This window comes from Lissotriton vulgaris, chromosome 1_1 (assembly GCF_964263255.1).
Source record: "Lissotriton vulgaris chromosome 1_1, aLisVul1.2, whole genome shotgun sequence".
NCBI lineage: Eukaryota > Metazoa > Chordata > Amphibia > Caudata > Salamandridae > Lissotriton > Lissotriton vulgaris.
In genome coordinates, this window is record NC_141685.1 from 1,346,364,191 (window position 1) to 1,346,503,995 (window position 139,805).

Sequence of the window (139,805 nt, forward strand, 5' to 3'; positions counted from 1 at the left end):
GGGAATAGGAGGGATTTTGTAGGATGTACCACAGGATGTTAGATTGGAGATCTCATTGAGCTGCAAGAAATGTGGCAGCTCTTTGAAAGACAGCACAGACTTAGTTTTACAGTGGGTGGGAATGTAATAATCAATAGGACTATATATCAGAATATTATATATAGAATATCATTTGACATCACCATCATGTCCTAAATGTGGCAAAAACTTTTATGTACAATGTTTGTTAAAAAAATGTATTTCAGACAATATACTTACGAAGATATTCTGGTACCACACCTTCAATAGAATGTGGCATAGGATGATAGATTAAAAATTATAAGGGGTGATAGCGGGTAAATCCGTAGCACTCAGACAGGCAGGTACACCATATGAAAATCCAGTTTGTATGGCCATATTTTGATCTTGTGCATGGGCATGTGCATTGAAGGCAGAGCAGAATAACTATGCATTGACACCAGATGCTTCTGCATCATCAGATTATGTCAGGTGGACCTATACGATATATTAGATGCTAGTCCAGTAGTACTTGCAGTAAAAAGGTATATTTGGTTTCACATAGTGTAAAATGCAGTCATAGTATTTCTATTTCAATTAAAATGCAAACACTTAACGTATCACTGTGTGCACACACATTATTTTTAACAATGACCTTTTCAACTGAGTAAGTTTAAGTATGTAAGTTTTATTTGTAAAGTGCATGGTTATTCAAAGCCATTACATGGATAATAAAATCAGAAAAGTAATTAACTATAAAATATGGCATTTTCCAAACAGTTTTGTCATTTACACACCGGTTTCTCATTTATTTCCATTAAGAAGCCTTTAAGGAGGAGTAAAATACAAAGTGCTGCCTTTTTTGTTGCCATTGCTGATACTATTGTGGGTGCAATATTCTATTATTCCCATTTAAGAGTTTTAGTAGAGAATCTCTCTACAGAAGGCACTCACAAGACAACAGTTAATCATTTTGTTACCTAGTATTTGCATGTTATTTTCTGTGATCCTTCTAGGTCCTTTATTCTGTTGTAGTGGTAATTTAGAGTTGATAGGGATGAATTATTATATTGATAATGAGGCGTGTCCTGTGGAAGGAAGTAATAGTGTGCCTCAAATGGTCTGCCTCTATAGAATGAGTGCAGTGAACATCAGGTTGCAATACAAACTAGTGTAAACATGCCACTCTGATACATGGTAGGGACATCTGACATCACCACCTAAACTCTAACCTGCACCTACACTGCACTTACACACCACACCTTCACTACCTACATCATACATGAAACCTACATCCTAATGTTTGCTGTTCTACACTCTTGCAACATAAACTACATCAGGTACGACTAGCTAACATGTACATCCTTCAGCACCACATGCAGCCTACACTGCCGTCAGCACTCTTTAAAACAGGTCTCTTCAACCTTTCCTGAGCTACTATCTAATATAGGGAGTTTATACATGTACATAGATACCAAGGGGCGGATGTATCAAGATTCCAATTTGCGAATTCTAATAGCGATTTTTTGGGAATCGCTATTTAGAATTCGCAAAATGGAATGTATGTACAAAATCACTATTTTTTTAGCGATTCCTTATTCTTTATTTGCAAATTCGCATTTCGCGAATTCGCAAATAAGGAATAATTTCCAATGCATTCCTATGGGCCAGGAGGCCCATAGGAATGATTTTGAACTAATTCTCAAATTGCGAATTCGCAATTTTCTAATCGCAATTTGAGAATTAATTCAAGGGTGCTGGGGTGTCTGAAAGACACCCTGCTGCACCACTGAAATGTACATATGTGTGCATATGGCGCACATACATGCCCCATGGGCATGTGTGCGCGTCACATGCCACCTTAAAATTTTTTAAATTGTGCATTTGTTGAGGACTTCGCAAATTACCATCAACTACAAGTTGGTGGTAATTTGCGATTCCTTAACCAAAATTCGCAACAGAAAAATGCTTCATACATAGCATTTAAGGAATCACAAAATTTGCGATTCCTTAAATGCTGTGGCAAATTAAGGAATCGCAAATCTTTGCGATTTCTTAATTTGCAAATTTTTGATACATTCTAAATCATGCAAAATGACTATTTGCTAAGTCGCAAAGGCCAAAATTCTGCGAATTTCGGCCTTTGCGAGTCGCAAAACGGTTGATACATCTGCCCCCAAATAACTTAAATACTTCCCCTAGAGTACCTCATTCCAGATACAGGGAACATAAAGTATTAATAGAACAGGAGATGCATTGCAAAGGTTTACTTTTGGGATCCTTGGGGATTAGCTGTGTCCCTTTGCCCTTGAAAGAACAAAAGAGAGTGAATTAGAGAGAGTGAGAGAAAGAGAGACAGACAATGATCTGAGAGAAAAAAGAGAGGAAGTGAGAAGAGAAATAAAATAAAAGGAAAGAATGAAAGAATTAGGGGGAAACGGCAAGAAACAAAGAAAACAAATTAAATAGGAAAGAGGAAGCGATATTCAGAAAGACCGCAAAATAAAGGTGAATATCTACATTACTAGAGAAAAGAGCACAAAACAGGAAATGAAGGAAGAAAGAAATTAAGAAGAAACGAAAAACGAAGAATCAAACTGTGAAGGTATGAATGAAAAGAGGGTAAGAATAAAGAAGGCATGACAAAGGAAGAGGTAGAAGGAGAAAGAATGAAGAGCACAACAGAGAAAGAGTAGCGAAAGAAGGTAAAAGAAAGAAAAAGACAACGAGAAAACAATAGAAAGGAAAGAAAGGAAAAAATAAGAGAACGAAAGTAGAAGAAAAAAGAAAGAAGGAGATCAGGTCACTAGGGGATGAAGAAAGGAGAAAAAGAAAGAAAAAAGAACAACAGGTAAATACAACAAAAGGAGGCAGACAGAAAAAGAATAACAGAGGAGGAAAAGTTAAGGCAGAGAAAACAGATTGAACAAAAGGAGGGATAGAAGGAAACAACAAGAGAAAAATACAGAGAAAGAAAGACATTGAGAAAGACAGAGATAGGACAAAAGAAAAGAAGGAGAGGAGAGAAATCAAGTAAAGGTGAAAGAAAGAAAAATAAAAATGGAAAAAAGAAACACAGAAATGGGAGAAAAAGAAAGAATGAAAGAACAAAGGAAAGAATCACTGAGAGAAACAGGGAGAGAAAGAAAGGTGGAGAAGGAATTAGTTGGAAAAATGAAATATGCCAAGAAAAAGAGAAAAAATAAAGAGATTTAAAGAGGAAAAAAAAAGTAAGAAAGAGACAAAGAATGGGAAAATGGAGGAAAAGGACCAAATAGAGATGGAAATGAGAAAAAAAGGGAAAAGAGCAAGAATAAAAATTAAGCTTAGAAGATAAAAGAGGTAGAACTGAAAAAGGTTGCACAAAAAGTGTTAAAGAAAGAAATAGTGCAAACAAATAGGAAGAAAGTGAGAAAGATAGAGAACGAGAGAGAACAAGAGAAAGCAAGAAAGAGGGAATAAAATACAGTGAGAATGGAAATGGAAAGAGAGACAGGAAAGCAAGAAAAAAGAAAGACAAGGAAAGAAGGTGGAAATAAAGTAGAAAAAAAAGAAATTATTTTTCAGAAAAGGATAGTCTGCATCATCTAGTACTGTCAGCTTTTGCCTAAATCATAGAAACAGGCACAGTGTTTTTAATAGCTGTGTTATCAGGTGGGCACCTGCCTATTCACAAGCCTGTTGACAAGCAAGTATCATATGCGAGCCCAGATTCCACACGTAGGCAAGAGCTGAGAACACAAAATAGATTCAATCTGTATGTAACAGACTTATAGATTCAAAAGCAAAGCTCTCTTGTAGATTTTGAATTGTGTTTTGTAGAATTACTTGCCTATTTTAGTGCCTGACGTGCACACAGAAATGTGTGTTCATGTCCGTATGTGTTTGTTTGTGTAGTTGTGTATGTGTGTGAGAAACAGAGAAAGGAGAGAGAAAGAAAGGGAGAGAGAGATGAAACCGCATTTCTTTTCACAAGACACACAATTATTACTGGACGGAATGCAGAAAAAAATCAAAACATTCACCCCAGTCAAGGGATTTGGGTTAAATCCATCAAGCTTTTGCTCACCATGCCACCCCAGTTTAGACCTGACCAGTCATTTTCACCTCATGGACTAGGGGCCAGATCGGAATCGGCCGAAAATACCGATTTTCGGCCGTTTCCGATCGGTAAAGGGCTAGGGAGATGTAGGTGCACATATTCTGTAATTTTACTGAGTCGTTATTATTACCGAATCGGTAATAAGTACCGATTCGGTAATAATTACCGAATCGGTAATATTTACCGATTCGGTAATATTTACCGATTCGGTAAAATTACCGAAAATGCTATGTGGGTAGCCAATTTTCTATTGGCACATGGCTTACAGAATCGGTATTTTACCATGGAATACAAATCCATGGTAAAATACCGATTCCTGTGTACATGCACATCTGTGCATGTACACATGTGCCATGTGACAGACAGACGTGCCCTTAGGGCATGTCTGTGTGCCACATTGCACACATGCCCGTTTTGGGGGTGCTAGAGGGTGTCAAAGTGACACCCCCTGCACCCTTTAAGGATTCGGTAACGAATCCAGATGTTGGGACCTACATCCCATTTACAGATTTTGAAATACCGAATCGGTAAAATTCGGTATTTCAAAATCGGTAAATGGCATTTACCTACATCGGGCCCTAGATCAGCAAAGTGCACAGGAAATAGGTGGTGCTAGCTCCTTTTTTTGCACCCCATTGAGCCTTCTGTTTTGCAGCAGATGCTGCCAAGGCATGTGCGGGTCCTTTTTTAACAAGGTTTGTACTTACACCCATTTCACCCCCTCAGTGTGTCAAGATGCATTAAACCACTTGTTAGGTTTAGCCCCATACAAATGAGGGACCACTTTTGTCCAGGTTTTTCTGTCAAATTACTAAGCACTGACAAAGGCAAACTGGATCCCAGAAGATGTCTTTGGGAAGCGGTGCAAAGCTAGCACACCTACCCAGGCACACTTTGGGAGGAGCCATGAGGAGTCTCAGGGACCCAGTTATTCCCATAAAGAAAGATGAAGTTAAGCAATGTATCCACTTCAACATGCAGTCCGATATGCTGGCAGTACAAAACAGAACAGCATGGAAGTGCCACACATCCTCAACTGTTGCACTCTCTTTGGCCTCTGAGAGTTCAGAACTTCACTGGAGAGGTCAACTTTTTAACAAAATATACAAAGAGACAAAGCAATTGTAGACCTATTTTGTAATACATCGCATGGTCATTAAGATGCAGTTTATGTATGTTATTATTATAGTACTTTTGATTTATTGGCATGATGCTTTATCATGTATTTCCCGTTATTGCTACCTAAAACAGTCCATCATTTTTAGAGTGTTAGTCCTAAAATAAGATAAATGTTTGTTAAAATAATTATTCAGTGTTTTTAAAGCCTGTTTACTATTTGTTCTGATAAAAAAAGATATTGCAGTCTCTATGTCATGTATTGTGTTTGAAAAGAAGTTAAATATTTCACAAAATCACACATTAAAGTACAGCTATTTTATAGGTAGAAAACACTAACAGTCACATGCATCAAAGGATTTTGCAATCGCAAACGGTGCGATTCGCAAAAATCGGCCGTTTGCGATCGCAAAATCTGCTTTTGGAATGCATGAAGGGTGAAGGCCCTTGCAATTAAAGAATTCGCAAATATTTGCAAATTCTCAAATTGCGATTGCATTTAACGAATCGCATTTTGCGATTCCTTAAATGCAATGCATGAAACTTAAAAAAATTGCAAATTCGCAATTAGGGGGAGCAAATTACCATGAGGTTGAACCTCATGGTAATTTGCCAAAACTTTGAAAAATGCACTTTTGTGCATTTTTCAAAGTTTCATGTTGTACGGACACATGCCCTAAGGGCATGTGTGTACACAACATATGTGCATAGATTGATTTCAGGGGTGCAACAGGGTGTCCTTTGGACACCCCTGCACCCTTGAAATCGCATTCTCAATTTGCGATTCGCTAATTGCTAATCGCAAATTGAGAATATCTTCCCATTCATTCCTGTGGGCCACTAGGCCCATAGGAATGAATGGGAAGGTATTCCTTAATTGCGATTCGCAATTTGCGAGTTGCAATTAAGGAATTTTAAGAAATCGCTAATTTTTCAGCGATTTCTTCATGCATAGGCTTTTGCGATTTCTTAATTGCGATTCCCTAAAAATCGCAATTAAGAAATCGCAAAAGCCAACAATGATGCATGTACCTGTAAGTTAATACAAGTCTAGAGAATAGCCAAATGCAATTAATTACTTTTGATTGTAATGCCCATTTCAAGTACATAAAGTGGCTATGAAAATAGTTCACACCTCCCAGCCAGTCCCTAGAAATACATTTGGTGCACACTCTAAATGGTATAAATCGCTTTTGGTATTCTCTGCAGTGCAAAAAGACATACATTTATAAAAAATAAAACTATCTTGGATGTGAAATAGAGGCAAGAATTTCTGATATTGTTAACGGGTGCACCACTATATTTATTCTATATATGACCCATTCTTAGGCTACATCCTTATTTTCAATCTGTTTTGGCAACTCATGGTTCTACTTGGTGTATTTCAAGGAGTGAATATATTTCTCTTATCTGCTCCGGTTCTGTCTTATTGTTGATTGAGTCGTAGGGCCTGATTCCGAGTTTGCCGGGAAGGGTTAGTGTGCCGCAAACTTGAGGGATAGCCTGTCTGCAATATTACAACTTCATTATATCCATGGATCTAATTAGGTGGACGGGATATCCATCATGTTTGTGACTAAGTATCCCAGCCACCAAACTCATAATCAGGCCCTTAATGGTGGGTTTAAGCCTCTCCTGTGTCACAATAACTGCTCAATGCCTGATACGTTTAACTTAATTCTTGTTTTGGGTTTGTTTGTCTCTTCTTGTTTGTCATAAATCATACAAATTACCAATATTTCCTTTTTCTGCATATTTAGGAGAATGCAGCTGAACTTGAAAGGATGGCATTAATGTGTCAAATTGCGCTTACCAAGGGGATACCACGTTCAATATCTTCTAGGATTGTAAATCTATTTACGGTGCCTTCAATTCCAGAGGAGATTGTGTTTTGGGCCATCCATCAAATGGCAATTCTATACGGTAATTTGAAATAATGCTATTTAGTTGTGGAACACTGTGATCTGTGGCAATCTACTGGAATTACTTAACAAAAGAAGAAAAGTGAGGAGGGAACATAGGCGCTCGTTCGTCTCCACTAACCTTGAATTAGACTAAGAAAGAGAACAAACTCAAAGCTAAGCTTCAATTATACCAGTCATCAGGGTCACCAGAAAAACTCTCCAGTGCAGGGAACCCATTTAGTTTATGGAAGAACCCTCACCCACCAACCTAGTTGGTGTCATGTTCCATCATAGGGTTCCCACCCAGGGGGCCGAGTATCTCCTAGGTGTGCTTCGATGCCTAATTACAGCGGATATTTTTTTTTGTTGAGTTTCTTTTTGGTGAGGAGTGAATACCGTGAGAGAGAAAAATTAAGGTTAAAACTACCTCCGGGGTACCAAATTATTTATTATGTGGTCTAAGGGGTAGTGTTAAACGCAAGTTCTTTGGACATGAGTGAGAGATTGTGATCTCACACGTCTCTTAAAGGGTGTTCAATAGTGTACATGTTTCAGCCAATTAATTTTGCAATTGATTGGCTTTCTTCACGATCTATGCTTCAGAGTAAATATAGCCCTGAACCTGCATGAACTATGCATACACGCTAAGGTGTGCATAGGTGTTTAGGGTGCATAACTTACCCTGAACCGCTTTGGTTCTATGGCCCAAAGGATGACAAAAGTGCTTTTAGATGGCTTGTGATTTTCCACTGTCCTTGAGAGGTAAAGGTTAATTCACCAGAGGGGCTCACCCCAACTGATCAGAAAGCCTCATCCCCTTGTCAATGTGCACCGCTCATTACTGTAGGAAGGATGATGTAGTCTTTTAAACCTCCCGGGAACACTGCTTCACCGAGATCCCAGAAGAGACGAATGAGTAGGTAAGTATGCAGGCGGCTGACCTTGATGCAGTGAGTAACTAAAGCACAATACCACTCACTTGAGATGTCACATGACAGGTACAGCCTGTGTTAAAACCATTTTTTCCCTGTTTTTTTACCCTTACTACCATGTACAGAGTGTGACAATAGGCACCGCCTCCCACCGGGAACTATGTTGTGAAAAAGTTTAGTGCATTAAGTAGTTTGTACTTAAAAAACATTTGCTGACACTTGCATTTTATTCTGACAGTCTGCTATAATATCCTTATGCACCTTCCTTGACTCAAATTCAAATTCAAAAGTACTTTATTCAGTTTTCATTTTCAGAAACCATAAAAGTTAAATAATCCAAGATACAGTACAAACACATAATACATTTTCGTCACCCTACGGCAAGACATTAACAGGAAATTGATTACTTTGTTGTACAGATGTTGGTGACATAAAAACATTTTCATATTAAAAAGAACCTTAAAAATACAATATCCAATTAAAAATCTAGACTTTTTCTACATTTCATTGCACTTTTAAAAAAAAGGGCCACAAAAGGGACACATTTGGGATTCAGCAACTGCAGGTAAAAAAGAGCTGGACGTATATGCCGGAAATTTAACTTTTTTGAAATGGGTTTTAAAAAAAGGGATATGGGCATTTCATAGTATTTACAGAGGAACGTAAAGTGGAGCAGATCCTGTGGAGACTTGTTGTCGCAGGCACAGGATGCTAACACTTTCCCTTTGTGACTTTCCCTTGGTACTGCTAATAACAGGTGGAAAAGATTTAGTCTAAACCTAGTAAGTAGAAAACGATCATATGCAGATATTGGCAAGGACAGATATGGTTCCATATCTGGGGAGGTTTCAAGCGTCAGGTTTTGTTGAGAATAAAGGAGTGTTTTACGAACGTTATATCCTTTCTAGTTATACCTTCAGGTTTTGTGAATAAGTCCAGACGTCCCAGATCGTTAAAACTAGGGGCATATTACCAACAACTAGCGATAATTATCGGTATGTTGGTTTAGCAGCGATATTTTTATCGCCGAGCTGCGGCGATTTGTATCGCTTAGGAACCTTGCTATTATCAAGGTTTATCTTCAAAGCGATAAAAATCGGCCGAAATGCATGAATTTCGCTGAAAAGTCAGCGATATTCATGCATTACCGAGCTAATGCTCTTAGCCATGTTATCCACCTACCATTGGATAACATGGCTAAGAACTGCTCAGGGGCAGGTGTTAGCTTTTTGAGATATTCGCGCTTAGCGCGAATATCTCCAAAAGTTGGTAATAGGAGATAGCGATGTTAGCGACTGTTTCCAGTCGCTAGCATCTTGGCACGCCCACTTTGCATGTCATTAGTGATAAATATCACTGACATGCAAAGCGGGGCCCAAGATGGTCGCTATCTCCTACTAGCTGTCGCTAACTGGTGTTAGCGACAGCTAGGTAATAGGGAGATAATTTAACTCCTCTTTCTTGGCTTTTAAAGCCAAAAAAGCGGAGATAAACCCCCTTGATAATATGCCCCAAGATTTTGAATACTTGATCCAGGGCATTTTGGTCCTGTGATCTAAGTTTAAAATGTCCCTCATAAGGTTATGTGTAAGACCTAGGCGCTTGTTGAGCCAACATTGAGGCCAAAAGGTCAACGGGCGTAAGGCCAGCGTGTCACTTACATAGGGTAAACCAGTTTCTTCGCGGACTGACAGATTCGCTGTCCCTTTTGGGACGCTCAGTAGTTGTTTAAAAAAGTTATTTTCAGTCACCTGTAGGCCTACAAGGCCAGTGTAACCCAAAGTGTCACTCCCGTAGCTGGCTATCGATAGACTTTTGGCTCAATATATTTTTAACAAAGCTGCCACTGGTCGACTGCCCATTTTGTTGGCAAATCCGAATAAAGCGGCATTTTCCCTTGTAAATTCGCGCCTTTTTTATTTAGGAGTGCTACCCAGTTAAGCCGGTGATCTAAAAGAACACCCAAATAGGAGAAGGTTGAACAGGTGGGCACTCTGGTTCCATTCACAGCAAAAATGTACTTACTTTTGGAACTAGACCCCACCTGCATCATGTAGGATTTGGTGTTGTTCATGGCCAGATCTCGCTTGGTCATGAATCCATTAAAGGCGTCAAGTAGGGTTTGTAAACCCTTAGGGGTGCGTGTGCGGAGGACTGCATCGCCCGCATAGAGCATGACAGGCAGTCCTCTCTGTCCTACATAAGGCTAATCATCCCCCGTGTCCAGCAAAACTCCTTCTAGGTTGTTAATATATAGATTAAAAAGAAAGGGCGCTAAAATGCAACCTTGTCGTACCCCCCGTTCGGTGTTAAAATTCCTGTATACCTTCAGGTCTATTGAGTATCGGATGTTGGCCTTGGTATCTCTGTGAAGGTCCCTTAGGAAATTCACCAGAGATCGCTCCACCCCCATGGCCTCCATGGACTGCCACAACCTTCCTCGGTTGACACAGTCAAAGGCCGAGGAAAGATCCATGAAGGCCATGTAGATCGTCCCAGGGCGGGCGATGGTGTATTTACCCAGGATCAGATAAAGGTTGAGGCACTGGGCCATTGTCGTGTGACCTGGGAGGAACCCGTACTGGATATCCAAGATTGTTTTATTCTCCTCAGCCCAGGTACTCAGTCTATTTGACTCACCCTGCCTTATTAATTGACGTGCTGGGGCATTTTGATGTTTTAATTTTAAATGGTAATAAATGGTAATAACAGGCTAATTTATAATCCGATGGCACACGAGGTGTGATTCGGATTTTCTCAAAAATCTGAATTACCATCTGATAGCCCCTATTTACTAGGCCATAGGCCTAGTAGAGCCCTCCTGCATTCAGTGCTGCATGCCAGACGATGCAACCACTACTCTCATAGGCACACCTATCAGTAGAGGATAATTAACTACCCGGGACACATGCATGGATGACAGGTCCCTACCATGGGGGACCTTTTAATTGTTTGTAATTATGTTGTGTCTCCTTTTCTCATGCATAAATGATCAAATCTGACGGTGAACCGTAACCGTAAGTTATGTACCTTACACACCTATGCACACATTAGCATGTATGCTTAGTTCATGTAGGTTCAGGGCTATTTTTACTCTGAACCACAGGCCCTGAAGAAAGACAATTAATTGGAAACGCATTGGCTGAAACATGTAGACCATTTCACACCCTTTAAGAGACGTGCAAGATCACACTCTCTCACTCACATCCAAATAACTTGCTTTGAACCCTACCCCAGGGACCACATAATAAAGAATTTGGTACCCCGGAGATAGTTTTAACCTTAATTTTTCACTCTCACGGTATTTACTCCTCACCAAAAAGAAACACAACAATAAAAACAGCTCAGCTGTAATGAGGCGTCAAAGCACACCTAGGAGGCACTTGCCCCCTGGGTGGGAACCGTATGATGAAGCATGCCACCAACTAGTTTGGTGGGTGAGGTTTCTTCGATAAACCAAATGGGTTCCCTGCAAGGCAGACTTTTTCTGATGACCATGATGACTGGGTTGATTGAAACTTAGCTTTGATCTTGTTCTCTTTGTTTGTTGAATCTACTGGAATCTACATTACTTTTAGGTCTGGCTGCAAATAGTGTTATCTTACTATGGCTCATGCCATCACCACACTCAAATACACAGAGAGTGGGCTTTGAAACATGTTCCAACAGATGTTGGCTTGTTCATTTAGGTCCCTTAATACATTGCTTGTGAAAGGTTTTTCACATATTGAATAAACCAATGACAGTATTGTCGATTTATACATTTTATAGTGGTGATTGAAAATGGGTCAATCACTAGCATTGCATATACAATACAAATTGAAAGCAGAAAAAAGCCATACACAGTAATTTTAAGTTCTCTCCTACAAATATTTCAAACAATGGCGGCATTGAGAATAGAGGCCCGTGCATTTTTGTCATTTTAACCTGCATATTTAAAACACTTCATTTTTGAGGAATGTGACAACTGAAATGAAGGAAATAAAACATCACTACTATGCTTTTCTACCAAGTGTCATAATGGGTATAAACATAAACTCTAAAATGATTCCTTTTTAGACAGTGCTCATGAAAGAAACAAGCATGCCATCAGGAAGCTTCAAAATATGCAACTCCAGCAAGAGGCCTTAGAAGTGTATGGTTGTAACTTTAGCTAAATACAGGTCCACTGACAGCCACTTTTGAAGGACAAATGTATTGCTGCTATTTTGGGTATTATGTTAAAATGATGAATATTGTTTTAGATTTGTTGACGTTTGTGGTCATTTCAAATTGCAGATACACATTTCAGCACCACATACCAGCAGAAGATGTTCCTTACAAGTGTTATTTCATTATGTCGCTTGCTAACAAACAGTTAAAAAGTAAAACAGCTCTACATCAACTAGCTACTTAACTATTATTATTAAGCCTTTATTTGTACAAGGAAATGCAGCAACTCTGCTATAATTCTGAACTCCTTAATCACCGTCATAAAAAGGTGCAAGTGAATCCAGGAAAAAACAATGTGAAACTTTCTTTTCTGCCTACTGATAAAGGTCGATTGCGTAACGTGCGTTGTGAAAAGATGCATTGTGGGAACATTGTTTTGGCTTGGCTTAGGCAACAGAGGCTCCCTTGGCTAGACTCCCTACTTGCTTTCTCCAGAACTGTTAGTATAAACGTTGCTGTACATGCAGGAAAGTGTCGACTACACCAAGATGCAAAAATTGTAGTAAAGTCTTACTTGTGTGAGTCATGTTAAGGAAGAGTTGCAGTGATTTTGTCAGAAAAGAAAGGTCCTCATTTCTCTGTATCAAAGTTGGTGAAACCTGGTTCCCATATACCTTGAGGGTTTGAAGTTTTATGGTCTGCTGAGTAGAACATTTAGAAAGCAATACATCAAGTTATTTTACAAAATGTATTATAAAAAAACATAAGCTTTACAGCACACTCTTCATTTCAAGTTTTTATTCATCTTTTTTTTTATTATTGATGTTTTTTCTATTTTCTCTTTTAGAACCAGAAATGGAACAATGCCTCAGTCTTATTCTCAGAACGTTCTGTCCTGTAATGAAGACTGCTTCTACAGTCAACCAGAAATTTTGGTTTAGCCTTGGTGTGTACTTGCAATGGTGTAACGGTGGGGCTCTGTTTGATGCTTGGGGAGTGTGGGGAGAGTACACCTTTATTAAGTTCTCTTTTGTAACATTACCTGAGAATACCCTTCATGCAAAGAGATGCAATTTCTGTTTGATGCAGCGAATACCAGTCCATATTCATCTTTTTTTTAATCTACATTGAACTCTCATTTGTTGCCCAAATCAGAATTCAACTGCAACATTGGTCTGCATAAAGTGTAACTCCCCTACTTTTTAGTACATCTGCATATTGAACTGGCATGCTGAGCTGCTGTGTCAAGTTTGCTATGTCATGACTGGAACACATCTCTTGTCTGAAGAGTACACCTCTGAGAGACACCCTATTAATTTCTGTACCAAAAATCTAAGGGTCTGATTTAAAGTTTTGGGGGACATGTTGCTCCATCACAAACGTGACGTATGTTCCATCAACTGATTTATTATAAGTTCTTTATAACATATTGTATTTGTAATAAGACGGAAGGGGCTATCCCGTCATGCTTTTGATGGGATACCCATCTGTAGAGGATGTATCCTTATGGCTAGATCATATGATCTCGAAGCTGGGGAACAGGGTTCAAGTCTCGGCAACGACTCTGAACATCCTGTGATTCTGGGCAAATCACTTAATCTCCCTGTGCCTAACAAAATGAATATGTCCTTGTGTAATGAAACTGGTGCTCATGTACAGCACTCTGATACCTGATATCTTCGGGTCTAGTATGCGCTATATAACACTAAAAAAATACAGGCCTTATGTTGTGAAATCACATCCATGGAAAGAGGAGAATTAAAGCCTGTAGAAATTGTACATAAATTTCAAGAGGTCATTGTTCATTTCCATGGCACAGACATCTAGTTGCAACCTACAGCTCGCACAATTGCAAACTCGGCACCATATTAAGTAAAGGTTTAGACTGGTGCAAATCAGGGAGTACACATATTTTAACCATTTTTCCCACAGGAAAAATAAAGAATGCAGGAAGCAAGATCTGCACCCAAAAAACATGTGCAATAATAGGACATAAAAAGGAGAAATGTAATTTCACACTTTTTGCTATGTTTAAAATAGGAAATTGAGTGAATTAGTGTTTTTTCAGATATGTGATATTAAATCAGTCCAGTTTCTTCCTGCCTGAGCAGTAAAATAGTGTATAACCGCTATACCACATTTTTACTCTGAATCAGCACTTCTTTGTTAACCACATAAAATGATTCACAAAATTACTAATAAGGAATGTTTTACTTAAGCCTTTGAGCTTTAACTGTGATTTTCTGTTTTTCTGCAAGTCATTGAGATGTTATCAGGCCAGTTTGCTGCCAGTGTAGACACTCCTGTAGTCACACTTTTCTTTGAAGCCTACTCAACCTGTAAGGCATTTCTTCTAGAAACCATCCCCAATCTCCAGGAGGTAAGTTGGGAAAGTGGGAAAAGAACAGAGCGCAGTGGATGAAGGTTGAGAGCTGTTACGTTTTGTGAGATGACTGATGCATACACATTGACTGCCCCTTCCTCTACCTTTGCATATGTACTTCATTTGATGAAATACAAAAAAAGGAAATTCATTCTCTTGACCCACATTTGTGATCTCCATTATTGTAGATAACTAAAATGTGTAAAAACCTTTATTGTACCACACCAAGTATCAAAAGAATATCAGGTCCGCTATATCAGACAAAATCAAAGCTAAACCATGTTAGAATACTAAAGTATTAAGCAACACTTTTAAGTCTAATAAGCATTTTTGAAAAACGAAAGTGCCATAGAGAGATTCTATGGCAATTTAATAAAATAAGTGTTACAGTAGTCTCTTTTTTATGTCTACCACAGCCTGTACATGAAGAGGAGTCAGAGAGGACATTGGGATAAAATGATGGCACAGCTGAAAAGTGGTTGTGAGGGTTAATGGCAGGAGTTGTAATGAGGAGCTTCTGGGAAGAGATGACTTAAGTAGGGGAGTAGAAATTGTTAAAAACAGCTGAGAGACGTGGTGGAGTGGCAGGGGAAATACATACATTTAAAGAATGGATGAGGGGGAGAAAACAAAGAGGGTGGGTGGGGACCCTCATCCAAGTAAAACAAGAGAGGGTTGTGAGGGGTGCAGCATAGGAAGGTATGGTGGCGAACAAAAGGATCAATGCAATTTTAGCAAAGGAATATGAGGCAATTACTCTGATATTACATTCAATAATTATTATAAATATAACAACTTGGTACTATAATTTATTTGAAATATTTGTGGAAACAAATTCTTGGATAACATTTCAAATTTGTCTTGTAGATTATGCTGCCAGTAAAAACAAACCACTGTCTTTGCATGGCAGAATCACCTCCTAGGTAACAGATGTCTAGTGCAGCTGCCTCTCCAGGGAACCCCCACCTTCCACATGTGGCTCATGTTTTCTTAGTAGTTAATGTCTAGTGTGTGGAACTGAAAACCTGCTGTGATTTATCTTAACAGGTCTGGGGACAGGTCATCACCACTCTGGGACATTTGGCCTCCGTCCTGCCAGAGGAGCAACTAGATAAAGAGCTTCCATGGTTGGTCAATGAGGTTAAAAGGCTCCAGCCCCAACTGCCTGCTGATATGGCATTTCGTTTGCTCACGGTGAGTGTGACCTCTATTTGCTGTCCATGCATGTCACTTCAACCAATCCCAAGTGATCCACTCATAATGAACACCGTCTCCTATAGTGAGTGATTAGCTGCAATGAAACAATACATTATTGAGAAATGAGGGCTGAATACAGAACTAAAGGGTTCTATTGGTGAGTCAGTTACACCACATTTAGAGTCCGAGATGGTTCAGGCCTCCATCATGTGACTATTAGGTCATCACATTGGTATTCCACACCTGACAGTACAAATGTTGCGGGTATCAATAATTTTGAGATGTAGGAAAAATGCATGATTCCAAGCTTGCTCCTTAGGCAGACTGTAGTACCCCACTATTTGACACATTCAAGCATGGTAGTTTCTTAAGCATTGATCTGGTGTATTGTTTGGGGAGATTAAGGGATTAGGGAGAATATCGTTTTCCAGCATTCAGTCTATATACTGAACTAAATACATTTTGATTTGTACACAATACGTGAAGGCAGCCTGAGAAGCAAAACTAACATTTTTATTTGTTACATATGAAATTGGGATGAATAAAAAATAAATATGAACCAAACAGTGGTGTTGAAATTTAAATAAACATTAGCATTGCAGTATTTTTCTCCACCTGTTGTTGTGATACTGAGTAAGTAAAATGTGGTTATGGAAGTGAAATCAAGCATACTGACGCTCCATATTGGTGCGTTGATCATAACGAAACAGCAAATCTTCAGACACTAGAGCCCTGTGATAGATCCTGAGCAGTTGGGAGGCTTACTGAAGCCTCAGTGTGCTCTTGAAAGTATGCTGTTTTAATTGTGCATACAGCAAGATCATTACAGCAGCATTTAACCCTTGTTGTTGTTGTTGATTTTATGAATAGCTTGGACCTACGACCAATTTTATTAAATCACATGTTATGAACCTGACACTAAAGTACATAAAAAGTGCCACTTTTTGCCCCAGGGCCATATTTAAGTAAGGTGGACAACTTTCCGTATTTAAGCATCGTATTAGCTGGCAACCATTAGTTAAAAAGAACATATGTTCCTTTATGAGAGCATGTGCAGGTGTTAATGAATTCTCCTCCTGTTTGTGCCACAAACCTCTGAAAATTATTCTGGATATATACAAAGGCAAATGCATACCAATTGCAACCTTTGGCAGTGAAATATGGGGTAATCGGATATAAAACAACTAATGATAGCAGAGAATAACAATCTCAGAGGACTTTTGGCATTGGGACAATATATCTCCACTGAAATTATACATGAGGAATTAAGTATCAGTTGCATTATGGATTATATTAGGTCACAGCTCTAACAGCTCTGGTGTAGCGTTTGGTTAAAAGAAGTTCTACGCCTGAACAGATTAATCATACTTGATTGCATGAAATTAGGCAATATATGCAATATGCCATGGCTAGCTTACATCAGAGATAATTTTATAAACTTAGAAAGACCAGGGTTATTTTCTAATCCATCCAATATTACCAAACAAGACAGGACCTGGTTAAAGGAAGCTTTTAATGTAAGAATGGCTACTGAGCGAGAAGCATGTAATCTCTTTATTGTTTAGTTAATTAAAACCATACCAATATTTTCTACATGTATCAACTTTGATTAAAAACATACATTGAAATTATTTCATCAACCCAATATGTCACAATATAATATCACACAGTCATAAAACAAAGATCCTCAATTATCAGTGTTGGCAGAAACTATCAAAATTGGTATCTAAATGATGTAAGACTATTTATTTGTTTGGCACTGACATGGAAAACCATCAAATAATGGGTGACAAAAGTATTAGTTTCATTTATGATAGGAGTAATTTATAAATTAAATGTTGTAGGTCTATTATATTAGTCATTAGGACCGGTTGCTGTAGGCATTATTTCTTCAGTGGATGAACCCTCACATGGTGGCTTAGACTTCAGAGCCTGATCATGTATATGAAGAAACTTAACCAGTTTTCAGTTCATCTGAGGGTCAGATGGATCAAGCCCTGTAATAACAGCAGCCCTGCGGGATCATATTCCTCTAATCCAGAAGGCTTCCTTTAGTAAAGTGACACATTTTGGATGAAGTTTCTGACAGGTACATATCAGGTGTGTAAGATCTTCCTGATGACTACCACACAAGCAACACATTTTTAAGCCAATGTTTTTCCACCTGGGAGCGCCTGATAGTGAGGGATAATTTCCAAACCGTAGTGCCATCAGCCTTTTTTTGTGGACTGAAAAAGTGAGGTCTAAATAGGCCGCTGGTTTGAGGACGTTATAGTTGTTGAGTACTGTCCAGGAATGAGATCTTTGACTAAAAGTACTTTTGTTCAATCATAAAGAATGGAGTTTTGCGGCTTTGTTTGGTGCTAACTTAATTGTTAAAAAGGAAAGATTTTTATTCCAAAGGCCCAAAGTGCAAGAGGATTTATTTATTTTTTTTAAATATTTTTATTATTTTCACCTGGTATTGAGTTACAAAATACAATCAAATATTATTTCAGATTAAACAAGTTTGTCACATACAGACATGATCATCTCCCAGCTTATCATCAATGTACATAAATCGAGACTTAATGTCAATTCAGTTCAATTCTAGTATTCCCCATATTTTCTCGTATTTCTGCAATGATTTGACACCTCTAAGTTCTGCCAATGTACATTCCATGGTATTAATTTCGTTAACTAAGTACCACCATTCCAAGGCATTAGGTGGCTTAGGACTGACCCAAGCTCTAGCTAAAATTAGTTTAGCGCAGGATAGTAAGATGGATAATAGTACGGGATATGGTTGATTTGTAGTGTATAAACCTAATATTACCATGGGGGCTGTAATTGATATGCTGGTAACGTTTTTTATAGCTAGAATTTTCCCCACTTCTTCCCAAGTTTTGGACATGTGAACAGCATATGTGTTAGATCTGCTGCATATTCGTCACATTTTGGGCACTTGGTTTTTTCACCCAGAATATTATTTGAAGCCCATTTAGATATCTTTTCTGGTGTGTAGTATAGCATATATATGGTTCTGTATTGTTGTAGGCGCAGACTAGAAGATCTTACATGGTGATGGATGTCCGTGTACGCGTCGGTTATCTGTTTTCCTGTTATATTAGTACCTAGTTTTGCATTCCATTTAATTGCTATTGTTTTCGTTATCGTTCATTCTTATATCTGTCAGTATCTTATATGCCAAACTTATTATTGATTTTTCCTTTTTTGAGTTTAGGATATCCCAGATACCCCCGCTTGATAAGACTTTGATTTTATTCTTCCGCACGAGAAAATCATAAATTTGCCTATATTTAAACTCGTGTGTGTCTGGTAATCCATATATTTGTTTTAAAGTGCGGAAATCCATCATGCCTTGAGTAGTAAATAAGTCCCCCAGTACCTTGATTCCATTCGATTGCCATCTTCGGGATTCCCCGTCGCTGAATATGCTAGGTAGTCCAGGATTATCCCATAAGGTTAGTTGAGTGTGATATATATTGCTTTTGCAATGTATTTGTATATCTTTCCATATCTTTACTAAGTCCCGTGCTGTCTTAAATTTTACCCTTTTGTAGAAATTCGGGTCAGTGATACGAAGTAGAAACTGTTTAGAGTCTTCTTTTAAAAGTAAATGGTGGTAAAAAAGCAGATTCTCTGAATCTAATAGGGATCTAATACGCCTTATAAATGAGGCCCAAAAATAAAGTTTTAAATCAGGAAAATTAAGACCGCCTGATCCGATTTTGTTTTTTAACATCTTTAGCGATCTCCTAGCTCTCTTATAACCCCAAATAAAGTTGCAAAAAACGCTATCTAATTGTTTGAAGAAAGACCTATTTTGCGCCAAAGGAATTGATCTGAATAGGTATAAGTATTTGGGTATTATTTTCATTTTTATTAAATTTATTCTGCCAATTAGGTTTAGTGGAAGTCGGTGCCATTTTTTTAAGTTCGAAGTGGTGGTTTTCATTAATTTATTATAATTGATCTTATTTATCTCTTTGATATTTGAGGAGATTTGTACTCCTAAATATGTCGCAGTCTTACAGATTTCAGGCATTGTTTGTGGGGGAGCAAAATTTGCTATTATTTGAGTTTTGTGAGTGTTTAATTTATAGCCAGATACATTACCAAATTTGGATGCTTCTATATTAATTACTTTCAGAGAGTCGATAACCTCAGTAGAGTAAATGGCTATGTCGTCCGCATATGCGGTTATTTTTAGGCTCTGCCTGCCTGTTCTGAATGGTGTTATTTCTGGTTCTTTATCCAGTGCCTTTAAAAAAGGTTCTAATGATAAGGCAAATAATAAGGGAGATAAGGGGCACCCTTGACGTGTGCCTCTCCGGATTGTAAAATTGTTTGACGTGAGGCCGCCATAGCTAATATAAGCAGACGGATTATCATAAAGTGCCTGAATCCCATTTAAAAAGTTTCCGCTGAACCCCATATGTCCCATTATATTCCATAGATATTCTGTCCAGGAATGAGATCTTTGACTAAAAGTACTTTTGTTCAATCATAAAGAATGGAGTTTTGCAGCTTTGTTTGGTGCTAACTTAATTGTTAAAAAGGAAAGATTTTTATTCCAAAGGCCCAAAGTGCAAGAGGATTTAAGTGCGTTGTGCAAAAAAACAGTGTATGGTGATTTATTCCCTTTCTCGAGTTCTTGCCACAATGCCTCATTAAGGCTAGCGTTCTCCACATATTGTTTTATCCAATACCAAACTTTTATTGATGAGTAAAGTCGGCCCCGTGTTTCATTAATTAGGCCAAATTGTAAGGGCATTTGAGCTGGCGAAGCGGTTTAAGGGAGTTGGAAGACCTTTTTAAAAATAATAGTTATTAAGTTATTCAGAAAAGTTGAGTCTTTTCGTAATGGGCAGCACTGGCATACATTAAAGTTGGGAGTGTTTTGGCTGCCATTACTGAAATCAGTGGTCTGAATGATTGGCCCTCCAGTTTTTTTGCAAGTGAATTATAAACAAAAGTTAGTGCACTTTCCTGTTGAGCCATATAATTCTGCTGTTCGCAATGAGTCAGTTTATTGCCCATGTAATATCCTAGATATTTGTAGCTAGACATATTTTCTAAGGATTTTTCTTTCAGACAGATGTTATACAGGCGGGCTACCCGATGACTAATAAGCATGGTTTTTGTTTTTGTTGTGTTGGGTTCTAACTTGTTTGCTGTTAGAAATTGTGGAAGTTCGGGAGGCGGAGCTTGCGGCGAAGAAAATGGCCGCATAAGCCCCGAGCTCCACTCGGTGATATCAATAATCCTGCACTAATCCTACATTAGCTGTAAATATAGCGTGCAAATTCTGACCTCCTGCCCGGAGGAGAGCTGTGCTGTGCCAAGTGGGAATCCCGACTCTGCGCCGACCCTGGATCCCTGCGAACAAGAAGTAGGCGGGACGAGCTGCGGTGGGCCGAGAATCAGCAGCCTCGAGTGCTGAGGCGATCCGCACGCTGTAGCAGTGCGTGCGGCCGAGGAGTGACGTCCACCCGGGAGTGTTGCGGACCCTAACCAACTGCCCGAAACGGGTGCTGAGGGACAACGGCTGAGACTGCCTTGTGACGGCGCCTCGCTGCCGCGAAGCCGGAGGACTTAATTTGAGCTTTTTCGCCCCCCCCTCCCACCGCGAGATAGACCGCGTTTGGCGGCTGTGGCGATTCAAGAACAAAGGAGGCCTGGCAAAAGGGGGAGCGTAGCACGGCGCTTGCTGCTGTCTGGTTTGGGCGCCACATTGAGGGGTTTGACTGCGGGGCCCCGAGTCAACTAAGGCGGTCGGCGCTGGCAGTGTGCACCCTCGAAAGTGCCCAGGGGTAGTAACCCATAACTTGGAGATTGCTGGGCACCTGCTAAGACAGGACGGCGGACGCCAGCGGGTGAGCCCAAATTGACAGCCTTACTGTGCTTTGGGACTGAACTTCTGGAGCTTATACATAATAAATTGGGCATAATTTGGCTGGAGGTGAAAGTCGGACACTAAGGACGGATCTAGCGGGTGCGTGCTCTGGAATGCGCATGGGGTGCCTGACCCGAGCCTTCCACTCCTCGATAGCCGAAACAACGGAGGTGTGGGGCCCTGCTGGATAGTTGCCAAGCACTAGGGCAGTAGTTGCGACCTAATCCCGCTGATAGCCCGATACTAGGCTGTAACGAACCCGGATCGTTATCCGGAAGACGGAGCCGCCCGACAGAGTTGGGGCCAACATCAAGGCGAGGGCACGACAGCACCAGATAAACACCGCCCTAGCCCAGAGTGCTGCACGGCTATTGTGCGTTCATCAAAGGTACACATTTTGCATCGCAGGGAGGGCTACCCCTGCAGGTGCCATACATGATGGGTCGAGGAGACAAGTCTCAGACTAAACTTTCCTTTGATCAACGGCGGTCTAAATCACAGGACGCAGTTCACACGAAAAATGGCGCTTCACAGGAGGGCAAAGGCGCCGACGGAGATGTTGACATAAAATCTATGCTGCTAGCGATGGACAAGGGCCTTCAAAATAGCATAGCGGCATTGGGGTCTAAAATTGACGCCCTTACATACCGAATGGACCGGATGGCTGAAAGAATAGACAAGCATGCAGAAAGACTGGATATGTTGGAGCGGAGGCTAACTGAAGTGGAGGAAGCGCACATGGAGCTGAACACCGGGCATCAAAAAATTGAATCATTGATGAAGGCCCTGCAGGACAAGACCAAGGACTTGGAGGCGTGGTATCGACGCTGTAACCTACGGATCACGGGTCTTCCGGAAACAACACAGACGGGAAACATGGAGAGATTGGTGGACTAGCTACTCATCACTCTGCTTGGAGAGGAAACTTTTTCTCCGCTGTTTGTGATCGAGCGCGCCCATCGATCCTTGGGACCGCGACCGAAGCCGGGTGCCCCCCCACGCCCAATTATTGCTAAAGTGCTGAATTACAGGGACAGGGACGCGGCTCTACGACAAGCCAGAGACAAGAAAACGCTCCAATATGAGGGATCGGAGATCTCGTTGTACCGGGATTACACCGCCAGAGTACAGGAAGCTCCCAAACATTTTGCTCCGTATAAGAAACAGTTGCGAGACTTAGGCTTGGACTACGCAATGTTGTACCCGGCGAAGCTAAGGGTCAATAGTAATAGCACTCTCACCTGTTTACGGACCCACGCGCCCTGCCGCAGGCTCTAAAAGGTTGGTCGAGGGAAAATCGCAAGGCCACTGACGTACCTAGCAGCAAGGCTGGAGGGAGCAGTCAACTGGACGAGCAGGAGTGATTCGCCGCCTACAACTGTTCCTGTTTTACGGTGAGGTACAGGGGTAGTGCCTCATGGAGGAGCAATTCCAGACTGCCGGGGATTGAGGGGAGGGGGGATTTCGCATGAAGGACTGCGCAGATTTCAAAGCTGCTGTGGAGAGACTAACGTTACAAGTGAATTTACAGCAGCAGTCACAAGAGATTAAGGGTCCGGGAAGTGCTCTATGCGCACAGGTTACGCACTGTTGATATGGGGTCTGAAATGCAATATTATGCTGTAGTTTTGCTATGATTACTCAGAAGGATGGGGGTTGTTGCACTATGCTTGCAGATTTTTATTTGCACTCACCTACTCTGAGTGTGAGTGACCAGTTCCCCCCTAGAACTGCTGATGTGTGATTAACACCATTGCGGGCGGTGGGTTTCAATTCTCCGGCGTAGTGCGACTTAGCACTGTTTGCTGACAACATGGCAACCTCGGCCCCAGCGCTTAATGCTCTTATTTGACTCTCAGGAGTTGGAACCAGTTGGGGAGGGAAAGAGAGGGAGGGGGGATGGGATAGGGTTCGGCAAGATCAGGTTTTGGGAGGTTTGCTGTGGGAGGGGGGAGGTTACTGCTGGTTATTGTTATTTTGAGGGGGAATTTATTGTTTGCGCACACTGCCTGCCCTGGGCTTAAGCAACTCTCTGCCACCTATGTTACACGTGCTCCTGACAGATAGCAAATTCATTGTTGGGGTCTCACGACACTGTCTGCCACTCAACTCACACTTCAAATGACCTGATGTTGGGTGCACTTAACTCGAACACACACGACTCACCTACTAGGCTTCGGGCTCTTACGTGGAACGTACGTGGCCTCAATGACTATCGGAAGCTTAGGAAGGTAGTCAGCTACTTGCAGCAACAGAGGATAGACTTAGCACTCTTGCAAGAGACACACCTACCACTCACAAGCAAGATGTTACAGAGCAAAGGTCTGGTGGGTTGTATAGCGGCGGCAGGATTCACGTCGCACTCCAGGGGAGTGTTAACCTGGGTCAACCCTAGATCGAAGCTGACACTGAAGCCACTACAAGCAGACAGGGAGGGCCGGTATGGGATCACACGGTGTACAGGGATGGGACTGGATTTACTAGTCATTAATGTGTATGGCCCTAACTACGGAGTTCTACCGTAACTTGGCCGGTGTGGCTCGCACCTTACCCACGTCGCAGTCGCTGTGGGGGGGATATTTAAACTTAATACTAGACCCGGCTCTGGATAGATCAGCTGGCCCACCACGTAGACCTTCTGCTGCAGCGCAGGCGCTGCAAGCTGAAATGATTAGCCATGACGTGGAAGATGTATGGAGGTATAAAGACAAAGCACAGGGTGGATTTACTCACTACTCTGCCTACCATGACATTCACACGTGAATAGACTACTGGCTGGCAAGTTCCTGTTTGCTGCGGCGCGTCAGTGCTTGCACTGTGATGGCGCGCACTCTCTGAGAACACTCTCCGCTTCTACTGGAGTTGGAGTCCCCTAAAAAGGCGATTCCCCCATTCACATGGCGCTTCCCCCCGTTTTCGCTTCTAGACCCACAGTTCCGAGGTGAGCTTGCAGAAGAAATCAATGTCTTTTTTTAAGCTAACATAGGGTCTGTAGACAATTTCCAATCAATCTGGGAGGCCTTTAAAGCATACATTAGGGGCATAGCTATGTCCAAGCACTCGAGCGTCCTTAAATCCATCGGGCAAAGACTGTCATTGTTAGAAAAGAAACTATCTATATTGGAGGAACGACAAAGGAACACCACAGACTTAGCGATAGTTGAGGAAATTAAAGCACTTATAATCGAATACTACAAGGAGGTGGACAGAGAGGTACAACACATGGGCAAATATGCCACTGCACGAACGTATGGAGAGGGAGACCGACCTAGCTCACTCCTACCCAGAATACAGAAGGGCAACAGGGGGAGGTCTCAGATTTCGGAGTTGAAGACGATAGATGGTAAAGTAATTACAGACGAGAGGGAGATAGCTACTGAGTTTAGGAACTATTATACTGACCTGTACTCCTCCAGAGGCTGAGACCTATTGGATGAAATCTCAGACTATCTTGAACACATATCGTTGCCCATGCTTACTAACGCGCACCTGGAGTTCCTCATGCAGCCCATAGACAAAGATGAAATAGTTGAGGCCCTGTCGGGTATGCGCTCTGGCAGTGCTCCGGGAGCGGATGGACTCAAAGTGGGATTTTATAAAGCATTCCAGTAGAAACTAATCCTGCACTTGTCCACACTGTTTGACGACATCTGCGTGGAGGGGAGCATGCCACGATCAATGAGAGAAGCTCTAATAGTCACAATTCTTTAACCCGGAAAAGCTCCCAATGAGGGCAGCTCCTATAGGCCACTTTCGTTATTAAATGTTGAAGCTAAGCTATATGCGAAGGTATTGGATACTCGCCTCGCACTTCTGGCCCCCGAGCTGGTCGCACCGGAGCAGGCGGGTTTCATACCGGAGAGAAATTTGACCTATAATATTCGAACAGTGCTAGATACTATGCAACACATCAGGCAGGACACTGAGGCCATCTCGGTCTTTCTCGACATGGAGAAGGCCTTCGACTCCGTCGAGTGGCCATTCTTAAGTAGAGTACTGTGACGAATGGGACTGGGCGAGCCATTTCTCCAAATGCTAGGCGCTCTATATCACAAACCAACGGCCAGGCTCCGACTGGGGGATCTGGCGACAGACTCGCTCCCTATTAGCAGGGGTACTAGGCAGGGCTGCCCATTGTCTCCCCTGTTATACGCGCTGGTGGCAGAGCCTCTTGCCTGTGCGCTCTGGGAATACCATGGGAATGAAGGAGTCAGCTTTCCAACATATAAGATAGTTGTGTCGACATACGCAGATGACACACAGCTGTATGTTCGTGACCCAGAAAATAATTTGTCATCAATGTTGAGAGACGTGGCACGTTTTGGAGCTCTATCGGGTCTTAGAGTCAATTGGACGAAATCAGTAGCATTTCCCCTCACCCCAGTGACCTATAGGGTTGACATGGAATATCCATTGCAGTGGTCCACAGACCCGGTTCGATACTTAGGAGTCAAGCTGCACATAGATTCGGAAATATTACTACGAGAAAACTATGGGGTGGCATATGGTAGGCTGGAGGACGATGTAGAAGCGTGGTGCAAGCTCCCGCTCTCCCTCCCAGGACGTATAGCCATCATGAAAATGGTGGTCCTCCCCAGATTCCTCTTCTTGTTTAGCGCCATTCCAATGGTACTCTCTAAAACCTTCTTCCAGACCATGACACAACTCATGATTAAGCTAGCGTGGGGAGACAAACAACCCAGAGCGAAGTGGATTCTGCTTACGCTGCCGTGCGACATGGCGGACTGTGTGCCCCTGATCTAGAACTATATTACAGAGTGGCACAGGCATCCCACCTTCACACGTGGATCCACGGAGATGCAAGGATCCCCCACCTCTGCATGGAAAGGCTCTTGGCGGACCCTCTGCCACTCACAGCCACGGTCTTCAGACCAGTAGATCAAAGAGCGGGTGTCTTGGACTCCATTGCAGCTACCAATCATGCATGGTACTCTCTTTTGCAGGCTCGGAGGGGCGCGCTTTTATATTCTCCTAGCATGCCCATTGAGTGTGCCTTGTGGATAGCGCCGGGGAGAGAAAAAGGCGTGGTGCAAGCGTTAAGCAAACTGCACATCAAGATGGCGGGAGACTTATTTGTGGATGGGACAGTGAAAATAAGCGAGCAAATAGCAATGGAGGGAGGTGAAGTACCCCTGCTATACCGCTTCCAATACCATAGGGTGCATAGTGCATTAACGGACCTGTTAGGCCCTGACATGGCGGAACCGCCGGAGGTCCCAGAACTCACATGTGTGATCAGAGCGGAGACCCCCAGGAATTTGATCACTAAGCTCTATAAACTTGCTCTGGAGCACAAAGGGTCTCAATTCACGAAAGCCAAAACGGCATGGCAAACTGACCTGCAAGTCGAAATCAATGATGACATGTGGAGGTACTGCTGTGCGAACACTAAGAAGGTGTCGCTGAATGGTAGGCATAGGTTGGTGCATTTCAAGTTTCTCCAGAGGGTTTATTACACCCCCGAGCATCTGGCCTGAGACAATCTGCTGAATGTGAAAGATGTCATGAGCCGGTTGCAAATTTTATGCACCTAGCGTGGTATTGCCCAGGGGTACTGCAATATTGGGTCAATATCTTCACAGCCATAAACACGATCCTGGACCTTCAGCTGACCCCAGACCCGGCGCTTGCGCTGCTAGGATATTCCAGAGGCTTGCCGGTAGCAGTCAGGCGACTCACAGATATGGCTATGTTAATAGCCAGGAGAGTTGTGGCGAGGTGCTGGATGAGGGGGCCACTACCAACAACCAAAAGATGGGCTAATGACATGCTGTATTGCTGTACACAATCTGAGCTTTATAGCAACCTTCTCCCCCCCACGTCCCGACCCAAGAACTTCTGGGGCCTGTATCTGATGCACTTTAAGGCTGGGGATACAAACGATGATGCGGGTATAGCCCAGAACGGGGAAGGACAGAGTCCTGATGTACTTACACACACAGGGGATGCACAACACACCAACGCTACGGGGTAACGTACTTGAGGCAACACATGGGAGCAATTCGCAGATAGGGGGTGGCGGTTTTCAGCAACTCGGAGAGGCAGACAGAGACCAACAGGTCATGATCACATTTAAGAGAAATGAGTTGGCTCGTGCTACACTGTGCGGCACTGTCCGGCTGCAGACATAAGTGAGAATGCTACTTGATTACACAGCCAACACAGGGATATCTGGGGGCACTTGGACTCCAATCCTAGATGGAAAGTCCACAGGGAGGGAGTAGGTTAGCGCAGGGCAGTTGGGGGGAGGGGATAGTTAATACATGCTACATGGTTTTCTCTAGACGGGAACATAACATGAATGCAATAGCACCTAGTGGGCTAGATTTATACGCACTGGGGGATAAGTTCAGTGTGACACAAGATTAACCCCTTCCCTGCTCATGACGAGCTCAGCTCATCATGAGGCACAGTGGAGCTGTGCTTATGACGAGCTGAGCTCGTCATGAACAATGGTAAATCTGGAGTAACAGCACATTAGGGGAAAATCCATAGCAGCCAAGGTGTTAACAGAGGGGTAGGGATGCCCCATTACTTTTGCAATGGCAGCAGAGACTTGATTTCTGAATGAACAGTTTGCCGCCGAACCCCAGGGTTGTCGGCTAAATGGCTGTGTCATGCTACTGTAAAATTTCTTGTTTCGGATTCGAGATCCTCTGCCGCCGGCCCCCCTGGGTTGTAGGCTACAGGCTGTGTACATCCATTGAAAGAAAACAATAAAGGTTGTTTGAAAATTAAAAAAAAAAATAGAAATTGTGCAAGTTCAGTTAATATTCTGGTTAGGCCAATCTTGGTTATGCTGACTAACACAATATCATCAGCGTGAGCAAGGTGTGATAGGGCTAAGGTGCCAAGATATGGGGAATGAGAGTTAAATGCATTAAGGTTTATTGACAGATCAGATATGAAAAGATTAAATAGATGTGGGGCCAGCACATATCCCTGCATCAGGTCTTTGTTCATATATATTTTTCTTGAGGCTCTTGACCTCTCCCCGAGTTATACTCTTACCCATGTATCAGTATAAAATAACATTTAGTCCGTTTAGAATTCTTTCTAGAATGTTCCATGCTCGCAGTTTAGTCCACAGAAGATTCCGGTCAATGCTATCAAATGCAGCTTTTAGATCAATAAAAACGAGATGCAGATTCTGTTTGTTTTGTCTTGCATTTCTCTGCAATTAGGGAGATGGATAAAATGTTAGATATAGTTCCTATCCCTTCTCTAAAGCCCGGTTGATTTGCAGGAATCAGATTGAGTTTGTTAGACCAATTAACCAGATCTCCCAGGATCAGGGAGGCAAGGTAATTTAATTCGACTTCCACAGTACTATTAGCCTATAGTTGGATGGGTTTGTTTGTTCTCCTTCTTTGTATATTGGTGTAAAAATAGATCCTTGCCAGCTCTCTGGAATTTGATTTAGGAGCTCAGCCTAAAAAAAAGGTTCTCTAGTGTTGAGCTCCAGAAAGCTGGGTCATGTTTAACAAAGGCTTGCGGGACACCATTGTGCCCCGTTGCTTCATCTCTTTTGCTTTGTTTTTTTATACTTTTTATTGCATCTGCTGTGTAAGGGGACTTGTTTGTATTAGATTCCGTTATTTTGCCAAAGATCTTGTTTGTGGCATATGCAAAGGTGGTTGGTTGTCAGCACCAGGTTGCTGTGGATGACTTATGTGAACCTGCACTGTCTGTGTCCGTTGGGAAATATGGTGCTGTATTCCAAATTTCTGATTTATATAGTTTGTCCATTCCTGTTCCTGCATATTTAATGTTAGAGTGTTCCTTGGCCGATTCAATTCGGTTATTGTTTGCCAACATTTGTTTGAGTTATGATTTCTTGTGTTGTGTAATAGTTTTACCCAGAAGTTATCCGCTTTTGATCTTTTGTTCCTCCATAGCTTTTTTAATAATGTTTTCTCTGCTCTCATAATGCTTCCCATGCAGGGCATTACTGTTTTTTGTTTGTAGCTTCCTTAGTGTTTTATTTAAATCTCTTCTTAATTGTTGTACCTCACTTGTTAATCCTTTATGTGGGTTGAAGCATGGTATCTAGTGACAAGGTTTAATCCTTACAGTTGCTTGAGTAGACTAACCGAGTTGCACTTTCGTTGTTGTAAATTGCAGCTGATTGCTTCCACTTGACGAGGTGAGGCATTTTAGTTTTATTGTGTTCAGGTTGCCTTACTGAGATGTAGAGGCTTGAAATCGTGTGAAGTTCAAGTTAAAAACAATGTGCTGAATTAAATGGTCGCTCAGTGTGGTGTATTCAATATAATAATGAGTAAGAAGTGGCGTTAATGGTAGCGTTATGATCGTGTAATCAAGTGTCGGCTGTGACATTGGGCCGTTGTATGTGTATTTGGGTGGGATATCTTCTTCCGATCTTCCATTAATCACACACATTCCCTGGTATTCTAGAGCTTTTACCAGCTGTCGGCTGATTTTGTGCTGTTGAGTCGGTCTATTTGAGAGCTGTTGCAGTACGTTCCAGAAAATATTGTCAGATCCCAGAATTTCATCTTCTTCAGGTGTGTGGAACAAGTTTAGTTGAAATCCCCAGTTAGAACTATATCCCATGCTGGTTCAGCCCAATGTTATTCTGAGATGGTTTTAAGTAAAAGTGCGTTGTTGTTCTTTTTGGGGGGGGGCATTCGGCTGCGTGTAGTAGTTGATCAATATTACTGATGTCTTTTTCCCAAGCAATGGTATGTAAGTTTAATATGTTGAATACTCTAATCTGGAGAATTTAACTATTCAGAGGTAAAGTTTAGAGCTAATGCAAACTGTCAGGACCCCATTGTCCAGCCAGGACCCCATTGTCCAGCCATGTTTTTTTTTTTTTTTAATTTTTGGAAGACCTTTATTGACAAAAATCGCACATACAATCCAGCAATGAGCCCGAGGGCTCGCAAATACAGTACATTGCAACAGAGAAGGCTCAAAGGATATGTTACAGAGATACTGAGGTCTAATTTTTAAAGATTTTTTCTGAAGGATAGACAGGAGCAGGATATCGAAGAACAACGAGTTGGTTCCGGCTTCGTAGGAACAGGATAGACAAATACAAAACGTAATAAAATGCCAGAATCGCTGCTTACCACACATGTAGAACGTCTAAACCCAGAAAAGAAAGTAAAAGAAAAAGAATAGAAGGCCCATAGAACCAAAAGGAAAAAAACAAAAAATCCCCCCGTCCACCCCCCACCCTGCACCCCTGCAGCTGGCTACGGCCTAACCCCCCCCCTAGCAGTGTGCCTGTCGCCCAGTAAAAGGAGTCCCGAAATATAGAGAGTAAGAAAAGAGTCCTAATCTATAACTCTCAGCAAATAAAGAAAGGCGGGGAGGAGCCTACCACCCGTCCCCCGGCCACACCATCCCGCAAGTTCAGCAACAACGCAAAGTAAAAAGCCCGGTGATATTAAGCAGTACAATCAGGATAAATTAGAGGTACAGAATCGACACACAGCGCAGTCAAAGGCAGCGACACACCACCCACATGCCCAGGTCAGCAACAGGAAACCAACAAACCATAAGCAATTCAATTATTCAATTCAAGATAGCTTTATTCGGTATTTTGACAAAAAACCATAAAAGCATGACATACAAATACGAGACAAAAAACAGACTAAACAACTTTTCTCATATACAAAAATTTCTTACAATATAAAATATCATCAGAATAAAAAAGATAAAATAGAACAAATTCATTTAAAATGTGCATATATAAAGATTCTAAAATTCATTTACAAGACTCTTGGGGTTCATACAGTCTACTGCTGTGTACGTATTATTCGTTGTTTTTGAGGAACATTATAATACGAATTTTCAGTTTTATGTTTATCCAAGAAGTCCTATGCGTTTCCCATAGACCCCCTGCATTTTACAATAAACGCCAGGAATTTTATCGCTGTCACTATAGTAACTTCATCTTGCAGCATATATAATCCAAACAGTGCAGTTTTACAGGTTCTTACACCCCATGACTTTAGCAATGGTAACAGGTATCTTTTTCTCCCCCACTCATAGTACTTACAAAAGAATATACAATGTAAGTTTGACTGTCTGGATAAGTCATCACACGGGCAATTTTCCATATTTACAGACCAAATGTTTGTAATGGGGAAAGATACAAGCCTATAGAACGACTCCGTCCTCATTCGGGTCAGGAGCATTCTATGGTAACACGAGTAGATTGGTGCTAAATAAGCATGGATACCCGGGCCATGTAAGATATTACGATGAGCTACTATGGTGGATTTGTGCCCGTCTAAATACCATCTTCGTTCCGCCAGTAAATCTAAACATGCCGTTTTTAAAGATTTTTTTGATATTTGTGAGCATGTTGTGGGGTTTGAATAAAGATCTGGTTTACCAATAGAAAGAAAAAACTTTTTCACATAAGCTAGCCATGGTTGTTTGGTAGACGCAGAGTAGTTTAAACAGTCATTAATTACTTCCCTGTTGAACCCTGTATCCTCGCATGTCCAAATCTTAAACCACAGCATTACAGGTGCTATTTTTATCAGGTCTGTGATATGTACTCTGTCCAGTTCGTTGTGGCACACAGTAATAGACGTGGAGCGAGGGACTGAGAGTAAATACCTAAGGAAAGCATTTTCCACTGTTTGGATCTGTGTGCTATCTGCTATGCCCCATATACCCGCCCCATATACGGCGGTAGACACGCATTTAGCAGCATATATCTTCAATAATATGTTCACAGGTTTCTTGCCCAGTCTCTTAGCAAAATGTTTAAGAGCGCCTATTGTACGGGCAAAGGCTAAATTCCTAGAGGTTATTGCTGGTGACCATGTTCCCTTGTTATTGAATGTAATTCCTAAATAGGAAAAGGTTTTGGTCATCGCTATCTTACTGGTGTTTACAAAGGTTTTGCAGTCTGGTGTATTTTTTCGCAAAGAGCATGACATTGTAAATGTTTTCCCCTCATTTATTTTTAAGCCTCTCGAGGACATAAAAGATGAGAAACCTGTTATGGCTTTCTGGAGGCCTAGCTGTGTGCGGGCCATAATCACAGCATCGTCGGCATACAATAATAAAGATACTGGGGTGCCGTTTATTTTAGGATAGTCAACTCTAAGATCATTTAAAACGTCTGCTATCTCGTTGATGTATAGATTAAAAAGAAATGGCGCAAGGATGCAGCCCTGACGGACACCCTTCGCTATAGGGAATTTTTTTGTTCGCTCGCCATTTTTGCCATATCTAACCGCTGCACCCGCATCTCTATATAATTCCTGTATGAAATGTAGAATATTTTTATCTATTCCCAGCTTTGCTAGAGTTTTCCACAGCACCGCATGATTGAGGCAGTCAAATGCCGAGGATAAGTCAACAAAAGTAAAGAAGAGGTTCCCTTGCTTCTTGCTAATGTACTTGTTTATTATTAAATTCAAGTTTAGACCCTGCTCTACAGTACCAACTCCAGTTTTGAAGCCGTACTGTAATTTAGAAAGGATCCCTTTGTCTTTGGACCAAGATTGTAGTTTAGTTGGCACTATTCTGCCTGCCACTTTCATTAATGTATCCAGCAGGGAGATGGGGCGGTAGCATTTTGGGTCCTGTCTGTTCCCCTTTTTGAATATTGGAATGATTATGGCTTCATGCCATGAGTCAGGAAATCCCATTGTATTATACGCATTTAGTACATTTGCTAATAGTGGAGCCCACAGTTCTACATTGACTTTAAATAAGTCAATGGGGACTCCGTCTGGGCCGGGAGCTTTTAAATTTGCGCTCTGTGAGATTGCTAATTCAACCTCCGCAGGGGTAAAAACTATATTTAAAGGGAAGCTATCTTGAATCGCCGGATTCCTGTTACAGATGTTATGTTCTGGGGTCATATTTATTGCCTCTTTTTTATATAAAGAGGTAAAATAGTCAACCCAGGCGTCTTCCATTATGGCTATCTCCAATGAATCTGCCTTGTTGTCCGAGGAAAAGAAAGGAGCGTTAATTTCCTTCCAGAAAGAGACATTGTCTCTTGTGGAGCTTGCCTTTACTAGAGCTTCCCAAGCCTGGTTTTTAAGTTCATCCTGTCGTTCACATAGCGTCTGCTTATAGACACGTCTTGCTTGCTTAATCGCACTATTATCCTTGGGGAGTGTCTTTAGAGCCTGTAATAGGTCTTTGTGGGCTTTAGAGCAGGCGGGATTAAACCAGCCATGTTCTCTCATTGCTATACCTCTCTTTAATTTTTTTGTTAGTTTATCATTTATAGTGGCAATTATGCTTCCATATGCCACTATAATTTGCTGGGGAGTGGTATTAGATTCTAGGCAGACCATGAATTGGTTCATTTCTTTCTGCACTAGGTCTTTTAGAAAGGTTGTAGCATCGATTTTTCCCCACTTTATAGCATACCCGTTCTTTCTTGCCAGTGTCACCGAGTGGCCATGAAGGATACTCGGTATGCTTAGCTCGGGGCGCTCGTCTTTCTCAATAGAAATTGTAGTGCTGATCGGGAAGTGGTCGCTTAATACTATATCTTCCGTATTGAAAGCCCCCAGGCAACCCTGATTCTTGTTGGTCACTAGGATGTAGTCAATTGTGGTACCTGACCCCCGCCCAAAGAATGTTGTCTGGAAAGCTACATAAGGCTCGCAAAGTTCGTTAGCGAACCCCATGTCCCAGTCATGCATTAGTTGGTTGAGCATATTCCCAATAACGGAATGTTCAAAATGTGTGGTGGGGTCCCCTCTTAAATTATAGATGCCGCAATTTTTTGTGGCACTGTAGGGGCACAGATGGCAGTTATAATCTCCTACTACCAGGATGCAATCTGCATTTTTGTCACCCATCAAGAGCATTGCGTTAAGCTCTGCTATTAAGGCTTTGGGCTCTACTTTGGGCGCGTTTATGTATATATTCACCAAGAAGAGGGACCACCCCTTTGCTTTGACTATGAGTCCTTGCAAGGATCTAGCCACCTCTACATTGGATCCACTCGGCACATATGTGGATAGTTTTGTATTACTCAGATTGGAAGTAAAAATGCATAGGCCCCCCGACCCTCTGCCTCGGTTACCCTGTATCGCCGGGATGTAGTGGGTACTGAAGCCCTCGATATGGGTTTCCTCCTGATCCCAGCATTCCTGCAGGCATACTATATCCTGTTTTGCCATGAATGATAGGAACGGGTAGGCCCTTGCTTTATTACTCAGCCCTGCAATGTTCCAGGAGGTAATTTTCAAATTTAATTTATGTCGGCTGGGTTCTGTTGCCACTACCTGAGGGGTTGGGCTCTCTATGCCCTCTAAATTTAATCCTTGCTCCCTGTGTGTTTGGATGGAGATCTGTGGGGTTGTGGGGGTGCGAGGTGTGTTCCATAGAGGAGGATCAGGCGTGTACCCTACTGGTGGTCTATTAACAGTGACAAGCTGCTCTTCACTGTTAGAGGTTTCTACAGGAGTGCCTAGATTTGTAATTTTGGGGTTTGTTATCATTGTTGGTCAATCGACCATGTCCAGGCAATCATACCTATTCCTCATGGGGACCCCCCTCCAGTAATCAGGGTGTGCGTTCTCTCTTCTCATTGGCCAGGGATGATTGTCCCACCCTCCATTCCAATGGTTTTTACTATTCCTGTTCCTATTTCTATTTCCATTATAGTGCCCCACCTGTGTCCAAGTCCAATCCTGTACTTCCTCCCAACTGTTTGGGTCGTCATAATTAGGGATGTTTAGAGGGGGGTAAAAAAAGGATAGACGTTGTACATCAACGCCCCCCCTTTTTTCTAGAGCTGGCCATGAGGAGATATAATCGGCTGTATCGGGGTCCTCACAGTTAAGTACGATACAATCGCCCTTTAGAGTTTTTTTGGTTTCGCCAATCCAGAACACTCTCCTCATGGATACAATTCTGCCATGATTGTATGGGTGAAGAGGTCTGTTTTGGCTTAGCCACTGTAGTACCTTGTTTCGCAGGGACCAGGGGGGTTCGTCCATACCATCAGCCAGCTCTGTAACCCCTGTAAGTATGACAGTATACGGGGTCGCCTCAGGCGGGAGATGTATCGGACGTCTATACCTTGGGGCCTTCCTCTCATTAGCTTGTGATTGAGGTGGTTGGGTTTTTTGGGATGTTGGTAGGGTATCCTTTTGTTTTACTATTTGACTGGTGGACTCCGCAGGAGCTGGAGTTTTTTGCAAGTTCTCAATTGGGCCTTTCCGTTTTCCCGTCCCTTCTGTTGTCACGGGATTTGAGGTAGTTTGTGTGTTTTGCCTGTCAGTTTTTTGAATTTCTGGGTTGACAGCTTTTTTAGGCGGATGAGGCTTGGGCTGAGTGCCTGATGGAGTTGGACGTTGGACCTGGGTGTTTGTGTTATTTACAATCCCAGGGCCCTTTGCAAGTGTACCCAATGTGTTTTGCTTAAATGCTGGGGCATTTAATTTGGCTAGTTGTTTCTCTATAATCATAATGCTCTTCTCTAGGGGTTGCAAGTGATGTTTTAGCAATCGCCCCATACTATTTGTGATAAAGTCGTGTAGTGTTATGCATGCAGAGCATGGTTTCTGGATGTCAACACCCGATGTTTGTGTCCCTAACAGCTCTCTTGGGCAGGGGTCATGGGGTGTCGCTGTGTGCTCAGCGCCGTTATTGATAGAAGTTAGTTGCCCTGGCAGAATGATGTCAGTGGTAGATTTAAGAGAGGACTTGGTGTTTTGCACAACTGCTGCTGTCTCGTGAGGGGCCTTGTCCGTATTTGTGTTTGACCTCTTTGCTATGGCACCCTCCCGATTGCCCGTGGGGTCGAGATCTACAATGTCTACGCTATCCTGTTCGTTTTGGGAAAAATGTAGGTCTGGTGTAGTTTCCAAGTCCTCACAGGAATTGGACCCCAGGGAGAGTTGGGTAGCGGATAAATCAACGCTATTTGGGACAGTATGAATTACTACGTTCGTATTATCTACCTGCTTGAGCAGGGGGGCAGTTGGACCCTTTAGAGGAGTTTGTGCAGATGCCAGAGGCCCCATGGACGACCTTCTTGCAACCTCCAATTCATGGGATACCCTACGTTGTAATATCTGTATACTATTGTCAATGACCTCATGCGTCTTAGTGATGAATAGTTCTAGTGGACCGGTGATGTCAGTTAGACTAGAGGTCTTTTTACTTCTAGTCCGTTTATTCATTATTAAATGGGTTCGAGTGCTACAAAGCTTTTAGATGTATATATAGCTAATACAGTGAGAATATTCAGCGATGTAACACTAGAGAAAATGATGTGTAACTGTAAATGGAAATGAAAATGAAAATACCGTGGCCCAGTCCAGTCCTGCACAGTCTGTAACGGGCTGAAACGGGCCCGCCCTTGGCCCGGGCTTCGCCCGGCGTCCCGCGAGGCGGGGGTGACGCTGGTTTTATGCGCCTCCTGGCGCGCAAAGGTCTCGGTGTGCGCCGCTAGCGCTGCTGGGATCTGTAGTCCTTGTGCCACGCCCACACTCCACACAGCGGCCGGACCTCCAAGGTGGCTGAAGGGGTCGGGCGGCTGGGGGCGGGCGGGCTACAGAGATGCAGGAATCGATGGAGCAGGTCAGAGTGCTGGCAGCGCCTGTGCTGCGTTGCGGGTCGTGGCAGAAATTCACTGGGTTAGATTCACCCCCTCGGTCGGGGTGACGCTGGTTTTATGCGCCTCCTGGCGCGCAAAGGTCTCGGTGTGCGCCGCTAGCGCTGCTGGGATCTGTAGTCCTTGTGCCACGCCCACACTCCACACAGCGGCCGGACCTCCAAGGTGGCTGAAGGGGTCGGGCGGCTGGGGGCGGGCGGGCTACAGAGATGCAGGAATCGATGGAGCAGGTCAGAGTGCTGGCAGCGCCTGTGCTGCGTTGCGGGTCGTGGCAGAAATTCACTGGGTTAGATTCACCACAAACCATAAGCATAAATGTTCACCCCTGGCCCGTTCTCTCTCCTCCACCACTGCTAACCATGGAAACCCAGATAGTCAAGGGAGATGTGCACGATAGTCCAAACGGGGAACATTGACTTGAGCACTCAACCATGTCGCGTATATACAGGGCCACTGATAACAAGCTGGGCCAAAAGTACACCACACCTGTGGCACAGAGCGAAACCGATCCAAGGAAGAAAGTCTCAATGTCCGGCCCCTTCTGGAGCGATCTCCGGGTAGAGGGAGACACGGTGCAGGGAGAGAACTCCCGTCGTGATTGCAGTCCATGCTTTCCACTTCGGCCAGGGCAATAATCAGCAGTAGCAAGAGGCACCCCGGGGCCTGGGGTCTCTGGGCCAGCACCGCTACGCAACGCCGCCATCTTGTCGCAGTCAGACGTGGAACAAAGAACACCACTACAGTTCGGCGAGGCGGCCATTTTGGAGCATCCACGAGCACTTATTATAATGTCCACCTTGTAGATCAGGGTTCTTGCAGAGTGTAGCACTTCGTAATGAAGGGAGTCAATAGCCGCCAATAGGTCTCCATAGCCCCGAGCAGTTCCACGCTCCCTTCCGGTCAAGTCCTCTTGCACCACACGTCCACGATCACTCTATGACACAGGCTCTCCAAAGCTGCCCTCCATTGTGCGCTTCGCGATCACCAATGGAAACACCTCGAGTGATGCAGGGCTACTGGCAATGGGCCACAGGTTTACAGCTCAAGGACAGGCGTTAAGCAGGTCCGGAGAGTGGCCGTAAGCATTGTCCCTGAAACAAGCCGCCCGCTCGATATTGAGGGAGTAGAAAGTTCGGGAGCCTCCCGCCGCTAGCGGGGCTGTGTTCAAGCACTCTTCCACAGTCGCAGTGTGGGTTTCTGCACTCGTGCAATCTCTCCGGATAACTCGCCAGGCACATCCAACACAGTACCTGCAGTCCAATGGGGCGCACGTTCCAAATTCGGCCGCGTCTAATGGAAATGGTCCGACCGGGTCAAAGCAGCTGCTGACGCCCAGTGTTGTTCATCCGGCAGCCGGCCCCAGCGTCCACTCGAGGCCCCGGTCTCGGGTCCGCTGTGGGCCGCAAACTTCAGTCGGACATTACACCCGCTTGCAAGGAATCGCAAGCCTCAGGATTTCACTGCGGGCCACCTGAGCACATCAGCTTCCTCAATGTGCCTTCTAAAAACAGGATCCCCGGCAGGATAGACACAAAGAAGGAGGTGATCTCCGGAGCCGAGGGACTACACGTCCGATCAGGTCGCCATCTTGGCTCCTCCCCCCATTGTCCAGCCATGTTGTTTGCATTTCTTTCTGCCGCCACTGTGTAATGAGCAAATCCAACTATAGGAAGGTCTTCCAATGCCCATGTCCCCTGTAAGGTTAATTATGTCACAGAAGACCCACTCTTGTAGTGGAAGACCTTCTTCAAGAAATGTATTTGCTCCAGCTATATTCCAGGATAGAATGTGAATCTCGTCCTCGTAAGGATTTCTAGTTTTGTTTGTTCTTTGTCATTCTCTTTTACTGGGGGTCTAGTGTACCCGGAAGCCAGTGTCATTCATTTAAGCTTCAGTTGTTTACTGGATGACGATCTATGGCTATTCTGTCCAATTTCGCATGTGAACTGCTGCTTCCCTTAGCGCTCTGCAGTATGGAATAAACTTGTTTAGTAACCAGAAGATTGTTGAGATCTTGTTTAGGTTGATGTAAGTGATTATTAATCAGTGGAGAGGGGTAGCAAGGGCTTGTTGGTATAGTTTTATACCGCAGTCCGCATATTGTTGGGAGCTGTTTATTATTAGCTGAGAAATTTCTGCTGATTGCCATGTAGTTAATGTTTGTTCCCTAGAGTCTTTTCGGTCTGCTGTAAGGAACTGGACTGCCAGAATTTTGGTTGTATGTATCAGTTTTAGGTTCCGGGATTACAGCCATGAGTCTTAGTATCTTACTTCTGTTCAAGATATCATGGCTGCCTTCTAAATTATATTATCTGCTGAGTTGTGCTGTTGAGCTTAGTTATGTCCATTAAGCTTTCCTTAAGTGTACTCTCCTCTGACACAGGGTTTATCTGGCTTGTAATATGATATCGTAGTGGTACTTGTGATAGCTGGGTTCCCTTTATCGTTTCTTGGCTTACGGCAATGATTCCGGAAATCTCTGGTGGGTCTGTATTATTATTTATTTCCTGCTGCTGGGAGCCCAGTGTATCGTCGTTGATCAGTTGACAGGTTTAGGACCTACTGTTATTCTGGGGAAAAGATTCCGAACTGGAGGCAGTGAGTGTGCGGTTGATCAGAGATGTGAGTTTAAAGGAGCTTGGTTTCCCCTTTTTTTGGACCCTTCTCTGTCTGTTCGCCTCTTGAGTTCTGATGCACACAAACCAGCTCTGTCAACTGACTTGTGTATTTCCATTTCCTCCTGGGGTTATAGCATAAACCGAGACAGTGGTATCAGTAGTTTTGTTTTTAAGAGACCCAGAGCCTTCTGTATTCATTCCTCCGGTCTCTTGTATTGAAATGGTTTGGATTAGCGGGGGATTTGCAAGTGTTGATGACGATATACTCTCATCTAAGTTTTTATTTTGACATGATGTAGTAAAGATTGGGTATAGTTTGGTGAAGCTTTCAGTAGGATGTTCCTTTATTCTATTTCTTGCTTTCCTTACTCTCTTTTTTTTGCCTTCTGGATTGCAACAGTGTGTTTGGTTGACCTGGATATAGCAATGGTTTTGTTAATTGCTCCGCATTTGCATATTCACCCGTCTCTGCGGTAGAAGATTGGGTTGTGCTATTAATTCCAAGTGCGGAGACTGGCAATACTTATGAGGCTGCTTGTTTGAAGTTTAATCGGTATGATCTGTAATGATACTCTCCGGATGGGGGTTAAAGTGAACCATGTGTTTGTTAAGACAAAGAATCTGTTCCATTAAAGCTGGTAGAAAGCTTACCTTATCTAGTATTGGGCCGCATGCACATGAAGTGGGCTGGGTGGAGTCAATGGATGGTTTTGACTTTATACCTGTAAAGTAAGATGCAATAAAGTTTATTAGGTCTATTTGAATGTCAAGCCTGTTTGACTGCATAATCAGAGTTTCTGTTGATGCTTGCAGCAACAGGGGTATGAGTTCCATCAGAATCTGTGTCGTGGTCCTTGCCCCGCTGTCTGTTAGGGGAATTTGTCTGGCATTTTCCATAGGTCCGAGTGGAAAATTTGTACCTAAACTGGCAATTACAGTGAGCTCTGGGGGTGGGCAAGACTTAATAGCGCATTTTTGAGGCAACATTATTTGTTGAACTGGCACATTGTTATTGCTATGTAGGAGTTCTTCCATGTCCTCTCTTCGCCACACCTCAGGCAAACCATCTTGCGAGTTTTGTTTGAACTTATTAGTGTGCGAGTAAACCTTGTCAATTTCTGGGATATGTAGGTTTAGCCATAAAAGATCTAGGTCCTCGTTACTCAATTGAGAGGTTTGGGAGATAAATATGTGACCTTGGTCTTGAGTCCTAGAGAGTGCCCCAGGTGGGATGTCTGGTGCTTGTTTCTCTTGTTTAGTGACTAGACTTACTGGGATATTGTCTCCTTCAGTTTTTATTAGCCTAAGTGGCTGCACATGGGTTCCCCTTATATTGTTTTCTTTGCAGTCTGTGTGTACAAGAGCTGTTGTTGTTGAGATGTTATCTCTTGTTATAATTGGACTGAGTGGCAGCAAATGGGGAGTCACCAACCCTGGAGTATCTCCTGTTGCTGCAAAGATTACTAAACCCGGGTCCTTGAGCAATTGAAATATGAGGTGTTTCGTATTGCCTGAGTGCTCTTAGTTGATCTTCCAAACATAGTGGCTATTGGTGAGATCAATGGACTCCTTCATGTAGTACTAGCGCCGGTTGTTTTGGATGCTTCCCTAGTGTTTTGTTTTCCTTTAGCTCCTTTTTTGTGGGCTCCTGGTTTGTCACCTGGTCCTTCCTGACCTTGCCAGATCACATATTTATTTAAGGTTGTTACCTTCCTTGAGTTCCTGTTGAGTTTTCGTATTTGCCTTAATCAGGTTATGTTTACTCGTTTCTGTAGGAGAGTAGGATCTGCTTACTATGGCACTTTTTTCTGGTGTTTCACTGTTTTTCAACTTAAGTCTAGCTGGGACCCTGCTATTCAGGACCCCAGCCCAGCTGCTTCCTCTCTAACTTGATTTCATGTAATTTAGGTACACTCCAGATTGGTTACTTGTTTACCCTTGTGAGTCCCTAGTATGTGGTACCTAGGCACCAAGGGCATATGTACCCAAGAGGCCTACCAGGGGCTGAAGCATGTACTATGCCACTCCTGGGAAGCCTTCCAAAATGGCACCACAAGTCTACTACTGCAGCCTGGGTAAGGTGGTGCTTGCACCCCTTACTAGGATATAGGTTACCTATATCTACCTTCAATCACTGACACATATAAAGCTATAAGTCACTCCTATGGCAGGCCTTATCAAATCTGAAGGCAGAGTGCTTGGTTTTGTGTGAAAGGGTGCCCAGTCATGAGCTGAGCCACTCTGCAGCTTTCTGAATCTATTCTCTGAGGCTGTTCTGTGATGCAGCATGACCATATATTCTTAAGCTCATTATATCCTTGCGGTAAATGCTAACTTTGAAATGGCTGCATGGAAACATGTGTCAAACACTTTGGAATCCTACCCCCCCCCCCCCTCACCCCCACCGGTCCTGGTGGCGGGGGTAGAATTCCACCCTTCTAGAGGGAGAAGACATGTACACACTTACCTAACCGGTAATAGTTTAAAAGAGCCTCAGTATCACAAAACGGATGCTGCAGCCACAGACACGGGTCTAACCTCCTGCTGCTGGATGAAACCCCGGCAGGGGAGGCCTAGACAATAGGTTTCCTGTCACAGGGAGGTGTAACCACCATCCAGACAGGCTGTAGAGTATTGGGGCTGGATGGGTGCATTCATAGAATGCTTTTCAGACAGTGCTGGGGGCATACTTGGTGTCCCTGTGCATACCCCAGTTCAAACCAGTTGCAGGGGCACTCAGCCCCTGCTCTGGTGCGCAACTGGACAAAGGGAAAGGGGTGTTACCACCCCCTCCCTGGGTCCTCCCATAGGTGGGCCCCTAGAGTAAGTCCAACCCCTAAACATAGTATGAGATTAGGAAACCAGTCCTTAAGACTTTAGATTATATCTGGACGAAATTCTGCAACATATATCCTGGAAATTCGACATTCTATTTCGACTAGAAGACAGACAGATCTCCCTTGGGGGTCAAGGAGTGACTCCCCTGTTCAATCAGGCACCAAAGAAGCATCTTGCCAGTCTGCATTTCCTAGGCTTCCGCTGGATCCCGATGGATTTGCGACACAAGACATAGAGTTGCAGACTTCTCCAAAGACAACACGAGATCACAGCAAAGCTGAGACCCGCAGCCCTCACATGTGACGTGGAACCGGAACTCCTGGACACCATGCGCATTTGCTAATGCATCGACTTCTCGAGCTTTCCCGAAGTTGCGCATTGGGCTAAATATAGTACAATACCGAGACCATCTGCACCAAAGATTGTGTGCCTACACTCCACAATTGTTCAGAGAGCCCGCTTCTAGCATTTCTGCTCGGGCCCCTTCGCGATCCCTGGTCCATCGACTGGTGGGTCCCCACAAAGGTAGCTCTTTTGTTTCTTTAGCTTCGCTGTTTGCTCTAGACGTGCCCTGACTCCCCTCCAAAGGGTGAGTCCCTTAGACCTTGCTGATCTGCACCAAAGCCAATCTTTGCTTTCTGCGTGGGATGCTGTTGCCAAGGCTTGTTGGGTCCAATCCGGATACCGACGCCGCAGTACTTGACATCCTTCGTGGGACAGCTCCGATCCAGCTCCTGGTTGTTGTTGACTTCTCCTGGTCCTCGTGGCTGAAGAGTCAAGCTTCACCTTCTGTACCTGAAATCACCTGACATGGGTGGGCATCTGCTCATCGCCTTTCTGGTCAATGGCTAGTAAACCAGACTCTGTCTCCTCTGCTTTTAGGTTCTTCAGATCTCCAATCCACCCTTGGATCCATTCGGACACTCTCTACTTGGTTGCCTGCAGCACTTTTCTGTAGCTCGCCATCGAAAACGACGACAAAACCCGACACGAAAAGACACCTATGCACCCGGTTTCCTTGGTTGAGATAACTTGAGTACTCTGGTGCTCCCATGGGTATTGACTCTAGAAATGTCTAGTTCTAAAGGGGTTTGCTCCAAGTCCACTTCTAAGTGTCCATAATCTTTAAAATTCTAATTGCAACTTTCTCCATAGAAATCAATGGTGATTCTCTCCTGTGTCACTACCTTGGGTAGTTCCGGGTTGCCCCAGCGGTTCTACAGGCCTGAGGCCTTGTCCCTATGTCTATCTTGGTTCTTATACCACTTTCTTAGTATATGGTCTGTTACGCCCCCTAGGGCTAGTCAAATATTGTGCTAATTTACTCTGTGCTAAATAAATTTACCGAATGTACTTTTGCCTCTAGCCTCATAAGGAGAGGGATGTGTTTAGAATAAATGCATATATTTTATATACATATGCCTAGTGTGGTTCTCCTTTCATTTTGTCATTCATGAGAATATAGACTGGTAAAACAAGCTGCTTTACATTCCTTCACGACTTAGCCTGAAGGCTGCTCCCCACAGCTACCACTAAGATAGCTTTCTATATAGGTTGTCTTTAAATCTACCATCAATAAGGGTCGTTTGGACTAGTGCAAGGTGCCCAATAGAATAGTGGACAGCATATGACAGGCCAACTTCTCACATTGATGTGCAGTGTGTGGATTCCAGCTTGCCATTGTTTTACCAGAAAATCATAATCATTTGAAAACCACTAAAGGTACCAGAGGTACATATAATGCAAGCTTAAATACAGTAAGTTTTACTGAACTTAGGGTTGTCTCTCAAGGTCTTAAGTACACCCTTTCTACAACTCAAGAGAGGTTTAGTAGGTAAACAACTAGAGTAGGTAGTGCATACACCACACCTCACTAGTCATGACTTCAAGGACAGGGCCCAATGGGTCTCTGCCAGATGTCAGTCAAGTCTAGACATCCAAATATGACACATTCCCTATTCAAGAGTTAAGGGCTCTGTGTGCTATGAGGAAATTGAAGCTAGGACAAAATCCCAATACCCAAAGCCTCATTGAGGCATTGCTGCTTGAAGACTTTAGACAGGCCTCAGAGCCTGAAAGGGTAGGCAGTGGGATGGGGACAGCAGAGGAAGAAGGGCCCAGTGGGGCAAACCGACAGGACCTAGACTCTGATGCTGACCAGGCAGGTAAACAGGACCTAGACCTGGACAATCCAGCTCTAACTGGAGATGAAGAAGGCCATAGTGGCCCTCTCTGTGTCCCCCCAGGAAGAGTTGAGGGTGTGCCTAGAAGACCCAGGTCACTTTCAGTGGAATCTGACCATTCTGACGACTATGTAGGGACTTCTGTCTCTTCTCATAGGAGGGACACCTCCCAGGAGAAGAGAGAGACAGCTGAGGCTTAAAGAAGCTCATCTGAGAATAAGGAGACAAAAGTTAGCCTTAGAAAGGGAGTCCCTAGAGCTTGAAAAAGCTAGAAAAAAGATGGGACTAGAGTCCCAGGGTGACAGCAACTTCCCTAGTAGTAGGGAAAGGTCCTATGAAAATAGACACTTAAATAGATTCTCCCTCTCTACCAGAGTGGGGATGACATCCACAAATGGATAACTGCACTGGAAAAGGACTGCAAAGTAGAAAAGGTCCCCGAGGAGCAGTGGGCAGCAATTTTGTTGCTCTCCTTTGCAGACAAAGGTAGAGACACGCTCCTCGCTAAGGAGAAGAGGATGCTGATGATTACAAAGTCATGAAGAGTGCTCCAATAGATGGGTTTGGCTTAACCACTGAGCAGTATAGAATACAGTTCAGAGACACCCACACAGACACAGGACTGGGTTGACGTCGTTGATTGTGCTACTAAGGCTCTGGAGGACTGGTTACTGGGCAGTAACGTGTGTGATTATACAGGATTGTATAACTTGATCATGAGGGAGCAGATCCTTAATAACTGTCAATATCAGCTGTTGCATCAGCACCTGGTAAACTCTGATCTGACCTCTCCCGAAGAATTGGGAAAGGTGGCAGACAAATGGGTCAGAATCATGGCTACTGATGAGGGACAGGAGGAAGAGAGTGACCCTCTCCGAGATTTGCTCTCCCAGAACCCTGATGATGGGTCAGTTGATGGTGTAACCTTGGCATGCAGCCTCACTGACCAGCAGCAAACTGATTGCAGACAAGTTCTCAATCAGTTCAGACATATGTTTTCTCTGACTCCAAGTCAGACCACCTGGTGCACTCATGAAGTGGACACTGAGGACAGTCTGCCTGTTAAAAATAAGATTTACAGGCAACCTGATCATGTCAGGGACTGTATCAGGACTGAAGTCCAGAAAATGTTGGATTTGGGAGTTATTGAACCCACAGATAGCCCTTGGGTTAGTCAGTAAACTTGGTACCTAAACCTCACACCCAAGGTGGTAAGAGAGAGATGAGGTTGTGTGTTGACTACAGAGGTCTCAATGCAGTCACTAGGACTGATGCCCATCCAATCCCAAAAGCAGATGAGTTTATAGATATGTTGGCCTCAGCCAAATTTCTGAGCACATTTGATCTTACAGCAGGCTACTGGCAGATCAGATCAGCTGATGATGTGAAGCCAAAGACAGCATTCTCAACCCCTGTGGGCACTATCAATTTGTGGTAATGCCCTTTGGTCTGAGGAATGCACCTGCCACTTTTCAAATGTTGGTGAATAAAGTCCTAACAGACCTGGAAGACTATAGTGCAGGATATCTAGATGATATTGCTGTCTTTAGCTCCACCTGAGAAGATCACCTGGTCTACCTGTGAAATGTTTTCGAGGCCCTGCAAAAGGCAGGCCTAACTATCAAGGCTACTTAGTGCCAGATAGGGTAGAGTCAGGTTGTGTACTTGGGCCACCTTGTAGGTGGAGGCCAGGTTCAACCATTGCAGAGCAAAATCCAAACCATCATGGAATGGGTTGCTCCAACTACCCAGACTCAGGTCAGAGCTTTCCTGGGCCTGACTGGGTACTACAGAAGATTTGTCAAGGGGTATAGTTCCATTGTGACACCCCTGAATGACTTTTGTTTAAATCTTTTTATTAGGGTTTTACTTTACAGATTCCCATGTGGGACGTCAGACAGGTCACAGGTCAATCATCACATAAGTTATTGATTACACATCAGCTACAGTTATAGCACATCATTATCATTCGGGTTCCATTCCTACAAATATGGTAACACATCATCTCTCAGGTATCTGTTAATAAATCGTCTTGTTACATGATGCTGTGCAGTATTGCGTCCGGTCCCTTGTGTTGTATAATAGCGAGGGCTGGTGTAACTTCCTCCCCTCTACCTGTGTATGATCATCCTTTAGTGCGTGTTCAATCGGTAGTGCTCTGTGAATAGGTCGGCTTCTGAATCGCCGCCTGGAACTTAACTGGAAACTGTGGGAAGAAACGTCTCACAAAAGAGAGGGGAGGGGGAGTACAAGGGGCGAGTGAGGACAGGTGGCCGTGGCAGGCGGTATGTGAGCCTGGTACTGGCCTAGGGGGTGGGGTCGCGTGCCACCCGTGATGGGGAATGAGTGATCTGTCATGGGAGCAGACGATAGTCTCAGTAGTATTGACTGCCTGTCCTATTCTATCCTCTCAGCGGGGGCTTCACTCGGCTGGCATTGAGACCTGTGACCTGGGGTGTTGGGAAGAATTGCGGGGTGGGGGTTGTGTCGGCTCCGGTGCCTTCTCTACTGTTGTCTCTTGTTTAATTGTATTAATAGTTGCGCCCACTCCATAGAGATTGGGTGTTTAAGTGTGCCTTTCACCTCTTCCTCTCTCAGGGTCTCTTCCTCCGCTGCCCCCCATTTGCTCACCGCTCCCACCCAAGCTGCTTTTGGGGGTCCTGTAGGGGCTCTCCAGTGCATGGCTATGTTTCTTTTTGCTAGGAGGATAGCTAGGGATGCGAATCGCCGCTGCAGCTTATCAGACTTTTTTTCGGTAAATTCCAAAGGCACACTCCTCCTATGTGGTAATGTGTGGCAGGTTGACTATTGTTTGTAGTGTACGATGTATTTTGTCCCAATAGCCTTGTATGGATGGGCAGTCCCAGAACATGTGTCTGAAGTTCGCCTCTAGTGTCAGGATATTAAACTGTATGTTTTTGAAACGTCCATTCCTGTAAACCTTTTTAGGGTATTCTGAGGCCAGGGACCATTCTTTGTCATGGAGGGCTCGACCCACTTCGTCCTCCCACGAATGTCTCAATCCGTCCAGGGAGACATTGGTCAATTCCCCGATCGCTTTGTAGTGCCATGTTACCAGGTGTCTGCCTGCCCCCATTCGTAATATCGTGTGCAGTACCGGGTGTGTTGGGGGTTCCCCATCTCGTAGGTCCCAGCATTGGCGACCGCTATCCAAGAGTTGCCTATCTGTTAAGAATTGCCCGTGCGGGAGGTCGTACCATTCAACCATGTCCTCATATGTTTTTAGTTGCCCTTCGTGGAACAGAGCTTCTGCTTCCGTCACGTTGTGATCGGTCCATACCTGCAGGGCTCTCGCGGTGTAGTAGTCTTCCTTTCGGGGGAGGCCCACCAAGGGAAGCAGTGGGGAGTATAGCAGCCGCCCTTTCAACATTCTGTGCACTCGCATCATGGGAGGAACGAGGTGGGATCACTGGAAGATTTGTGAAGTAATATAGCATTCTGGGAACCATAATCATTTTAGCTATAGCTACCCACCCAATAGGTGTCAGGGGTAGTGTCTTCCAGAAGCCCACCGCTGATCGTAGGCCTGCTAACACTTTGCAATGGTTACCTTCGTAGAGGTCCTCCGGGGAGTGATATAGGCGTACTCCCAGATATCTGGGGTCGCTTCGCTCCACTTCAATGTCTGTGTGCCTATCTCTATGTTCTGTGGCGCCAATTGGGGACCGAGTGGGTAAACTGTTGATTTTCCCCAGTTGACTTTGAGACCGGAGGTCTCTCCAAATTCCTGTAAAGCTGCCCATATTGAGGTGAAGCTGCCTGTTACGTCCCGAACGTATATCAGCAGATCATCTGCATATAGCGATACGCAGTGTAGTGTTTCCGCTATCGGGATACCCCATGCTTCCCCCTCTCGTCGTAATCGTATGGCCAGGGGTTCCACTGCCAGTGCAAAAAGGAGGGGGGAGAGGGGGAACCCCTGTCTAGTCCCCCTCTCCACCGGGAATGGGGCTGAGATAAGTTTGCTGACTCTCACCCTAGAGGTGACGCCTCTGTATAGGAGCTTTGTGTATGCCATCAGTGTTGGGCCAATATTTATTTTCCAAGGGACTTCAAACAGAGGGGGCCATGTCAGTGTGTTAAATGCCTTTTCTAAATCAAGGATCAGGCACGCCGCAAGTGGGAATCTGTCTTTTACCCTGTCCTGTATATGAAACAGTCTACGTAAATTATGCGAAGTATTAAATCGTGGCACGAAGCCGCATTGGTCAGGATGTACCAAGGCTGGGAGAATTTGACTGTAGCGATTGGCCAATAGATTTCCCAGGATCTTGCAGTCTGCGTTCAGAAGTGTTATCGGCCTGTAAGAGGCCGGGAGTGTTGGGTCTCTATGGGGTTTCGGAAATGTCACCAACACCGATTCGCAGAACGACTCCGGTAAAATGCCTCTGGTTAGGGTGTCGTCGTATGTGGATGCTAAGTGGGGCACTATCTGGGCAGCGAACGTGCTGTAGTACTCTAGTGGGAATCCGTCCATACCCGGCGCTTTTTTCTTTGCTAACGGCCCGATTGCATGCTTTATGTCGGACGGTGTAATTTTGCTGTCTAAATCATTCCTATCTGCCAGGGAGATTGTGGGCATAGGCGATGGGTCCATAAATTGTGCCAGCTCACTTGGTTTCTCCGGTGTCGGGGCACGGTATACTTCTGTGTAATAGTCCTGAAATATGTGCAAGATGTCGATTTGGGAGTGTTTTAGGTGCCCATTCCTGACTGTGAGCTCTGTGATGGGATGTGACGCTGTTTCCTGTTTGACTACCCATGCCAGTAACGCTCCCGTTCTATTGCCCTCCCTGTGTGCCCTGGTTGCATATGCGCCGAAGTTGTATTTGCGTAGGTCTCGTAGCGCCTCTGCGTGTAAGAGTTTTGCCACTGAGAGCTGCACTAGTGTGGCCATCCCCTGGTCCGTGTCTCAGGACATGTCTGCCAATCTTTTCTCTGCTCCGTTTAGTGTCTGTTATAGTGTTCTCCGTACCCCCACCACCTGTTGGATACATTGTCCTCTGGCGCTGACCTTATATGTATCCCACTCTATTGCCCTGGAGGAGGCCGAGCCAGCGTTCCGTAGAAAATGTTCCTGAATATATTCCCCATGGATGTGGCGAAAGGCCTGATCAGTGAGACAGTCTTGGGGCAGTTTCCATGTTGGGACTGGGGGTTGGGGCGGTCTCCATCTAAGGGTCCCTATGTGTGCATCATGATCCGACACTATCCTTCCCATAGAGTAAGCGTATTGCATCTTGGGTAAGAGGTCTGTGGAGCACAGGAATCTATTATGTATAACTCGCAAGTTGTGAGGGATGGAGTGAAAGGAGTACATCCTGGCGTCTGGGTTCCGCGCCTCCAGGCATCCACTAGTGCCCAGTGCTCTACCCATCTACGGAAGCGGTCAGTTTGTTTATGCGCAGGCGAGTATAGTGGTGGGGAATGTGATCTATCTAGGTGTAAATCTAGTACGCAGTTGTAGTCTCCCCCTAGGAGCCATGGGATGGCTGTGTAGTGAGCTAGCACGTTTGTAAGTTTTTCCCAATACTGGTCTTGTTCCACATTGGGGGCGTATATACATCCTATGAGTATAGGTTGACCCTCTAATAGCCCTGTCATGCTTACATATCGCCCTTCCCTATCTATGTGTCGAGTTTGTTCCTTAAAGGGCACCCCTGGTCTTATCCATATAAGTGTACCTCTGATGAAGGCGGAGTACACAGTGGCACAAGAGTATGCCCGCCATTTTTTATGCAGGCGGCCTACTACCTGTTCTGTCAGATGTGTCTCCTGTAGGAGGGCCACTTGGGTCTGTTGCCTCTTAACATAGGCGTAGACAGAGTAATGTTTCGTAGCTGTATGCATACCCCTGACGTTCAGTGTGACGAATTTTATGTTTGTGGTTGGTGTTTTATGTGTCGTGTCTTACGAACAATCCGCGTTCTTCTCTAGCTGTATTGTCCCCTTCCCCCTACCCACCCCACCCTGCCCCCCACCGCTCACCGTCTCTGAGAACTCTGTATTGTCCAGTCTCTTCACATCTCACCCGCTTAAGGATATCTGGGAAATTTAGGAAAATAAGGGGGACAAACTGCAACTCTGGGGAACAGTCCCAACTTGGGGGACCTACTGCTGGAGGCAATACGTTCAAACTGGTCATCATAGGTAGACTTTAGTTCATTGTTGTGGGGTAGTGGCGGTTCCTCTCCCTGACTTCTGCCGGTGCGGCCGCACATTCATAAAAGACTGCGGGAATGTGCCCCCTTGCATCACAGTGAGTGTTGATTGTTTTCACTGGATTAGAGTGACTTTGTGTTATAATCATCATATTAAGTCCTGACGGTCGCCGCTCTACATCCCGGTGACTGGATGCCATTGCGCATGCACGCGGTTCAGTTTCGGGTCATGCAACTCTCACTGTGTGTCCTGGGCGCCCACTAGACTGTTATATCAATGCGTCAGCTGTTTGAGGAGTCACTATTGGAGGCGTCATTGAGCCTTCTCAAGACGCAGGTGCGTCACTGCCCTCATCGTCAGAGCTGAACAGGCGAGGGCCTCCCTCCACGTCCAACCCTGACCCGGAGGCACTTAAAAGATCAGGGCGCCTCCCGCAGCGCGAGAAACTTTTACTTGCATTCTCTGGAAAATCCTACCTTTTGGGGTACATCAGCAGTATCGCCGCTGGTCCGGCTCACCTGCCGGAGTGAACCGCCGCCCACGCAGCACCGTGACTCACAGACTTCACCTCCCAGGGTGCTTTGGGGGCCGCGCACCTGATTGACATCACCTCTAAGCGCCCGGAGGCGCTTAAAAGATCAGGGCGCCTCCCGTGGTGCGGGAAACTTTTACTTGCATTCTCTGGATAACCCTACCTGTTTGGGGACATCAGCAGTATCGCCGCTGGTCCGGCTCGCCTGCTAGAGTGAACTGCCGCCCACTCACCACCGGGACCCGCAGACTACACCTCCCAGGGTGCTTTGGGGGCCGCGCACCTGATTGACATCACCTCTAAGCTCCCGGAGGCGTTTAAAAGATCAGGGCGCCTCCTGCGACGCGGGACACTTTTACTTGCATTCTCTGGATAATCCTACTTGTTTGGGGACATCAGCAGTATCGCTGCTGGTCCGGCTCGCCTGCCGGAGTGAACTGCCGCCCACGCAGCACCGGAACCAGCAGACTAAACATCCCAGGGTGCTTTGGGGGCCGCGCACCTGATTGACATCACCTCTAAGCACCCGGAGGCGCTTAAAAGATCAGGGCGCCTACCGCGGTCCGTGTTTAAATTGTATTAATAGTTGCGCCCACTCCATAGAGATTGGGTGTTTAAGTGTGCCTTTCACCTCTTCCTCTCTCAGGGTCTCTTCCTCCGCTGCCCCCCATTTGCTCACCGCTCCCACCCAAGCTGCTTTTGGGGGTCCTGTAGGGGCTCTCCAGTGCATGGCTATGTTTCTTTTTGCTAGGAGGATAGCTAGGGATGCGAATCGCCACTGCAGCTTATCAGTCTTTTTTTCGGTAAATTCCAAAGGCACACTCCTCCTATGTGGTAATGTGTGGCAGGTTGACTATTGCTTGTAGTGTGCGATGTATTTTGTCCCAATAGCCTTGTATGGATGGGCAGTCCCAGAACATGTGTCTGAAGTTCGCCTCTAGTGTCAGGATATTAAACTGTATGTTTTTGAAACGTCCATTCCTGTAAACCTTTTTAGGGTATTCTGAGGCTAGGGACCATTCTTTGTCGTGGAGGGCTCGACCCACTTCGTCCTCCCACGAATGTCTCAATCCGTCCAGGGAGACATTGGTCAATTCCCCGATCGCTTTGTAATGCCATGTTACCAGGTGTCTGCCTGCCCCCATTCGTAATATCGTGTGCAGTACCGGGTGTGTTGGGGCTTCCCCATCTCGAAGGTCCCAGCATTGGCGACCGCTATCAAAGAGTTGCCTATCTGCCAAGAATTGCCCCTGCGGGAGGTCGTGCCATTCAACTATGTCCTCATATGTTTTTAGTTGCCCTTCGTGGAACAGAGCTTCTACTTCCGTCACGTTGTGATCGGTCCATACCTCCAGGGCTCTCGCGGTGTAGTAGTCTTCCTTTCGGGGGAGGCCCACCAAGGGAAGCAGTGGGGAGTATAGCAGCCGCCCTTTCAACATTCTGTGCACTCGCATCATGGGAGGAACGAGGTGGGATCACTGGAAGATTTGTGAAGTAATATAGCATTCTGGGAACCATAATCATTTTAGCTATAGCTACCCACCCAATAGGTGCCAGGGGTAGTGTCTTCCAGAAGCCCACCGCTGATCGTAGGCCTGCTAACACTTTGCAATGGTTACCTTCGTAGAGGTCCTCCGGGGAGTGATATAGGCGTACTCCCAGATATCTGGGGTCGCTTCGCTCCACTTCAATGTCTGTGTGCCTATCTCTATGTTCTGTGGCGCCAATTGGGGACCGAGTGGGTAAACTGTTGATTTTCCCCAGTTGACTTTGAGACCGGAGGTCTCTCCAAATTCCTGTAAAGCTGCCCATATTGAGGTGAAGCTGCCTGTTACGTCCCGAACGTATATCAGCAGATCATCTGCATATAGCGATACGCAGAGTAGTGTTTCCGCTATCGGGATACCCCATGCTTCCCCCTCTCGTCGTAATCGTATGGCCAGGGTTTCCACTGCCAGTGCAAAAAGGAGGGGGGAGGGGGGGCACCCCTGTCTAGTCCCCCTCTCCACCGGGAATGGGGCTGAGATAAGTTTGCTGACTCTCACCCTAGAGGTGACGCCTCTGTATAGGAGCTTTGTGTATGCCATCAGTGTTGGGCCAATATTCATTTTCCAAGGGACTTCAAACAGAGGGGGCCATGTCAGTGTGTTAAATGCCTTTTCTAAATCAAGGATCAGGCACGCCGCAAGTGGGAATCTGTCTTTTACCCTGTCCTGTATATGAAACAGTCTACGTAAATTATGCGAAGTATTAAATCGTGGCACGAAGCCGCATTGGTCAGGATGTACCAAGGCTGGGAGAATTTGACTGTAGCAATTGGCCAACAGCTTTCCCAGGATCTTGCAGTCTGCGTTCAGAAGTGTTATCGGCCTGTAAGAGGCCGGGAGTGTTGGGTCTCTATGGGGTTTCGGAAATGTCACCAACACCGATTCGCAGAACGACTCCGGTAAAATGCCTCTGGTTAGGGTGTCGTCGTATGTGGATGCTAGGTGGGGCACTATCTGGGCAGCGAACGTGCTGTAGTACTCTAGTGGGAATCCGTCCATACCCGGCGCTTTTTTCTTTGCTAACGGCCCGATTGCATGCTTTATGTCGGAGGGTGTAATTTTGCTGTCTAAATCATTCCTATCTGCCAGGGAGATTGTGGGCATAGGCGATGGGTCCATAAATTGTGCCAGCTCACTTGGTGTCTCCGGTGTCGGGGCACGGTATACTTCTGTATAATAGTCCTGAAATATGTGTAAGATGTCGATTTGGGAGTGTTTTAGGTGCCCATTCCTGACTGTGAGCTCTGTGATGGGATGTGACGCCGTTTCCTGTTTGACTACCCATGCCAGTAACGCTCCCGTTCTATTGCCCTCCCTGTGTGCCCTGGTTGCATATGCGCCGAAGTTGTATTTGCGTAGGTCTCGTGGCGCCTCTGCGTGTAAGAGTTTTGCCACTGAGAGCTGCGCTAGTGTGGCCATCCCCTGGTCCGTGTCTCGGGACATGTCTGCCAATCTTTTCTCTGCTCCGTTTAGTGTCTGTTCTAGTGTTCTCCGTACCCCCACCACCTGTTGGATACATTGTCCTCTGGCGCTGACCTTATATGCATCCCACTCTATTGCCCTGGAGGAGGCCGAGCCAGCGTTCCGTAGAAAATGTTCCTGGATATATTCCCCATGGATGTGGCGAAAGGCCTGATCAGTGAGACAGTCTTGGGGCAGTTTCCATGTTGGGACTGGGGGTTGGGGCGGTCTCCATCTAAGGGTCCCTATGTGTGCATCATGGTCCGACACTATCCTTCCCATATAGTAAGCGTATTGCATCTTGGGTAAGAGGTCTGTGGAGCACAGGAACCTATTATGTCTAACTCGCAAGTTGTGAGGGATGGAGTGAAAGGAGTACATCCTGGCGTCTGGGTTCCGCGCCCTCCAGGCATCCACTAGTGCCCAGTGCTCTACCCATCTACGGAAGCGGTCAGTTTGTTTATGCGCAGGCGAGTATAGTGGTGGGGAATGTGATCTATCTAGGTGTAAATCTAGTACGCAGTTGTAGTCTCCCCCTAGGAGCCATGGCATGGCTGTGTAGTGAGCTAGCACGTTTGTAAGTTTTTCCCAATACTGGTCTTGTTCCACATTGGGGGCGTATATACATCATATGAGTATAGGTTGACCCTCTAATAGCCCTGTCATGATTACATATCGCCCTTCCCTATCTATGTGTCGAGTTTGTTCCTTAAAGGGCACCCCTGGTCTTATCCATATAAGTGTACCTCTGGTGAAGGCGGAGTACACAGTGGCACAAGAGTATGCCCGCCATTTTTTGTGCAGGCGGCCTACTTCCTGTTCTGGCAGATGTGTCTCCTGTAGGAGGGCCACTTGGGTCTGTTGCCTCTTAACATAGGCGTAGACAGAGTAACGTTTCGTAGCTGTATGCATACCCCTGACGTTCAGTGTGACAAATTTTATGTCTGTGTTTGGTGTTTTATGTGTCGTGTCACACGAACAATCCGCGTTCTTCTCTAGCTGTATGGTCCCCTTCCCCCTACCCACCCCACCCTCCCCCCACCGCTCACCGTCTCTGAGAACTCTGTATTGTCCAGTCTCTTCACATCTCACCCGCTTAAGGATATCTGGGAAATTTAGGAAAGAAAGGGGGACAAACTGCAACTCTGGGGAACAGTCCCAACTTGGGGGACCTACTGATGGAGGCAATACGTTCAAACTGGTCATCATAGGTAGACTTTAGTTCATTGTTGTGGGGTAGTGGCGGTTCCTCTCCCTGACTTCTGCCGGTGCGGCTGCACATTCATAAAAGACTGCGGGAATGTGCCCCCTTGCATCACAGTGAGTGTTGATTGTTTTCACTGGATTAGAGTGACTTTGTGTTATAATCATCATAATAAGTCCTGACGGTCGCCGCTCTACATCCCGGTGACTGGATGCCATTGTGCATGCACGCGGTTCAGTTCCGGGTCATGCAACTCTCACTGTGTGTCCTGGGCGCCCACTAGACTGTTATATCAATGTGTTAGCTGTTTGAGGAGTCACTATTGGAGGCGTCATTGAGCCTTCTCAAGACGCAGGTGCGTCACTGCCCTCATCGTCAGAGCTGAACAGGCGAGGGCCTCCCTCCACGTCCGATCCTGACCCGGAGGCACTTAAAAGATCAGGGCGCCTCCCGCAGCGCGAGAAACTTTTACTTGCATTCTCTGGATAATCCTGCCTTTTTTGGGTACATCAGCAGTATCGCCGCTGGTCCGGCTCACCTGCCGGAGTGAACCGCCGCCCACGCAGCACCGTGACTCACAGACTACACCTCCCAGGGTGCTTTGGGGGCCGCGCAACTGATTGACATCACCTCTAAGCGCCCGGAGGCGCTTAAAAGATCAGGGCGCCTCCCGTGGTGCGGGAAACTTTTACTTGCATTCTCTGGATAATCCTACCTGTTTGGGGACATCAGCAGTATCGCCGCTGGTCCGGCTCGCCTGCTGAAGTGAACTGCCGCCCACGCAGCACCGGAACCAGCAGACTACACCTCCCAGGGTGCTTTGGGGGCCGCGCACCTGATTGACATCACCTCTAAGCACCCGGAGGCGCTTAAAAGATCAGCACGCCTTTCGCGGTGCGGGACGCGCACGGGCGTGCCCGGGCAAAGCCCGGGCCAAGGGCGGGCCCGTCCGCGCCCGTCAAAGGCCGGAGGAGGCTGGGCTGGGCTGGACCAGGTCTTTTGGTTTCATCACTAGCTTTGGAGCGGATTGAAATACTTAACCACGGGTAAATGACACTATAGACTTTATTGTATGTAATCCTTGCTGTCTGCAATAACCCATAATCGACTCGGGGTCTGCCACCCCATATTCTTATTGGGTCTGCTAATCAACCTAGAGGGCCAACAGGGGGACCAGGAAAGAAAGCTGGTGATAATTATCAACCGCACTGTAAGTTAAATACCCGGATATTTACTTGTGCACTCTGTCTATTGTGTCTAGTTTGTACATGTAAGTGGCGAGGGCGTGCAGGGCTGTTTACTCATAAGTACGTACCAACTTTGTGAAACAACAGCAAGGGTATAGTTCCATCAACCGATCAGGGTATAGCAGTTACTAACTGGCCTTTTGTTAAATGAGGAAAAGAAAGCTACACACTAGCCCACCGGGCAAGAAAACGTCTATTGTTAAAGAGTCGAGTACGACCCTAATGAAATATTTGACGGGTGCAGTAGGAGCCATAGAGAAGCGAATTTCTAACGTAGAGGAAAAACTCAATATAGGGCTGTCCACAACAAGCATCATTGAACCTGTTAGAAACGAGTTGAGTGATGTACCTGCAATTTTTATAGCAAATGTATCTCCCCTGGATCACCACAATGTGTGTTTACAGCAGGGTAGCGACGAGATTTCTGTAATTGACCTAGAGGGCTCTGATCTCCCCTGCCAAAAAAGAGTATGCATGTCCAAGAATCCTCCCCACACTATTTTAGTACCTCAGATCCATGAATTTCCAGCAACCCCAAATGTCCTAAAGAGTAAAAGTAAATCACATATAGGGAAAGAGGTAAGAAAAAGCAGAAAGGAACAAAAGAAAAATGTGTCCAAAATCCACTAACGATGAACGCTTAAGCAAGGGCCAAAACTACACTGATTATGGAGACATCATGAAGTCAATAGTTGATCTCACCATATTCGTGTTTGACAATACTCACAGTGCAAGGGAAAGAGGTACACAGTAAACAGGTTGCTCCTAGTAGTACTAGCAACACTCAGCCTAGCCGGCCTTGCAGTCCGCACAAAGTTAGGCCGCCCACTTCTGCCAGTCAAAATAATAGTGGGCATCGTTCTTCCATGCCCACGGTAGATGGACCTGGAAAAACAGGGAGTAGTACACTTCCTTACCAAGATGACGGCTATTTTTTGCCAAATCTGAACCTCCCACCCGCGGCAGCTCCCTATTCGTTGGTTTTGGCCAACGTTCCCATAGTGGAGGACGGGGTGAGGGAAAACTGGGAAACACTGAGAAACAAAGCTATTCATTTCCTGGGTCAGAAAACGGGATTAACACGAGATATGTTACATTCATTTAAAATGGCAAGCGAGTAAGGTGGCTTGCCCAAATAATAAGTCCTTTGTTGGGGATTGCTTAGTTTTATCATTTGCCTCCCCACCCTTAGTCAAAGAAATCTTGGATCGGGACGGGGATAATAGAAGGCGGACGGCGGGCATAAATGTGCTCCCACTTGGTTTTTCTACTATCCCAAAATGCCAAATAAGTTTAATATTCACCCCTTTGGTCACCCTCTTAACAATCCACCGAGGTATGATTTGGAAGTTACAAATAGGTTTGCCCCTCTACACTCGCTAGATGAAGTAGATTTACCTATACTGGCAAGGGTCTCCCGGGAATGTAGTATTTCAACCAGCTACCCAACGCCCCCAATTATAGAAGATCCAGGGCATGAGGGAGTATTCATTTACGAGGTTAGGAATGCTAATGACAAACTTTAAAATTGGTTGCTCCCCATTTTCTACCCCCCGTGGATGCTGACACGGGAATGACCACCTCAGAACAGGCACAAAAAGTACTGCTGAACAAACTGCCGCAATTAGGCCCTGGAACTTCTGGCAGTGATGGAGGTGTCAACCCGGTTTCCATAGTAACAATTGGGGAGGAACACAGGGCAGGGAGTGTGGTTACCCATGGCACCCAAGAGTCGTTTGTAAAGGGACGGGCGAGGGTAGTATTTTGGAATATTTCCGGTCTTCGTTCCAAGACTATTAACCCAATTTGGGTAGATTTCATTAAAAATGTTGACATCCTTTGCCTGCAGGAGACATGGTCTTTAGAGGAAATTCATCTTAGCGGTTTTAAAACGTTTCATGTTCCTGCGGGTTACTCAAGTCATGGAAGGAATAAAGGTGGGATCTGTGTGTATGTCACAAATCTTTTGGGGGCAGTTGGGATAAAAATGGTGAAAGCATCCAGTTATTACCAAATTATTGTCATCAAAATGTCCTCACTGGTTGAGTTAACAATCATTAACATGTATAATAATCTGGATAAGGGCCAGGTTTGTGATAGGCTCCGTGACTCAATGAGGACGTTAAGAGTGTGAGCGATAACTCAGGGAAGGATTGCATCCTCATATAGGGCTGCGATTTTCATCACAACCTCTGCCAACAGTTCTTGAGTGGATGTGGCGATTGTGAGGTTGATGATGATGACCACCAGCCCCACTTTATTCACATTAATGGGGGCGGCAGCTTTAACGAAGTCATGGCAACACATAACCTAGGTTTCTCTAACTGTTGATTTTAGTCCAACATTTGTAGGGAGAGGACTCAGTACCCTGATCGATTCATTGTTTGTTCAAACAGCTACGCAACCTGGGTAGCGGATTTCGCTACCCATACAGTTGGGATCAGTGACCATCTCCCGCTCAGTATTAACATTTTACTCCCTCATAAAAAGGCAAGCTCGCTGGTAGAGAGCTTAGCCTGGACTCAAGGGTGGGTATTCTATAGACAAAATGGGTATTCCCTTCGATGGGCTAAGAGCGACCCTGCGGTCACTAATAAGAAAATAATCATGGAGGCTATAACTCCAATTTTAAAGTGTCTGCAGGAAGAGGCATCACACTTAGACATACTGGGTTCTTTTGCCGATATTACAAGGATAATCCAAAAAATCTTACAGCGCCCCAACAGAGATTTTAAATCCAACAAGAATGGATGGTTCGACTCTGACTGTACAAAGGCCTACTCCCAACTGAAAAAGGCCTCACATAGTACGAGGAGGGATTCTGAAAAAGTTAGGAGTTGCAGGAAGGAATACTATTTAGCAAGAAAGAGATGCAAGCTGGCTTGGACCAATCTATATGATGCTTCGTTAAAGAAGGATAGCTCACTCTTTTGGGGAGCAGTTAAGGCACCGTTTTTTAGCACGGGGGATGGGGCGAGAATTGAGGTGGCTATATCAGAAGATCTGTGGGTAGACTTCTTCGCAGAAGTATATAATCCTGGGGGGACTGATAAAATTGCATACACGGGGATCGCAACCCAGGAGGGTCCAGAAAAATTTGCACAAATTAAAATTAATATCAGTAACAAGGAAGTATTAGAAGCCATAAAACAAAGTAAGGGAGGTAAAGCGCCGGGCCCCGACGGCACCCCGATCGACTTATTAAAGTACTTGGTTGAACTTTGGTCCCCACTATTAACCCGAGTTCTTGAATCAAGTTGCAAGTTGGGCTTCATTAAAACCTGGTCCGAATCAGTAATTATCCCTATATTTAAAAAGGGGGACCAGGATAATCCTTCCTGTTAACGTCCTATATCCCTGCTTGACTCCTTTATGAAAGTTACTGGCAGGGTTATTTTGAGCAGCCTCCAACAATGGGCAGAAGATACTAACGTATTAAGTCCAGTACAATACGGGTTTAGGGAGGGGCGGGGCACTGTAGAGCAGGTGCTAAATTTTTCCATTTTACATGGAAAACATACTCAGGCTAAGGGAGGCAAATTATACTCAGCGTTTGTCGACTTAAGCGCTGCTTTTGACTGCGTAATCCATAGTCGTTTATGGCAGATTTTATCAGGCATGAAGGTGGATGAGGTACTTATATTATTTTTAAGACAACTCTATGCAGGTGCTACAGCCAAGGTGAGATTTGGTTTAAAAGGTAAATGTACCAAGCCTTTTCATGTGAGGAGAGGCGTCAGACAAGGCTGCGTACTCGCCCCTTTTCCTTTTTACCTTATATACCAACGATTTGGAAAAAGAACTGGTGGCCAAAGTACGAGACTCACCCCAGGTTAACCATAAACAGATTGTTTCACTCCTGTATGCCGACGAGGCCGTCTTAATGGCGAGAACACAAATTGGCCTTCAGACGGCACTAGACACCTATATAAACTTTATGGATAATAGGGGTTTGAAACTTAATGTTAAAAAAAGTTTGTTATGACCTGTGGGAGGGGCAAGGATAGATCCTGCGCCCTGTTCGCCGGGAATGAAAAAAATTTGCACCCACTAAAACATTCTCCTATTTAGGCATCATTTTAGAAGAATCGGGATCCTGGGGACCAGCTATTAGAAGCAGGACATTGTCGTTTAAAAGAGCAATGGCAGCACTCATGATATTTGCAAGAAAAATGGGGAAAAGGCCACCAGAAATCCTGCTAAAAATCTATCAGGCTAAGTGCATAAGCACAGCTATTTATGGAGCAGGCGTTTGGGGAGCCTGTGATAGCTCAGCCATTCAAAAAGTAGAAAATGCTTTTTTAAGATTTATTTTAGCTATTACTCAATGTACTCCTGTTTTTAATTGTCATTCTGGACTGGGCATCGGCCATGTCAGCGACTTGATAAGCATGCAACCAATACTGTTATAGCACAGAGCCTGGACCTCACCTGTCCTAGTTTTAAATAGAGATATAATTAAAGATTCCTTGGGTTTGGATCAGGCCGCCAACATTCCATGGTTGTGTTATATTCGCAAGTTTACAAATGACTTGGGGAGACCAGAGTTTTACCATAAGCCAGACTCCCTAAACAACATAACGAGGAAAGATTTAAAGTCACTTTGCTGGAACCATCTAGAAACATTAAGGCTAGGAGTGGAATGAAATAAAAAAACGGTATTACAACACCAACTCACCCTGGTCTTGGCCTCAATTCAACCCTATTTGGTTTAGTGTCAGGAGTACTATGATAGGTATATCCTGACAAGATTTAGATTCTACTATTTCTTTCGCTTAACTACATTTTCTAAAGTAAACGATTGGTCCAGAATGCTCTGCAAATGCCCGTGCGATAATATATCAGACCAATCTACTCTGCATGTAATATGTTTTGGTAAATTTTATTCAACAGAAAGGACAAGATGGATCAAACCATTTTTTTAAAAACAAGGTTCATGGCATCAATGTCGCCCGGCTCTATTGTTTCTACAATCCTTAAATGATACATACTGTGTTGGAATAATGACAGGTTTTTTAAAAAGTATCTTGAGGAAAAGGAAAAGTTTAATTAGCTCTTAAAACTTTTATGAACCTATTTACTGTTCTCATCTGTAATTCATTGGAATGTTTGACTTAACAAATGAATTGTCGCTTTTATGATTTTATATTTTGTGAAATCGAATAAAGCTTTTCTACTACTACTACTACACTGCCACCTATAAACCTATAAGTCACTCCTTGGCAGGCCTTATCAATCCTGAAGGCAGAGTGCTTGGTTTTGTGTGAGAGGGTGCCCAAGTATGAGCTGAGCCACTCTGCAGCTTTCGGAATCTATTCTCTGATGCTGTTCTGTGATGCAGCCAGACCATATACTCTTAAGTGCATTATAACCTCGCGGTAAATGCTAACTTTGGAATGGCTGTATGGAAACATGTGTTTGGTGTCAAACACTTTGGAATCCTACACCCCACCAGTCCTGGCGGCGGGGGTAGAATTCCACCCTTCTAGAGGGAGAAGACATGTACACACTTACCTAACCGGTAATAGTTTAAAAGAACCCCAGCATCACAAAATGGATGCTGCAGCCACAGACACGGGCCTGACCTCCTGCTGCTGGACCAAACTCCAGTAGGGAAGGCCTGGGCAATAGGTTTTCTGTCACAGGGAGGTGTAACCACCTCCCAGGTAGGCTTTAGTGTATTGGGGGTGGGTGGGTGCATTTATAGAATGCTTTTCAGACAGTGCTGCGGACACACTTGGTGTCCCTGTGCATAGCCAAGTTCAAACCGGTTGCAGGGGCACTCAGCCCCTGCTCTGGCGCGAAACTGGACAAGGGGAAAGGGGTGTAACCACCCCCTCCCTGGGTCCTCCAGTAGTTGGGACCCTAGAGTAAGTCCAACCACTAAACTTAGAATAAGTATAGGAACCCAGTCCTTAATACTTTGGATTATACCTGGACGAAACTCTACAACATATATCCTGGAACTTTGACATTCTATTTCGACTAGAAGACAGAAGGATCTCCCTTGTGGTCAAGGAGTGACTTCCCTGTTCAAACCGGCTCCAAAGAAGCATCTTGCAGGTCTGCATTTCCAAGGCTCCCGCCGGATCCCAACAGATTTGCAACACAGGACACAGACTTCCAGACTTCCCCGAGGCCGACATGAGATCCCAGCAAAGCTGAGACCCGCAGCCCTCACAAGTGACTTGAAATCGGAACTCCTGGACACTATGCACATTTGCTAGTGCATCAACTTACCAAGCTTTCCCGAAGTTGTGCATTGGGCTAATTATAGTCCCTGGGCCGTCGACTGGTGGGTCCCCATGAAGGTAACTCTTTTGTTTCTTGGGCTTCCCTGATTGCTCCAGATGTGCCCTGACTCCCCTCCAAAATGTGAGTCCCTCAGACCTTTCTGGTCTGCACCAACGCCAATTTATTTGCTTTCTACATGGGTTGCTGTTGCCAAGGCTTGTTGGGTCCAATCCAGATACCGACACCACAGCACTCGACATCCCTCATGGCACTGCTCAAATCCAGCTCCTTATTGTTGTTGAGGCATCCTGGTCCTCATTGCTGAAGAGTCAAGCTTCACCTTCTGCACCTGTAATCACCGGACATCGGTGGGCATCTGCTCATCGCCTTCCTGGTCACTGGCTAGTAACCCAGACTCTGTCCTCTCTGCTTTCAGGTTCTTCATCTCTCTGATCCACCCTTGGATCCATCCGGACACTTTCTAATTGGTCGCTGCAGCTCTTTTCCGCAGCTCACCATAGAAAACGACGACGAAACCTGACACAAAAAGACACCTATGCACCCGGCTTCCACGGGTGATGTAACTCGAGTACTCCGGTGCTCCCGTGGGTATTGACTCTAGAGCTGCCTAGTTCTAAATGGGTTTGCTCCAAGTCCACTTCTGAGTGTCCCTAATCTTTAAAATTCTAACCTCAACTTTCTCCATAGAAGTCAATGGTGATTCTCGGCTGTGTTTAGACACTGCACGTGTGCCCCATGGGTCATCTCTGTCACTTCCTTGGGTGGTTCCTGGTTGCCCCAGCGGTTTTACAGGCCCTAGGCCTTGTCTCTATGTCTATTGTAGTTCTTATACTACTTTCTTAGTATATGGTTTATTACGCCCCTAGGGCTAATCATATATTGTGCTAATTTACTGTGTGCTAAATAAGTTTACCAAATGTACTTTCGCCTCTAGCCTCATAAAGAGACTAGAGGGATGTGTTTAGAATAAATACATATATGTTATATATATACCTAGCGTGGTTCTCCTTTCAATTGGTCATTCATGAGATTATAGACTGGCAAAACAAGCTGCTTTACATACCTTCAAGACTTAGCCTGAAGGTTGCTCTCCACAGCTACCACTAGGATAGCTTTCTATATAGATTATCTTTAAACCTACCATCAATAAGGGTCGTTTGGACTTGTGCAAGGTGCCCACTAGAATAGTGGACAGCATATGCCAGGCCAACTTCTCATAGTTTCACTTCCAGTGGATCTGCTTGTTGGCTCTAGTTGCATCTTAGGGTACCAGACAGTTTCACCAGCAAGGAGGAATAGACGCTGAGAGCAGAGGACAGCTGGTCAGCCACCACTAAGTGCACTGAGAAACACCTACTGGAACCCCTCTTGGACTAGGTGCAGTAAGAAGCCAGGGGACCGAGTCTCTCAACCCCCAGCGACAGGACAAGAAAGAACTCTTAACCCCACAGGGCTGCTACCATCTCTGGTTGTCTTTGTACACCGCTTTGCCCTTGTTTTATTCTCTGCTGCTAATCTGCTCTCCTTTCTGTTTCTGCGATGCTGCTCCTGAATGCAAGAGGAGAAGTGGGAGGCAATCGGGGCCAACAAGTGGGGACAATGCAGTTCGCTTGCAAGCTGCACCCGGTCCTGTTCTGGCCGCTTCTGCTGGCTACCGGGTCTCTCACTTAGCAGCCACCTACTAATGGTGGCTGCGCTTGTGCTTGGCTTCCCAACCTGCTGGTCCCGCGACCCGTCTAATTAGCCTGACGGCTGCTCTACTGTGGCTGATGCTGCATCTCTGGATTTCAGGGGGCTTAGTCCTCCTGACTACCGTTTACTCCTCTGCACGGGTCCCCAGGCAGGAATTCGTTAAGAGTTGAGGCAGCAGGACGAGAAAGAGCAATAGGGCCTTATGGCCATCAGGGTTTGAAGAGGGGCTGGGCAGAGCCAAGAGGGTCAAGTGGGAGTCAAGAGGGGGCCGCAACTAAGCGAAAGTAAGTACTTGACCACGGCTCTCCCCTCAGCTTAGCTCTCCCCTCTCTCTTCTCCTCACCTCCAGATGACATTGATGCTCCGTGTTCTTTGCCGGCACAAGGGCTCTTGGCTCATATCACTTCAGCTGCAACTGCAATTGCTGCCGCAAGAGGCTGCAAAAGGCCGTGAGCAACCGTGGCACACACCGTCTGGTTCTTGAAGGAGCAGCACCAGCAGTGGGAGCGCCCAATACAGCCCTCAGAGGAGTGGCAGAGGAGTTACGGTTACGGCTACGGCTACAATGAGGCAAATCCAGCAATGTCACTTCCAAACGGCCGTTCCACTCTCCAACACCGCAGCCTCACTCGCTTGCTGACAAGAATGCACATGACCGCAGGGAGGAGTCCAACAGACAGTTAGTTCCAGGCTGCTGAGAGAGAAGCTCTATCACTGGCCAAACCATTATTTAAAAAAATGATCATCTTTAAGACAGTTCCAGTCATACTTACTCTATGGGATGCCTGTTCACCAGTACTGTCTTTTAACTTTTTTAGGCTGGGTCTGTTTCATCAGTTGTTAAATCCAGAGGAAAAATGGTTTAAGTATACCGATTCTCCATTTTGTTCCTGTAATTTGTCTTTTAAAAGTGATATTTTGCACATCGTGATGATATGTACTATGTTTGAACATCTCCATCACAAATTTTCAAATCCACTTCTTTTAATTGGTTCCTTTGATTGTGACAGGGCAACTTTTTTGTTTTACAACTTCTAAATTCGCAATTAATATATTATAAAGTATCAATGTTTCATATGAGGGGTTCATAAAGTGATACAATAGGGGACAATACCACTTGTATTGTATGGCATATGAATCTATTCATATACTTTTTTTTACTGTGATGGATTCTCTTATGTACTTGTATGATTGTATCGCAAAATCGAATATAAGTCTCCTATCATTATATTAGGACGAGCAGCTAGGTGAAATGTATCAGTATAATGACATCCATTTATGTTTTATTGCTTGAAAATTATATTATTTCAATCATTGCAGGGCTCATTAGTACCCCACCTATTTTAGTGAATATTTTTGACCTCCCCATACTAGACAATAATATAGATAACACAGGTAACATAGGCGACCCCTAATGAGCCCACTTCCTAGAACTTTTTTCTGAGGTTTTTATCCCTTCGGCTTTCGTCTTAGTATTGTTTTAGCATTTTCACAATCAATGTATTATTAATGTAATTGTTTTATATATTACACTGCTATGACCTGTAATTCGTATCTATTGTGCTTTTATGTATTTATATTGCTTTTGTCCTGTGCACTTTTATGGTTTCTTGAAACAAAATAAAGTTGGTTGAAGAAGAAGACCTCTTAGAACAAACTGTGTGCCATTGTATCTTCTCTAGTCTGAGGGGCTGCATACACCATTTGAAATAAAAGTTAGACAGTCCAAGTAAATGTATAAATGACCTTCACTAAAGATCACAATGACTTTGCATTACACTCCTGGTGACCAAACAGGTAAAACAAAGCAGTCTTAAGAGGAGCCCTTGAAATGTACCATGTTGGAAATCAATAATGTGTTTGCATTATTGAATACTATTTGTGGTTGCGATGTGAACTTAAAAAATATTTTTGCAAAATAAATAGTCTACAGTTACTGGGGTGTGAATTATATTTGCTGGAAAAGCAAGAGAGACAGACCTTGGTGGACTCGCTATTGGAATCATTACTTCTTCAATCTGCCAATTTTCATTTGCACAGAAATATACTTTTATGAGCCTTGAGACTAGAAGATTAATGTTGAGGTCCAAAGTGATTCAGTTTCTGCCTGGTCTGAGCTCTTACAGTTCAAAGGACAGGGTGTTACGATTCCCTTATGGGCCTTCTTTTGAAAGCCTCCACTTAGAATAAAAATTTTAAAGCCAGCTACAAACCAAAAACAAATGACAACATTTTGGTGTAAACCCTACTGGCCATGCACCTTTGAGGCTGTTCCCCTGATGAGTCTTCTGAGCCTTCACTGAAGGTGATCATTCTCCTCATTAACATCTGGGAACCTAAATGTGTTCCTAAATCTACTTTCAGTCACCCATCTTATGTGCTGCAGCTACTGCCTCTAAGTCACCTCTGTGTCTCTTCTAAGCAACCCCTCCCCCTATTAGGCACATCTGCACTCCCTTGGTTCACAATGTGCAGGGCTGCAAGAGGGACATTGAAAAATCCCTTATCCACTAATGCTAATACTGAAACAGGTGTAGTGGCACCTAGGTCCAGGGTTTAGGGGAACATCCAAATTATGACTGTATTTCACTATCTAAATGTAAACAGGGGGCTAATTTCCTTTCAATGGTGTCCATCTAAACATTCTCAATCTCAGTGTGTCCTCTGACTGGAGGCTGTATCTGGTTGACTTTGGATGAGGATATATTGGTGAAGCACTTGCAGAATCAGGCAGATACCCAGAGGACCTGTGGGATGAAGAGGGAGAACTAAGGGGTGAAGAGGTTACACAGACGAGGAGGACAAGGGTACAAGAATCTCACAAAGGACCAGAAAAAGGGCCAGTACAACTGAATGGAGGAGGAGGCGAATGACCAGGTCCACCAGTAGGGTTAGGAACTGGATGTCCAAAAGAAGGAAGAGAAAGCAATATCAGTAGGGCCATGAAAAAGACCTGGAGGATCAGGCACCAAAGACCAAGTCTGCTAGAATGACTGATGCCACAAGGACATGAGGACCAGCATGCCCAAGACAAAGGGAAGGATCAGTAAAACCAGGAGGAGAATTAGAATGAGGAATACCAGAACCAGGAGGCCAAAGAGGAGGAGAATGATTGGCAAGTGGAAAACGAGGGGCATCAGGAGGACTAGGACACAAGAACAAGAAGGAAGAAGACGGCCAGATCCACAAGGAGGACTTAGACCACTACAAAGACCACACACAGGATGAGGAGAAGGAAGATGGCCATGAGGATGACTAGAGGAGTTGAAGGGGGTCCAGGACCACTAAGAAGTTTATGAACTCCAGGACCACCAGAAGGATTTGGGTCACTTGACCAACAGGGGGCCAATACCTTGTCCAAGTACTAGGGAAAACAAGAGGATCAAGACCAGGAGGACTGGGAAAAGGACTTCCAAGAGGACTAGGAGAATAAGGAGGAAAACCAGGAGGAGCAGGAACAGAAAAAGGAGGAGAATTACGAAGAGAAGGAGAAAGAGGAGGCCAGGAGGAACAGAACAGCAGTCACCGCCATGATCACCATGAGGGTCAACATCAGGACCGCTAGGAGGAATGGCACTAGAGGATCCAGAGGACTAGGAAGAGGATGACCAAGACTAGCTGGACCATAAACACAAGGACAAGCAAGATCATGAGGACCAGCAGGACTGGGAACAGAAGGATGAAAAGTTCCAAGAACACCAGGGCAAGATCGCCAGAAGAACAACAAGGAGGGACACAGCAAGAAGCACCATGGTAAAGATAATATTTACCAACAGGACAAGGGTCTCAGGAGGATGAGGGCCACTTATGACCAATTATCAATACCCAGAAGATCAGGACCAAGAATATGTGGATGAAGACCAGAAGTATGAGTTTGAGGAAAACTACGAGGTGGGACAGGGTAAAGAAGATTAAGAAGATAATCAGGAGGAAGAGATCTAGAAAAAAGGATAGCTTGAAAACCAACATGAAATTAGGAGAACTAGGAAAAGGAAGAGCTGGTAAACCAGGAGCATGAAGAGGAAAACCTGCTGGTGGAAGACCAGGATGAGGAGAATGACCAGGAGGAGCAGAGGGACCAGGGCAGCCGAGAAGACTAGGAGCACTAGGATTACCAGGTCCCCCAAGAGAATCAGTGGACCATGACCTGGAGGACCAGGATACAAGCAACAAGAGAATCGTGAGAACAAGCATTAGGAGGAATAGGGATGGGTGTAGCAAATGCAGAATAAGGATTTGAAAAAGGAAAGGGAGAGCAACAAAACTAGTTAGTACTAGTTAGTACCATCAAGACCAGGTTCCTTTAACCCCTGATTTTATTGCCGCTCCACTGGGCTTCTGTCCCCTTACCGGCACTTAATTTTTGGAAAATACACCGCCATTTGGCGGGTCCGGGTTCCGGGGCTGATTTCATTTGTGGGCGCCATCTTTGGTTGGGCTGAGTGTGTGTGTGCGCGGGCGCCATCTTGGAGTGTCTCGACGCTCGAGGGGATGTGGGAGACGCCTATTTAAGGCGGACTCGACTTTCAGGCATTCTGATTGATTGCTACACGAGCGCAGGTCGCGCTGACACCTAGCTCGGACAACTGGTGATTTTAAAACTCCCTTTGCCTATCTTTGTTTACCTAGGTTCCTTTAACCCCTGATTTTATTGCCGCTCCACTGGGCTTCTGTCCCCTTACCTGCACTTAATTTTTGGAAAATACACCGCCATTTGGCGGGTCCGGGTTCCGGGGCTGATTTCATTTGTGGGCGCCATCTTTGGTTGGGCTGAGTGTGTGTGTGCGCGGGCGCCATCTTGGAGTGTCTCGACGCTCGAGGGGATGTGGGAGACGCCTATTTAAAGTCGTCCTCTCCCGCGCAGCGGGATCGCGCAGTGGGACGCCGTCTCTTAGCCGGAGTCGTGCCAGAGTCCTGCCTGTCTGCGCCCGTCAGCGTCCCGGAGGCGTACGAGGCGACGGGCAGTCCTGGGCAACTGTATTTCATATGTAGCTTGTGCATGTGAGCATTATGCTTCACTACTCGGGTTCGGAACTTCGTTCCTTGCAACACATCAATGGCTCCTGCCGTACGGTGTTTCCTGCTCGCCACAAGGGCAAGTATTGTTGCCCTGAGTGTGGCTGGCGCCCGCAGAAACATCTTGGCGGGGCGCCGCAGAAGGTGGCGGTTAGCGCTAAACATCTGGGCTTACTGCTCAATACTAGATCTCTGGGCCGGCATGCTCTGGACATATTTGATCTGCTGGACTCAGAAAAACCCTTGTTTCTGATGCTCACTGAGACGTGGCTCGGTGAGGCGTCCAACCCAGATATTGCTACTGCTCTCCCGCCCGAGTATAACATCTTCAGGCAGGACAGGCCGAAGGGGCGTGGAGGGGGGGTTGCACTAATAGTAAATAAAATAGCCACCTGTACCATCATCCCCTCGGACGCGATCAAGGATTGCGAATCCCTTGCCTTTGCCATTGTTCTTTCACCGCACCAATCGATGAAGGGTCTCCTAGTCTATCGGCCGCCAGGGCCCATGGGCTCTTTTTTTGAAGAGTTCCAGTCGGTGACTTCTTCTTTATTACTCACGGCAGAGCATTGTATTGTTGCCGGGGACTTTAACGTCCACATGGACGTGGAAACGGATGCTGATGCGATAAAAATGCTGGAGGTCACAGCCCCTCTGGGCCTGGTTCCATATCATATCGGACCGACCCATGAGAAGGGACATACTTTAGATTTGACCTTCTCTACGACCCCTATAGAGATGCTGGCTCCTAGCCAGGTTCTTTGGTCCGACCATAGGTTGGTGAAATTTTACTTCTCGGAAGTTAGGAAGCCTTCCGGCGCCCCCCGGCAGTCTTCCGTGGGATTCAGGGCACTTCACCGGATTACTCCGGAACTGCTGGCACAGGCTTGTGCGGACCACCCCTTCGTGTTAGCAGGGAACTTAGAGGAGGATGTGGAGCGACTGCAGGCCTGGTTCTCAGAGAGACTTAATGATCTGGCTCCTCTGAGACCCCTCCGCAAACCTGAAAAAGGTGCTTCTGCCCCTTGGTTTACGGAAGCATTGGCGGCCTCTCGGCGCCAATGCAAGGTAGCGGAAAGAGCATGGCGCGCAAATTACGACGCGACGGCGAAACTCGCCTACAGGTCTGTGGCGAAAGCTTACCATCGGAACATCCTCGCGGAGAAGAAGGCTTATTTCGCGAGAAAAATTGAAGCTGCCTCCAATTCCTGTAAGGAGCTTTTCGCCGTTGTGCGGGAGTTTACTACGTCTCGCGCAGTACCAACCCAGACTCCCCCTCCTGCGCCTTGGGTCAGGGCGATTGCGGACTTTTTCACCTCTAAGATCCAGCGGATCCAGGACTCCTTCCATGTGCTGGAGCCTGAGATACCGGGTCGGGTGGAGAATACCGCTGCTACCCGACTTAACGCAGGTGTGGCCTTGGCAGCTTTCCCTCCTCTCTCGCTGACCGCCTCATTTGACCTGATGGCTGGGCTTAAATCAGGTTCCCCTCGGGATGCCTGTCCGGCAAAATTTTTGGCTAAAATGGCAGCTGTCATTAATCCCCTCGTGAGCCCCCTGTTGAATTGTTCTCTTGCACAGGGTGTGGTTCCCCAGGCCTGGAAGCAGGCCATGATCATTCCCCTGCTTAAAAAGCCTGGCCTGGATGTGGAGGTGTTGGCGAATTATAGACCTATTTCGCTCCTGCAGGCTTTTGCGAAGGTCATTGAAAAGCATGTCCATAAGGTGCTTGCCGATTACCTGGAGTCCCACGACCTACTGCACCCTACCCAGTCGGGTTTCCGCGCCAATCTTAGCACTGAAACAGCCCTCCTGGAAGTCTCGGAGGCGATTAAGGAGGTGCTGGATTCGGGCGGGAGAGCGATGCTGGTGATGCTAGATCTGTCGGCGGCCTTCGACACCGTCCCTCATGAGGGTCTTCTTGCAAGACTCTCAGAGGTTGGTCTCCGAGGGACGGTGCTCCAGTGGTTTCGATCTTTCCTGGCAGGCCGTCGACAAACGGTCTGGGCTTCTGCTTGCTCCGCCGAGATGTCGCCATTGGGTGTCGGAGTTCCTCAGGGCTCTGTCCTGAGTCCAACTCTATTCAACATCTTCATGACCCCTCTGGCGGCATTGGCGGAGTCTTTCGGGGCCCAGATCGTTTCTTATGCCGATGACACCCAGCTCCTCTTCACCTGTGAGAGGGGTGCGGACTTCGATGGAGGTAGGATCCAGGGTTGCCTTGAGGCTGTGTTTCAATGGTTCCATCACAACAGCCTCAAGTGCAACTCGGATAAATCTGAGGTCCTCTTCTTTGGGTGCAGTTCGGATCCGGACTGGAAAGTGTGGTGGCCTGAGAACATGTTTCCACCAGCAAGTTCGTCCCAGGTGGCTAAAAACCTTGGGATTAAGATCGATAATGGCCTCACACTACGTTCACAGGTAATCGGTCTCACTGGTACCTGCTTTGGCCTACTCTGGATGCTACGTAAGTTCCTTCCCCTGTTATCGGAGGAACATAGGAAGATCACGGTGCAGGCGATTATAGGCTCGAGAATTGACTATTCCAACGTCCTTTATCTCGGCTTGCCAGAGTATCTGCTCCAACGGTTACAGGTTGTCCAGAATTCGGCAGCACGGGCCATCTTTGGACTATCTCGCCGTGCCAGAGCCTCGGGTCTTCTGGAGGCTCTGCACTGGCTCCCTGTCCGGAAGCGGATAATTTTTAAAACTCTTACTCTGGCGCACAAAGCCTTGCACGCCTCCGGAGCAAAATACCTGCAGAAGAGGCTGGCCTTTTATTTGCCTGCCAGGTCGCTCAGGTCTGAAGCCTTGCTTCTTGCGGCGGTTCCTCGTGTGAAGAGAGCCCGCATCGGAGGCCGCTCTTTTAAACTACTAGCGCCTCAGTTATGGAATAAACTGCCTGTGTCCCTGCGCAGCATTCCTAATTTGTTGGCCTTTCGGAAAGGGCTTAAAACCTGGCTCTTTTCCTCTTAGTTTCGGTCCCTATTAGGTTTCTTTTATCTCTGTTTCTTATTTTCCCTGTTGTGTTATGAGATTAGTGTGCAATCCAAAGCGTCGGGACACTCTTCCGAGTAGCCGCACGCTATACAAAACCCCTGCATAACATAACATAACCAGCAGGAGGATGAGGAACAAGAAGACCATGACTGGGGGGAGGGACTAAAATGGCCAAGAGGATCTAGACAAGAGTGCCATAAGAAGCAGGCATAGCAGACAACCCAGAAAACTAGAATCACCAAGAGAACTAGGACAACCAAAACGAGGGCCTTCAGCAACTGTGGTTAGGAATACAGGGCCCACAATGACAAGAAGTGATTCTAGGCTACATGCGTTAGGGCATGCCCCAGTTAAATGCAAAAGAAACAATTGATGGACAGAATTCTGGACAATCCAAACATTCACCCACAGTCACAAAGACCTGGGTTAAAACCATCATTCTTTTGTTCACCACACCACCACAGTTTGGACCCAGCCATATGCAATTCAGTCTTAGACCTGTTCCTTGTGGGAACAGTCCAGCCTGAGCTACCAAGCCAGGTCCTCCCTGGACTGGAAGCAAGCATCCTAGGACCAGTTTCAGGGCATCACCCTTCATCAGCCAGGCTAGCTTGAATCCAGTGGTGAATTAAGCACGGCGCCCACGTCTGGGCATACCCTTCCCACTTAGGGCGACATTTGCAAAGGAACAATTGATGAGCGGGCTGCTGGGCAATGGAAACCTTGAAGCCCAGTTACAGGGATCTGGGTTAAATCCATCATTCTATTGCTCACCACACCACCCCAGTGTGGACCCAGCCTTAAGCAAATCAGTCTTCACCCTGTTCCTTATGGGAACCATCCAGCCTGAACTGCAAAGCCTTTCTTCCCATGGACTAGAAACAAGCATCCTGGGACCCGTTTCAGGACATCACCCTTCATCAGCCAGGCTAGCTTGAATCCAGTGGTGTAATGAGCACCAGACCCACGTCTGGGCATACCCTTCCCACTTGGGGTGACATATGCAAAGGAGCAATTGATGGACGGAATGCTGGACAATGCAAACAGTAACCCCAAGTCACAAAGATCTGGGTTAAATCCATCATTCCTTTGCTCACCACACCACCTCAATTTGGACCCAGCCATATGCAAATCAGTCTTGACCAAGTTCCTTGAGGGAACAGTCCAACACGAACTGCCAAGCCAGGTCTTCCCTGGACCAGAAACAAGCATCCTGGGACCGGTTTCAGGGCATCTCCCTTCATCCTCCAGGCTAGCTTGAATCCAGTGGTGTAGTGCACACAGGACCCACATCTGGGCATACCCGTACTACTCAGGACGACATATGCAAAAGGAACAATTGATGGATAGAATGGTGGACAATGCAAACATTCACCCCAAGTCACAACAATCTGTGTCAAATCCATCATTCTTTTGCTAACAAACTACCCCAGTTTGGACCCATCCATATGCAAATCAGTCTTGACCCAGTTCCTTGTGGGAACTTCCAGCCCAAACTGCCATGCCAGGTCCTCCATGGACTGGAAACAATCATCCTGGGACTGGTTTCAGAGCATCACCCTGCATCAGCCAGGCTAGCTTGAATCCAGTGGTGTAGTGAGCATGGGACCCACCCACTTAGGGCGACATATGTAAAGGAACAATTGATGGACGAAATGCTGGACAATGCAAACATTCACCCCCTGTCACAAGGATTTGGGTTAAATCTATCATTCTTTTGCTCACCGCACCACCCCAGTTGCGACACAGCCATATGCAAATCAGTCTTGACCCTGTTCCTTGTGAGAACCATCCAGCTCAAACTGCCAAGCCAGGTCCTCCGTGGACTGGAAACAAGCATCCTGGGACCGGTTTCAGGGCATCACCCTTCATCAGCCAAGCTAGCTTGAATCCAGTGGTGTAGTGAGTTAGGGACCAACGTCTGGGCATACCCTTCCAACATGGGGTGACATACGCAAAGGAAACCCAGATCTCTTGACTGGGGGAGAATGTTTGAATCATTCAGCATTCCGTCCATCATTTGTTGCAGTTACACTTATCGCCCTAAGTGGGATGAGTATGCGCCAGACGTGGGCCACTTGCTCAGTGTGCCACTGGATTCAAGCTAGCCTGGCTGATGAAGGGTGAAATAAAACCGGTCCCAGGATGCTTGTTTCCTGTCCAGGGAGACCTGGCTTGGCAGTTCGTTCTGGACTGTTCCCATGAGGCACAAGGTCAAGGCAGATTGCCTATGGGTGGGTCCAAACTGGGGTGCAGCAGTGGGCAAAAGAACAATGGATTTAACCCAGATCTCTTGACTTGGGGAGTATGTTTGAATCATTCAGCATTCCGTCCATCATTTGTTGCAGTTACACTTTTCACCCTAAGTGGGAAGGACATTCACAGACATGGGTCCCTTGCTCACTGTGCCACTGTATTGAAGCTAGCCTGGCTGATAAAGGGTGACATAACCTGGAACCGGTCCCAGGATGCTTGTTTCTGGTCCAGGGAGGACCTGGTTTGGCGATTTTCTCTGGACTGTTCCCATGAGACACAGTGTCAAGACTGATTTGCATAAGGCTGCGTCCAAACTCTGGTGGCATAGTGGGCAAAAGAATGATGGATTTAAACCATATCTCTTGACTGGGGGAGAATGTTTCAATCATTCAGCATTCCATCCATCATTTATTACAGTTACACCAGTTAAATGCTGCATGTGTCCTCTTGTGGTTCCTTGAAGGTCTATAATCCAAAATCTGACTCCATTAGGTAACCTCTACAGAAATCCCTATGGACATTAGAGATCTTGATTGCTGACAGGCATTAATTATAAAAGGGTACTCCTCTGTGAGGCACTGTGAGTCAAAAAAACAGAGCCATCAATGAAGAAACAATTAGACATATTAATGGTCACCTTTCAAAAAATACTTGTGGTCATGTGTATTTAGAATTAGTACATAAGAGAGCTTGTTCACACGCAAACTCACTCTAGCATTCATACAGAATGTATAATTTGATGTTTGTCATTTACCATTGACCCTCACCACGTCCTCAATTTTGCCCTTTGGCCTCATCTCAATTGACTTATCTCCTTGCAGACCCTTGAGTTATGCATGAAGGCAGCTGTTACCAAGAGTTGCAGAGCACTGAAGGAAACTGTGCCAACCGTGCTTACGGCTCTGCATCACCTGGTAAGTATATACATGAGAACATGCAAAGTATTTCAGCAGGAGACAACTGACATTTCCTAACAAAGAGGGTCCTGCATTAATCCAATTTATAGTAAGAGTATTTTTAGAGGGGAACATTTGGGAACTCGCTTGTATAAAATATTAAATGATCACCCATAAAGAGCCTACATGAACCAATTTGCTTCAAGGATGCAAAGAAAGAATACAATGCAAATACCTCTGTCAGATCTTTCAGCGTTGAGAGGTCATCAGCAGGAACCACCCATAAGTCTACCTCTCAGCAACTCTGGCTCTGATAATAGGTAGCAACAGAGTGGCCTGACAAGGGAAGGGACACAGGGAGGTACACCAAGGATGGAGACATGAAAAAGAAAAGATTTGCCCAATAACAATGGTTTACAAACAAATATATAATCACTAACAATGATTATCTCTGAGGGTCAATTGTCCAACTAGACTTTACTATATAACATATACTTATATAAATAATGATAAATAGTATATATCATATACATCTGATTAATGTCATCGATCAAAGTAAATTCATTATTTATCCAGCTGGGGTTCCTAAAGTCAATATGTACAGAAACTACCCTACAAATAAGTTCAAACAATCCAAATGCATAATTCAAAATCAAGTTAAAGCCATTCGCTTTGCTATACAATAGCATTAGCAAAGCTAATGCCTTTAACTTAATCAAAAGCAAGACCTATGCATTTTCAATGCTTCTTTTTTTATTGCTGCTATGAGTACTTTCCAAGAGACTGGGAGCATACTACATTTACTCAGATCCTGCTTAATATCTTTTACTAATGCTAACCATTTATCAGGGACCATCTTTGGCAGTGATGGGGTGATGCAAAGTCTTTAATATTTAGTGTAATAGAAGTTATTTTTTAAATCCCTTCACTTCTGTTTGTGCAGGCATCAGTGCAAGTGTTTTAGATTTATTTATATTTAGACAAAACCATGCTATCCCATAAACAGTCTACTTGTTCCGAGAGTCGTGTATCAAGTCTTGGAAAACCATCCCTTTACAGGTTCCTCTTTGAATGGTCTTCTGTTTGCTCCTCTCTGCAAGAATTAATATATTCAGATGGTATGTGGTATCTTGGCAAAAACAAGGAGATCTTTGCCACAATGTCCTGAGGTCTAGCTTTGTCATAGAGCTCTTTCTCCCCCTTTGTGGTCTCTTTCAATCCCTATAGGGAAGTCTAAAGAGCTGTTCAAGCACTCCACCACATATTCTCCTTCTTCTCCCTTTCCTTTTCCATATTACAGCCTCTTAGATTGCCTGTCTGGACCTATTTTCTAGGTCTTCACATCTATTAATTAATTATATGCTCTCGGTCTCCGGAGTAACTATCGACGTGGTGGCAACCTGGCTCATGTTACATGAAAATTGCTCTTCAAAGCCATGCCTCCAGCCTGGTAATATAGATTCTACCATCTAGTGCAGTGGTTCTTAACCTGGATTCTGCAACACCTACTCAGGCTGCCCAAAATAGAAAATCAAATCAAATAGCAAATTAATTAAGCAAACCTAGCTAAACATCGAAAATGTATTAATGTTCTATAAATTAGTAGGAATTTGCAACTGGGAGTCTACAAATTAAGTTGGTACTGTTAGCACGATTCGAGGGAGCAGCACAAGAACAGCAACTAGAATCCAGTTGGACAAATGGTGGCCTCAACTGGAGCACTGCTAGACACGAAAAACGCCAGCAGTAGGAACGAAAAAGAAAGTGATTTGCAACAGTCTAGCATATTGTTTTTGAATCTGAGAAATAAAAACACATTTTGAAAAGTTCCAACCTTCCAATTAAAATGTCAACTTTTTCATAGTTTTTTATTTGTGAGTGAAAGAATTGCATATGTTGTGTATTTTGTTTGATGTACACTTGTTTCTTTATTTTCCTGTATTGTTTAGATGTTTGAATCGAAGCAATTGTGCTCAGGCAGGGTCCAGCTTCTAGTAGTGATTCAGTCGGTGTCTGTTTACAGATGTCAAAAGTTTAAACACCACTTAATTGTAGTGGCAATTCCGCCTCACTTCAACATATGCAATGTTCCTAACCCCTTTCTACTAGTGTCATGCTTATCACCCACTTAAAGTTGTTCAGTATTTTCATGTGTCACGCTGTGTCTTCCCGGTAGCAAGCCTCAATTTGCAGGTGTTCCGCTACTAGCAGTTGTCATCATGCATCAAGCCGTCTCCCTTACGCCATGTCAAAGTCCTCATGCCCTAGTCTCTCTTCCTCCACCCATAACAATACATATAACCCTCATACACTGCCTGTCATTCTTCATAACCCACCTTGTCGCACACCATACCCGGATGGTGTCAGGCTTCAATCGGGGTAGAACGCATCTGAGCTGGGTTTTGCTTCTAACATCTGAAGTCACAGGTCTCGCCTTTTCAGACGAATAGCCAAGGCTATTGTGAAATATCCTTCAGGCTTAAAGAGCATCTTCATGCGTCCCAGACATACCAACTTTCAATGCATGTACCTGTCTTGTCATTCTCTATATCTCCTATTGTGTCACAATCCTTGTCCCCGTCTCGGACTTTAACCTGCAAGCAGCATACCTACAAGCCAAGTTGTCAAAATTCCATGATGTCAAACTCCTAGAATCAAGTTCCCTGCAATGAACCTCGAACCACGAGTATCATAGGGTTTTACCAATTGTCTCTAGAAGGAAATGCCACTGTTCAGTGGAGTCGCTCTATCCATTACTGTTTCGGTTTCATCCAATCACCTACAAGATGCTGCTTTAGGTTTCACACGTGTTCAAAGATGACTTACAAAGATGTCGTGCTCATGTCAAAACATACCTGCTGTTATCATGGAATGTATGACCTTACAACGCGGTCTTTACACTGCGATACGTTCACAACGCGGTCATTACAATGCAAGTTGTTAGAACGACTTGCGCTAGAGGCGAGGGACTTAGGAATAGTATGATTTACTATTCCAACTCCAGCTACGTAACAATAGGGAAGGTATTGGAATAGTAAATCATACTATTCCTTACTATATAGCGCCATCCAGCGCAAGTCGTTGTAACGACTTGCGTTGTAATGACCGCGTTGTAAACATATCGCGGTGTAAAGACCGCATTGTAACTGTTGTCTCCCATTATCATGCTCTTCCCTACTAACAGACCTACATAGTCATCTTCCGTGCGGCTGCTCACCCGCAATTATGGCACCAACCAGTCATCAGAATGGCTGGAGTCGAAGACCAGTGTCACAACTCCTTAAATGACCGGTTCAGGTGTGGCACGTTCAGCCAGAATAATTGATGACAAATCACCCTTAAAGTAATATTCAGTATTCCCTTCTACAAAAGTATGTGTCACTTAATAGCTACTACATAAAACAAGCTTACAAAAAAAAGTGCTGCAATGAACAAAATAAATAATTATGAGAAGCATACGCTTACCGTCATGGCGGCAGAGAATAAAGAAGCTTACAAAAAAAGTGTGGCAAGCTGATAATATACCTACTGTGTCACGCCACGGGTAAGAGATCCAATCCCGCTAGGCATGGCTAAAAGGAGACAGGATGGCAACAAGCAGCGATTTACATGCCTTGCATGCAATCATTGCACTGCTATCGGCATAATTTTGATGCCAAACGTCGCGCACAAATCAAAGCTGAAGGTGGAGCTAAGACGAGGCTTTTGGAATTGTATCAATTCCAAGAAGATTCGTAAGACGAGAGCAGCACATGCGCTGCCTATGTCACAAGACCTAAAAAAGGAAGTACACAACTTGATGACCATGGCATGAAATTCTAAATAGCAATGCTGGTGTGTGGAATTTGCAATGAACAGGAACCAAAAAGACATGCAGCTCTGATGGGGACCAATCTGCGAGAACTGAATGCAAGCAAAGAACAAAAAAAAGAAATTATTGCTAGCGGTACGGCAGAAGCAGCGAGTGGCGGTGAGACCTGAAAAAGACCCTAATGCAGGCACCAACAGAAACACTCGCTCACTACTCTGCCAACCAGAAACTGGGGACACAAAAGGGAGGAAAAGTGCACAAAAGAGGCCCGCTCTGAAAAGCATGCAACCCACCTTGCTAGCCAGACACTGTGAGATGCAAAGGGGGAACGCACTTACAGTCCCTGGAGATAAACTAAGTTGAAGTGCAACAACAGCCTCTGTCTTGATTTCCTTGAACAGCAGACGCTGTCACTAGTGCCAACTGTGTTAAATAGCATTCAGTACGACTGCCTGCTGCAATGTTGTGAGACTTCAGTCTCCGAACCATGCAGAAACCATAGGAAACTAAGGCGTTAATCTTAGAATGGCAACTGAGAATTTGCAATTCCACCATCATGGCCCCACAAATCCTGACAAACTCTTATGCCGTCATTTCCCCACTGAATGGAATTTGCTTTCCAGATGTATAGGGTTGGCTTTCAAATAGCCTAGCTTCCATTATTGTTTAATATGGCTTTGTTATTGACAGATCTGCGCACCCTACCGTGGAGGTTCAGATGAAAGGGAAGAGTCAGTCAAGGTGTCCACGGCCATTATCCTGTCACTGGGTGAGTTGGTCATAAATGTATATATGTATATATGTGTGATACTGCAAGTATATGACGGTCTTTACCAGTGATCGGGTCCTCCGAAACATTAATTTCTGTCCACTGCTCTGCACATCACTTGATCTTCTTAAAAGCTATTGTTGCTTCAGTAATTACCTCCCTTCCCAGTGCATTTGTTAGCTTTCTATTAGAACACGTTGTCCAATTTACTATATACAGCTATGGTAGTCACATGAGTACCATGTGCTCCACCGATCATCATTAAATGTTGTAAACTATTGATATTGTACCTCCTGGATATGCGTTGAAAATTTCCTTACATTTGGCCTTGATGACCTGCTCCCCTGCGTTTAGTTCCTCCGTGCATGATTTTATTGTATGTCATTTTTCATGTATGTCTATTTTTCTCTTCACTTTACTCTTGCAGCCCATTCTAGCTCTAGTGAGGTCCTTAAATATTTTGGAAGTAGCTTGATCCATTTGGGTGCAGAGTCCCGTGCCACAACAATAAAGCTGCTCTGCAAGCTTCTTGCTGAAACTGGTAAGCCTCTCAGTGGGTGGGTGGCAGCATGTGATTTCGATAGACATGGAAGATAGTTAAAGGACTGAATGCTTTTCATGGAATGTGGAGCCCTAAGTTATAATTCCAACTTACCCTCTTACTTAACCAACATGGTGCAGCTATGAGCAAATCACCTCAATTTCATATTCCTCAGCTACACTGACTGCCAACAGTTCCTGGTAGAGCACTGTAATTTAAGAATAAATCCTCCCATCGTTAACATGAGTCGTGGTGAAGAAATAAAGTAGTGGTCAAACATTTCCACATCTGTCTTTTTGATAAATTGTTCCCACTGTGAGCCAATAATGGGACAGGGACACTGTGGAAAGAGATCCTGACATAGACTTCGGTGAGGAACAAAAAGGGACATAAAATATGGGGCAGGAAGACACAGACCCACTCAGTGGTACATGATGACACAGACATGCACAGTAGAACAGGAAGACATTGATAGGCCCATGAGGCTCACAGTCACAGACACACACACCAAGACTTGACAGGACCCTCAGGTAGGTAGGCACATGTAATAGTGGAAGCTTAATCTACTTATCTATTATTCCTGATCGTACTAGACAAAGACATTATCTATGTGTTATGAACATTTGATGTATGGCTTCATTTCATAGATTCAGAAGGTGCCTCTTATCTGGATGCTGTCCGTCACGTTCTTGAGGATGACAATCACAAGGTACCATCAAGTTATTATGTGTGCAGCATTCTGTGGTCAAGCAGTTTCATAATTAGCAACGCAATCTAATTTAAGTTATGCACTTTTTGAATAGTGCAGTATTCTCTACTTACGTGGACTCATTGCAGTGGTGCGTATACCACAGTCTGTTGTATTTTTCTAAGGCTAGTCTTTCGTGCAGGTGTTGGGTCATGCAACCTCCATCCATGTGTGTCTCCTCAGTGTCTTGTGTCTACTGTTTCCCTGTTCAAGTGGACATATCCAGGTTTTCCTGTCCTTCTCTGTGTCAACTCATTTTCAGACCCAATCCCATAGAAAGTCCCTGTTCCCTAATTGCTGAATAAGTGTGTGTTAAGAAACAATTCTCACCAAACATGGTTCAATAATACAGGATAATATTCAATGTGCACATTTGAAAAGTCTGATTGTGATATAAAAGATGTATTTTGTGTAGAAATTGGAATATATGTAACTCTGTTGACTCCATGTATGTCCACAATGTGCCCAATGTCAGTGCAATTGAGAAAGCAGGCAACTTCAGCATCAGCATCACCGTGTTCAGCATGTAAGCAAGCACAGGATATAGGCATGAAGGAAAATCAACAAAGTCATTTTCTTTGGATAACCAACAAAAACTTGTATTTCCATGACTGGGTCTCTAGTGTATTCTCTTTGAGAGGTTTATTGAGTTGACCATTTTTTAACCTCAGGGCATGATATAAACCCTAAATTCTTGGTAGACTAAACCAGAAACATCAGACACAGAAATATAAGAATCAAAGAAATAAAACATGGACGTATTCTTTGGAGGTTGAAGCCATTGGGTCCAGCCTGTGCAAATATGCAGCGAACAGAGTCATGTTAGGGATGTGAATTTTAACCCGGCTACTAGAGTAGACTGTGACTATATACGGTCTTGAGCCAAAATGATTTCTTGAAAGTGACATGGATCAACCAAACAACAAGGTGTGGGACAATGGACACTGAGTACTTTTACCCATTTGTTATCTGCTGGCCGTGTTGGGATAGTGTAGGTCTGCTAAATCCTGCAGGTTGAGTTAGACAGTGGCCATCATTCTTCCCACAGACTACTCTAGGTTTTTTTCATTTCCACATTATTGGAATCTACAGCCTACTGATTTCTCATTTGCATTTTTGTAATCAATACAAGGTCCTGAGAGCTTCTTTGCTAGTTGTAACCTACCTAGACATCTTTGGCAATGTATCTTTCAATCTTTTACCAAGTTCCAATCACCTATAGAAGGAGTACACCACCTGGAATGTTTGAATATTCCCTCAATCACGCTTTGGTCAGACATTCTGTAAAAACAGTTTAATTAAATTGATTCAGGTTTTATTCTCAGAGTGTCTTAATAACCATTTTCCAATATTTTTTCAAAGGCTATATCCAGGTACTAGCTTTCCACACATACAAGTGTATTTCTATTTCCTCTATGAACAAAAAGGAAGGAGAGATTGTATGGTTTTCTCACACTCCCGTGCTGCTCCCTCACCAGAATGTGGGATTTGGTTTTATTTATACATCAAAAGGGTTTCTCACTAACCATGTTTTGCTTCATCACAGGTTATTCTTGCCACTTTAAGTTTAATATCCAATTTAACAACCAAAGGATATTATGATATGAATGGAAGAGCTTTGATGGAATATGTGCTTAGGAAAAACAGTCTCATCATTGAAGAACAGGTAAGTGGCAGATGCACATATTTGGGTGGGTGAATGTGTTAGGGGAACAGCAACCGTAGTCAGCCCAAAAGAAATAAGTGGACCTTTTAGCCCCCTTGTGCCCCAATGTAGCTTGTTTGCCACGTAATACAGATCTGCAGTGTTCCATATTTGCCCCTGGTGGTGGAATATAGACCTTATGTACCTCTATTTAGTTCACATAGGCCCACTTAACATTCCATGTTCTCCATTTGAGCCTGATGTTCCCCACTTGCATTCCAGTGCGTCTTTCACCCTCCCTCAACCGTATGGGTCTCCCTTGCTCCATCAGGCTGATTACATTTGAACCTGAAATTGAGCTGCTGACTACCAGTGTCAACACTGTATATGCCTTTTCTTTATGTCTTGTTCTTTCAGGGTGCCCATGACGTGAACCAAGCCACTCAAGTGCTTTCCAGTATATTTACTTGTAGCTTCACTTGGACAGTCATCCTTTCAGTATACCTAGGCTTTCCTGTTTTCAGTTTCTATTTGTGGTCCATTCTCGTGTGCATGGCTAAACACTTATAAGGTCCCAAAGGAAATACCTATTGGCTATGCCAATGCTTGTTTTAAAATCCCTTCTCAACGGTTTATACAATGATCAAAATTACAGCTTTCCTAGAAAATCTCATATCTCCACAGGCTGTTGACGAGATAGGACTGGGCAAATGTGTCGGAATTATTATGATTTATGGAGTCCTGCAGCAGGGTAGCAGCACCGGCCCAGCTCCGAAACAACAATCTCGCACTTCCATGTAAAAGAAGATGTGTGCCCACACTTTTCATCAGTTGTTCATGATAAATGGGCAGATAGTGCGGTTTTAATATTACATAAAGTTCCATGCAGCAGGACCATGACTCGCATAAGGCGAAATGAGGCAGCAATGTCAGGGTATTAGGACTAGGTGGCGCAATAAATCAAGGAAAGGCCATTAAAATAGACGGCTTTCCTTCTTTGCCTGGAGCACCGAGTATGCTAAACAAAATGGACTACTAGTGAGGAACAACAGTGGCTTGTGAGCTGCACTGCTTTAACAATGCTTTTGTTTACTTTTAACAATAACGGGAAAAATAGAGACTATGGGGATACGGAAAACAATATGGTTTATCTGTTAAACTTTTGTATATCAGAAGTTGGCGTTGCACCTATAAAGCACTTCGAAATCCTAGAAAGGTGCAAAGACGCGATTTGACAGACTGGTACCCCAGTACTCATTTGCTTGGGCTTGTTTGGAAGCTCTGTGGGATCCAATATTTAATTACTTCCAGGGCTTACCAGCCTAGCAAACACATTACAAATCTACAGTCACACATCCTGCACAGCTAGAGTAAATATCTATTGCCAGTCTTTTACAAGACATACGTTAAGCGACGAGCGACCACGTTTACCCAGTCAACTGCAGCACTGAATAATCCAAACATACCAATGCTCGAATTGATAGGCAGGTTCTCTCTGCTCGCTACCTCCACTAGGTGGAGCCTAACCTCCATCACAGCTTCCTTGTGGTTCAGACTGAGCATGGACTCCCACAGGGCCTTCTCGCCAAAGAATGTAAGAAAACTAGAAACAACCAGAACTAAACAAAACCATGCATTTGTATTCTACCATTTGCTTTAGAATCTGCCCGGCACATAACAGAGAGCATACAGCTGCATGCTGGAAGAAACAGAGACGCCACATGTATCTCACTTGGTTTCATTATAGGTGAACATTGAAAGTATAATAGTGAAAGAAACAGAAAAAAATACAAGCTTCATCAGCACACGAGTGGTGCGCGCACGAGGCAAGAAGTAAACGAGAGGGAGGGGTGGGAGAGTGCCCGCGCGCATGCTAAATATCTAAAGGACATTTTGAAAAAAGCACGTAGGTGGTGGCCGAAACAGCATTGTAGGTGCAAATGATGTCTAAACATGAAGCACAGCAACCTAATGTGGGTCATCGCGATCGTTGTGAAAACGAAAGTGATTGCGATGACGTGCCAAAACACGTAAGGGATACGCGCGCAGCAGGCCGCATGCTTGTGCGCATTCTAGCAAGCTGGTGGCTGCTTTGGGAGCACTTCCCAAAGCCGCTACTATATGGACAGCGCATGCGCGCTGACTCATCGAGACCTAATCAGTGGTGTCAGGGGTTACAACTTTTTCGCTCCATGAAAAGCAACAGAATCAGTGTTTTTCTGGTGTGTATGGAACATTTTGCTTTTATTATTGCTTGCTTTCTACACTGATAATGCATGGTATATAGACAGTGTATGTACAGTGTATATGAGGTCCAAATACATTTTTGCAAATCAAACGTATTGTAGTACACCATACAATACTTCTTCAATGAGTCTTTGGTCATGTGCGCTCGCTTTTTCCTTCCCATGTCCCTTTTTTCTGTGAAAAGGCCCTCTCAACATTGGCACTTGAAATGGGCAATGACAAGACAGCCAGTACACTATTTGCTAACGCTGGCCACTGACATAGCTTTCTATACCTACACTGTGCCCTTGAAGATTGCAAATCTCTGGACAGGTTCTGCAGCATTTGCTTTGAACTGGGCGATTCTGCCCTCCAACTTATTGAAGTGGTCAAAAATAAAGCAGCACTTTTGAAACTACTGAGAAAATTCCCCTTTACTGAAGGGAACTAGAACTTGCACAGTGTACCACAGTGAGGATTCATTGACTTCAAATGCCATGGTTGATGAAGGGACATTTCTATGTCAAGCCGTTTCTCGTACATTGTAAAATAAAAGTTCCTGAATTGCTCTTCAACACTGATTTGTTTACCATATGGCAAGCACTCTAACATGGAACATGTTGCAGTGCCAAAGTCAATTTAAGGTGTCACCCAGACAACTCTCAAGACGATGTTTCACATTTACACCAAGTATGCAGAACACTTGGCAGACCAGGGTGTTTTCCGACTCTAGTTTTTTTATGTCCACTACAGCAGTTATGTTTTCCTGTAAACATCTAAGACTTTAGTAGAGTGTACTTCTTTTCACATCACTAGTAATTTGCGAACAAATATCCTCACATTTCTTGCCTTTGGCATCATCATTCAGCAAACATGTTGTAAACGGTTTCCACATGGGTACTATAGCATTTCACAGCCCCTTGGTCCAAGAACCATCAGCTAAGTGGCACAGTTCACAGTGGGATGACTTTTTCTTTGATGCCACACAAAGCACAAAATGAGAAATATTTGTGTTTTAGTCCCCTCGCACAACAAAACAGTGCACTAGGATGGACTAAAAAGTCAATAGCATTCTTCATTAACTCTGAAGATTGTAAAGATGCTTTTAGCATACCATCTAACAAGTGGACAGGATCTCCTACAGGTATCAATTTTGAAAGGTCATTACACAGCTTTTTTATATATGTAGCTGAATCACTGCAAGTACAATCAAAATCACTCCAATCTTTGTTGAATTTAGAAAGAAACATTTTGCAGCGGCATACCGAGTGACACTGCGATCCATGTTTCATCCTGTCATGTTTTCACCACTATCCCAGATGCTTGGCGATAGCACTTTTTTCACATATACTTGTCATTATACATTGCATTGACTGTTTAAAGCCTGTGGTGTTGTCAATTCACCTACTATCAATACTGACTCACTAGAAACTTGGGGCTGATCTATCAAGGGCTTTTACCCATTCTCTGTGGATAAATGTGATGGCACATTTTGGGACAGATTTGTATGAAACCAGCCATTTTACCTATCAGTAAAAGAATCAAACACAGCCAAAATATCAAATATGATTTTGATATTTCCTGATTCTCTACAGTTTATCAAATTATTAAACACGACCTAAAACATGCTTCTAAACTCTGCATCTTTAGACCAAAGACCACAAAACTTCAAAAAGCAAAAGGAAGAAAAAACATTATTTCAGTGACATCCCTCAACAGCAAAACTCAAGCAGAATAATGTTAGCCCAGTCTTTCTTGCTGCCACCTTATATAACAAAGTTATATTGTATAGGCCCCCTCAGGAAAAAATGACTCTTTCACTCTCCTTTTCCTTTCTTTGAATGGCATTTAATTAGTGGTACGCAGGTGTTTTTTCAGTGTTTATAAGTTTAAACTGGTGAGGGTTTATCAGTTATTATAGGTTTAAAACTAAGACAGCCAAAGTATACCCTATCCATGGTTTTCAATTATTGCGAAACGATTAACACAGTGTACCCTTACTATTGTGGGGTCCGAGTTTTGATGTCAAACACAAGTGCAGTCAGTGTCCCCAAATAAGAGTCATTGCCACTGGTTTGAGTAGGACTGTGGCCCTTCTGATCCTTTGATGGCTTTCATCAAGCTCTTGTGGTGTGAAAAATTGTTCAATGTTGTGAACAACGCACATCAGAAAAGGGTCCAATAATATCCTTTAGTTATTCTCATTCTAATTATTTGCCCTCCTCTTCCTCCACAGATCCAATGAGTGATTTTGTATTGGGCACGTCTTCTGCCTCTTCTCTTTTCTTGGACCTTCTCAAGTCCTATGGACGCTTACACTTTGATCATATCTCTAGACGCTGTAGAAACACCTGTCATCTGACTAGGGGACAGGAATGAGTTTTGGATCAGTGCCCTTCACCAGTGTTTGTGGGGCTGCAGGTGATGGTGTGAAAGCATGGGCAATGGGAGGTGGCATGGTGCCTGAAGGCTGCAGCACACTTGGCTTTGTCAGTATCCCTGTGAGAGTAGGCCACAGTTGCTTATGCTCTCCCCAATCCCTCCAGAACAGCAAACGTACCATGTCCTTTTTGATCACTGTGAAAGATGGCGGGACCTTATTGAAGCTTGTAAGGAGAGGAACATGCACCACTTTTGGAGCCTGATAAAATGGGGTGCAGGAAGCACATGTAATCACTGCAAAATCATGTGGAGCCTGCTCTGTAGGTTACGTTTTTTCAGATCAATATGCATCTAATAATAAAATGGATTATGACCCTTCTTGGGTTTATTTTAAATCATCGGATACTGTCTTCAACTTAGCTGATGTGACAATGGCGCTGAGCACTGTTACCATTGGGAGAGCGCCAGGCATAGTCAAGGTCCCCGCAGATATTTTTCTCCAGGATAAAGACAATGGAATCAAAACATAATGTTTTTAGCAAATGCAATTGCTCATGGAGCTCTGATCCCGGATACCTGGAGAGGGGCGGAAATCATCCCGATTTATAAAAAAAGGAGATACATCCTTACCCGGGAACTACAGGCAAATAAGCCTGTTAAACTCAATCCAGAAAGTCGTAGCTCAACTTATCTTGGCAAAAATTAAAACCTGTATTGATGATAATGACATGTTGAGTCCTCTTCTGGGCTAATATGAGCACTATTTATAAAGTATTCCGATTAATTAAAATTTATCGGTGGACAGTAACACTTGGAAAAGGAAGCCTTTATGCAGCCTTTGTTGATCTTAAGTCTGCTTTTGACTTGATATCACGGCCCAAACTGTGGAGGGTACTGCAGGAACTCAGCTTGCCCCCGACCTTCTTTTCCTAATTGTGCGCCTCTACGAATACAACTATGACCACATTTGTTGGGGGGGCGCCAGGAAACAAGACTGACCAGTTCCCGGTAATGATGGGAGTACGTCAGGGTTGCGTTTTAGCACCTACGTTATTCTCACTCCTTATTAATGGTATTATTAGCTTTTTAGCTTCCTTTTCCACAGATGCTCCAGTTTTAGCAGGCACAAAAATTCCCATAATAATGTTTGCGGACGATATGCTTATACTGTCTAAAACACTGAGTGGGCTACAGCATTCGCTGTTGCATTTTGAAGGATTTTGCTTATTGCCTGGCCTAACAGTCAATAGTTCAAATAAAAGTTCATGACCTTTAAACCACATAGGTCATTTAATGGGGGGTAATGGATGGGCAATCCGTGGATCAGGTTGATGCATTACTTATCTAGGCATCACCCTGCATAAACGACTTAGCTGGAGGCCGCATATTGACACCATGGCCTTAAAGCACATGCAGTTGGCCGGAGCCATGAAAAAAAGGAACATAAGACATCACTGACTAAGCCCCTTTACCCCGGCACTGCACATCTATATTATGGGGCTTAGAGAAAATGCATCCTCTAGCTTTCTCCGAGAATAAGTTTCTGAGTGGGATAACAAGCCTACATCAAAGTACCCCTATGATTTAGGCAGAAAAGCCATAGTAGACCTTGCAAGGCTATGCCCTATTCTCTTCTGGCGTAGAATCTGGCGTACCCCAGAATTGGCCATCTTTGCAGACGGTCTTAAAGATATAATGGAGGCAGATCACTTCCACAAGATTGGCTGGCTATGCAACATCAGATCATTACTAATTAGCATGGGTATGCCATCACTGTGGGATGATCCTAGTGCTACTGGGTTCCCACCAAAACATTTAATTAAGCAAAAGTACTGGGAACCGATGGTGCAAGAAGCAAATAGAATGAGCGATGCCACCTCTCTAACAGGGAAGTTCTAACAAATTAAACCAAATCCATGTTTTACTGTGACGTAATTAGTACTAAGCCGCTAGATCGCAAACTGTGTTTTCAGTTTAGAGCAGGCTGCTTACCTTTGAAGTCCTTTACAGCTGCATGGTCCACTGCGGCCGATGATAAATGTCTAAACTGCACTGACACTGAAGAATCATACGCGCATGTGCTGTTTGTCTGTCCGGCGTACGCTGCTCCCCGCAAAGCCTGGCTGACACCCATTTGTAGGAACATGGGTACTCACTTGTTAAGTGTAGCAATGAGAATATTGTGTTCTGATCCATCAGTCCAGTGCGCAGTATCAGTGGAAACGTTTTTGAGATGGATGTGGACAATTAGATCTAGGCTCCTTTTGTACCTCTGTAAATGAAGTCTCCTACCGATAATAATAATAATATGCTATATTTTAATGCTTGGACACTTTTTTAAACTATCTATCAATTAGTAGCATTAATTTTGTCTATCAACATATAGTATATGCTCTTTTAATGTGTTTGATTATCTCTTTTTATTGAAATTTTCAATTTATTGTATTTTTTTTATAACTTGAAAAATCGTTTTTATGTGAATTGCTTTTGTGACATCTGTCGAATAAAGCTCATGTTGACTGACAGTTAAGCAAGGCCCAACCTTAAAAAAACAAAACCTATGAAAAGCCATTTTTTGGAAAGGCAAGGGTCAGTTTTGGTCATGATTCAAAATGGTGGCCAAAGATAAAATGGTGCCGCAAATGCAAATTTTTACATGAATAAGTGCATAATCAAAACAGCAAAAACAATTTTATTCTAACAAGGTCTGATGCTGGGGACAATTCAGATGTCTGTCCTTGTGTTGCATCGCACTGTAAGAATGATGCTTGTACACCTAGATCCCATCTTAGTTAACCTGATGCACATGTTGACTGGCTTAAGCGCAAAGAAATAAAATGCTCAGACAATTTGGGAATGGGACTGGCTCAACAGCAGTGCTCACAGGCAGTACAGAGGCCAACCACACAATCCAGCCTATGAGATCCAACTGCCCCTTAGACTTTACCAAGGCTAACTGGGCTATTTCTGGGGTGATTGGGGAAGGCACATGGGCATTCAGCTACTGCACTGATAAGCTGGGCTTTTCACTGACAGTGCATTATCTAGTGGGTTATTTTCTGTTGCATACCCCACTTTACAGTTTAAATGCCTAACATGGCAAACCACCAAATCCAGCGCAAAGTAGCATGAACATACTTCAAATCAGTATTTCATATCAAAACTGCCTACCATAAACGTGGTTCCTGGTATTCTTTAGTCTTTATTGAGTGTATTAAGTCCCATAAGGTATCACATACTTCCTCATCAAGTCATAGGGGAAGGGCAAATCTGTGTGGTGAGCAAGAGATACTACTGTGTGGTGCCAGAGGCGCAATTTCTCAGGGGTAGTGTCCCATGTATCAGAACCTTATATATTATAAGTGAGTCCACCGGTATTTTGACAGTATATGAATGCTATACCCTCCCACGCCTAATGGCTGGGTACTTTTACACTCAACAGAGCGGAGCATGAGAGCATAACCGCATTTGTACATTTCTATTTACATGTTTGAGGCTAGTAGTTTTGCTTTCACATTTGGATTTGTCAAGAGGTTCTCTTTGTGCTTGACAACCTTGATTAGAAAGTTGTGATGTTTTAACTCTCAAATCTCTTGTCCCTCCATAAGGAGAGAAAACACAATTAAAATTATGTGCAAATACATCGTATTTTACTTTGCTTTCTTTTCCACATTTCCACAGATCGCTAGTCACCTGGATGATGAATCTGATGTTGAGGAAGAGACCATCCTCATCCAAATCTCTCAGCTCCTCAATACAATTGCATTACACCATAGAAATACTGATGAGGTAAGCGAGGGGGATGTGAAACAAGGTGGGTTATTTAACTAGGTGTATAGAAAATATAACTTGCAGAATGTCCAAAGACTCCTAAATTCCCGGGTGATCTTCATTATCCTCCGGCTCAAATACAAGCACATTTTTGTAAAGCTCCCTCTGCTGCAGGGTTGTATGTTGGAACCATGCAGGCATTTATCACACCTGCCTTAACAACGTGTTCTGAACCACGATTGCATGTTTGAAACGCATTGCTTTACCAGAGAAGTCGTTACAATGAATTGCCTTAGGGAAAGCGCTGGACTTTGGAATAGTAAAATTTACTATTCCAACTCCATTATGTGCAACAGTAGGGAAAGTGTTGGCCTTAAAGTCCAAAATTAGTCCAACAACGCTTTCCTTTAGGCGAGGCATCGCAACTACCTGTGTGGTAAAGGAATACATTGTAAAGATGCATTAGTGAGTTGGATCACATTGTTAATGCACACAGTGGTTCGAGATACGATGTAAAAGTTGTGTCCTCTGATGGAGGAATGGAGGTCTGCTGTCCCATGCAGAACTTCCCAGGGTTTGGAGCATTTGTACAAGAGCACCAATTGAATCCTACCTCATTCATTAGAATGAGGCAGAAGGGTTTGCAGCTTCTTCTAAATAGACTGAAATGAGACTTAATGGTACATCAGTTATATTGCATAACTTTGCTTCTCAATTTGCATCTCCTATTTGCTACCTGTCCCATGATACATCAGGCACCAATATTTCATATCAACATGGTTGTTCATTCCCAGCCATTGCTTTTCGTATTCTGGCACATTCCTAAAGATGATTCTATGAAGATTCCAACAGATAATGAGCTAATTTGCAAACTTCAGCTCACTTGTAGGGTTTTTGGAAAGTAACATGTTTCACACATTCTCTGCACATAATGGGTTCATTTTGATTGGATGCAGAATCCCAGATTGTAGCATTAAACACGGTTAGTGCTACATCAGTGTAATACTAGGCATCTGCCTTGGACCCCATCAGCGAGGAATTGTATCAGCAAGGGGATGAATCAAATATAGCCCCATCTCTTGGATATGGGAGCTTGCAAAATGCCCTATGAACTAAATAAAATGCCAAAAACCCTCCCACCAGCCATGATTGTTTATCTGTGGGAATAAAGCCTTATTAAATGCTAATGATACAAATAACACGTTCACCACTCTTTCTTGCAGGACTTTTGGAAAGAGATTTTGCTCTACATGCTGGAGGAGGGCTATACTTCATCTGTGCCAGCACTGTGCCAGATGGTACTTGTTGTAGATAAGAAAGCAAGCATCAACTTTAAGGAATGTGGTGAGTCTTAAACATCCTACTCATTGATGCCGTGGGATCTACCATTGAAGGTGGTTAATGCTTCCTCCTCCTCTCCCCAGATTCCCTCATATTTAGTAATGATCTGGCATGAGGTGAAGAACCAGTCCATTAGCTCAGGAGTTTGGTTAATTTACTATAGTATGTGGGTGTCATTCTTTCAATAACAGTGTTTGCTCTCACTTTAGTGATATATGTATCTGTGTTGATGTTGCTGCTTTCTATATAATAATATATCTTCATTCGGAAGTAGTCACATCCATAAAAGATTCAAAAAAATATAAAATATAACTATAAGAAGAACTTGATTACATTAAAAGAGATACTGTGCAAATTTGCATGGTCCAAGCTGACGTCAGTCGCATCTTGAGCTTCTTGATCTAAAAGAATCCCTCAGGAAATTTGTGGCAACAAAAAGGGTATGGTTGTTAGGCAAAAGCTGCAAATGCATTACTACAACCCAGGCTTGTCTAAATTTCATGGCTTTTAAAAGGAGCCTAAGAATCAATCTCCTGGGGTGGGGAAAATATTTACATAAGAAGACAAAGTGTAAGGTGTCCTGTGGCGGCCAAAAGTGTGGCAGGGTATGCTCAGACGTGAGTCCCTTGCTCACTTTGCCACTGGATTCAATCAAGCCGGGCTGAAGACGGCTGGAATGCCAGAAACCGGTCCTCGGAAGCTTGTTTCCGGGCCAGGGAAGGCATGGCTTGGCAGTTTGGGCTGGACTGTTCCCATGAGGCACAGGGTCAGACTAATTAGCATATAGCCATGTCTGAACTGGGGGGGCAGAGTGGGCTAAAGAATGGTGATGGATCAAACCCAGATCTTTTGACTGGGTGTGAGTGTTTGATTGGTTTAGATGCTCCGTCCATTACCACCCCCTTTTGTACTGCTTTTGGCCGCCATAAGTGTGGCAGGGTATGCTCAGACGTGAGTCCCTTGCTCACTTTGCCACTGGATTCAAGCAAGCCGGGCTGAAGACGGCTGGAATGCCAGAAACCGGTCCTCGGAAGCTTGTTTCCGGTCCAGGGAAGGCATGGCTTGGCAGTTTGGACTGGACTGTTCCCATGAGGCACAGGGTCAGACTGATTTGCATATAGCCATGTCTGAACTGGGGTGGCAGAGTGGGCTAAAGAACGGTGATGGATTAAACCCAGATCTTTTGACTGGGTGTGAGTGTTTGATTGGTTCAGATGCTCCGTCCATTACCACCCCCTTTTGTACTTCTATCTGTGACTAGCATAGATGCCTCCCCTGGTCGCTTAAAGATAATGTGCCCGGTGATATGGGAGGGTCCGCCGCCTTGTTCTCTATATACTTATTGTAGTTTGTCAGCCATAAAGTTACTTTCTGTTGGTTTCAGCTCTTCATCTGGTTATTACCCTCACGCCACTTAAATGCAATGTGCTGACTGTCTCAGGTTTCCACACTCTGTGAGACTTCTCAGGCCTCTAATGGTCCTCTTCAAACCTTGGAGTATTCTTGCTCTCCATGGAGTTACCTATCTCTGGTATGGTGATCAGACCTTTCTGGGTATGGTACCTATTTATACGCTTTTACTTTAGTCAGCCGCAAAATGGATGTATTTTATTTCTCTATGGAGTTACTTTTGGTTATGATATTTGCCTCTTCAATGTTTCTGGTTCATTATTTTGGACTTCAGATCCAGACTAAATTGCTAGTTATTGGCTCTCACTTGACATATGGACCTGATAGACAGGGAAGCCTACTCAATGAGGGTAAGTGAAAATAATTATTTGGACTGACTCCAAGGTCAAGAAGTAGATTTGCATCATGTGGTGAGAGCCTGTAATTGTAAACTACATTTCCAGAGCTCCAATTAGCAGTCCCCACTCAACTTTCCAATGAATATGTTGATAAAGTACAAGTAACCTGGGCAGATGGTATCATTATCTATTTCTTTGTCACTCATGTAAAGGGTCCTAAGCAGAACAGAACAGGCAATTATGTATTCATTATAGCCTGCTCCCCAGGTGGTTAACATTATTAGAAAATGGTTATGCAAGAACATGTTTTGGTGTCCTCTTTCTGTTGGGATATCCGCTGTCGCAGAATGACTCCTCTTTAGCATGGTCCATTCAATATGTAGGGCGTGTCCACGGCTCCTGTTGCATCCTCTCTTATCCCACTGTAGTCTTCTGTCACTCAATGACAGCTGAAGCAGGACCATTGCATGACAGCTTAGGTAGCATCTTCTGCGGCTGTCATTCCTTGACAGCAATTGTTGGGGTAGGGAGGTGGAGCATTGTAGCACAGACCATTGAGGTACTGTATACCACTAGCAGCATCCTTTGTGGTGGGGTTGTCTTTGTCAGTATCTGCAGGGACATTAAAGCATCCTCATGACCTCTAGTGCCTTATTGAAATACCAACCATCACTCCATCCTCTTCTTTGCAGATACTACTGAGTGTCTTAAGTGTGTTTGTCAGCCACATGTCTTCCTTTGGCAAGTATTGCTCAGTATTTTATGGACTGAGTATGACATGTCTTCTTTCTTTTGTATCTAAACAGCTAAAGGAATTCCAATACACAGCCTCTTCATAAGATTGCTTGTGAGTATCCACCCCCACCATATTCCAACAGATCTCTCTCCTCAAGTTCTTTGCTGGCATTTCTATGCAACCTGCCCATGGAGAGCTTGCATTCAATTCAGCTTTTATCCTTTTGAACTTGATGGTTTTATTTCTAGTCAATTGGTTATCAGTAAGACATACTATTTATATCACACAGAAACAGCCAAAATGAGGTATTTAGTACTGTATAGAAAACAAGGTAGCATTTCCAGATGCTTTAAAGACCAGTGAGTATTCTCTTGCTGAATTCTTTGTTGTGGGTTTTCAGGTCATTTCTTCACATCCTCGCTGGGATGTCGAAAAGGGAACCGCTGTCTTGGCTCTTCTCGAACGCCTGATTCCTGCAAACTACCCGTTTTTAGCGAGGCTCATCAGAATGAAGATCCCCCCATTGATAACATATTTGGAAGGTGAGTTCCCAAAGCACAAGCCATTGAGCACCCAATTTAAACAAGCATTAATGGTATTTCAAACAAGCATTGACAAAGCTATTAAGCCTGGTGTTGGCTGCTAGTTTTTAGGCTTTGTCCATGTTTGTTTTTTTCACAGTTTTTGTAAGCCTTTACTGTGGGAGGAGATGCCAGGTACTCAAAAAGCCCACATTCCCTTAGTAGTCCCTGGAACTAAAGAAAAATACTTTGTGGATGTGCTCCTTGTGACCCTCACGGGTGAGTAGTGCGCTCTACAAGTGTATTGATTGATTGATTGAAAAAGCAGAATGCCATCACTTACAGTGAAGTTAGCTTAAGGCTGATTTGGCCCATGATGAATGCTGTGGAGGGCAGAAGAGAATGTGAATGATATGAAACAATAGGTCAGCAGATGAGGAGGTCGAACTATGAAGTGTTATAATCATTTTGGTCTTGGTTATAATAAAGGAGTATTTTTCTATATGTATGTAATTTTAGAGCAGGTATGCACTTTTTATCTCTGAACCAAGACGGCCATCCCCTATGTGATCAAGGCTGCATCTGACAGCCAAATGCTTACAGGCTAAAGCTCTGTAAAAATAGATCTTCTGCAAACAAGTGGTGTGGCAGCCTTTCGGTTATATAAGAAAGGAAACCAAAATATATAAACCTAAAATTACAACCAGATATAAGGATGTAAGAGTGACATCAAGGGCACACAAACAACTGATGACATTGAATTCAAATCCCAGGACAGGCTGAGCCAACAGCCAGATTTTGCACACTTTGAATTGTGTGACTCTACTTCTGCTAGTGCTTGGTATTTAAGCCCATGGCATTTGAAATGTTGCCTGCTGTTCACTTTTACTTACATATTTTTTTTTCCCAACTGCTATTTCAGCTGCAACTGAAAGAAACTTTGACTTGGAACAGTGGAAATGCGCGCTTGTTTCAGTAAGGATTAATTGCTAATGAATGTCACACATGGCTCTTAACGCATTGTCTTTCATATTCACTCATTTAGAGTGAATTAATGCAGATATTAAATTCACCCCATCATAGTGCTGTTCTGCTATGTGGTTGCAATATGTTCACCATATGCCTATTGTTTCTCTGGATTGTGAATGGGCACGGTGAGGGAGAAGCCAATCTCGGTACACAACTTTTTCCTAGAATGCAATATTTACCAGAACCATTTAAAACCTCATTGGCCATATTCACATTCAGAACCTTGGAATTACGTGCTTACTGCAGATAGTCCTGTATGTATCAGATTTTATCTCCATGTTTTACCTACATAAATTACAGGCACTGCAGTGATTATTGCATTAAATCAATCTGACTGTTTTTACACAGGGTTCGAAATGTAGCCCCGTGTTGGAAATCATGTCCTCTGACTCTTTTTGTCCCCAGGATAGTCACACTAGCACAACATTCTTCTTTCCCTGGATTGTCACAATATCACTCTTCCGGGTCTGCCAACTGCTTTTCACATAATCAGAATTTTTATATTCTGCAATCAGTTTGGCATGTGATCAGTGCTCCCCATATTCATGTGAATTGTTACTCTGTCACTGTTCTAGTTTAACCTTGGAATGGTCAGGTTATAACTGTCTCTATTCAATCCTTGGTTATCGCACTCCTACTTGGTTCCTTTGTAACAGTGTATTCTTTGCCAGGTCATCACACTTCACTTTGCTTTTATTGTGCTCCTGTGAGGTAATTTTCTTTTCCTTGTGTTCAGTCTTCACCCTTATTAACACTACATTTTCATTCAGCCCTAACTCTGGTGATCTAAGAGTATATGGAGCAGATTTACAACCCTGTCCGCCCCTTTTGCGTCACTTTTCCCACTTTTCCCATGTTAAAAGTGGCTCAAGGGGCTTGTAAATCAGCCCCTAGAGGTTTGCATTCTGCTCCTAAGTATATGATGTAGCTGCAAAATCCCCATGTGTTTTCTGTCTGGATGGCTGCACTGTAACTCTTTTCACAATAATTTGCAGGTAGCATGCTTTTGGTGCGTATGTTTCTGTGTAAATCACTGCCACTGTAAAGGCATCCTATTTCTTCTGACCACTGATTTCACACCACACTATTTACGTGCTGCTCTATGTGTTCTCTGGTTCTTCTGTCCACACATTATTTCATCATTACTGAGGTTGTTGTCAGCTGAAGTTTGTTTTCCCATATCTTCTCAAAGTCACTGCAAACACCAGCTGTGGATACTGCATTAATGTTTATATTACTGCATTAAAGTCTCTCACTGTTTTCTTTTTAGTTCCTGGGGACTATCCTTAAGCAAGCACCATACAGAAAATGGCATGCCTTTTTTATGGAAGAACTCACCGCACAAATTGACAGTTTTGCCCATCATGAGAATGAGGAGGTTAGTGCTCTCAAGGGTCATTTGGAAAGGCAGTTTAATACAAAGTCAGAGAAGGATATAACTTTGTATTCCAATCGCACTGTGATTGGTAAACTACACTTGTATACTATGGGTGCACAGCACTGGCATTAGTCAGTCGGGAAAATCAGGTTTGGTTCTCCAACTCCCTGGAAAAGCCAACCTTCTTAGAGTCAGATGGATATAAACACCATGAGGTAATTCCTCTCCACCTGACTCGTTAGGAGACACCACATACCAGGACTATACTCCTTGCCCTAATGGATCTTCTTTAGCCAATAGGTATTCTTCATGTTAGAGCCACTACCCATTCAGTGGATGTAAGGTCATATTCATGCAAAAATCAGTGGAGCTATTGTTCCTATTGAAAAGCAAGGATGAAAGAAAGGCAGACAAGAAGGCGGAACCCTAAGGATTATTTCTTGGTGCCCTCACACATCAATGAGGATGTCATGCTTCATAGTGGGCGTGCTCCTTGTAAGGCCATCACTGTAATGCTCTATGGGCCCCACAAAGAGTCGCTTTAGCGGGGATCTTTTTATTTTTGCTGTCTGATGAAAAGTGTCTGTGTGAGGGCATTTTGAATGTGAGGGGTGGAGTGAAAGTCTAAAGTGAAGGGAAGGGAGACTAAAACTATCTAAGAGATACCAAACTGGACCTTAATGTGATGGGTCCCTTGCAAGGATTAAAAAACATAATTTAGTAGGGTGATGTACCCAAGTAGCCTAAAGTGTGGGCAGGTCGCTATGTTTCACGCCCAATGGCCTAAAAAGGATTCACAATGCTTCTTCAGTACCTAAAAAACGGGTGGATAACCCTTTCCCACACCTAAGGCGTGACATCCAGTATAGGTATTCCCTCAAAAGAAAATACCCGGTTCAACAAGTTAAAAATTGATCATTCAATCTAGAAAATAAATGAGAATATAAAAAAAAACACACAGTAAGCAAATGTTTTGTATATATGGTCCAATGATTCACTGGAATCGCTTTTCCAGCTCACTGTATCACATTGTCTCCAAAGGTACAAATGTTCATGCTAATATTGGTGCTGATCAGTCACCACAATGTGAAAAATGTGAAAAACACACTTGTACTTACAATATAACAGATAAAGCAAGTGGACATACGTGGAACAGACAACATAAAACCAATCTCTGGTGGTGTTACACATCGCTTCATGAGTGATTGGTTGTCTTCAGGTGTGAGAACAGGGTCTTACACTTTGATACAATGTATTATGCCCCATAGTTCAAAAGCACAAGAGTCTATTCTCCTCTGCATTAAGGTGCAGGTAATTGGAGTGATTTTTACAGGTGTGGTGTGTGCATTTGCGGGAAGAAGTGATGACCAAATGGCCAATGAGGAGAGGAGGGGTAACCTTGAGCCAGTAGGAGCAAGCCCCTCACGTGCTGGTGTAACAGAGGTATCATCCCTCATTGGCGGCCATCTCAGAGTGTGTAGTGCTGAAATGCTGGCCGACCCAAAGTCAACCATGGTTTTTGAAAGGTGGCATCTAAGCAGTAAACTAAGACAGTTGAAGGTTTTCTTAATGGAAGGTGATGGTAAGAGAAATGTATGGGGCACCTAAGTGCTCACGCATATATAGTGACGGGAAGCAAGTCAGGTGCACATAAGTGCTTGCCATCCCTCATGGATTATTCTAGGCATATTGGCGTCTATGTTCATGTTGTAAATATGGGCGGTCACATTTAATAAGTAACAAGGGCGGCTAAGTGGTCTACTGCCAATGGATTTGCATGCTTGGAGAGCACTGTTGGGCAAATGGCTAATGAGGATAAGAGAGAAGAGTAGGGGTGTGCTAGAAGTCATAGGAGTGAGACCCTCATGTGCTGGTGTAACAGAAGTATCATCCTTCAGTGGTGGCCATCCTGGAGTCTGTGGTGCGGTTAAATGTGGGCTGGCCCAAAGTCATCAATATTATTAGTAAAACGGCGTCTAAAACAGTAGACTAACACAGTTAAATGTTTTCTTATGAAGGGTACCACCTCATTGTTTCCACAGAAACATTTGTAGTAATGAAGAAGATACCCATGGCAAGTCGCAAAAGGCTTATCATAAGCACTGCTTTTTGTGGTATATGAGACTCTAAAGCAGGTATGTTACATGGTCTCAATGGTGAAATGGTAGATCAGATCCCCTGTATGACGGCATGTCAATAAATCCATTGTAAGGGAGTATCTGATTTAGCAGGAGACTGACATGGGAATTACACCTTGCACCAAGGGATTTCATCATTCAGACCTTTGCTGTTCATGGAGAGGCAGAAAATACACCATTGCTCCCTTCTGAAAAGTTTAACAGGACTACATGAGTTACTTGCCATACATGAAACAAATGTGTTTACAGTGTGTCTTCTTTATTTTCTAATTTAGTTTCTAGGTTGGATGATCAATTTTAAAATTTTTGAACAAGAAGTTTTTTTCTAGGGCAATACCTACACTGCATATTACGTCTTAGGTGTGGGGTAGGGTTACCCCCCCTTTTAGGTTCTGAAGAAGCACTTTGGATCCTTTTTGGACCATCATGCGCAAAACATGTTGACCTGACCACACTTACAGATTTAGGCTACTTGGATACATCACGTCCCTGTAGTAGCCCCTACCAAATTACGTTTTTCAATCTTGCAGAGGGAACCATCACATTAAAGTCCTGCGTGGTATCTCTTAGACTGTTTTAGTCTCCCTTCATTTCACTATACCCATTCACTCCACCCCACACATTCAAAATGCCATCACACTGGCACATGTCATCAGATAGCAAACCTAAAAAGGTCTTTGCTAAAGCGACCCTTCGTGGGGCACTGCAGCACCAGCCCTATGAGGAGCACATCCTATGATGATATAGTACATCTTCATGGATGTGTGATGGCACCAAGATATAATCAAAGGGATTCTCCCTTCTTTGTCAGCCTTTCTTTCTTCTTTGCTTCCTGAAAGGAACAGTACCTCAACTGCTTTTTGGATTAGCAGTTTCGGAGCATAGGTACTGGACCTTTACTGGCTCCCAGTCCTCCCTCTTCATTGTTTTGAGTCATATTCATGGCCATATCCAAATCTCTACAATGTCCAGAAGATATAACATGACATAACATAACAAACATTTCGCTCAACTCATTAAGAGTTGTTTCATAGTGTGAGTTGAAGACATGTGTAGAGTGAATCAAAGATGAATACTCCTCTATAAGTATTACTCTCATAGAGTGGGCAGGAGTTTCTTTTCATTCTTAACTCAGACTGTCTTTAATTTACTCCTATATTAGGGTTTTATTTTCCGGTGCCTCGGGAAGTGCCTCGCCGCATGCGATGATACTGAGCTGATCTTACGTTACCTTCGAAAGATGTTCAATTCTACTAAGTTTATTACAACTCCTCACCATGCAGTAAGTATCAAGTGTATTTCTATTCCCCTTAGGTAAAATTTGACCCCGTATGACCAGAACAAGCACATGGAGTCTTAAGGAACTGAAGAACATCTGGGTTATATTGTTCTGGATTGTAACTTCATTAAAGGAGCTTGATGGTAAATTAATGATAACAGGAAACACCTTCCTCACTTAGCACATCCTGTCACCCAAAAGTGTGATATCTACCCCATGGATAGCCAAATCATATCAGAGTGGAAACCCTCCACAGAGTGGGTGAAGACTAAGCTAGCTGAAACTAGAAGTGTAGCGCCTTTGTTCGGGTTACTACTGCTGCATTTCATCAGGAATTATTTTTGCCTCTTTAGGTGATCCGTCTTGATGGACACAAGTGAATTAATTATATAAATCAAGCTTAATCAATGTAGCAGATAAATGGGATGAAGATCTAAAGCTTTGTGAAGCTTTCAGAGAGGCCCAAATAGATAACAGAGCTGTCTGTTTCTACCTGTTGTCAGAGGGGGGCGATTTCTCAAAGAATGAAGGACAGAGCAGAATCTGGTATAATCCCTGCACAGTACCCTTGAGGAAGAGAGGATAAGCATTCCTTCTAAAGAAAGTGCACTCCTTCTTCCCAAATGCTTGTGTACTAAAAAGTCCTTGCAGTTTCTTTAGGTGAAAACCAGAAAGAACTAAGTTACAGAACACAAATAGTGACTGAACTCTCATCTTATTGTCCATAGATGTTTCTTCAGTAGCATGGTAAGGACACTCCAGCATAGTTGTATAGGGGGTATCCTTAAATCATGCTTTCTGGAAACTGAATATATTTGCTTTACTAGTGGAGAACCATTTGTAATTGCCAGTTGTAAACACTGAAGGTCCAATCAAGAACCGTATCATTATAATTTCTTTCGAATATGGAATCTCTATTCCTAAATGCCTGTGTTTGGTTAATGTTTCCCTAATGCTGTGAGTTGTCTTTCACTCTTTGCAGGATATAATAATTGGATTTCAAACATGTGCCAAGACTCATCCATTCGAAAGCCGTCGGGTGATTGAAGAGTACAAAGGCTATCTTTTTGCTATTGACCTGGTAAGAACCATGCATCTCTTTTTGTCTCATATTTCCAACTTTCCTCAGCAGTGGCGATTCACATCTATAAAAGTGTAATTTGCAATTAGATAACAGTTTACAAGAAAGAAAAGCAAAAATATGTCTAAAGGCGTAGGTGGTCTACAATACCGAAAACAAAAGAAATTTAAATATTTATTTTGAATGGGCTTATGATACCAAATGCAACAATGTCTTAAATTCACTATAAACAACAAGAACATTCAACCTTTACTTCCTCCTTTGCATTACTCATGACTTCAGAAGTGATAGAGCACAGAGGGAAAGGCTGCCCTCCAAGGCGACTCGCATTTAGGAATCAATACAAGACAGGGTCTAAGACCGGTCCCTGCACTCCGAGGTGGCGGAGTACTCAGGATCAAACACCAGGCCTGGCTAAAGGCTGGGCTCTGTATCCACAGGATACACAATACAGTTACATTGAGGAAAGGGGAAGGGCTCTGTTCATAACTCCAGTTGAAATAGTGACTGGCTTAAGCCAGGAGGCAACCTTCACTGGCCCTGGTGTGTTGTGCTACATTCAGGACATCCTGGGGCCGAATAGCAAAGGCAATCTGAGACAAAAGTCTAACTTTACAACTTTTGGTATTCACAGAAGTTATTTATGACTTTTGGTATTCAAAGAGGTCATTTATGAGTCGTATCTATACGTTTGCAGTCGGGCCGGAATCTTCGCCTCTGTCCCAAACTCTACACACCCAGGCCTTACTCTCCGGCTGGGGCCGTACTCTCCAGCTGTGGCATTACTCTCCATTTTGAGTCGTTCTTTCCAGCTCAGGCCGGATGAAGTGTAATAAATGTGCTGGAATGCAAAATTTACAAAAAGGAACATTAGGAACATGTGATAAATTGTAGAGGAGGCCATTTAAAACAGTCTGGCAGGGAAAAGGGTATGGCCAGACACTGCATCATGACCCAGATAAGTTTGCTCCTCTGTATCATGGTACAATTTGTGCTTACCTCAGTGTTGACTGTAGTGTAAACACTACAGTCAACACTTAGGGCGCTCCCCTTAGTGTTGACTGTAGTGTTAATACCAGAGAGTGTGTGTGTGTGTGTGAATAAGAGCTACAGTAGGAGTAATGGGACACATTAAAGTTAGGTGCAGTGATAGACTCCAGGTTGTGTATATTGTGCCAATTATGGAACAGTTTTTGTTTAATGTTAGTCTTAGGGATACCTTTATGGCTAGAGATGAAGTATGGGTTTGATACAGGGTATTGGTAAATGATTTTCTTAAGGTTAAGGATACTTTTCAGGATTGAACTAGGTTTAGGTTTATGGAATGTAGGTGTAAATTATGCTGCTAGTGTTAGGGGTTTTGTGTTTGGGTTACATTGCATAAGAGTAATGGGCAATTGATGAGGATAGCGTTATCGTTAGGCATAGGATTTGCAGTTCGTGTACCTGGTTCGTGAATGAGAAAATGAGCTGGGTGTCGGAAGCGTGGAATACTATCCTGAGTCTGTGTTTTCTGACAATGGTGGCAAGAAGGACCATGCAGATGTTGAGGAGCGTGGGGCTGATAGAGGATCCTTGGGGTACTCCGCAGCTGATCTCTGTTGGTTCAGAGAGGAAGGGCGGGAGTCTGATTATTTGAGTTCGGCCGGTGAGAAAGGAATGGATCCATTTCCCTGAATGCCGGCGTCGCAGAGTCTGGCGGTTAGTGCACGGTGGGAGACGGTGTCGAAGGCTGCTGATAGGTCTAGTGGGATGAGGGCAGCCATGTGTCCTTGGTCAAGGAGGGTGAGGATGTCGCCCGTGGCGGCTAGTTGGGTAGTCTCATGCGGAGGTTGCTACGGAATACAGATTAGGAAGTGTAGAGGATCGAGTTGGATTCAATAAAGTTCGTGAGCTGGTTGTTGACGATCTTCTGTTTGACTTTGGCTGCGAAGGGGAGGAGAGAGGTGAGAAAGGAACGGATCCATTCCCCTGAATTCCGGCGTCGCAGAGACTGGCGGTTAATGCACAGTGGGAGACGGTGTCGAAGGCTGCTGATAGATCTAATAGGATGAGGGCAGTCATGTGTCCCTGGTCGAGGAGGGTGCTGATGTTGCCCGTGGTGGCTATAAGGGCAGTCTCAGTGCTAAGGTTACTACGTAATACAAATTGGGAAGTGTAGAGGATTGAGTTGGATTCTATAAGTTTGTGAGCTGGTTGTTGACGATCTTCTCGGTTACTTTGGCTGCAAAGGGGAGGAGAACGATGGATCTATAGTTCTGGAGGTTGTCAGCTCTGCGGAGGGCTTCTTGGGGAGGATCTTGACATCAGTGTGTTTCCAATCACCGGGAAACATGCCTGTTTTGAGGGTGCTATAGGGGAGGTGGCTCTGTGGTAGATGTACGTCGGGCTGGGGTCAGTGGGGGCACCTGAGTGTATGCTTCTCATGGTTTTAGCTGTGTCTTCTGTGGTGACAGGGGTCCATGCGGTGATGGTAGGCTGGTTGGCATTGCTGGTTGTAGGTGTAGTAGCGGTGCCTAGGTTCCGCTAAGTAAGTCCCAGATTTCTACTGCATGTCTGTGCAGGGAGCGTATGCTGAGGAGTATGCAGCTCAGGGAATGGGTGCACTGGCATCCGGTGGGTAGGCACAAATAAATATCACGTAGTCCCAGGTCTTTAAGTGGGCTGGGTCTTGACGGTGCACCAGCAGTACTAAAAAACAGGTGCTGAGATGGGTCCCTATTGGGCTTTTTCATTTGTATAACGTGCCCTTATTATTGCTCTCTCTTTCTAACTCCTGGGGCTAGGTACCCTCTCACACTCCAGTGGATTTGAAAATGCAAAAGCTTATGTGTCCCTTGCCACTGCCTACCTGGGCTCTCTGCAGGAGGGGCCTTTCACTGCAGTGTGGGCCGCACTGAAGCAACCTCTCAATCCGTGTGCCACCTCTTCAATAAAATAGGAACAACGCCTACTTTTCTCAGAACGTAACTGTGGGTCGAAAGGTTGGTATGTGATCGAAAAGAGTGGCAGATTGTAAGGTACTACACTATGAACATTTTGAGAACCATCGGAGTCATTTTACACTCATCTAATTTGAAGAAACCTGTTACATATGTTTCTTTTATTATATTGGATTACACCATATTTGCATGTACATGTGATTTTCCTAGGATTACATTTGTACACATGTGTGCTACTTTGTGTGCATACCCCCAAGGACAGGATGCCATATTGCACATTTATGTCTGCATCTACAAATTTGTCCACTACCCCTATACCGTGGCCAAAACACACGCAGCCATTTTTGTTGTCAGGCATACTGCTCCCACTTACTCATAAACCACAGTGTCTGCTTGGCCAGTCTATCTTGCTCTATGCCTCAATCTGAGAATGCGAAGAGAACATATATGCATTGGTACAGGCAAAGCCTTGCACCGCTTTTCAGGTATCTCTCTGATGGTAAATTACACAGTTAGATTAAGTCATGTTTTTAGGTCTTGGCTCTAGACAGCACACATGAGCTGTCTCAAACCAAGAAATACTGCATCTACTACATAGGCTTCAGCCTGCCCATGGGCTTCCCATTTGCTGAAACCTTTGTCACTCTTAAATTTTATCCGCATAATTCCACAGCACACCATGCCACATATTTCCACTACACAACTTCACACTACGCCACACAATTCCACAACAAACAATTTCAATCCAACACTTGCACTACCACCAAACCTGTCATCTCTCTTCCACATACCCACATCCCCTCTCATCTCTCCCTCACACTCACAGTACCCGCTCTCATCTTGCAATACCACTGCCCTCTCATCCCTCCTTCACATACACTGTCTCCTCTCTATACTGCCTGCTCACACACGCTACCTTCCTGTACCTCCTCACGCTCTGCACTGGTCCGCTTCTCCCCCATGGGTGCCCCTTCCACTCATGCCTTTTTCTCTCTCTCTCTCTCACTTGTATTCTCTCTCACCCCTCTCTCTCGCTCCCTCACACACGCTTACCGCCTCTCTCATATGGTTCTCTTCAGGTCTTGAAGCACAGTTTCTTTCTCGTGCCTTTTCAAAATTTCAATCCCTCAAACCCATCCTCTCCTCCTCTTCTTTGGGTGTCTTCTGCTTACACATGTGGTCCCACTGTATGCATCTGTGGCCTGCTGTCCCCTTCTTTTTGCTACCCTATCTCAATATCAATCACCACTTCCTGCACAAACTACCTATTCCTCTCGATCTTCTTTTCTATCTATTCTGTGCAGCTCTCATCCCTATCTATTCACTATGCCACAACATTCCCTTTCACAAATACACAACACAATTTCAAAACTAACAATGTCCAATACAACCCACATATTTCCACTCTACACCACATACATCCACTTCACTCCAAACCAAAATATATAGGTAAAAGGCATTGTCATGTACGTCAATTGCTCTAAATATCAAAAATCTGAGTCCTAATTTATTGCAAATGCTTGTTAAATTATGCAATCCAATAACTGTGAAGGTCTCTGTGCATTGGCTGAGGGTTATGAAAGGGATAATGTAGATGATCAGTGGCTAATAAAGCAAGACAATGAAAGGCTCAGACTAGATGAAGAGTTTAGAGAAATGCAACAGCACCTACAAAGGCGGAAGTGAGGTGCCTACTTTAACCAATAGTTGTCAATCTAGAAACATGTAATTTGATTCTCTTAGAATACATCAGTCACAACAGCAGTCCCACCTCTTCCTAGGTAACCTAACACTCTACACTGATATTGCATGTATGTATGCATAGATATTTCTATAATCTGAACTTCATAAATATTGTAGTGTTGATGGATGGGCCAGACCATCAAATAGTGTACTCCGTTTGGACAGGACAGTGGTGGCATGTACTCTACTGACCTGGCAGACATACAGCCAACCATATTGAGGGATTTCTTCCCTCTGAAAATCCCATGCTAGTTTGTAGGACTTGGCTCAATAATACCAAAAGTTGTGAAGAAAGTCAGATGGCACATCTGCAGGGTCAGCTTTGACTGTGATGTGAACAGATTGGTGGAGATTCATTGCTGCATTTCACTCTGATTCGAGAGTAGCTATTGCACAAGAGATAATTCTTGTTGTATTTCCTGTAGCTGGATAGTAATTTATTTCTTTAAAAAAATTATTTTACTTAGTTTTCAACAATTTTAAGATCACAATACAGTGACACTGCTTCGCCATCCACCTGATTCTCCCCTTTCTTAATATCCCATTTAGTTCCAAAATACCATGAAGTAGACCACAGTCAAGTCCACTGCAACCAGTCCGGAGCACTATAGATGGGTCTGTGCCCCAGTCAACTGTGTGCTTTTCCCCCAACAACTTCCTATGGGTGGGCCGCTCTGGGTATTTTGTGAAGTGCTTTTTACTGTCCCCAGATGTTATCATACTTTTGTGGTCCCCCTCTGGACCTATTCACTGCTTCCTCAGCTGAAAAGAAGAAATCCATCCCTCTTAGCCACTTTGAGATTGGGAGGGCCCCCCGGATCCTCAATGGCCCGCTATGTGATGTTTAGCCAAAAAACAACTGATCCCAACCATCAATTTTTGTCCCCTTACCTGTCCCAACCCGGGAATAAGTTCTGTGTAAATGGCATTCAGCTTTGAGATGGTCAGAGAACATCATATGGTGTGTCTGCCAGACGTCTCCCAATTTTGAGATCCCCAACTTATTTCAGTGTACTTGAGCCCTACTTTTTTCCATAGCCATGTACCCTTCCACAATGGCTTCTTCCTAGTGGGCACCCTCCACTTTCATATCCATTGCAATGCCTCTTTCCAGCTAATCACTGGAATGGCTGGAATGGCCGGGGGAGTGGGTAGGAGGGACTCCCCATACAGCCAAAACCCTGGTGCTTGCCTGGTAAAGTCCATGTGCGTCTCGTAGTGGGTCCCCGTGCACCAAATATCCAATCAATAACCACAACCAGCTGGGCAGCCCAGTAAAGTAATACAGTCTGATGTCTACTGCCCCTAGTCCACCATCATAAGGGGATTGTATGCAGTTCTTATGGGAGATTCACAGCAACGATCCTCGCTACTTGTTGCTATTGAAGTTGGCCTCTAGGGTTGTAAACAAAAGGCTAGGGATTTTGTGGGGGTAGTGTTGCAAAACATACAACAGCTGTGACCAGGCCACAATTTTGAAGAGGGCTATAGACCCCATCATGATCAGGGGGAGAGAGTTCCATCTTGCCATATGTCCCTTAATTTTGCATGTCAAAGGGGTTTTATTCCTGCCCCAGCGTTCCTCTGGGTCTCTTGATAAGAGCATGCCTCAGTGTTTGAAATTGGCTTTCTGGTTGGCACAGGTACGCACCCTGTCCAAGCAGAAGCCATAATCCTGGTCAGGATAAGCAAGATACACACTAAAAGATAACCTGTGCTCAGCTTGGCATAGAACACTCAGGGGTATCCAAAGAGACAATGTGCAAAGTATGTGTGCAACACACACACATGCACAGTAACACAATGAATACACCACAACAAGACTCTAGACAGGTTTAGAAAATGATAGACAATTATATTATAACCAAAACAAGCCTAAAATGACAAAAATCCAATGTATAGAAGTTGAGATATATAAAATTTTTAAATGAATAAATGCATTAAAGCACCTAGAAGCAAGCAGCTCTAAAAAGGTTACTTCAGGTTGCGCTGTATCGGGTCAAAGTTCAGGCCAAACGCGTGGAAGCGCAGGCCAGCTACAGAACCCCGGCAGGAAGAAGTGAAAAAAGTACCTTTCCTGGTCTCAAACAGTGAGATGTGTTGATCTGCTCCACGTAGTGAAGGCGATATGTCAGTTCTGAAAATGGGTGGTAGATGTGTTGAGTGATGTGCCACATCGGATTCTGCGACACTGTCGAGGGGATGCATCGATCTTACCAAGCTGCCGCCGAGGCGATACGCAGTCTAATGTATCAATCTCTGAGGGCAAAGCGCTAGTTCTGATGCGCTGTGCCCATTTTACTCCTGCAACTGGTTGATGCGCCAGTTCTGTTAAACACAGACATACAATTCATCAAATTCCATGCTGCAAGTGTCTGGGCCACTTCCAGTGAGTTCAGGTACTGGAGCAGGGATAGAGACTTTGATGTCCCTCAGTCTCATGCAATAGGAGGCCAGCCAACAAGCCCTTGGAGATCACTTGGAGGATAGGCAGAGCCCAGCTCTCCTTCAGGGCAGTCAGAGAAAAGCAGACAGCAGAGAAACACCAGAGAAAAGCAGGCCTTCCAAGCCTGCAAGCCAAAGATAAGTCATTTAAGCAGAACAGCAGTCCTTCTGACATAGATTCAGTTCAAGATCCAGAAGTGCCTGATTTTGAGTGGGGCGTGTTGGTCAGAGACCCAGACTTATAGCCAAAAGTGCCTTTGATGCTGGTTGGTGAATTCAAAGCAGCTCTCTGAAGTGCACAGCTTCCTCTTTCAGCCCAGTCCTGTCCTCCAGGCTATCTATAGGGGATAATCAGTCCTTTGTGTGGGGACAGGCCACTGCCTATTCAAGTAAAGTGTTAGACCCTCTGTTGCACTCTGCCCAGGTAAGGCCATCAGAATACAAATGCATGTTGATGGCTACTCAGACACACCTATCTTTTCTGGGTTGTGGCTGTCAAGAGGGAATGCAAAAAGTGTAGCTGTCACTTACTCCAATTATTGGAGATGGGCTGTCAGGCACACAACGCAGTATGTGCAGATAAATGTCTACTTTCTTATTGTGAACAAAGCAAACACAAGGAAATGATGTACGGAGCGCTGACACTTTTCAGACACTCACCCCCTGTCACAGATTGGGATGAATGCATCATCATTCTTTAGCTCACTTCACCACTTCAGTTCAGACCCAGCTACATGCAAATCAGTCTTGAACCTGGCTTGGCAGTTCAGGCTGGACTGCTCCCATAAGGAACAGGGTCAAGACTGATTTGCATATGGCTGGGTCCAAACTGGGGTGGTGTGGTAAGCAAAAGAATGATAGATTAAACCCAGATCCTTGTGACCGGGGGTGAATGTTTGCATTGTCCAGCATTCTGTCCAGCAATTGTTTCTTTTGCATACTTTCTTAAAGCATAGCGGCATTTCTAAAATAGCAATGTTAAATTCAACTTCACCAGTAAGTAGGATTTATCACTACCATTCCAAACATACGAAACACAAAAAAGCCTCATTGTAGTGAAAAGTGAAATATGCTGTTTGTCACTATCAGGACACGCAAAACAGAAAAGTACATGTCCTACGTTTTACTTGCATACACTGTGCCCTTAGGGCTACATAGGGCCTACCTTAGGGGTGACTTATAAGTAATAAAGGAGGAGTTTAAGGCTTAGTAAGTAGTTCTAAATGCCAAATCAAAGTAGCATTAAACTGCAAACACAGGCACTGCAGTTGCAGGCCTGAGAGAGGTTTGAAAGGCTTCTTCTGTTGGTGGCACGATCAGAGCTGCAGCCCACTAGTAGCACTACATTTACAGGCCCTGGGTATATGATATACCACCTTACAAGGGACTTACAAGTTAAATAAACAGGTCGATTAAGTATACACCAATTATACACATGTTTAAGGAAGAAGCACATGCTCTTTAGCACTGATTCAGAGTGGTAAAGCGCTCAGAGTCTTAGGACCAACAATAGATTCAGCCAAATGTGGAGGCAAAAAGATTGGGGAAGACCACCCTCGGGCTGACAGGTCAAACACCAACTATTTAAGTGCTCCAGATCACCTGGAAGTAACTCTGGAGGAATGGCACCACAGGGATTATGACTGATTTCCCCCAGTTCACTCTCAGGCCTGTTTCTTCTTTGTAGATTTCTAGAATGCAAATCAGCTGTAGGATCAGTTGGTTTAGGTGCTGAATATAAAGGAGGACATCATACCACATACAAAGAGATGCAGTACCCTAATTCTACACCCCACCTCAAGCCCCAAACCTGCGCATCCCCCGATCTATTTGGCCAGTGTTTCAATCACAAGAGCGAACAGGAGAGTAGACAGCAGGTGATATAGTAATAGTAATAGTAATAGGGGCATTTATATAGCGCTGGGTTTTTACGCGCACCGGAGTGTCCCCGCGCTTAGACCGCTGCGAAACCCTTCCTGGCTTCCCTGAGAGATGGTCCCTTAATGGGTATCTCCGGGGTGAGACCAGGCATCTCCGGCGGTCTGATGGGGCCGTTAGTGAAGATGAGGCAAGCTAGTGCCCAGAGTTGCCGAGTGTGATCGCTGATCAGAGTGGGCACCGAGGCGAGAGAATTATCGAGTCCGCTGACCCTGGTCCTAGAAACCTGCCGCGTCGGGAATCGAACCCTGGTCCCGGGCCGTCCTCTGCTCTCGGGTCTGCCGCCTCTAACCAGTGAGCCACACTACTTCACTAGTAGCCCTGCCAGTGGCCTCTGCCTAGCTGGAACTGTTGTGAGTAAATGGTGTTCACTCTGACCCTATCACATGGCACTGTGTATAACATCTTTACAGACTGAAGGACTTTAGGGCCAAAATTAATCTTTTCCATGATGCGTGGAGGAAAGGTCATTCAATTGAGTCGAAGGCCTTCTCTAAGTCCAGTTGCATCACTAGGAATCTCACCTGTTTCAGTACCCTGGTGCTACGGCCTTTGCAAATATTTTGGTTTAAATATTACTTAGGGGAATCAGGCTGTAAAATGCACAGTCTGTAGGTGGCCTATATGGTTTGGGGAAAACTACAACTGAGGCCCCCTAGATATGATAGGGAATTATCATAGCTGTACCTGCAGCTTCGACCATTGTAAAGAAGTGAGAGAGAAGTGTTGGTGTAACCTTTTCTGCACTTGAACCGGGCACCTTCTCAGAATGCATCTCCTGCAAGGCTGAAAATAATTCCTCCTTCGACAGAGGTGCATCCAAGTCCTGCAGCATGATCAGGTCCGCAGCTATGGGGTGTTGTTGCTCCACGTGCCCGACGTGTTTGATTGGTAAAGTTTCTCATAGTAATGTGTGCAGTCATTGCCGATTGCCTCAGCAACATTTGTCACCTCACCGTCGGGCCCCATGTCTATGGGACAAACCTGTCTGCCAGAGTTGGTTGCATACCTGTGTAGCAATGTTCCCATATTCTCGCTGTTTTTGAGAATCGGACACTGCTGCCCATGCAGGGTCTGCTATTCTGTTCCCCTGAAGAACTGCTTTCCTTCCCTCCCACAATGTGATTGGGGAGACATCTGTTGTGGCGTTTGTTCTGAGGTAAAGTTATATCTTTACCTTCATGTGTTCCAAAAATCTAACATACTTCAGTCACCCAACCTGAAGGTTTCAGTGCGTATTAGACCTAGGCATCCCCAATTAGTTAAATCGGTCAGTGGTCCAATGGTACCCTTCTGAGAAATCGGAGTCCAGCAGTGAAAATAATACATACTGACTAGTTCTTTGCTTTCCATTGATTGCAAAGCATCAGGGACTCCACCCATGGCACCAGGGTTGAGCCTCTCTTTTCACATCAAGTTGTGGGTGCATGACATTATTGAAGTGGCCTGCTACAATAAGGTCCCACTCCGAGACTGTGGTGATAACTGTCATCAGATCTTTCATTGTGGTCGCCTGCAGGTTCGGTGAAATATGCACAGACACTACCATCCATAGGATGCCATTCAGGAATTGAGTAACCACCAAATATCTATCCATGGTGTCTCACATAGCATGCGTGACCATCAGGGGAAAGGTAACTCTTGTTGAGCACCTAGTAAACCCTGCATGATATACGCAGTTAAAGCCATGCTGTACCAAAAAGGAACCCCTACTCCCAAGCAAATATGTCTCTTGCAACAATAGAACCACCAGGGTCAGCTTGTGGACCTATTGAGAATTGTTGTGCATTTTATTTTATCCAGCAACCCACTGACATTGCAAGACAACAGCTTTTAGTGGATGGTTTTGTTGTCAGAGGTCTTGGCGAGTCGTTGAGCCCGTTTGACTAGGGTCCGTGGCCGTGTAATGTGTCTTGCGTGAGGCATAGTGTTGCAACCGAAATCAGCCCTATAGTACGCAACTTCAGGCGCGGCTGGCACAGGTAACAGCGGTGGGGTGTGAAGGGGTGGGAGGGATGAAGTCGGCAGAAAGTAATCACCATAGTTTTGTGTAGCTTCGCTCCAAGCAAGCCCCTCTATCTGGAGGCAATGTGTCTCTTCTCCATAAGTGAATGAGACAACATTTGTAGCTATACATGGAGGAAAGGAAGGAAGGGTACCAAAATTCTCCTGTCTGAGGAGGATGCTCTACGTCTGTCCTCTGGTTGTGACCAGAGTTGCCCTCCTATCAGTCTGCTACACTTCTTCTTAGGGTGGGATGGTTGACCCCCTACAGTCTCCCGAGATGTCATTGGCTCCTTTGTTTATATGGGCAGTTATTTCCTCTCCACTGCTCACTCCCAGGCCTCTTCCGGGCTCTCAAAGAAAATGGTTCTCCACTGTGACATTAATTTCAATTTGGCAGGTTATATCAGCATATATTGAATGTCCACAGCCCTGACTTTCTACTTAATCTCTAAGAAAGATTTACAAAGGAGCTGCACTTTAGTTGTGTAATAAGGGAAGAGTATAACCCTGGAGTTGGTGCAATGGATGTCTAGATGTTGGCGTACCTGCCACAGGATATATTATCAGTTCACAAAGTTCAGTACCCTGATGACAATGGCTCTAGTGGGTCCCCCCCCCCGGTGGAGGCCTTAGGGCAACCACCCTGTGTGCCCTTTCCTGAACAAAGTAGGGGGAAAACTCACAATCCAGGATCCATGAGGAATTTCTCTGGGTGCTGGTTTTACATGCCCTCTGGGAGGCCCACCAGCCATAAGGGCAGAGAAGGGTCACCCCCTACACCTGATACAGGGAACATCTGCCTACGCTGGTCCAGGACAGGGGCCACGCCCTCTATCCTCTTGAGACACCACAGTGAGGTGGAGTATTGCTGTACTTGTTTGACCGTCCAAGCCCAGTGTTTGCTGTAGTAGTCTCCCAGGATCTCTGGGCTCCTGGGGGGTCACCTCCTGAGGGGGAAGCTGTGTGCCCATCTCCTACCTTTGGGGTGAGACGTCATGTGCGGGTTTTCACCCACCCAGGCTGCAATCGTAGTCCTGGATTCTCATGTTGCTCAGTCTGTCTCATCTACCCTCGTCAGCCAATTTGGCTGGGCTGTCACAAGCCCATGTGGCTGCCTAAAGGTGAAAGGGGGTCCCTACCTCTCTTCTCCATGTGACTGTTTCTTCTGACTCGCTGTGCCCCAAGAGTGAATGCTGATGTAAACGTGGGTCGCTGCTGTGGGATTGCAGCTCCAGGTTGTGTCCGTTAGCGTCATGCCAGTCTCACGGCAGGGCGTTGTTTGCCTAATGCGTTTCTCTTGTCCCCGGCTTTCTGTAAGCTGAAGGGGAAAAGCGCGGAGGCCGCCTCATGGATTTTTGCCTCAGAGAAAAGGTTGCCCCATAGTCAGCTCTTCCAGGATGCAGTTGCAGTCCTGGCTACTTATAGCGCCCAGCCCATCTCCTCCACTTTAAGGTACCCGTTCCGCTATTACGAGCTACCGCTTGGAAGTGAAAACAGCTTTGTCCCACACCCCGGCTAATCAGCTGTCTTCTCTCCCTCGCTCATCTCAGGAATCGATGCAAAGAGGGGTTTGCCACGGTGGGTTCACAGCTCCAGGTGGAGTTTGCCACCGGCAGGCCACCTCTCGGCAGGCCATACGCACACCCATGTTGTCAATCACCAAAATGATCTCTCTCATCCCGGGCTCCCTGGATGGGCCAAAGGGGGTGAATATGAGGGCCATTTTTCAGGTGCTTGCAACCGAAAAAAGGTCGCCTAAGGGTCGGATTCAGCACGATTCTCAGAGCAGACACCAGATTGTTAAAAATGTGGCCACAATCCTAGGGTGCTTGGCCACAACCCCCCCCCCCCCCCCCCCCGTAATTTCTTCCCTGATGCTCTTTACAAAGTAGTTGAGGAGAGTGATATGTCAATGGTAGATGATCCCTTTGGAGCCAGGATGGTATTCATCAATAAGGTAGAAAAAGGTAGAAAATGTATTGTTTAGGAGTCATATAAGATTTCTTGAGTAAAGAGCAGGGTGAGCACTTCTAGTAGCAGTACACTTGTACACTGCCAGCTCACCATTATTCACTATTTCTGCATCTTTGATCTATTACTCACAAATAGAAACATTTCACTCACACATATCTTCTACTTTAAAAGGTGATGAACACAAGGTGCTATGGATGTGAAATGCCAAAATAGGAAGCAAGCATAGTATGCAGTTACTTGTACAATTTTTTTTTCTCCATTTTTAGTTGTTTGAGGTGTGCAGCGTTTCATGACTTCCATCTCTGGAAACTTATAACAGTCCACATTTGTTGACAATGGTCTTGGTAATGCTGATCTTTTTTATTATATTTTCAGTATCCATATAAACTACTTGAAGAAGTAACACCACCGGAACACAGAGATGCCTTCAACATCCCCACCTTAGCAGCTGAGAAACATGTGAGTCTTCTTTAAAATACCATAACATCATGTTTATGTGCCTCCTCTCTCGGACTCAGTTTCTTCCATTCCATCTTCACAAATCAAAGTAAATCTGCAAGATATCACAGGAATAACTGCCTGTGGAAAATGCACTCCATTCTCAGAAACAAAGGAATTCTTTACGATACTAGCAAGGAGTGAATGGTGTAGCAACTCAATCCGTCTCTCAGCCACTGGTACCCTTAGAAAGCTAGAGCTGATTTCTTAATTTCAAAGACGGTTTTAGTGCATAGAGTAAACAGACAGAGTTGGAATCTATCTCCTGCTGGTAACAGGGATTAATTAAAACAATTGTCTTGACTACTAGACAAACCTCTTCTGTGAGAGATGAGAAAACAATACACTGGGTTGATCCTACTTGTGGACAAGCAAGAACTTATGGGCTCAAAAATTCCATTTCACTCTAGGATCAAATTTTGCCTCACTTCTAAACTAGACAAAGGAAACAGCTGGCATTGGCTTTGAGCAAAGAATAAAAAAATCTTCTCCTAAAAAATTGGTCACTCCCAGATTTCGCAGGTGCAAGTGGGGTGGCCGCTCCGTTTCTGTGGCAGCCGTAAAACTCTGGAAATCTTTGCCCCTTCTGATATCCAAGGCAGACTCCCTTCCAGTCTTTAGGAAGCTCTTGAAGACCTGGGACCAGATGCATGACCCATTTTTGCATGCACAAATGGGTTAGCGACCTGTTTGCACATGCAAAATCTAATAGGGCCATGTACAAACCCTATTTAGCAGGTAGCAATTTATTTGCAATTTGATAAATAGGATTTGCAACTCACAATTAGGATGGGGCATTCCGAGGGTGTCCCTTCCTAATTGCGATTTGCTACCCTATGTAAGGATGTTTTGCGATTGCAATTGCAGTCACGAAACACTCACAATTTACCGCCCTCTTCAAGAGGGTGATAATGCACTCTCAAATGAGAATGGTGTCCCCAGGGGACCCTTCCACTTTGCAAATGCAGGGGAAAACAAAAACGTTAATTTGTAAACACATCCAGTTTTCCTTTAAGGAAAACGAAAAGGGGCTGGATTAAAAAAAAAACTGCTTTATTGAAAAGCAGTCCCAGACATGGAGGTCTTCTAAGTTGAGCAAGTCGCCATACCTTTGAAGGCCAGCCATTCTTACTGGGGTCGCAAACTGCGAGTGCCTCATGAATACTGATGAGGCATGTATTGTGCAACCCCATTGGGAATCACAAACAGTGTCTCTGACACTGTTGTACATGGCATTTAGCGACTCGCAAATTGCGACTCGAAATTGAGCGTAATTTGCAAGTCGCTAAATGCCCCGGTCGTACATCTGGCCCCTGGTTATTTGCCTCCTAGCAGGTTGTTGTTGCTGTCACTTCTCCCTGTTCACTTAGCGCCTTGACACCAGCTGGTATAAGTGCGCTTTATAAATACTATCCTATCGTATTACCTAGGATCAACCAGTTTTGCCATTTTAGAGAGAAATATATCAACAGTTTTACAAGTCTAAATAGCTTTCTTGTTTCCATTCTCTCTATCTATCAGCTTGAGAACATGATCAAAATGATGAACAGCACTCTCAGGTTGTGCGAGTTCATACTATCTACAGAGGGCGAGGTAAGATTTTGATGCTTTTTTCTGTCAATGTGAGAGAGAGTGTGAGTACTATCCAATTGAAAGAATCACACAACTAACCGTTACTAATCAATGTGGTCTCTGGAATGTAATGTAAATGTAAGGTGGATTTGTAAAGCAGTGCTTGTCACCCATGAGGGTATCCAGGGGTTTCTCCCATCCTATTATGGGTTTGCTTTACTTGCCAAATAATCCATCCTATGATACACACTTTGCAGTTTTCCACAAATAAATGTTTGGCTTGTTTAGAAGGATCAAATATAACACATGGTGCTGCGCGGTGGCAAACGTTAACTACTCACCTGATTGTTTCACCCTAGTGTTATATTGGTACTAGAGAGCCAGAACGTCTTGTGAGAACAGCATTAATATGTGATGAAACAGCAAAATAGTATTATCACAGAATGCACTACATTATGTTGCATCATTTTCACTGTGTTCAATAATTTGGCCTTCCAAATGTGTCTCTGAACATGAATATTGTGAGGCACTAATATCATTGACAAAAAGTCGAGAGACAAAATGTCAAAAGGTATTTGCATAGATTTTCTGTACCTAATTCCACATCTGTGTACCAAAAAAAACATACACATATATCTTCATTTATGTGGCGTTAATAATGGCAAATGTATGCATCCCTCTGTGCATTTACCATTCGATATTTTGTCTCTCTATATTTTGTCCACTGTTTTACTGTGCCACAATATTCTTGTTCTAGATATTAAAGAATGCAATCGGCCCTTCATAGTCTTAGAATTCCAGAACCACTTCTGATGGAAGACATTTGATTAATGTTTTAAATTGCATTACAGTTGGGTGTGTAGAAAAATAAGTAAATGCATAGGTTTTCAAGAGTCTTGGGAAAAAGTTAAATCAACATACGACATGGCGAGACTGAGGCTCACATCCCAATGGTGCTGTAGAAGGAGCGTTTCTGGGGTAGGGTCATTCAAAGGAGTCCTCATCATATAAGAAACACATTTATGTTGATTAAGATTGGGTGCAAAACCTTTTAAAAGAGAAAGACTTTGTTTATATGAATTAATTACATGCATCATGTGAGAATAGAGCTCCCAAGAGCTTGACTGTCATCCCTATATGGATGCTTTGGGATTGCCACAGAAGAGCAAAATAATAAGGCAAATCTAGTTCAGATGCAAGGGGGGCCCGATGGGTAAGTAACATTATCTGCCCCCTAGAGTCCAAGACTGGTGTTTATCAGGTCGCGGTCAGATTGTTATAAATAATCTGAATGAGTACAAAACTCCTACTGGCTGTTTAGAGACTTCAAAGAGTAGTAGAATTCTGTGGAGTAGCTCCTGCGTGGGAGAGGTTGTGACACTGGAGAAGAGATGAGGCCGCTACTGGAGTACAATATTGTATGGAAGCACATTTTTATGAACTGTCTTACCTCTTGTAGTGTTTAAAGAGGCATAATCTCTTCCCAGCTAACTCCCCCTTTACCTTACTTAAAGTTATTTAAATTCTTTGCCAGCCAACATTTAAAGCAAGGCAAAAGATATTTTATGAGCTCATGGTGCCTCCACGTTGCTTGCTAGACTGTGAGGATGGGCAATTGCCTACTTTACCAATCTGACCTTGTACCTTTCAACTTTCAGGTTCCAGCCGAAATGCCATCTTTCGATTCTGACCACTGTGACTGATATCACTGATCACATTTATGGAGGATCCCTCACCATTTCCTTTCTTTACATATTTATTTAAATAAACATTTATTATATACCTATTTATGTATTCCATATTTATTTGTTTTATTCAGCAGCAAATGGTATACCTCCATTGATATCTTTTTTTAGTATTGTATTTATTAACCACTTATTGATGCCTTATTATTAACTTGTATTATATTATAAAACTCAATACAAATTTTCAACACAAAAAATATGTGTAATGTGAATGTTCCTACCCACACTTAACTGAAGGTAAACATTGTCCATTTTTTGTTTGTTATGCATTTTAAGGTGCCCTTGGAACATAATAAATTAAATAAAGAAAATCCATACTCTTGCCTTTAATGAGAGCTATCATATATTCTTGGCTACATGACTGGCATAATCCTTCAAGATAGAGTTTTAAAACTAAGTAGGTGTGGGGCATATTGCAACACTCTTGAAAAGGCACACTCAGCATGGTTTTTTAATGCATAATTTAAGATTTGGGTGGAACATGTTTCTTAAATCACATTCCCAAATTTGAAACACAGGGACACACTGGTCTTTGTCTATGAATTTGCTTGGTTCAGACATGTGCAAGAGAAGCAACATGAAGAAAAGAATTCTGTTTATTAGCTGGGCAGTAAACTCTGCTGCACTTCCGGAGTTTGCAGAGTATTTCCCACTCTGTGCCCCGCACAGAGCACGGAGATCTGAAAAACTCTGCAAAGTGGCATGGAGTGGAGTATTTCCTCTCTCCTGGCTCACCGAGGCTTGACTATCTCCTGGCGAGAATCCTCAACATGGGTGGTCACAGCAGATCGTTACTGCTCATGTTGAAAAACCGGCCACTTGCATTGAGGAAGCTGCCACTCAAGTTAAACATGTTTTCAATTGGCAGAAAGAAGCTTGCTCCTCTTGCTCTGCTTGTGGTGCTGTTCACGCTGTTTTACTTCTTGTGGTAAAAATCAGCAGCATGACTTATCTCACTCTGCTGCTTGTGGACCTCCATGGAGCGCTGTGGAATTTTTTGTCACTCAAGCCTACTAATTTGTCCCTTGTTTATGTAAACGCTTATGCCAGCCATTAAAAAGCCATGAAGAATCTAAGAAACCACATTTACACAAATTACCATAAAAAACGAAATCCATGCTGATCACATTTATGAATCTTCTTCAACTATTTTCAACCATCTTCGTTATTTGGGATGTTTCAATGGACAAAAATAATCTCACTGTTTCAATTATTATGTAGTGTCCTTGAGCAGGGTAATGGGCCCATACATCTTTCTTGAGGAAATAAATAACAAAGTAAAAAAAAAGTGAAAGAGTATCTAAGCCCCTAACTTGCAGGAGATTTTTCGCTTTTTACCCCAAATGATTTTTTCGACTCCTGACTCATTCTAAGAAGGAAGAGATGTAACTGAGGATCATATGGCTTCTCTGGCATAAGTAAGAGACAAGGTAATTAGTAAACAAACCCCGTAGCTGTGTGTCTCAAAATGTCCTTTCTTATTGTTAGATTTGGGGGTCTGTAGTTGGCCCAGGTAGGTACTTGTGACAAATAGGGCCCCTTGCCTCTAGTCTGGGTAAGGGGGGTATACTCCTAAAATAACCCCTGCTCACCCTATTGGTAGCTTGGCACGAGCAGACAGGTTTATCTCAGAGGCAGTGTGTAAAGCATTTGTGAACACATACAGTAATCAAGTGACAACACTACAGATGGATACCACACAGGTTTTATATAAAAAATAAGTATTCTTTATATAGGCTTATCACAAGACCACTACCAACAAAAATTCACAATCCTAAAATTAAGATGGTCGTTTTAGCTTAGTTCTCTTTAGTTCTTAAAATGCAACACTTTGAGTCTATGTACCTTAAGATGCGACACGAAGGGCAACGAAAGTGTTGCAACGATGGAAATGCAGCTAATATCCGGTGCAAAGAAATAAAGATGGTGCTTTCTCCTTGATGCGACGCGCTTCCCGGTAATGCGGCGGCATCTGCTGCAATGTCGATCCTCTTCTCCGGCGATGAGCGGCGACAGGCCCTGCGACATGCTACTCGGAGATGCGGCGGCGACTGATACAACGTCGATCCTCTACTCCTACGACACGCTTCCCGGTGAGGCGGCGGCGTCTGCTGCAACATCGATACTCTCCTCTGGCGATGCGAGGCACCTCATGTTGTGAAGAGGCAGCTCTGCGACACACTTCTCGATCTTGAGTCGTGCTACCAGCTCCTTGCGACGCGCAAGTCCCTAAAAAGTCCAACACAACTGCAGGCTCTTCAGGAGAACTCTTGAGGAGCCAGTGGGTGAAGTCTGCTGTGGTGTGGAGTGCAAAAAAACGATGGATTTGGGCCCAGATCTTTTGACTGGGGTGAATGTGTGACATTGATCCACATTCGGTCCATCACTTGTTGTTTTTGCAATTGCCGTCCCTGAGACTTCAGCAGGAGGCAAGCTCTGTTGCAAGCCCTTGGAGAGCCTTACACAAGTTGATGAAAGTACACACAAAGTTCCTCTCACCTTTCTTTGGCAGTTAGGCAACCACTGTAGGCCAGTCCCCCAAGCAGCACTTCAGCTTAGGGATAATCTTTCCTCAGTTTCGTCAGGTTCCTCTCCTCAGCAAAGGTTTTTTCTTGTTGTCCAAAAGTGATCTAATTTCTTGGGATGAGGGTCCCAATATTTATACCCCAAAATTATTTGTCCTCTGAGGGCAGAGGGGGTTTTGCCTAGTCCAAACCAGTTCAGATGTCTTGTGTGGGTTTCCACCCACCCAGGCTGCAATCGTAGTCCTGGAGTCTCATGCTGCTCAGTCTGTCTCATCTACCCTTGTCCATCAGCTCAGCTGGGCTGTCACAAACTCTTGTGGTTGCCTAAAGGTGAAAGGGGGTCCTTATCTCTCTTCTTCTTGAGACTGACTCCTCAGCCTCGCTGTGCCCCAACAGTCAATGCTGAGGTAAAGGTGGGTCTCTACTGTGCGATTGCAGCTCCAGGTTGTGTCCATTGCCGGCATGCCAGTCTCATGGCAGGGCGTTGTATGGACTAATGCGTTTCTCTTGTCCCCGGCTCCCAGCATGGACTTGGGTAAGCCAAAGGGGACAAGGGTTCGGGCCACCTTATGGATTTTTGTATCAGAGAAAAGGTTGCCCCATAGTCGGCTCGTCCAGGCAGCCCATCTCCTCCACTCTAATTTACCCGTTCCGGTATTACGGGCTACCACTTGGAAGTGAAAACAGCTTTGTCCCACACCCCGGCTAATCAGCTGTCTTCTCTCCCTCGCTCATCCAGGAGTTGATGCAAAGGGGTGTTCGCCACTGTGGGTTCACAGCTCCAGGTGGTATTTGCCACCGGCAGGCAGTCTTCCGGCAGGTCATATGCACACCCATGTTGTCGATCACCGAAATTATCTCTCTCATCACAGGCTCCCTGGATGGGCTCAGGTGAGTCAAAGGGGGTGAAAATAAGGACCATTGTTTGGGTGCTTGCGACCGAAAAAGGTCGCCTAAGGGTCAGATTCAGCAGGATTCTCAGAGCTGACACCAGCTTGCTTAAAACGCGGCCACCATTTTAGGCTGCTTGGCCACGCCCACCAGTAATTTCTTTCCTGATGCTCTTTACAATGTAGGGGAGGAGAGTGATATATAATGGTAGGTGAGCCCTTTGCAGACATGATGGTATTTATCAGATAAGGTAGAAACTGTATTCTTTTTTTTTTTTGCAAGACCTTTATTGTCATTTGATAATCGTACACAGCCAGGAGCCTACAACCCTGGGGCCGGCTGCGAGGTAAGAAATAGGACAAGCCAATGAAGGAGTTACACAGCCCTTCAGCCGACAACGCTAGGTCCGGTGGCTTAATGCATTACATGAAGTCTTACAGTTTTATGGTTCTTTTGTAGATGTCCAACGACAAACAGAAAACAATTACTTAGAAACCTGAAAATGAGACCATTACAATCCAGCTGTCACAACAGTGTAATCTGTATGATTCATGACATGTACAATCCGACGGGACAGTACGGCACACAACCATCACAACATCGACCCTTACATTGTAACTCATGTATATGGATCACTCACGCGCGTCCACATCCAGTGTACCCATATAATCTGTGAAGTAGTCCCAAAAGTTCTTGGGCCTAGATTTCACCGGTAGTTCTTCCTCGTATGTTAACAGCTTATCTCTACAGCTGGACATGTCGTGTAGCCATCTGGATGCTTTTGGCACTTTCCTACTGTGCCAGCATTGTGCAATCTGTCTTTTGGCCAACAGTAGGGAAATCACACAAAATTTGCGTTTGGCGGCTTTAAGATGTGGTACGATTCCTAGCAGGCAGGACCGTATTGTGCATTCTACCTCTACCCCTATCATAGTAGAGAGTGTTGTGGTTACCTCCGCCCAGTAGTCTTGGACCTTTAGGCATGACCAAGCCAAGTGTGCGAAATCTGCGCCCTCCACCCCACATCTCTTACACCTGTCTTCTACTTGTAGGCCAAATTTACACATACGCGCAGGCGTGTAGTACGCCTGATGTACAAACTTTTAATGGATAATTCTGAGGTTGCCATTAGGAGTGAGGATTTGTGTTAATGCGCAAGTTTGCTGCCATTCTTGGTCTGTCAGTGAATCCTCTAATACCGTGTCCCATCGTGCTTTAGCCTTCTCAGTGGTGTGTGGTATCTCAGCCTGTGCTGTGGAGTATAGTCTTGATACTAGGTGCGATAAGTCTTGGGTTTCAATGAGCAGCTGTAGTGTGTCTAAACTATCTGGTTCGTTGGGGAATGTAGGATAAAGTTCTTTCAGTGCGCGTTTCAATCTGAGGTGCGTGAAGTGGAACATGGGCGACTTGTTTTGAATATATGTTAGGTCCTCAATGTCAAGAAATGTGCCCTCATGAAACAGGTCACCCATTCTTTCTATGCCCACTTGTTGTAATAGTGACATGCCCACTTTTTCACCTGTGACCGACAACGCCTGATGGTGATGTAATGGCATTGCAGGTGCATATAGCGGGGTCTTATGTGCCAGTTGCCCGAGTTTCTGCCAGGCTTTGACTGTGGTGTCGATAGTGTTGATGTCTTGAGCATGAAGGGGTTGTCTGACATGAGACAGGATTGCTGTCAATGGGATTGGTTCTGAAGGACTGGGTTCTTTAAGACCCAGCGGTGCCAGGGCACAACACCTGAAACCTTCGTGGGTAACCTGCTCCGGCGTACGAATCACAGAGACACGGGACACTTCCTTCGGCGTCAAAGATTCAAGGTTTATTTGCTGCAGGGAACACAGAAGTCACGACAAGTACACCACGTGCAACTTGGGGAGACTGCTTCAAATTGGTTCTGTGGATCGCTCCTTTTATACAGTTTTTACCCATAAGACAACATGGCACACAAAAGTTTACAACCCGGTTCCCATCATTATCCCCCAGAGGGGTCGCTTTGGTCATTTTGATACACATGAGGTCCGGAACATAAGTGCGGAAACATTTGGTGGTTCCCAACTGTAAAAACCCATCTTCCCACCATTAGCGAATTCCAATCAGCAGTAAAACGGATCGAAATAGGAACAAGGACAGGTGTAGAGGAAGACGGAGACAGTGGGGAGATCGGAAAGGGTGTAAAAGGGGAGGTATCGGGAAACACGAGATACAGGCATCAAAGGGACGTGCCTAATGAGATGCACGGCTGAGACAATAAGTCCGTGCGGCAAGATGAGCCTCGAGCGGCGCCATCTGCCTTACAGTAGCATCCCCCTCGTCATAAAGACACTTACAAAGAACATGTGTCTTCCGCAAATATCTTGGGAGTCCCAGGGTCGCGAAGCGGACAACGTCCGTTCGCTGGCTACTTGAGGGCAAGAGACAAAATGGATGCCGTATCTAAGACGGAACCCGTGGGTACAGATGAAAAACCCACATAACAAACGAACGGTTTAAGTTAGCACAGCGAAACTGCGCACACTTATTAAACTCGTCATTTGCGGTTCATAGATATCAGACTCGACTATATTCGTGCGAGTTAAAAACACCACTTACAATTGTCACGGAACCTCAGACGCTCCTTTTGCCCTCATGTAGGCAAGCACTAGTCGGAATCATATTCGATATTCATCAAACCATCAAGATGTTGCTGTAGCATAGCTCTGTCCAACCGAGTCCCCTTGGTAACAGGTGGTTGAAACATCCTTGCACGTAAGAGCCACCAATGGTTTCGCTAGCAATGAAAAATTAGGAATCCATTGCCTGCAGTACGATGTAATACCTAGAAAGGCACGCACATCTCTTTGGGTTGTTGGCACAGCCATTCGCGCAATCGCTGCAATTCTCTCTGGGGTCAACCTCCTTCCCTCCTTTGACAATAAGTGACCTAGGTAGGTTACTTCTTGACAACAATATTGGAGTTTAGTAGGTGACACCTTGTGATTTAACTCACAGAGATGTTGCAGCAACGACACCGTAGCAATTTTGCAAATGTCCTGAGTATCTGCAGCTACCAATAAGTCGTCGACATATTGGATTAAAGCCGCACCAGCCGGCAACCTAAACGCATCCAGTTGACCCTTCAAGGCTTGACTGTAAATCGATGGACTTTCACAGTAGCCCTGAGGAGCGCGTTTGAACCGGAAGCTGCGTCCACCAAGAGAGAAACCGAAAAGGTCCCTGCTCTCCTCGGCAATCGGGATGCTGAAAAACGCATTTTTCAAGTCAATCACCGAAAACCATGATGCAGAAGCTGGAATCAGAGTCAGTAGCGCCGTGATGTCAGGCACAACGGGGAATTGAGGAACCACAATTTTATTCACCTCCCGTAAATCGATAACAAAGCGATAAACAGGCGGTTTTGAAGGATCAGTACGTTTAAGAATGGGCAGTACAGGGCTGTTGCACACGTTTCCCCGAGTCTCCTCAATAACGTCTTTCTCGATCAAATCATAGATGATCGCTAACAGTGCTCGTTCACCATCAAGGGAGATACGATATTGGGGAATACGTGGCAATCGCACATTCGATTTCAACTGAACAACATAAGGGGAGATATCAAGTAGGCCCACATCATTTGGACCCGTTGCCCACAGAGACGCAGGAAGAGAACTCAATTCCGGTGGGAGCTTATCGAGGGACAAATACATAGGAGAGACAACCCTCTCTCCTAACGTAAGCTTTACACCCGCAGGAGAACAATACAAAGTTGCGTACAAACGTTTAAGCAAATCCAGGCCCAGTAGATTTTCACCACAACCTGTGGTTAGAATCAATGGAGCTTCTAGCTCACGTGGCCCAATTTTAAGGGGCAAAGGGCACGAAACTGGATTGCGAACGGGGGCGCCAGAGAATCCAACGGAAACATTTGTTAAGCCAGACAAAGGTGCGCCAGGGAGTTTCGAATGCATGATAGAACTTTTCGCTGCACCAGTGTCCAACAGAAAAGGCTCAACGACGCCCGATGTAGCAACTGCGACGTAAGGCCCTCTCTGATCAACCGGAACTGATACCACTCCCTCTCCTTGTCTTTGGCTGTCCTAGTAATTACTGTTGTCAGTTCCCTGATCGACGTAATAATCGTCTACATTGTACTGCGCAGATCGCCCTTGCGACGAACCACGTTGGTCGAAACAATTATTAGAATTGGATGAGTTATCTGAGCGATCGTTCTGAGCACCACGACCTCTACCACGTGATGCCTGCTGCAAACCACCACGACCTCCTCTAGATGAGTTACCACTGTTACGTTCATTTAGAACGGGACAATTGAATTTAATGTGACCCTCTTGTCTGCAATAAGCACATTGATTGTACCCTAACGAAGATCTCTGGGAAGAGGAGTCATTACGATTTTGAGATCTATTCGATTGTGGCTGCGATCTATTCTGTTGCGAATTATTCTGATTCGACCGTGGAGGATACGCTTGCTGAAGCAGCACTTTAGTTTTTAGCTCCTTCGTCTTTTTATCAGCACGGTCGCTTTCTTCCTTTTCTCTATTCTCATAATATTGTGCCGTAGCCAATATCTGAGCTGAGGTAGAAACGGCCCATGCACTTTCTGAATTCTTCAATTTATTGCTCAAACCGGGCAATAAGTTTGAAACAAATTTATCCACGAACAACCTTTGACCACCCTCAGTGCTCATATCCTGCCCACTATGGTCGATGAATGCCTCCTCGAACCTCGTAAAGAAGTCGGAAACACTCTCGTCCTTCTTTTGCTTACAAGCTGACAATTTGTCCCAATTTACCCTCATAGCTGGCATAAGAGTTTTCATTAGCGTTATAATTCTTTGAGGAAGGGCAGTGATCAACTGCTCGGGTTTAGCACCACCAACTTGTCGCGCATCTGCCGCCACAATGGCAGCCCAAGCACCACCTAATTCGTTTGCGTGATTTTCCTGACGAATCTTAGCCCATACCGGTTGCGGTACGACATTGCCGAACAACATATCGATATCGGCTAGATTCATTATCGTAGCATCTACGAGCTGCGATAATTCTTTATAATACCCTGCAGGGTTTTTGCGAGGGTCAGGCAAAGATTGCTTCACCTGTAACACTTCCGATCTCTTCCATGGGAGATGTATCCATACTCTCTGGAAAAACGGGGGGATCGGAGGGGCAGCTGCGGGGTTACCTGGCATCCAAACCGGCGGAACTTCACGCATGGGATATTGGCCAGACTCATCTGTCTGTCTTTCGACATCCTCGACAAACAAGGCTTGAGGTATAGGAGCGGGACGAAAAGATAGCAACCGTTCAACAGCACGTCGAACATTAGTATCCACTATCAGTCCAGTCGAAAACTGAAGCTGTAGATCAGACAAAGCGGTCAGCACCTCGTCAGGCGCGTCGGCCGATATCTGATCACGAAGAACCTTACACATTTCCTCAAACACAAATCTCTGGGTTGGTATATTGAACTGACAAAACGTGTCGAGTACAACACGTGGTGGATTTCTAAGGGGGTGCGTCATTCAACCCATCGCCATATTATATAGCGAAGCACGTTCCCTATTACCAGGAAGCTGACTACGTCTCTGAGGACCATCGGAACCAGCGGACCCTAGAACAGGTCCAAGCGAATGAAAGAAGCTAGCCGCAAGAGGAGAATTACGACTACGAGTAGAAGGAGGAGTATAGGACACAGGACTGACAAGTGAAGGAGTAGAAACAGTAGCAACAGTAGGGGTTAACAAAGCAGGAGCAGTAGCGTGAGCAGGAGTATGTGGAAGCGGAGGAGCAGTAGGAATGGAAACAGACGAAGGAGCAGGAACAGTCGGAAGAACGGGTGCAGGTTGAGGAACAGGCAAAGGAAGAATAGGTGCAGGAACAGGTACAGGGGGAATCACAGGGGCTGTGGTACCCTGTACGTATGGAGGTGGCGACTTCATAAGATAGGACATTAAAGGATCCTCAACTGACTCATCCTTCGTTTCCGACTCCGTAGGCAAAGCGGGATAACATTTATCTACGGTCATACGCTGTAATCTGTCAAACAGTTCCTTTTCCCTAACCTCCTTATCATGCTGGAACTGCTCTGCTTTCTTTACAATGGTACCAGCAGTATCTCGCTGATTTCGTTTAGTCTGTCTGATTTCTTTCTGTCGGGCTTCTTTACGCCACAACCGAAAGGCATCAAACATGGCCGGCCTTGACTTTTTCGCGAACAACTTAACCTCTAGATTATCTAAGATCGGGGCCTCGAAGCTACCGTGAGGTGGCCAGCGAAGGTCACCATCCTTTTTTGTATATTTGATCCAGTATTCATTAAAAGTAATCGGGCCTAGCCCATGTTTACTGTAGAGCTCATAAGTGGGAGTTCCAACCGGAGGTATCGGACACGAGTCCTCCAGTCGGGAATCCGTACCACAAGGCCTGAAACAACTAAACAAAGTACTACGACCAGGCATCTTGCACACTAGCCGAGTTTCACAAACTTCAAGGGTTACGGGATTTACCAAGTCCCAGCAAAGAACAAAACCCTCGGTTTTTGGCGGCTGCAGTCGTCAAACAACACAACAAAGTACGCTAGCAAAGTGTCACCGACAAAAACACTCACACAGCGTTAACAACAAAAACACTCGCTAAAGTGTCAACAACCAAGAACTCTGGGAGCGACCCACAAATACTTAACTCAAAGATCGATGGCGTCACCAGGAAGGCCCGTCAATCGTCTCGCTATACCAAGGTCTACGCCAGGCGCCAAAACAGGTCTACAGTCAGGGCAGCAGTCCGTCGCAGCCGTCAGGAGGCGGGAATCTTCGCGGGAAAAGTCTTCGGGCCACTTATTTCGACAACAGGATCGATGAAGCGGAGTGCACCTTCCCTCGGAGATTTCACACGAAGTTCCTCACGATCGTCGGGCTTGGACCGGTACCACTGATGCAGCCCCACGTTGGGCGCCAACTGAAGGACTGGGTTCTTTAAGACCCAGCGGTGCCACGGCACAACTCACAGAGATGTTGCAGCAACGACACCGTAGCAATTTTGCAAATGTCCTGAGTATCTGCAGCTACCAATAAGTCGTCGACATATTGGATTAAAGCCGCACCAGCCGGCAACCTAAACGCATCCAGTTGACCCTTCAAGGCTTGACTGTAAATCGATGGACTTTCACAGTAGCCCTGAGGAGCGCGTTTGAACCGGAAGCTGCGTCCACCAAGAGAGAAACCGAAAAGGTCCCTGCTCTCCTCGGCAATCGGGATGCTGAAAAACGCATTTTTCAAGTCAATCACCGAAAACCATGATGCAGAAGCTGGAATCAGAGTCAGTAGCGCCGTGATGTCAGGCACAACGGGGAATTGAGGAACCACAATTTCATTCACCTCCCGTAAATCGATAACAAAGCGATAAACAGGCGGTTTTGAAGGATCAGTACGTTTAAGAATGGGCAGTACAGGGCTGTTGCACACGTTTCCCCGAGTCTCCTCAATAACGTCTTTCTCGATCAAATCATAGATGATCGCTAACAGTGCTCGTTCACCATCAAGGGAGATACGATATTGGGGAATACGTGGCAATCGCACATTCGATTTCAACTGAACAACATAAGGGGAGATATCAAGTAGGCCCACATCATTTGGACCCGTTGCCCACAGAGACGCAGGAAGAGAACTCAATTCCGGTGGGAGATAATTGAGGGACAAATACATAGGAGAGACAACCCTCTCTCCTAACGTAAGCTTTACACCCGCAGGAGAACAATACAAAGTTGCGTACAAACGTTTAAGCAAATCCAGGCCCAGTAGATTTTCACCACAACCTGTGGTTAGAATCAATGGAGCTTCTAGCTCACGTGGCCCAATTTTAAGGGGCAAAGGGCGCGAAACTGGATTGCGAACGGGGGCGCCAGAGAATCCAACGGAAACATTTGTTAAGCCAGACAAAGGTGCGCCAGGGAGTTTCGAATGCATGATAGAACTTTTCGCTGCACCAGTGTCCAACAGAAAAGGCTCAACGACGCCCGATGTAGCAACTGCGACGTAAGGCCCTCTCTGATCAACCGGAACTGATACCACTCCCTCTCCTTGTCTTTGGCTGTCCTAGTAATTACTGTCGTCAGTTCCCTGATCGACGTAATAATCGTCTACATTGTACTGCGCAGATCGCCCTTGCGACGAACCACGTTGGTCGAAACAATTATTAGAATTGGATGAGTTATCTGAGCGATCGTTCTGAGCACCACGACCTCTACCACGTGATGCCTGCTGCAAACCACCACGACCTCCTCTAGATGAGTTACCACTGTTACGTTCATTTAGAACGGGACAATTGAATTTAATGTGACCCTCTTGTCTGCAATAAGCACATTGATTGTACCCTAACGAAGATCTCTGGGAAGAGGAGTCATTACGATTTTGAGATCTATTCGATTGTGGCTGCGATCTATTCTGTTGCGAATTATTCTGATTCGACCGTGGAGGATACGCTTGCTGAAGCAGCACTTTAGTTTTTAGCTCCTTCGTCTTTTTATCAGCACGGTCGCTTTCTTCCTTTTCTCTATTCTCATAATATTGTGCCGTAGCCAATATCTGAGCTGAGGTAGAAACGGCCCATGCACTTTCTGAATTCTTCAATTTATTGCTCAAATCGGGCAATAAGTTTGAAACAAATTTATCCACGAACAACCTTTGACCACCCTCAGTGCTCATATCCTGCCCACTATGGTCGATGAATGCCTCCTCGAACCTCGTAAAGAAGTCGGAAACACTCTCGTCCTTCTTTTGCTTACAAGCTGACAATTTGTCCCAATTTACCCTCATAGCTGGCATAAGAGTTTTCATTAGCGTTATAATTCTTTGAGGAAGGGCAGTGATCAACTGCTCGGGTTTAGCACCACCAACTTGTCGCGCATCTGCCGCCACAATGGCAGCCCAAGCACCACCTAATTCGTTTGCGTGATTTTCCTGACGAATCTTAGCCCATACCGGTTGCGGTACGACATTGCCGAACAACATATCGATATCGGCTAGATTCATTATCGTAGCATCTACGAGCTGCGATAATTCTTTATAATACCCTGCAGGGTTTTTGCGAGGGTCAGGCAAAGATTGCTTCACCTGTAACACTTCCGATCTCTTCCATGGGAGATGTATCCATACTCTCTGGAAAAACGGCGGGATCGGAGGGGCAGCTGCGGGGTTACCTGGCATCCAAACCGGCGGAACTTCACGCATGGGATATTGGCCAGACTCATCTGTCTGTCTTTCGACATCCTCGACAAACAAGGCTTGAGGTATAGGAGCGGGACGAAAAGATAGCAACCGTTCAACAGCACGTCGAACATTAGTATCCACTATCAGTCCAGTCGAAAACTGAAGCTGTAGATCAGACAAAGCGGTCAGCACCTCGTCAGGCGCGTCGGCCGATATCTGATCACGAAGAACCTTACACATTTCCTCAAACACAAATCTCTGGGTTGGTATATTGAACTGACAAAACGTGTCGAGTACAAACGTGGTGGATTTCTAAGGGGGTGCGTCATTCAACCCATCGCCATATTATATAGCGAAGCACGTTCCCTATTACCAGGAAGCTGACTACGTCTCTGAGGACCATCGGAACCAGCGGACCCTAGAACAGGTCCAAGCGAATGAAAGAAGCTAGCCGCAAGAGGAGAATTACGACTACGAGTAGAGGGAGGAGTATAGGACACAGGACTGACAAGTGAAGGAGTAGAAACAGTAGCAACAGTAGGGGTTAACAAAGCAGGAGCAGTAGCGTGAGCAGGAGTATGTGGAAGCGGAGGAGCAGTAGGAATGGAAACAGACGAAGGAGCAGGAACAGTCGGAAGAACGGGTGCAGGTTGAGGAACAGGCAAAGGAAGAATAGGTGCAGGAACAGGTACAGGGGGAATCACAGGGGCTGTGGTACCCTGTACGTATGGAGGTGGCGACTTCATAAGATAGGACATTAAAGGATCCTCAACTGACTCATCCTTCGTTTCCGACTCCGTAGGCAAAGCGGGATAACATTTATCTACGGTCATACGCTGTAATCTGTCAAACAGTTCCTTTTCCCTAACCTCCTTATCATGCTGGAACTGCTCTGCTTTCTTTACAATGGTACCAGCAGTATCTCGCTGATTTCGTTTAGTCTGTCTGATTTCTTTCTGTCGGGCTTCTTTACGCCACAACCGAAAGGCATCAAACATGGCCGGCCTTGACTTTTTCGCGAACAACTTAACCTCTAGATTATCTAAGATCGGGGCCTCGAAGCTACCGTGAGGTGGCCAGCGAAGGTCACCATCCTTTTTTGTATATTTGATCCAGTATTCATTAAAAGTAATCGGGCCTAGCCCATGTTTACTGTAGAGCTCATAAGTGGGAGTTCCAACCGGAGGTATCGGACACGAGTCCTCCAGTCGGGAATCCGTACCACAAGGCCTGAAACAACTAAACAAAGTACTACGACCAGGCATCTTGCACACTAGCCGAGTTTCACAAACTTCAAGGGTTACGGGATTTACCAAGTCCTAGCAAAGAACAAAACCCTCGGTTTTTGGCGGCTGCAGTCGTCAAACAACACAACAAAGTACGCTAGCAAAGTGTCACCGACAAAAACACTCACACAGCGTTAACAACAAAAACACTCGCTAAAGTGTCAACAACCAAGAACTCTGGGAGCGACCCACAAATACTTAACTCAAAGATCGATGGCGTCACCAGGAAGGCCCGTCAATCGTCTCGCTATACCAAGGTCTACGCCAGGCGCCAAAACAGGTCTACAGTCAGGGCAGCAGTCCGTCGCAGCCGTCAGGAGGCGGGAATCTTCGCGGGAAAAGTCTTCGGGCCACTTATTTCGACAACAGGATCGATGAAGCGGAGTGCACCTTCCCTCGGAGATTTCACACGAAGTTCCTCACGATCGTCGGGCTTGGACCGGTACCACTGATGCAGCGCCACGTTGGGCGCCAACTGAAGGACTGGGTTCTTTAAGACCCAGCGGTGCCAGGGCACAACACCTGAAACCTTCGTGGGTAACCTGCTCCGGCGTACGAATCACAGAGACAGGGGCACTTCCTTCGGCGTCAAAGATTCAAGGTTTATTTGCTGCAGGGAACACAGAAGTCACGACAAGTACACCACGTGCAACTTGGGGAGACTGCTTCAAATTGGTTCTGTGGATCGCTCCTTTTATACAGTTTTTACCCATAAGACAACATGGCACACAAAAGTTTACAACCCGGTTCCCATCATTATCCCCCAGAGGGGTCGCTTTGGTCATTTTGATACACATGAGGTCCGGAACATAAGTGCGGAAACATTTGGTGGTTCCCAACTGTAAAAACCCATCTTCCCACCATTAGCGAATTCCAATCAGCAGTAAAACGGATCGAAATAGGAACAAGGACAGGTGTAGAGGAAGACGGAGACAGTGGGGAGATCGGAAAGGGTGTAAAAGGGGAGGTATCGGGAAACACGAGATACAGGCATCAAAGGGACGTGCCTAATGAGATGCACGGCTGAGACAATAAGTCCGTGCGGCAAGATGAGCCTCGAGCGGCGCCATCTGCCTTACAGTAGCATCCCCCTCGTCATAAAGACACTTACAAAGAACATGTGTCTTCCGCAAATATCTTGGGAGTCCCAGGGTCGCGAAGCGGACAACGTCCGTTCGCTGGCTACTTGAGGGCAAGAGACAAAATGGATGCCGTATCTAAGATGGAACCCGTGGGTACAGATGAAAAACCCACATAACAAACGAACGGTTAGCACAGCGAAACTGCGCACACTTACTAAACTCGTCATTTGCGGTTCATAGATATCAGACTCGACTATATTCGTGCGAGTTAAAAACACCACTTACAATTGTCACGGAACCTCAGTTCCCCGTCCCCTTCCTCAATGGCAGTATGAGCGATGTACGGTAACTCGTGGTACCAATAAGCAGCATATTGGGCCTGGGCACATAAATAATACAATAGAAAGTCCGGCACCCCGAAACCTCCCCGGATATATGGAAGAGTTAGATCCACGCGAGCCTGTTTGCCTGCCCATATGAGCTTTAGTACGAGTGATTTTATGCGGCGGAAAACCTCTCCAGGGGGTGTGATAGGGATGTTATTAAAAAGGTATAATAGTTTAGGTAACACATTCATTTTCACGATCGCTATGTGATCCGCCAAAGATAGTGGCAATTGTATCCAACGCTGTACCTTGTCTTCCAATTTGGAGATCGCTGACCCATAGTTCGACCTGATAATCACCTCAGGGTCTCTATGATACATCACACCCAGATACCGTATGGGATCTTTCTGCCATTCTAGCGGATATTCAGTGTCAAAGGGAGTCGTCGTATCCGTTAGAGGGATAATGGAGGATTTGGACCAGTTTATGGCCAATCCCGAGTGTCCCCCGAATTTGATATACTCTCGCAGCAGCCGATTTAAATGTATGTTGGGATCGCGAACGTATAACAACATATCGTCTGCGTACAGCGAGATATGAAGTGGTCTGGAAGGGAACTGCAGGGCCAACGATTTGTATTTCTGTCTGATCAGGCAGGCCAATGGCTCCAGTGCTAGCGTGAAGAGCAAGGGTGAAAGCGGGCACCCTTGCCTGGTACCTCGCTCTATATTAAAGATGTCAGAGACGTAACCATTCACTCGAACTCGGGCGCACAGATTGGTGTATATCAACGATACCCATTGTACGAAACGTTTGGGGAAGCCCATTCTCTGCAGAATAGCAATCAGATAGCTCCATTCAATAGAATCGAAAGCCTTGGCGGCATTGAGCATGACTGCCACTGCCTTCGTGGAAGGCTGAAGATAGTGCGAGAGGGCAAACAGTGTCCTAGTGTTATGGGATGTTGCCCGCGTAGGGATAAACCCTGCCTGGTCCGGGAGGACCAATTTCGTCATCAGTGGAGTCAGCCGAACCGCCAGTAATTTCGCGAGTATTTTGGAATCAGTATTGATAAGCGATAGCGGTCTGTAAGAGTTGCACAATTCCGGGTCTTTGGAGGGTTTTAAAAGGGCGATTATCACAGCTTCCGAAGTGTAGGGGGTAATTCTGCCCGGTCGAAAGCTGCACCGTACATTTCTACCATATAAGGCGCAAGCACATCTACGTATTGTTTATAAAATTCATTTGTGTACTCGTCTGGGCCAGGTGCCTTCCCGTTCGGAAGTGATTTGATCACGTCAGTCACTTCCTCTACCGTAATGGGTAACGCCAAATATTCCCTCTGGTGAGGTACCGGGTTTTTATGGACCCGGCGGTGCCAGGGGAAACACCCAAAGACCTCGAGTCCCTCCTGTTTTGGACCACAGAAACACAGAGTCTTCTAGGTGATGGCAAAGATCGTATTTATTGGCTGCAACCAGTAACAGGTATCCTAGAAGTACAATAACATGAAGCGCATGTATGTTCTCAGGAGACTGCTTGTTTTTACAGAACCAGCCTTCTCTTTTTATACAAAATATTGAGCTTCAGGCAAGAATTCCTTGTTTTACAGTTTGACCATATACATATTTTCACTACAAAGAAAAAGCAGAGTCACGATGACAAGCCTACATTTCAGTCTGTCCAGTTTGTGATAGATTACCCGGCAAGGCCCAGAACTTTCATCAGATATCGACAGACCCCTAATAAAATCGGGCACCTCCTCCTTGTAAAACAGGTCATAAAGAAGAAACAGGGACAGGTGTGTGTGAGATAAAACATAGCTTGTATGCGATGAACGGTTTATGACATGTTATGCCTTGATACTAATCTTGTTCGGCCATTGGGAAAGGAACTGCCCGAACAGGTTTGGCATGAGGCAGTGGAGTCAACTCGCCCAGGTCACAGAGGAGTCAGCAAAGGTGTACGTTGTACGTGTCCTTTTAGATCGAATTCGGCCTTTGGTCGTTTTGACTATGTAAGGGCAATCACAAAATGGATGCCGCTCACAAAATGGAACCCGAGGGTTCAAAGACAAAAACTACGATTTCAGGGTGATTGCGTCACTCGATCATGACGCAAATGTTGATGTATAGTATCCCAATCATTACCGGTCTGCCGATACCAAAATCGTCATGGTACGATGATATTTATGAAACGGATGCAGAGCTGCGATACCACACAATAGCGGGGTCTAGAATTTTCAGTACCACAGACCCTTCTTTTGCCCTTATATAGGCAATAACCTATACTCATTCTAATCTGAGTCTAGGTCTGTATACATAAAGTCATTGAGATGCTTCTGTAGCATCATCCTATTACTTAGTTTACCTCTTGATACAGGTTTCCTTACACATGATGTAGCACAGAGGGCACATATTGCAGGAGCACACTGCACGCACAGGCAGAACATAAACAGAACGGCTAAGACCATCCCAATGACTATCAGAATCTTCCATCCCCAGGCAGATATCAGTTCCCAGAACCACCCCATTAAGGACCAGTCTCTTTTGTCCACATGAATGGACTCAGAGATCTTATGCAATTTGGAGATGGCCTGGTATACTGTCGGAGAGTTATCTGGGATGAAGATGCAGCAACTGGATTGGATCACCTTACATACCCCACCACGATCTGCAAGTATGACATCTAGGGCAACCCTGTTCGGAAGAGTCATAAGGCGGTCCGACTGGAGCTCCGCAGTCAAGTTACTAAGGGCACCAGCCGTTTCAATCACGGCGGATTCAACTACCCTCGTCAATTGGCGAATGTTCTTGTTGTTCACCATAGGCCCCCAAAACGGCAGAAAACCTTTTGCGAAATCCCCAAACTCCTGTTCCGCAGTGTCGTCTTTACTCACAACACCCCTAACTGTCCTTGTCCTATGGTAATCTGCCGCGGCCGTGTAGGTGGGTGGCAGCAGGAACGAGATAAAACATGTGCCCGAAAAGTCAGGGGGCAGCCATGTATATGCTCTATCATGGCAGATGAAATATGTACCCTTAGCTGCTAAGAATGAAGGGGAGGTCTGAGACGAGAAAACATATGTTTCGGTACAGACGCTCTTTCCTAGCTGAGCTCTGGGGTTTTTGCCATTTCCCTGCAGACATAGGTGACCCTGATGGGGTACTATCCAGATTGGGGAGGACTTCTTTGCTCGCTGGCTCTCACTCAAGGAAATTTCATAGTTTGTTATATTCCATCTACTGTAAGCCTGCAATTCGTCTCTGGGAATCGTTCTATACGTGTCGATATCTCTACTCATATTTCTGATTCCCGCAACTAGTGCCTTGTTGCTCGAGTTGCTTCCTGTGGAACGTGAGGAATATGGTTCGAGGGCAAATAGGAACATTGTTTGAAATGCCCACAGAGAACCATAGTAGCTAAATGGCAAGACAAAATAAGGGATACCTTTATCTGTCGTGTGCGGCATAAGTCCACACACCCAACAATTTGTCGTGTTCACTACAAACTGGTGTTGGTGTAGGAGCTGAACGAATGAGTTATTTATAAATTCTAATCTCCTAGAGGACTCATGTTCGGGCAGGGGGTGAAAAGAATGCGAGGAAACAGTAGGAGGAGGTATGGGCTGTGTAGTGGGTGCAAATGAAACTCGAAAGGTGTATAAAGCATAGCCAATTAAAAACATCATTATACTACACAACATAAAAATGCATACTATTAAAAATCGTGTTTTTGCCATTACAGTGCATATTCTGGTTTCAAAGTTCGTTGATCTGGCAGGTCTCTCTATGTTGGGAAACTCCATCCTCCCTAATTTGCTGCCCGCGGTGGGAGGTTGTTTCTGCTAAGGAGTGCTTCTGTCAGTCCAGGGTAACTCTCTTGAACCTACCAGAACTGTCGACCTAACCGTCTCCAGCTGCACTCCAAAGACTGTGGCAACCGCGACCCTAGCAGCACAACCGGATGGCGGTTCAAAAAAAACTAAAATGAGCAGGTTTCCTAGATGAGAGAGCTGCACAATAAAAAGTAAAAAAGGTTTATTTGTCCATAGTCATAGGTCTCAGCCTCAAATTATAACGATTGGTACCAGGTGCCGTTTGGTCTTGAAACAGAAGTTCAGGCTCTGTAGTGTCCAATCGCATTGACGGTGGCGCAGATCCTTGCAGAATGTCGTCACTTTCGCGTACAGAGTTTGTTCCTTTTATCTGTGCATCACTAAAGAGCAAGAAGCGAGGCAAAGTCTCGGTCTCAGAGTCAGCAATCC

At 44.7% G+C, this 139,805-nt stretch overlaps 1 protein-coding gene across 1 annotated transcript; it reads left to right on the top strand.

The window, feature by feature from the left end:
• The first annotated feature begins 14,469 nt into the window (after positions 1 to 14,469).
• On the top strand, positions 14,470 to 120,183 carry LOC147749143 (maestro heat-like repeat-containing protein family member 1). The gene is made up of 18 exons (XM_086936533.1): positions 14,470 to 14,583; positions 15,634 to 15,780; positions 76,143 to 76,235; positions 80,719 to 80,797; positions 81,225 to 81,338; positions 81,986 to 82,047; positions 83,633 to 83,752; positions 92,021 to 92,128; positions 93,334 to 93,454; positions 96,006 to 96,046; positions 96,336 to 96,477; positions 97,379 to 97,431; positions 98,756 to 98,863; positions 102,164 to 102,283; positions 103,263 to 103,361; positions 116,786 to 116,869; positions 118,430 to 118,501; positions 120,139 to 120,183. Exons 1-18 carry the CDS (start codon positions 14,470 to 14,472, stop codon positions 120,181 to 120,183), a joined length of 1,722 nt encoding a protein of 573 aa, XP_086792659.1.
• Positions 120,184 to 139,805: the final 19,622 nt, after the last annotated feature.

Excerpts from the sequence above, each read along its gene's own strand:
- LOC147749143 (XM_086936533.1), top strand. The coding sequence starts at position 14,470 with ATGTTATCAGGCCAGTTTGCTGCCAGTGTAGACACTCCTGTAGTCACA. Across the intron at positions 14,584-15,633 it reads CCATCCCCAATCTCCAGGAG|GTCTGGGGACAGGTCATCAC; the intron begins GTAAGTTGGGAA and ends TTATCTTAACAG. Across the intron at positions 118,502-120,138 it reads TACTATCTACAGAGGGCGAG|GTTCCAGCCGAAATGCCATC; the intron begins GTAAGATTTTGA and ends TTCAACTTTCAG.